At 36.2% G+C, this 110620-nt stretch overlaps 5 protein-coding genes, 2 long non-coding RNA genes and 2 pseudogenes across 10 annotated transcripts; 3 read left to right on the forward strand and 6 right to left on the reverse strand.

The window, feature by feature from the left end:
- Nucleotides 1–8624: 8624 nt before the first annotated feature.
- Nucleotides 8625–18243, reverse strand: LOC149418555 (alpha-N-acetylgalactosaminidase-like). Its single transcript, XM_089638573.1, has 9 exons — nt 18079–18243; nt 16820–16994; nt 15551–15725; nt 12812–12900; nt 12564–12725; nt 11712–11909; nt 10967–11131; nt 9364–9439; nt 8625–9267 (listed from the first exon to the last, which is right to left on the reverse strand). Exons 1-9 carry the CDS (start codon nt 18234–18236, stop codon nt 9233–9235), a joined length of 1233 nt encoding a protein of 410 aa, XP_089494699.1. The 5' UTR covers nt 18237–18243; the 3' UTR covers nt 8625–9232.
- A 3494-nt stretch (nt 18244–21737) lies between these two features.
- On the reverse strand, nt 21738–37522 carry LOC149418556 (alpha-N-acetylgalactosaminidase-like). Of its 3 annotated transcripts, none has more exons than XM_089638574.1 (10): nt 37395–37522; nt 37079–37245; nt 35872–36046; nt 28205–28379; nt 27245–27339; nt 26103–26264; nt 25145–25342; nt 23883–24047; nt 22343–22430; nt 21738–21843 (listed from the first exon to the last, which is right to left on the reverse strand). In XM_089638574.1, the coding sequence occupies exons 2-10, from the start codon at nt 37234–37236 to the stop codon at nt 21809–21811; spliced, it is 1251 nt and encodes a 416-aa protein (XP_089494700.1). In that variant the 5' UTR covers nt 37237–37245; nt 37395–37522; the 3' UTR covers nt 21738–21808. The 3 variants fall into 3 exon arrangements, with proteins under 3 accessions (XP_089494700.1, XP_089494701.1, XP_089494702.1); XM_089638575.1 differs by having other exon boundaries at nt 37079–37263; nt 37395–37434; XM_089638576.1 differs by lacking the exons at nt 35872–36046; nt 37079–37245; nt 37395–37522 and adding an exon at nt 29312–29392.
- Nucleotides 37523–40792: 3270 nt separating this feature from the next.
- On the reverse strand, nt 40793–41484 carry LOC149418557 (uncharacterized). The gene is made up of 2 exons (XM_089639121.1): nt 41211–41484; nt 40793–41016 (listed from the first exon to the last, which is right to left on the reverse strand). Exons 1-2 carry the CDS (start codon nt 41482–41484, stop codon nt 40793–40795), a joined length of 498 nt encoding a protein of 165 aa, XP_089495247.1.
- Nucleotides 41485–42186: 702 nt separating this feature from the next.
- LOC149418558 (uncharacterized) lies at nt 42187–71631 on the reverse strand. Of its 2 annotated transcripts, XR_016303004.1 has the most exons (5): nt 56154–56247; nt 55116–55269; nt 52401–52580; nt 51453–51699; nt 42187–42885 (listed from the first exon to the last, which is right to left on the reverse strand). It is a non-coding gene; the product is annotated as an uncharacterized LOC149418558 (long non-coding RNA). The 2 variants fall into 2 exon arrangements; XR_016303003.1 differs by lacking the exons at nt 42187–42885; nt 55116–55269; nt 56154–56247 and adding an exon at nt 70774–71631 and having other exon boundaries at nt 51232–51699.
- Nucleotides 57738–60266, forward strand: LOC149418559 (heat shock 70 kDa protein Ab-like). Its single transcript, XM_089638577.1, has one exon. The coding sequence runs from the start codon at nt 58100–58102 to the stop codon at nt 60020–60022; it is 1923 nt and encodes a 640-aa protein (XP_089494703.1). The 5' UTR covers nt 57738–58099; the 3' UTR covers nt 60023–60266.
- Nucleotides 71632–71959: 328 nt separating the features above from the next.
- Nucleotides 71960–74440, forward strand: LOC149418560 (heat shock 70 kDa protein Ab pseudogene; annotated as a pseudogene).
- A 4859-nt stretch (nt 74441–79299) lies between these two features.
- LOC149418561 (uncharacterized) lies at nt 79300–89503 on the reverse strand. Its single transcript, XR_016303005.1, has 4 exons — nt 89392–89503; nt 88376–88521; nt 84096–84208; nt 79300–81483 (listed from the first exon to the last, which is right to left on the reverse strand). It is a non-coding gene; the product is annotated as an uncharacterized LOC149418561 (long non-coding RNA).
- Nucleotides 89504–91970: 2467 nt separating this feature from the next.
- On the forward strand, nt 91971–94468 carry LOC149418562 (heat shock 70 kDa protein Ab pseudogene; annotated as a pseudogene).
- Nucleotides 94469–97390: 2922 nt separating this feature from the next.
- On the reverse strand, nt 97391–106340 carry LOC149418563 (uncharacterized). The gene is made up of 6 exons (XM_089639122.1): nt 106202–106340; nt 104420–104581; nt 101984–102216; nt 99744–100857; nt 99211–99440; nt 97391–98184 (listed from the first exon to the last, which is right to left on the reverse strand). The coding sequence occupies exons 1-6, from the start codon at nt 106261–106263 to the stop codon at nt 97553–97555; spliced, it is 2433 nt and encodes an 810-aa protein (XP_089495248.1). The 5' UTR covers nt 106264–106340; the 3' UTR covers nt 97391–97552.
- Nucleotides 106341–110620: the final 4280 nt, after the last annotated feature.

Consider the following 110620-nt stretch of genomic DNA (forward strand, 5'->3'; position numbering starts at 1 on the left):
ATTAGTAATTTTAATGATTCAAAATAAATATAATTAATCTAAATACCGAGCGACTCGATTTGTAAGCTATATTTCGACCAAAATATCATATAGGTATCGACCGTTACTTCAAGCCAATTACTCGAGTGAACACCTGCCGGTCTAGAGTCTCACTAAATGGATTTAGACATTTCGGGAGACTCTCGGTTAAAATTAACAAATTTATGCAATTTTTTACTACATTATTACAAATCATGTAGATATCTTCTTATATGTATGCCTGACAAAGTCAGAGCACGAGAGCATTTTATCACTTTTCCTCTTATTAAAAAAATCACAAAAAGAAGAAAACAAATAGTTAAAGCGGGGATCGAACCTCGGTTCTTCACGACGACAGTCGGGCGCTCTGCCTCTAGACCACGAAGCTGAGTTTGGAGAGTGACCTAAACTAGGTATATAATATTGGCTAGGCTCCTATAGCGAAATTATCACGGTTTTTCGTGACGGTCATGAGTCGGTTTTACTCCGGTCCTCGAAAATGCATGACGCGCGTAAAGAAGTTTCACTTCAAAAATGACGGGTTGTTTCGGAGAATTTGAGCGTTCATCAAATTTCAACGTTCATTTCCGGGTTCTGTGAAAATCCTATTCAAGTTCTGTTATAATATCATAATAGGCAAGTTGCTTGACAAAACTGAAATTAAAACAGAACTTGAAAAAATCTTTCACAGAACTGAATTTTGCATTTGGGGAAAAAATCAACACTCTTATCGGCAAACTTATAAGACTTAGGATCGAACTTTGAAAGCAGTTTTCTCAGGATCTATTTCACTGAACGGACTGAAATTTTGGAAACGTACCAGAAAGAATGGTCTGTACGTAAATCAATATTAAAATGTTACAAAAGTTGCATTTTGGCAAAAATCACGATTTCCATGGGCACAATTGTAACACTTGGGTTTGATCTTTGAAAGCAGTTTTCTCAGGGTCTATGGCATCAACGGACTGAATTTTAGGAAAAATACAAGAATAAATGGTCTGAAGGATAATAAATTATAAAGTATTTGTAAAATGGCATTTAAGGAAAATGCACAATTCGGAAGACTTGGGTTCGAACTTAAAAACCCGTTTTCTCAGGATCTATTTCATTATACGGACTGAAATTTTGGACAAATGCCAGAAAGAATAGTCTGAACGTAAATCAATTTAAAAATGATATTAAAATTGCATTTTGGTAAAAATCACCATTTCCATGGGCACAATTATAAGACTTGGGTTCAAACTTAGAAAGCAGTTTTCTCAGGGTCTATGGCAGTGCTCCGCAACCGGTGTGCCGTGGCACACTGGTGTGCCGTGAGCCGGACACAGGTGTGCCGTGGTCAAATTCAATGTATTTGACATTTTACAATATTTCATGTATTTAATACACAATGAAAAAATATTTTTCATAATATTGTCTATTTTTCATTGTCTGCAAATACTGTTAAAAGACGTATTCACAATATATTAGAAACACTGATAAGAAAACTGTTATTGGCTGAAAAATTTGCGCTTCAGATCAACGAAACAACCGATATTAAAAATAAAGCATAGTTGATAGCTTTTGTACTTTTCGTTGACGAGGACTTTATTAAAGAACATTATTTATTTTGTAAGGAGGTTCCAGAGCGAACTACCGGTGAAGAATTTTTTCAAGTAACCGATGATTTCTTCAAAATATACAATATTAAATGGAGCAATTGCATTGCTGTTTGCACGGATGGTACTGCGGCAATGACGGGTAGTAAAAAGGGTTTTGTCTCTTGTGTAAAATAAAAAATCCAACGTAACAATTTACACACTGCTGCATACATCGAGAAGCATCGATGGTCAAAAATTTACCGGAGGAACTTTTGAACACGATTAATGAAAACATAATTAAATCAAGAGCCTTAAACTCGCGAATCTTTGGAATACTCTGTCCAGAAATGGGAGCCGAATATGAATCCTTATTGTTTTATAGTGAAATTCGTTGGCTCTTCCGAGGCAAAGTTTTGGCTAGATTGTTTGAGCTTCGTCAAGAGGTGTGTGAGTTTCTTTTAAATCAAAATATGCCCAAACTATATCAGCCCTCGAGGATAATTACTGGATAGCCAAACTTGCATACATGGCTGATATATTCGAGCATTTGAACGAACTTAATAACGAACTTTGGCAGAAAGAGTTGCAAAAAGGATGTTTGGAAATGTACCAAAGGCTCAACCATAGTACAATTGAAAAAAAACAATTAACTGTAGATCTGGCCCAAGAACATTTAAGTATGCTTCAGCAGAAATTTGGTGAATATTTTTATTCCATTAATACGGAACAATACGATTGGATTCGAAATCCTTTTGCAACCAATGCAATAAATTCTACGGAAGTACTGCCTCTGCAAATTCGAGTGGAATTTACAGATTTAAATAATGACATGACATTAAAATTTCACTTCTCCGAAGATCCATTAGATGTTTTCTGGATTTACGTTAAAAAAGAATATCCTCACATTTCCGTCAAAGCATTCTTAACACTACTTCCATTTTCAACGACATATTTATGTGAGCAAAGTTTTTCAACGGTTTTATTAATTAAAAATGATAAGCGGTCATTCTTAAAAGGTCTTGACCAACAACTTCGGGTTGCGCTGTCAAAAATCTAGCCGAATATAAAACTTTTGTGTTCATTGAAACAAGCGCAGATTAATTTAACAATTAATCGCTCATTAATTTATTATTATTTTATAATAATTATTAAGATTGCGGAAAAATAAATATGTTATAGTTATATGTATGTATGTATACGTTTCAAATAAAAAACAAGAAATTATTGTAAAATTTGTGAATCAATTTAACTTCTATATATTTTAGCTTTTGGTGTGCCGCGGAATTCTAGGAAGAAATTTGGTGTGTCGTAGGTGAGAAAAGGTTGCGGAGCACTGGTCTATGGCACCGAACGGACTGAATTTTTGGAAATATACTTGAATAAATAGTCTGAAGGTAAATCAATTATAAACTCTTTGTTAAATGGCATTAAGGGAAAAAGCACAATTCTGAAGACTTGGGTTCGAACTTAAAAACCCGTTTTCTCAGGATCTATTTCAGTGAACGGACTGAAATTTTGGAAACATACCAGAATGAATTGTCTGAACGTAAATCAATAATCAAATGTTATAAAAGTTTCATTTGAGAAAAACCATAATTTCTATGCGCAATATTGTTAGACTTTGGTTTGATCTTTGAAAGCAGTTTTCTCAGGGTCTATGGCACCGAACGGACTGAATTTTGAGAATTATACTAGAATAAATGGTCTGAAGGATAATCAATTATAAAATCTTTCTTAAATGTCGTTTAAGGAAAAACCACCATTCTGAAGACTTGGGTTCGAACTTTGAAAGCAGTTTTCTCTGGGTCTATGGCACCGAACGGACTGAATTTTGAGAATTATACTAGAATAAATGGTCTGAAGGATAATCAATTATAAAATCTTTGTTAAATGTCATTAAAGGAAAAACCACCATTCTAAGACTTGGGTTCGAACTTTGAAAGCAGTTTTCTCTGGGTCTATGGCACCGAGCGGACTGAATGTGGGGAAATATAATATAATAAATGGTCTGAAGGTGAATCAATTATAAACTCTTTGTTAAATGGCATTTAAGGAAAAAGCACCATTCTGAAGACTTGGGTTCGAACTTTGAAAGCAGTTTTCTCAGGATCTATTTGACTGAACGGACTGAAATTTTGGAAACATACCAGAAATAATGGTCTTAAGGTAAATCGATTTCAAAATGATATTAAAATTGCATTTTGGTAAAAATCACCATTTCCATGGGCACAATTATACGACTTGGGTTCGAACTTTGAAAGCTGTTTTCTCAGGGTCTATGGCACCGAACGGACCGAATTTTTGGAAATATACTAGAATCAATAGTCTGAAGGTGAAGAAATTATAAACTCTTTGTTAAATGGCATTTAAGGAAAAAGCACAATTCTGGAGACTTGGGTTCGAAAATAAAAACCCGTTTTCTCAGGATCTATTTCACTGAACGGACTGAAATTTTGGAAACATACCAGAAAGAATGGTCTGAACGTAAATCAATAATAAAATGTTACAAAAGTTTCAATTTGGGAAAAATCATCATTTCTATGCGCACAATTGTAAGACTTGGGTTTGATTTTTGAAAGCAGTTTTCTCAGGGTCTATGGCACCGAACGGACTGAATGTTGGGAATTATACTAGAATAAATGCTCTGAAGGATAATCAATTATAAAATCTTTGTTAAATGTCATTTAAGGAAAAACCACCATTCTGAAGACTTGGGTTTGATCTTTGAAAGCAGTTTTCTCAGGGTCTATGGCACCGAACGGACTGAATTTCGGGAATTATACTAGAATAGAATGGTCTGAAAGATAATCAATTATAAAATCTTTGTTAAATGTCATTTAAGGAAAAACCACCATTCTGAAGACTTGGGTTCGAACTTTGAAAGCAGTTTTTTCTGGGTCTATGGCACCGAGCGGACTGAATGTGGGGAAATATAATATATTAAATGGTCTGAAGGTGAATCAATTATAAAATCTTTGTTAAATGTCATTAAAGGAAAAACCACCATTCTGAAGACTTGGGTTCGAACTTTGAAAGCAGTTTTCTCAGGATCTATTTGACTGAACGGACTGAAATTTTGGAAACATACCAGAAATAATGGTCTTAAGGTAAATCGATTTCAAAATGATATTAAAATTGCATTTTGGTAAAAATCACCATTTCCATTGGCACAATTATACGACTTGGGTTCGAACTTTGAAAGCTGTTTTCTCAGGGTCTATGGCACCGAACGGACTGAATTTTTGGAAATATACTAGAATAAATAGTCTGAAGGTGAATCAATTATAAACTCTTTGTTAAATAGCATTTACGGAAAAAGCACCATTCTGAAGACTTGGGTTCCAAATTTTTGGAACTTGCCTTTGGGCACCGAACGAACTGAATTTTGGGAATTATACTAGAATAAATGGTCAGAAGGATAATCAATTTTAAACTCTTTGTTAAATGGCATTTAAGGAAAAACCACCATTCTGAAGACTTGGGTTCGAACTTTGAAAGCAATTTTCTCAGGATCTATTTAACTGAACGGACTGAAATTTTGGAAACATACCAGAAAGAATGGTCTGAACGTAAATCATTAATAAAATGTTATAAAAGTTACATTTTGGTAAAAATCACCATTTCCATGGGCACAATTGTATGACTTGGGTTCGAACTTTGAAAGCAGTTTTCTCTGGGTCTATGGCACCGAGCGGACTGAATGTAGGGAAATACAATATAATAAATGGTCTGAAGGTGAATCAATTATAAACTCTTTGTTAAATGGCATTTAAGGAAAAAGCACAATTCTGACGACTTGGGTTCTAACATAAAAACCCGTTTTTTCAGGATCTATTTCACTGAACGGACTGAAATTTTGGAAACGTACCAGAAAGAATGGTCTGAATGTAAATCAATAATAAAATGATATAAAAGTTGCATTTTTTGAAAAATCACCATTCTGAAGACTTGGGTTCAAGCTTAAAAACCCGTTTTCTCAGGATCTATTTCACTGAACGGATTGAAATATTTGATGCATATTGAGATATACGTTCTGAAGTTGAATCAATTATAAAATCATAGAAAAGGGGAATTTGGGAAAAAATCAGCATTGCTTGGCTTTGAACTTTGAAAGTCGTTAGTATGTTTTCAAAATTTCAGTCCGTTTGGCGACGTTTATCTTGAGAAAAATCGCTTTGAAATACCGAACCCACGTGTTGCATTTGTTCCCGTGAAAATGGTGATTTTTCCACAAAATGAAGGATTATTGAGATTTTAGTATTGAAAATTTCTGTCTGTTCAGTGCACTCTCTCCCAGATACAATGCTAGCATTCGGCGCACTTACCTACATGCCTGAATTTTCTCGACGCACCGGGCGGCTACGATACGGGTCGCAAGGTGTCGCCCCGTTCTTCCCCATATCCCCGCGTTATCGTTGCCGGGCTGCATCTCCCGCGTATCTGCCGACCAGGTCAATCATACCTTCAGCTATCCTGTTTCACACTGGAGTACCGGAAGGCTCCACGTCTTCCCCAAGTCCGGTCTCCACCAATGTGGTGTCGAGCCACCGACTTTACCACCTCGACCACTACACCGCCGTCCGCCGCTTACACCTGATATCATTGTCCAGAGTCATCTCACAATTGCGCTACTGACTCACTCAATTAAACGCTGTGACATCACAACCTACCTATCTTTCATTGTCTCACTACCAAATCCCCAAATATGTACCTATCCAAAATTTCAGTCCGTTCAGCTGCATAGATCCTTAGAAAATAGCTTTCAAAATTCGAACCCAAATCTTGCATTTGTGCCCGTAAGAATGATTTTTTTCTCCAAATGCCACATTTTTGAGATTTTGTTATTGATTCGACTTCAAATCATAAATCTACTTTACCAAAATTTCAGTCCGTTGCCATAGTCTTTAGAAAATGCTTTCAAAGTTTTCACTCAGTCCTTGCATAAATGTCCGTAAGGTTTATGATATATCTACAACTGCTACTTTAAGCAGACTTTCTAATTGATTCAACTTCAGACCATAATTCTTAACAATAAATAAATTACTTCTACCACGCTATTGATAATGACTACCTTCTAGAAAACATTAATTTCCACTTTCCAGTACAAAACACACGATCAAACCAATTGTTCCATATCCCACACTCAAAAACAAACTACACACATCATTAATTTTTCAGAAGGACGTGCACAAAGTAAAAATAACATCTTTTCAGACGCTGATCCTTCTTTCCATTCGTAGTAAATGTATACCTATTAGAATAAATTAAATTGATAGGTTAATTATGAATCCTCCATCCCTGCAGTGTGTTAAGTTATTTTCTTTGGGTTGTTTTTTTCTTTTATTTTGTTTATCTTTAATCATCTACATACTTTTGATCTGTGTTTTTTGGATTTTCTTTTTTGTGAATTGCAGGCTATGTTTTTCTTTAATGATTTTTTTATCTTATGCGGAAACTTAACTGATTCATGCAACAATGTAATATTATTTTTTAAATAAAATATCAATACCTTTTTGTTTTCCCAATTAACTAAAACAAATAAAAATGCTTTAGTGAGATGTTAAGGGTTAGGTTTATTGAAAACTACAATAAAATTATAACTTTTTTATTTGAGCTCTGGCACCCCTCTTGCAGCCTCACAGCTCTGCGGCAACCCCGCAAACTCACAACTGCGTGGTAACTCGTGGAACAATCACTGAAGGCCACACTATCAGCAAACTATGCAGACTAGAATCTTCAAGAGGTACGGCGAAAGATTGCCGCCCTTTATTAGCTTGGAGAATCATCAGTAACGTTCTACAAAATGCCTCACCACAGGAGCTCCTATATAAACGCCACGTATGCCAGCCACTCTCTGACTCTCCCTGACTATGAGTACGAACTCTCTTTCTCAGTCAATCACTGACTTGTATCGCCGGCATCGATCAATGAGATCAGCCACATATCATTCTCTTAACTTTGTAACTCAGTTAATAAAAATACTCAGTTGATATTGATATTAACTTTTATTCATCTCGCTACCACCCACAAACACCCCACGGAGCTGTCGCCATTTTATATCATAAATAAAATAATATATGTAAAAAAGATTATTTCATTTGATTTTACCTTTACATTTTTGATATAATTTTCCAGTCTGTTTGAGCTCGCGCTTACTCTATGCTGGGAAGCTACACGTTTCGCGCACTGTACTTTTAGTGGTTCAATTTTTTATTGTTCAATACCCAAAACACCTTTAAGCCCCCCAATTCCAAATCATTCAAGGTCAGGCACATCACCTTAAGCGTGCCATTCATGATACGTAGCCGGAACTGATTGCCAACACCGATCCGACATCATATTCATCCACCCGTGCCCTATACGAACCCTTACATTGGTTCAGTCATTCACCATCTACCGATACGCTGTGCGTCGGACGGTCGGACCATGCCTCCTTTATCAAGAAAAGCTACAATAATAGAATGGCGAAGGAAAAGTGACCAATATACAGATAAGCATTTGTAACTTATACTTCTCAACCTAAATATTGTACGCTAAATTACTTATCTGTTGCGGTAGTCTCTGGTCTTGATATTACACAAGCAAGGTTTTTCACCATACTGAAATGTGAGGAACTCTTCCCAAAATTCTTTATTATCTTCAAAAGCCAACTATCCACAAAAATCGTTAGATAACTGGTTCGTTTAGAGTCCTAAGACTGTCTTTTAATTTTCTCTAAGTCTTTTATCTTTGGATAAAAGTATTATTATACCTATGCATATTTACATATATTTTCTTTTTAAAACTAACATTCGAGGTTACTAATAAACTAACAATATTTGAAAAATCTCCTACCACCATCACACTAAAATGCTGCTAGTGTCGTGATGGAGGATATAGCTAGCTGACGAATTGAACTCACGACGCGATGCCACTAACTGGTCTACATGCATAGAATAAATAATAATATAAATTTGAATTGAAATTTTTTATTTATTTTATAACATACAAGATAAGTATTTAAATTAATATAATGAGTAAATATTTCAAATTATAATGAAACATATTTACCTTTACGAGAGTCTAACACTTGTGTGTAAAGGGAAAAAATAAAAGTTAAAACTTTACATTTAGAGATAATTTAGAGGCGACAATGAAATAAACAAAGTAAATGAAGCAATAATTTACTACTGATTTGGTTTAGGGCACTGGGGCGCCTGGAGTGTACGTCCAGTTGGAAGGGACCAAATAACGGTCTTGACTGAAGGAAACAGCGATTGGACAGCCGAACCCATGCCGAACCTTTCAACGCGGTGTTTTGCGGGTCAGGTGCAAGTTCAGTTTTTGTGCAATATGTTACCGACCCAAGCTGAACAATGTATACACGTATGGGATGGTTGTTTTACAAATAATTAAATACGTTAAAGACTTTACTTCCAATTAATTATTTACATTTGTTTCACACCCCAAATATTACATTTGTCTATAAGATATGTCGCAGATCTGATGTATGGGATACAAGTAAAATATATATTCAACACAAACAAATAAATTTGAATGGGTTCCGACGCAACAATCCTACAGATTGGTTCTCATATGAACTCATATGTTCTCATATGAGGGTCATTATCATTAAAGTAAAAAAATATATCGCACTATTCTATAATCTCGATTTTTAACATCTGTACACCTAGAACAAAAAACAATCACATTAAATATTGATTCATATGCATGGTGTTTATTACTAAAATTTTTAATATCTATTATAGAAAAGAACTATAAGTACCTGTAGGATTAACCAACATTGTTATATTTTGTGTATCTCCCAAGACATAATCGTTTGCCGATGTTGCAAAAAGATTCTACAAAAGAGAATTGCTTGTTTATTTAGAATACAATATAATAGTGAGAATATTTTATACAGGGTGTATCGGCACTAACCCGACAAACTTTAACCAGCTATTCTTTAGCACATTTGGAGTAAAAAATGTTATGGGCACTTTGCTGTCCGGTAGCATTTTTTTTTCAATTAAAAACAAAAAAATTTAAAATTTCCACACTACATCACTGTCATTGGTATTGCGTTTCGTGTTCAACAGCTGTTATAAGCAAGTATGTTAAAAAGCGTCTTCGCTCTTTCGCACACACTAAATAATAATAGTTAAAAATGAGACGAATGGTGCCGTGCCATTTCGTTGTGATTGTAGAAGTCCGCCAATATAGGTACACACGTGCATTATTCAACGGAATTCGAATAAAATATTTGCCAGATGGGTTTTCAAACTTTGACAAAGGATAAAACAGTGGTGACATGTGGTGAAAATATGAATAATAATTTTTTTATTAAAAAAAACGTTACCGGACAGCAAAGTGCACATAAGATTTTTTACTCCAAATATGCTAAGGAATAGCTGGTTAAAGTTTGTCGGGTACGTGCCGATACACCCTGTATAGGTGGAAGAAGCTTGCAGAAGCCTTCACCCAATAGTGAATATAAAATGGCTAATGATTAAAGTAGGTGCCTAACAGAGACCGATGGCTATTTTAAATTAATATTACACATCTGCCATACAATAAAAAAATTAGAAAATAAATTTATATATTCTTACGAATAAGAAATTTCTTATCAATGAAAAATCTATACTTAATATATTATGCATTAGTACAGTCTGTTCTAAAATATGCCACTATCATCAGTTGGGGAGCAGCTTAAAAAACTAGCCTGACCCCCATAGAAATTGTTCAAAAACTCATAATAAAAACAATACTAAAAAAACCTCCAGACTTCCCCACTGAACGCGTATTCGAAGAATTCAAACTTCCTACATTTAAAAACTTATTTATGAAAAATTCAATTATTCAAATTATAAAAGAAAAAGATAAATACTCATTCATAACTGAAAATCGAACCAGACTTAAATATATATTGCATGCCCTAAACTACACACTTCTTTTGCCCAGCACCATTATACCCACCAAGGAAAACATTTCTTTAATAAATTACGAGAAGAAATCAGATGCATTAATGATAAAAAAAACAAATATTGAAATATATTAAAAAATATTTTAGGGAATTCACTGATTCCCCTAGTTTCACTTGAAAATCTCACAAACTATCGTACAATACTCTATTTATCCTCCATAATATTTTTTTTTCTTCTTTCCAAATACAACAATTTGTATGGTTTTTAATTTCGTAATTATTTTTCACTTTGTAACCAAGTTATATTATTTTTTCGCAAATGTACACTCCTCTTACATCCACAAGCAAATGCTTTTAATGGAAGTGTAGTATAAATTAAACAGTATGACTTGTGATAGAAATAAAGATAAAACTAAATAAATAAGGCTGGATTTTGTACAGAAACTTTCTTTTCAAGGATTCTTACCTTTATAGTGTATTTTTTTGCTTTTGGTATCCCCAGATCACTAATGTCCAATGTAATAGAACGAGGTGCTCCGCTGTCGCTAAGATTTACTACCGCAATAACAACGGAGGCGTTCCCTTGAACGACTGGCGTTACCTCCCTGCGCCACACTTCAAATTTGTTATCCTATACAAAGTAATTTCATCAGCATGTATTCATTTCCTCAAGCGATAATAATCATTTATTAAATATTGAATTTCCACCCCAAACATACACATAATTCAATTTAACACATTTTAATGAAATAATAAAAAAATTCGACCTTGTTACAAACAAGAAATATAAATACTAATATATCGGCATACAGCCGTCACAGATATATTTACTATATTACTCGTCTGTTACAACTGTAAGGGGCAAGCGATAACATGAGACAGGTAACGCCCACATTTTATATTCCCCGTGTATAACAAGAAATGTCAAATGCCAACTTCTAAAATGTGAAATGTTTTCTTTCACAAAACCTCAACACTCCCATTGGAGGTTTGAAGAGGAGCTGGTATAGATTAATGCTCTGATAAAGAGTATGCAATAGTTTTCATTTGGTTAAACTACCTTTGTTAAAGTCAACTTGTTTTTTATGTAAGCAATAACTCAAAAAGATATCAACCAAAGCCACATTTCCAGAAAAGACACAGGGCTGAATCGTTTTCTGAAGTGGTAGTCAAACAAAATAAATGTTCATTTCAAACATTATGTTACCTACATTTGAAAGCAGAATACCAGCTTTTCCTAGAGCATCTTGATTGACGGCAATGACCTCTTTGTTGAGAAGAATCTCCTTCATCTCCGGCTTTATATTCTTTAGGTCAGTGGACATGAGTAAAGGGGCAGCTAATATTGCCCAAATCGCCATCTGCACTTTACTTTGATCGTAACTCAGGCCGAAATTACCAATCAAAAGCTAAAAATATTTTTTTATTTACAATATTTAGTCAATTTAAAGAAATTGTATATACAAAATATAATATTATGTATCAAAATTTAAGTTATCCTGAAATGCCATCCTACATCAGTACAACTAAAAACAGATTTTTCCATTGTATTGGAGTAGGTAGTCAAATATGTTTTATAAGTCTCTAGGACTCTACAATGAAATTGGCACAGGTTTGGAAGTAAACTGAATGCTGTAGAAATGAGAAATGAGGGTGGTAAAACCATGTATGATCGTGTGAGAAACGTGGAGATCCGCAAAGAATGAAAGGCTGATGTAAGCATAATGGGTAAGATTAAGGAAGGGACTCTCAGGTGGTTTGGGCATGTAAAGCGAATGAAAGAAGAAAGGCGTGTAAAGAGAATATATGACGCAAATGTGAATAGTAGAAGAAATCGGGGACGCTCTAGGAAGACATGGCACGATCCAGTGAATCAGATGCTTGAGTTGGGCCATGTCAAGAGCCAGTATAATAGAAGAGTATGTATGACACAATGTATGAATGTGCATGAGGGAAGGGGTGTCTGCCAAGACCGAGTTGTTTGGTGGTCCACCCTTTCTGCTTACCCCTGCGATAAACAGGGTGGTGGTTAGTTAGTTAGTTAGTTTGTAACTAATAAATACCATGTCTGGATCATTCCAATGTCCGGGGCCAGCATAGTCAGCTAAAGTTTGCGAATGATTTCCAAAATAGTGTGAAATGCCGGACAGACTACTCCATGAATCTTGGATATCACCCCAATTACGCCAAAAATTGCAACTCTCAATTACTTTAGTCCAATTTATCTACAATATGGAAAGTATTACCGATTTCAGAATACAGGGATAAAATTTTCTTTACAGGATTATTATGAAGTTTTGTGATTTCTTACTGATTTTCCATTTCGGTAAGCTGGCCAACTACAGGAATATAATATTGGTCTTCCAGTTTTGTTGAGATATCTACCAAACTCTGGATATCCTGGAAATTATTATCTGTATTAATATTTACGCACTTCCATCAAGAAACTATTAATTATTGTGTTTTTAAGATAAATCAGAAAATCTGTATGTATGAAGAACTAAAAATTCTTGAATGGTGAACTCTTGCACGATGATACACAACTTTATGCTACCTTCACGTAATAATTAAACAAAAAAATTATTGCAGAAAGTAAGCAGGGGTATTATTGCAATGCCATAGATTACATTATTCTTTATTTCCACAGGTTGTAAGCACGTCACCGTCCATTGTCCCAAAAGACATGCATAAAAATCTTCTTTCTCACAGGTCTTGTATGAAAACGAATATCTTCAATCATATTCCCTTGAACATTTCATTAGAATCATAGAACTTTTTTGAGATTTTCATTATTTGTAAAAATAAGCAAAAATAATTAAATCCACAAAATGGTAATAAAATTCACACACGGTGAGGTATAAACTTAACCCTTTCCAGAAGCATTTGTCGTTGGAATGCTCGAAATCCCGAGAACTGCGTGGGACAGTGTCCTGCCTGTTTGAATATATTTTCTGAGAAATCAGAAATAAATTCTCCCTTAATTATGATTTAAATGATTTAGGTGTGAAAATCCTCGAAAATGTAAATTTCTCAATGTAAATGAAAAATTTACTCTAAAATTTCGTATTTTCCCAATATTATTGAATCTCATGTATTGCTCACTTGTAACTTCACTCAACCAGTCTGTACTTTTGACTCGGTATGTTTATCTACGTGCTCGAGGCATTAGAACACAAGTATACGGTGACCGTCTTGTATCTTAAAATCTTGAAATAAATATTATTTTATTTGTTATTTTTTTTAATATGTATTATCACAGCGCCCTTGAGGTGATTTTTGACGACAACGGCGCTATATAAATTAGCCAATTATTATTAAATATTATTCTTATCATAAATCTAAGTACTACATAAGTTTGTTTTGTGTTTTTTTTTCAGCTTAAAAAAAATAATACCACGATTCACAGAATTGAACAAGAGTCTAAAGGCTTTCGACTCTTGTTCAATTCTGTCTTCGTTTGTGCCTGTGCCTTTCTGCCTTATGTGCACAATGTGACAGACAGAATTGCCAGGCTATTGAGAAAGGAAAGTATAAAGACTGTCTTCGGAACAACGACAATGATACAGGACTTACTGAGGTCTGCAAAGACTAAGTTTCCTCTGGAAACAGATGGAGAGTATAAACTCAGCTGTTCCGGATGTGACAAGGTCTATGTAGGCCAGACAGAGAGGACTATTTCCAAAAGGATTTCAGAACACTTCAGAGCTTGTAAACTCGAGCACCCTGACAAATCGGCAATTGCCGAGCATTTGATTGACACCGGGCATTACTTTGAATTTGTTCCTGAAGTCCTGGGGAGACCCAAAACTTATAGAGCACGGCTGATTTCGGAGGCCATTGAAATTCATAAAAATCCCGTAAATATTAATAGAGACGATGGAGCTAAGCTCAATAGTTCTTGGTATCCGGTAATTGACGGCTACACCAGAGCTAAACAAATAAAACCACTTTAAAAATTATATGTTAATGTTAGCTCAGAGGGTTGGAGCTGGCAACATGGTATCACATCCTCATACATAAGCTCACATTTCACCACAACCTCAAATAACACATCTGCCCTGATGATGGACACTGCAATGCTGTCCGAAACGTTGGCTAAAGAAGGAGTTAGCGCAACACGGCATAACACCCCAAAAACAAATAACAAAAATACTTTTGGCCGTGAAAATCTTAAATCATAATATGTAACATAGCTCACATAATATGTAACATAGCTCACATAATAAATATAAATTAGTTTGAAACTTTTTTGAATGAGAAGATCGCAGAAAAAACTATTTTATTATAATATACAAGTGTCTGGGAGTAAAGTGCACTTATTTCGGGAGGAGATTACATGATGGCTTTTTTCTAAATGTCATTTTTTTCTCATACAAAAATATTTTTGATGATTGAAGTGCACTATCATGTAAAATTGTGCACCCTACACCCAGACACCTTGTATGTAGATGCTGCGCCCATCTTACGTGCACCGTCCATTTATTTAAAAAAAATAATAATGTGGTCACCCCAAGAGCTTAGTGATCTACACGGTGAACAAAAAGATATTACAGCAAGTGCGTAAGTAAACGTATATTAATTTTAGGTTTTAGGCTGTGGAAAAATATTACAACCAAACATGGAGAATATTTATCATCCAGAAAGGGTTAATAGCGGTGACCATCCAATTTTAAATATTGGACTTTTAAAAACACTTATAACATTTATAATTTTGGTTTCTTTGTGCTGAAAATATTATTTATAAAGAATTCTTTTTTTATTATTTGTAAAATGTAACAAATTCAATTATATTGGACAAATTTTTACAATTTTATGTTTTTTATAATTATTTTTTCAGACAAATATTTTTGACTGAACAAATAAATATGTAGTACACATAAAAAAATAAAATTCTAATTTGAATAAACTGCGAATAATATTTTTTTTTTCTTGCTACAGATTAATCCCAATGTACTTAAGATCTACTTCACCTTGTAAAGGCGTAGCAAATAGGCAAGGTCTATTTTATTCATCACTGATGATCTTAATCGCCTACAATAACGCAATATACCTTCGTCCATCTTATCCGAGTCCACATAGCAGCCATCTAGTTTAACATAATCCACTCCCCACTCTGCAAATGTGTTAGCGTCTGTTTCCAAGTTCCCCAGGATGCCCGGATATCCTTCACAAGTTCGGGTGCCATAGTCTTCGTATAAGCCAAACTTCAGGCCCAAGTTATGCAGCTACATGCATTTAATTAATAAAAAAATATGTTTACTAGAGGTTTAAAAAGACTTGTTTTCGCTGATCTGATAACGACTGTTCTAGTCAATTAGGTACCAGTACACATCGATACGACCAGTACACTATGACTCAATAGATTAAAAAATGCTCTTTGTTACTAATAAAATAATACGTACAAAATAAGTTAATTTGTTGCAAGATGATATATCACATTTTGATTTTATTTATAAATGAATTTGTGAAGTATATGATAAAAATACAATATATCGGTATCTGTGGTGGAATCGTTACATCCCTAGTTTTTACTGTGAAGTATATGATAAAAATTAACATTTCTACATTAGAGGTGAGGTGTATTTATCGTACCCAGTAAAAGTACCGGGTATTTTCATGCGATACTTTGTACTTGTGACGAATCTCCAAAATACCTAGTTCTAAAATACTCACAAGTATTTTATTCCGGGAATAAATATTTTTAATAGGTACTTTTACCATGTATTTTTGATAGGTATTTATATGGGTATTTTTAATAGGTGTTTTTGATTGGTATTTTCGATGGGTATTTTTAGTAGGTATTTTTGATGGGTATTTTAGATGAGTATTTTTAGTAGGTATTTTTGATGGGTATTTTTAATAGGTATTTTAGACGGGTATTTTTGATGGGTATTCCTGATGGGTATTTTTATGATGATTTTTTGTGATCGGAAAAATGTGGGGAATTTTTCGACGGGGAATTCCACAGCCACCCCCCGCCCCCCTCATGGATTTCGAATAATTAATGGGGGAATCAAGCTTACGTAGACAATTAGTGGGGAATATGTGGGCAGAATTTATGTGAGTGCAGTTTAGAAATTACTTATTCTGAATCAATCCTGAAGTCGGTATTAAATACTTTTGAGTATTTTGTCACCGGTATTTTTACCAGGTATTTCTTTGTACCTGTACTCATTGTACCCAGTAACGAAAAGTACTCATAGGACCCACCTCTAGTCTACATACTTACCTCTCTTGACTGTTTAAAATAATTTTTTAGAATTTACATTTTTCATACTATGACAAAAAACACTTTTTCCAAATAAGATATTTTACTCACATAATCACCGATAGCTTTCATTCCACTTGGAAATCTTTTCTTATCTGGAGCAAGTTTCCCTTGCGCATCTCTTTCCTTCTCCAGCCAACAATCATCAATGCCCACATACTCGTATCCTGCTGCCAAATATCCTTCAGAAACCATTAAATCTGCCGTTCTCTTAATCAGTTTTTCACTGAAAAATAATTCATGGAATATTGTGATTCATTTTTGGGTTTTACACCATATTGCGCTTCCTCCTTTGTTATTGCTAACATTTCGGACAGCGTTACAGTGTTCATCATCTGTCCTGATAATGGACACTGTTTACAGTTTCCGAAACATTGGCTATAGAAGGTGGAAGCACAAAATGGCCTAATAACTTAAAAATTAATCCCAATAATATTTTTAGCCGTGAAATCTTACAACCTTATCCGTTCATGGAATGTTTAAAAAAAAGAATCGATCATCACAAGTTTTTAATATATTATACAATACACAAGATTTCTTCTACTACCTACAAAATCTTAGTGATCTAAAGATGGTTAAAGATGATGTACAACTCTTTGTGTTTAAAAAAAAAATTAGAATAAATGTGATGATTGATTTTTGATTATTGAAAAACTAATAACAATTTTCAAAGAAGATGAAAATATAGAAAGTACAACAACAAAAAGATTAGGCTAACAGCATAATCCAATTTCTACATGGCAATCAATTCATTAACTTCTTGATCGCCGACGCAAAATTTTCGCCGTGCGCTAGCAATACGCTGGCGAACAAAAGGTCAAGCGACTTTATTAACAAACACAATTTCTTACTCCAATTTTTAGTCTAGGTCATAACCTAATCTTTTTATGTGTTCATTTTGGTTTTTTTGTCATGTTTAATTCCATGCGCTTTCAAAAATCAATATTGCAACAGAACGGTAAAGCTTTTTAATAAGTTAATTATTATTATTTTATGAATATAATTAAAATATTAATAATCGTACACCCTTATCAGCAGGTACCTGAAAGATGTTAACTAGTGATTCCTGATGATTAGTCTAATAAACTGACTGAGAGCCTTGACATCTGTCAATGCTAAAAAACAGCTAAACAAGCATCTTCCGCTATATAAGCAATGTGTAACTTCCCATCAACTCTATACGGCTGTTTAACATCAGTTTAGTATATGTAACATTTATTAGTAAGGTTTTTACATAAACGGTTGTTTATCAGTAGTGTAAAATTTAACAAAAGTTTATTAGTAAGACTGTAATAATATAAAATGTTTACCTTATGCATTCATCAGGTCTAGTGTCACAGTCTACAATACACCGGAACCTCTCCCAAGTTAACCACCCCATGGGAGGAGTGAGTCCAAGTCCATTATCCAAACCCACGCCACCATTTACAAACAACAATATTAATGAAATTGATGCAATCACCCTCATTTTCAATCGGGAACTGAAATCAAATATACTATTTTTATAGTCTTTGATTTATCCTTCAGTAAAAATAAAATCGAAAATTTATTTTAATGATAATTTTATTTTCATTGTATTTCTGTCCTGTGAAAGTATTGATATAATTCATTTTCAGCGGAAATCTGCAGTTATTATTTATGCCGGGAGTATATGTCCGATTTTGCTTTCCGATTGTCTGATCCAGCTATCGAATCGGACGAACCAAATACACGTCCAATTTATTTTGGTCTGTCGTTTCTGATCTGTCCACGAAACACTACAATCAGCACAAAATATAATCTATGGCGCAATTTATTTACAGACTACTCCTTTAACCTTACGTTACATAGGCATTGATACACATTTATTGTTATCAAGTTTAATTTGTAGAACACCATTTTAATTTTAAATTTTTCTTTTGCATTCCTATTCAATACATATAAATTAAAATGTAAATGTTCGTTTGTTCAAAATCTGAATACTCTAAAAGTTCTTCACCGGTTGCTTTGAAATTTTGACACAGCTTTGCATTCGAATATGCGTTTTTTTATGTATACAGGGTGTATCGGCACGTACCCGACAAATTTTAACCAGCTATTCCTCAGCATATTTGGAGTAAAAAATCTTATGTGCACTTTGCTGTCCGGTAACGTTTTTTTTTAAATAAAAAATTTACTATTCATATTTTCACCACATGTCACCACTGTTTTATCCTTTGTCAAAGTTTGAAAACCCATCTGGCAAATATTTTATTCGAATTCCGTTGAATAATGTACGTTTGTACCTATATTGGCGCACTTCTACAATCACAACGAAATGGCACAGCACCATTCGTCTCATTTTTAACTATTATTATTTAGTGTGTGCGAAAGAGCGAAGACGCTTTTTGACATACTTGCTTATAACAGCTGTTGAACACGAAACGCAATGCCAATGACAGTGATGTAGTGTGGAAATTTTAATATTTTTTTGTTTTTAATTGAAAAAAATATGCTACCGGACAGCAAAGTGCCCATAACATTTTTTACTCCAAATGTGCTAAGGAATAGCTGGTTAAAGTTTGTCGGGTTAGTGCCGATACACCCTGTATGTTTGTTTTTATATGATATAGATGTCACCTATGACAGGTAAAAAAATGCTTTTTTGAAAATCAGCGCAACCTGTTAGACGTAAAAGCAAAATGCACTATAGTTTCTCTATCTGCACAGACAGACTGAGTCACAGCAACGCGTGGCGGGGTACAGCTAGTTAATAAATAAATATTTGTTTCACCTTTTGAAGATATTATCAAGTTTGATAATGCTTTTATAATACGAAATAGCTGTCAAGCGTAATAATAATCACACGGTAGAACTCGTTTATAGATATATTATTTTTTTATAAATTTAATAATAATATTAATACATGGACATTGATACTTTTGTACTGCAGTGATTGGTAGTTAGGTGTCAATACTCATTTGCAAACTGACGAGTCGGAAGAAAAAGTCAGACGTGTATTTCAGTTCTATGCAAAAGTATGCATGCCTTCAGACAATCGGATCGGTAATAAAATCGGGGACGCCCTTTACGAGTCGGTCTGAATCTATCAGATATATATGGACTGTTTCAACAGATGTACAGCGCAAAGGCCTTCCCATAGTCTGACCAGACTCTCATAACCAACTCTTGGAAGGAAAAATCGGATATGTATTCCCGGCATTATAATTCACAAAGCCAAGTAATTTTTTATATAGTTATTCCAAACTAATTAAACTGCATAACTTTAATTAACTGATAATAAAAAATATTATTTACTAATTTTTCGAGGAAACAAGCAGAAGTTTAGTAAAATGCACTTATGAGCTGAAATGAACTTATTAATGAACAATATTAAATACTCACACGAACTACAAAATAAAATTCAATATAATTCATTATTCATCAATAATAAAGCATGCACGTGTGGATGGGTAAAATGGCTTCATAAACAAAATGCTACAGGGTGTTTAATTTTCGTACAATACTTTATGATAAATTAATCTTACCAAAAATAATTGAGGAATTTATGGAACTAATGATATTGGCCCGTGGACCTATATTTCCGAGACGCTCCAAGTTGTGCCATAAAGGCTAAAACTAGTAGTTTTATGAATAGTAGACGTCATGTCCAAAAAGTATGTTTCTGATTTTCTCTTTTTTAATAAATCAAAACCAACATTTCCCCTGAAATCCTAAGATTTGTAAGTAGGTACTTAAATATATTTTTTTTAATTACAAGCTATATATTTAGTGTGACATTTTTTTAAAATTTCAAATAAGGAATTATAAAATTTTTCATATCCAATGGGTACTTTGGGCACATGAGAAGTTAACAAAGTCCAAATAAACACAACGATTTCACACTTGAAAAAAGAACCTTTTTTGCCAACGGCCACCATCTTCAAAAGAAAACGGAACGTGCCAACAAATTAACAAACAGACCGAATGCAAAACAGTCATGTTATAACAGGACTTCGCTATGCTCAATCAATTAATGAAAGATAAACTTATTTTTAGTAAGTCTCCTGAAATTATATTTTACAATTCTTGTATTTTTAGATAGATTTTTTTATTTCCGTCGTAAACATTATTTAAGATTAACTCCATACTTAGAACTGATGATTGATGACTTTCAGACATATAATATGCTTTTTTACGACTTTTTAGATCGTTTCATTTGAAACATTTAGCGTGAAATAAAATTACCGCAATGGGTAAAAAATAAAATCATAAAAACCTTTCTTGAAAGTGTGTTCCTATATATTGACTTATTTATGTGAATACATCTTTACTGAATTATAATAAAGATGTGCTTATTTTAACATCTGTTCAACATGTGTTTAACGCGTGTTCTAGTAAAATGAATTTGTTTGATTTCATATGAGTCAATCCAAACAAACATATTACACGATATAAATTTTGCTTGGAGTATTCTATTTAGTCATTGAAATTTAGTCACTAATACAACATAATATTCTTCACATTTTTGTCTTTATTATTTATCGGAAATGGTTACTCATCATATTTTTCAGAACATTTTCTTTATCCTTTCTGTATTACGTATTTCACACTATCCAACTTTATTTTCCAATAAAAAATCATAAAATAAATTATAACATCTAAGTATATAAATAAAAATGCAAATGTTCGTTTGTTAAAAATCTTAAATCTCCAAAAGTACTTCACCGATTGCTTTGAAATTTTGACACAACGTTGCATTCGAATACGCGTGTATTTTTATATACCTGTATTATATAAATTTCATTTGTTTCCAGGTAAAAACATGCTTTTTTTTAAAACAGCGCAAACTGTTGGACACACATGCAAAACACATGAAAAACGAGGCCATCTGTTGGACATAAAAGCAACACGCGCTATCTATCTCTATCTGCACAGACTACAGCTAGTTAAAAATAAAATACAAAATATGTTTATACACTTTTATTAGACAGGTACCATTTTACAATAGCTTGTATAAAATCACTTAAAATGCTAATAACAATATATATATTATACTTAAATAAACAAATTAATATTATACTAAATCACAGCGACGACTTTGAACATCTGTACACCTAGAAAAAAATTATAGCAGCTAATTAATAATACACATAATTTCAAAAAGTAAAAATAAAACGAGGAAAAAATATGCAAGAAGTTGAGAAAACTCGGCTTTTTTCCTCATCAGCATTTTGACTGAGGTAACTGGGCATACATAGTTTTACCGGATATTTTTTCCTGCACAATCCATATAATCTATCTATTAATATAAAGAAGAATGTCTGTGGCAGGCGGCGTGGATTTGATTTGCATAAAAATCTACAGTTTTATTCCGAGGTTGATGAAATTTTGCAAACTTGACCTTCACATGAAGAGGAAGGTGACTGTCACCACCCCTTTTCCCCTTTCCACTTTTCTCGCCTGAATTTTGATACTTCTTGATGAAATTTCGCACACTTGACATTCAAAATGAGAGGAAAATTATTGTCTACATATGATATAGAAAATTCTGCATAAAGCCCGGATAACGCCGGGGACTTCAGCCAGTACAATAAATTATTTGAAAATCTTTACCTGTAGGATTAACCCTGACTGTAATATTCTTTGTGTCATCCTTGTTTTCAATTATTTTCCAACTCTTTGATGAAGGCTCAAAAAGATCCTGTAAAAAAAAACACATTTTGAATGCACTCCAACCTTCTATGGCATTGAGTGAGGGGAAGAACAGGTTGTAAGAATTTTATAGTTCAGATCTGAATACTAAACACAGTTAACCCAATTCAATCAAAGTTAGTTAGTTAGTTTAAGTTATTTCTATCTTCTTTATTTTTGTTTTTTACGAGGACAATATAGAAAGTTTTATCCACTCTAGATAACAGGTAAAGAATTTTTTTGGAAATCTTGAAAATTCAATTAGATAGGTAATATTTTTTATAAATTCTCATCACATCAATAAAGTTACCTAAGCAATTTCAAAAGCCAACTTCTAATGTTGCTTTGCCTCTGTGATGCATCATAGCATGGAAATTGTTGCAATGTCACACGCAAAGTTAAAATAAGCGCTCTTGAGGTCAGTTTTCTTCACAAAAACGGCGCTATACAAATCATCCAAATATTATTATTATTAAATCGCTAGATTGTAATTGATTGAATTCGAAAGCCATAATATACTAATAAAAATATAAACGGGAACCATTAATTGGATAACCAACACCTCTGCCATAAGTCAGTTGTCACCCCAAGTGGTTCGCTACGTTTTGTGACTTAGCAGGGGTGCTAGGGTGATTACTAACATAATATATGTGAAGGGTATTTTTTATATATTTTTTTTTAATGTGAATCCGCAGAAGAGTCCCAACTGCTCCCAACCTTCTGGAGCCAGTGAGACTATGGTATCCCTAATTGAGGTTTGTTTTGAGGCTCGTGATTTTCAAGTGGACTAGAGTGTTAATATCACAAAAAATTGCATTATGGATGTTGTTGTAGCTGAAAATTATTTTTTATTTTTTTTCGAAAATTCGTCAGTTTGGCCGTGCGCCGCCTGGATTTCCTGAAAATCTTCATACAAAATAATCAAATTTTCGAAATAAATAAAAAATCGTTTTCAGCTAAGACAACATCAATAATGCCATTTTTTGTAATATTAGCACTCTAGTACACCAAAATACCACGAGCCGCCACTGGTAGGGAGGGGAAGGAGATGGGTTAGGGGAAGGTGGGGCAGTACCTGGCCATTCAGATCTGGTCACCAAACACGGCCAAAGCCATTTAAAGCAATATTACAATTCTGAATATGGATCAAACAATAGCATCTTGTCTAACTTTTTGAAGGAAATTAAGTTGTACAAGAAAGTTCAGTGTAAGTAACAAGTACAAGAGCATAATATCTCCTTTTGCTGGAATTTCATTTTTTATTAGATACCATCCAGTTCTTTTTTTGCAATATGCACTTACCACTTTATCAAATAAAAAAATGGTTAAAATACGTGCATTAACCTAGAAATCGCAGACAGAAAAAATTGCAAATTTCATAAGTACATGTTCACTGTTTAAGTTTTTTACTGCGGCAAACAAATGAAAATAATTTCAGAATTCAAATTGGCAAAAAACTTACTGTAATTTTGTAATCAGCGGCATCCACTATTCCCAGGTCTTTGAAGTTCAATGACACATCCTTGGGAGCTCCGTCGTCATTGAGGTTCACCACTGCAAAAACTGCAGATGGCTGTCCGGATACCAACGGCACCACATCTCTGCGCCAAACTTCAATATTCTTCAGCTGAAAATATCAAGTGCAGTGTCTAAGACAATATTTGAAATTTCCTACTACCATCATGGAAAGCAGATGATGTTGCTTGTGCAATGATGTAGGACTTAGCTAGCCAAGGAATTGAACCCACAACGCCTGGGTAGGTAATCAACGCATTTGTCAACTCAGCTACCGACTGGTTCCATCGTCCAATTGATTTAAAAAAAGGTTTATTTCATTTTAATGTTTTTACTGCCGGTCAGTGGCTGAGATGGCATCGCGTCTGGTTCCTACACAGGCGTCGTGAGCTCATTTCCTCGGCTGGCTCTTCCATGACACAAGCAACATTTTCCACTTACTGAGATAATACAGGATTTTCCAATAAGAGGAGTTATTTTGATATTCAATCGTATAAGATCAATGGTTTCGTTGCTTGTGTGGCACGTAACGCCGTCTTGTTGAAAGTAAACGTTGTCCAGATCAATACCATCCAATTCCGGCGATAAAAAATCATTCATCATCTCTCGATAGCGCAATCCATTCACTGTAACTGTTGCTCCAGCCTCATTTTCGAAAAAGTAAGGTCCAATGACTCCGACGGACCATAAACCGCACCAAACAGTCACGCGTTGAGGATAGAGAGGCTTTTCAACAATAATTCCTGGGTTTTCTTAGCCCCAGATGCCACAATTTTGCTTGTTGACGAAGCCATCGAGGTGGAAATGGGCCTCATCACTCAAGATGATTTGCATTTGATTCACTCAAGTGAATTTCAATCATTTCAATGCGTTGTTGGAGCGTGTATCGTTCCATTTTTATTAATGGCGTAGTTTCTACTTGTCAAATGTCAAAAAATGACAGCTTCAAAAGTAACATCTACCGAAATAGCGGGCTATTCAAAATAACACCTCTTATGGGAAAACCCGAGAAGGAGATTTTTAAAAATTGTCCGGTTATTCGTAATGTGGGAATGTTTGTCTTTCTTTAAAAAAAAAATATCTATCAAGTCGAAATTAAAAAGCAACTGAAATACCGGCCCTAAGCTTAGGTGACGAGATGATTTGAAGGCAACATAATGGTTAGGTTAGGTTAGGTTACATTATCATATAACTTCTTGAAAATGTTACCTTGGACAGCATGATGCCCGCTTTAGCCAGTGAATCTTGATTGACTGCAATGATATCTTTGTTGAGAATAATCTCTTTCATTTCCGGTTTGATATTCTTTAGGTCTGTAGAGATGAGTAGAGGAGCAGCCAATATTGCCCAAATTGCCATCTGCACCTTACTTTGGTCATAGCTCAATCCATAATTACCGATGATGAGCTATAAGTAAATAAATTACATTATTTTTACACTTGGTACAATGTGAAAATTTGATATTTTATTAGGAAGAAGCAGCGAATTAAATTAAAGCGATAAATGGTGTTTTTGGTGATTAAAAAAAATATTTTTTGTCGCTATAATCTTGTATTGACAGATCGTAGAACGAACATGACACACTCTACTGTAGAAACATGTGCCATGTTGAGTTTCAATCAATAATACAATAAACATGTTTCAAGTGATTTTACTAATTTAATTGTTTTTCCCCTCTTGTTTTTCGACTCTCATTCCTTGACATTATCCTATTTAGCTATAAACGCTATGGAAACGCAAAATTATGGCTATAAAAGCTATTTTTTCAATAATTAATGTTACATTTCTTAAAAATTAAAGCTATGAATGGGTGTCTCTAATCATAGGCAAAGTGCATATTAGAGCGTTTTTGGTCGTCAGTGCATGTTTTATTCTTTTCCCCTTTATTAATGAATTTTAGCCAGAAAATGTACAAAATATAAGTTGCTCAAATTAGAAATTGTCGATGAAATAAAAAATTTCCCCAAAAAAGGCTGGTTCCAAGAGGCATATATTTTGCTATTTTAGTCCATATTTTTCCATTTTTATTGCATATTACAATCCGTTGTCTAATTATTATAATATAAACAAATGTATTTTTTTAATTTAAGGGCCATCTTTAGACATTGTAATATGTATCTACATATTATCGTAATATCAAATAGTAAAATATTAAGCAGTTAATAACCATATCTGGATCATTCCAGTGTCCAGGACCAGCCAGAGTGGCGAGGCTGTGAGAATTGGCTCCGAAGTAGTCAGTTATTAACTTGACACTGCTCCACGAATCCTGGATGTCGTAATAGTTGCGCCACATGTTGCAGTGCTCCATTATGGAAGTCCAGTTTGGCTGAAATAATCAGTTCAGAGATATTTATTTTAAAGTAATAACTTCATTAATGTTATTAATATATTTTATTGTGACTGCAAACAGCCACTATGAGGAAGCGAGCACTTCAGCAATTAAAGGATTAGAGAATATATTGTGATTGATGTGTTTAAAGATATAATCATCATCACGGCACTACATCTCAGGATGGGATTTGGCCTCTTCCACAAATGCTGTCCACTGTCTGCGGTCCCTCGCGATTCGGCTCCAGTCCTCAGTCCTTCCTGGCCTGCACCAATCCTCTTCCTCGCAGACTATCCACCTATTCTTCGGTCTGCCTCTGGGTCGCTTCAACTGGGGCACCTACATTTCATCTGGCATTCTTTCAACATGCGCAATGTCCAGCCTATTACAGCATACATAATCTTACAATTATCTCATAATCAATTAGATTTTCGAGTTTACCAATTGGTAAGAGATGAGATTGTTGTTGGTTCGTTGTTCGTGGTTCATTTTGATTCTGTACAATCCATTTTCTAGCGAAGGTTCAAAGTATTTTTATTAAATATGTGTAGATAATATAAATATTACACTACTTGCTGTACCCCGCCATGCCCTTGAGGTGTTTTCAGCGCCCTTGAGGTGTTTTTGCACAAAAACGGCGCTATACAAGTCATCCAAGTATTATATATTATATTATACGTTATATATTATACTATACATTTATTATTATTATTATGCATTGTGGCTCAGTCTGTCTATGCAGATAGCGCGTGTTGATTTTACGTCCAACTGATGGCGCTGTTTTAAAAAAAAAGCATGTTTGTCCAACAGATAGCGCTGTTTTTCAATAAAACCATGTTTTTGACTATCACAGGTGACATCTATATAAAAACACACACATATTCTAATGCAATGTTGCATCTAAATTTTAACATTCGAAGAAGAACTTTCGATTTAAGATTTTGAACAAACAAACATTTTTATTTATATAGAAATACCTGCATGCCTTCCAAATCTTGATAAACTGGCCAACTGCAAGAATAAAGCATTGGCCTTCCAGTGAGATTCAGGTAATTGCCAAACTCTGGATATCCTGAAACAAATTATTTAAAAAATCATGCATCAATGTTTCGGAGTCTCTAAACAATTGTTGAAGTGAGCACACATTTATTTCTGCATTCAAAATTGCATGTTTAAGGAGAGTTTAGTTAGAAAGACCGTGGAGTTGGTTAAAAAACAGTAAAAACTCAGTAATATAAGCAATCCTGGGAGAATCTAAGACAAAAATGGGCTTTTACCATTGTGGAATTAACATTTCAGGCTACAATTCTGTTAGATAGATTACACACCATTGGTTACTCTTATGCTATGTTAGCTAATGTTTTTAAAATTCCTCTATTGAAGTATAAAGCTATACTAATTTAATATTTGAGCAGTGCATATTTTACATCATATATTTGCACAAGGTCACTTGCATAACAGGTTTTTTGTTTTTGTTTCTTCTTCATTTCTTTCACTAACTTTGTACTAATGTATATTATTTTTTCTTTTGTCTTGTTTACTTATACAAGCCTGTATTTTTTTATTTCCTCTTTCTAAAATGTACCATGACTGCCAATAACTATCATGTATGTAAATGGCACTGAAGTTGGCACAAATGGCCCCGGATAAATTACCCTCGGGAAAATGCAGTTTTGATAACCAACTTCTGAGAACCCTGTTAAAAAAAGAATGATGAAATGATTTATAACTTTTAATTTTAACTTTCACCGATGGTTTCATTGTCAAAAAGAGAACTGAGCACAACCGTTATGCTATAAACATGGAGAAACGATTATTGAGAAATATGATAACTACCCAGGAATCAGCTCAATCTTCATTCTTCGAGAAGACCTAAATCTTCTCTTAAGCATGTTTAAAAATTATATAAATATAATATTTATGTACATATGTATTACCTTCGTCCATCAATTCTAGTTCAACATTGCAACCGTCCAGCTTAACATAGTCAGCTCCCCATTCGGCAAACGTGTTAGCATCTATCTCCAAGCTGCCAAGGATGCCAGGATATCCCTCACAGGTGGCAGTTCCATAGTCTTGGTAAATTCCAAACTTCAGTCCTTTGTCATGCAGCTACAAATATTAAAAAAATAAAGATGTTGTAAAACGCTTTCATTGCAATTGATTTCAATTTGAAGTTTATTAAAATAATGTGTGTACCTAACACCTAACTTTTATGACAGTACCTACATTAAAATAAAATACTTTGTAGCCCAAGGTTTTTAATTCAGGATATTGTATCTTTTTTTATACGGGTGGTTCACAAGCCAAGTGAATCAAGTCTCAAAATATAGTATTTGAGATCACTGCACGAAAGATGTGCGAAAAGCTTTAATTTATTAACGGCAATAGTTAACCAAATTCTCAGTTGACTAGTTTCACCATTTCACCATGGATGGAAGTGATTGTTTGGAGCGGCCACGACAATTAAATTTCCTTCCGTGCGACAATATAGAGAAAATCAGGATCCAAGTCCATACAATTTACAATTTTAGCAGAAAATGGTTTTGTAAATACCCCAATTGGGGTTGCAACAGTCCCACTGGCTTCACACGGTTCGGAGCAGTTGGGACTCTTTTGCGGTATTCTTATAAATAATTCAGTACAACCCAAAGTGTCGTGGCCGAAGGCCGTGTTCGTTGATGAATGAATAGGATTTTTATGAAATTAACTATAATATGATAATTATTTTATGAAAATACATTGAATGTATATAGAATTTACATTGAATGTAATAATTTTTTAAATGGCATTAAAGTGATAAAATGACACAAATACCAAACAGATCAAAATTACTTTATTAAAAAATTGCAATTATTTTGCACATTAAGGGCAATATATTAGGAACTTTTTATTAATTTTATCAACAAAATATATTTCCACTGAAATTTTCCATTTCAACCAGATGGGGTACAAATTTATCTATGTAGATAATTTCTCTTCTTACATCAATTTCATGCGTAGATTCAGCTAAGCTGTATAAACGCATATAAAGATGTACTCACATAATCACCGACGAACTTCATTCCATTGGGGAATCTTATCCTGTCAGAGACCAGCCTCTCTTGCGAATCTCTCTCCATCTCCAACCAAGAGTCATTAATTCCCACATATTCATGCGTAGATTCAGCTGAGCTGTATATACGCATGTAAAGATGTACTCACATAATCACCGACGAACTTCATTCCATTGGGGAATCTTATCCTGTCAGAGACCAGCCTCTCTTGCGAATCTCTCTCCATCTCCAACCAAGAGTCATTAATTCCCACATATTCATGCGTAGATTCAGCTGAGCTGTATATACGCATGTAAAGATGTACTCACATAATCACCGACGAACTTCATTCCATTGGGGAATCTTATCCTGTCAGAGACCAGCCTCTCTTGCGAATCTCTCTCCATCTCCAACCAAGAGTCATTAATTCCCACATATTCATGCGTAGATTCAGCTGAGCTGTATATACGCATGTAAAGATGTACTCACATAATCACCGACGAACTTCATTCCATTGGGGAATCTTATCCTGTCAGAGACCAGCCTCTCTTGCGAATCTCTCTCCATCTCCAACCAAGAGTCATTAATTCCCACATATTCATGCGTAGATTCAGCTGAGCTGTATATACGCATGTAAAGATGTACTCACATAATCACCGACGAACTTCATTCCATTGGGGAATCTTATCCTGTCAGAGACCAGCCTCTCTCTCGAATCTCTCTCCATCTCCAACCAAGAGTCATTAATTCCCACATATTCATGCGTAGATTCAGCTGAGCTGTATATACGCATGTAAAGATGTACTCACATAATCACCGACGAACTTCATTCCATTGGGGAATCTTATCCTGTCAGAGACCAGCCTCTCTTGCGAATCTCTCTCCATCTCCAACCAAGAGTCATTAATTCCCACATATTCATGCGTAGATTCAGCTGAGCTGTATATACGCATGTAAAGATGTACTCACATAATCACCGACGAACTTCATTCCATTGGGGAATCTTATCCTGTCAGAGACCAGCCTCTCTTGCGAATCTCTCTCCATCTCCAACCAAGAGTCATTAATTCCCACATATTCATGCGTAGATTCAGCTGAGCTGTATATACGCATGTAAAGATGTACTCACATAATCACCGACGAACTTCATTCCATTGGGGAATCTTATCCTGTCAGAGACCAGCCTCTCTTGCGAATCTCTCTCCATCTCCAACCAAGAGTCATTAATTCCCACATATTCATGCGTAGATTCAGCTGAGCTGTATATACGCATGTAAAGATGTACTCACATAATCACCGACGAACTTCATTCCATTGGGGAATCTTATCCTGTCAGAGACCAGCCTCTCTTGCGAATCTCTCTCCATCTCCAACCAAGAGTCATTAATTCCCACATATTCATGCGTAGATTCAGCTGAGCTGTATATACGCATGTAAAGATGTACTCACATAATCACCGACGAACTTCATTCCATTGGGGAATCTTATCCTGTCAGAGACCAGCCTCTCTTGCGAATCTCTCTCCATCTCCAACCAAGAGTCATTAATTCCCACATATTCATGCGTAGATTCAGCTGAGCTGTATATACGCATGTAAAGATGTACTCACATAATCACCGACGAACTTCATTCCATTGGGGAATCTTATCCTGTCAGAGACCAGCCTCTCTTGCGAATCTCTCTCCATCTCCAACCAAGAGTCATTAATTCCCACATATTCATGCGTAGATTCAGCTGAGCTGTATATACGCATGTAAAGATGTACTCACATAATCACCGACGAACTTCATTCCATTGGGGAATCTTATCCTGTCAGAGACCAGCCTCTCTTGCGAATCTCTCTCCATCTCCAACCAAGAGTCATTAATTCCCACATATTCATGCGTAGATTCAGCTGAGCTGTATATACGCATGTAAAGATGTACTCACATAATCACCGACGAACTTCATTCCATTGGGGAATCTTATCCTGTCAGAGACCAGCCTCTCTTGCGAATCTCTCTCCATCTCCAACCAAGAGTCATTAATTCCCACATATTCATGCGTAGATTCAGCTGAGCTGTATATACGCATGTAAAGATGTACTCACATAATCACCGACGAACTTCATTCCATTGGGGAATCTTATCCTGTCAGAGACCAGCCTCTCTTGCGAATCTCTCTCCATCTCCAACCAAGAGTCATTAATTCCCACATATTCATGCGTAGATTCAGCTGAGCTGTATATACGCATGTAAAGATGTACTCACATAATCACCGACGAACTTCATTCCATTGGGGAATCTTATCCTGTCAGAGACCAGCCTCTCTTGCGAATCTCTCTCCATCTCCAACCAAGAGTCATTAATTCCCACATATTCATGCGTAGATTCAGCTGAGCTGTATATACGCATGTAAAGATGTACTCACATAATCACCGACGAACTTCATTCCATTGGGGAATCTTATCCTGTCAGAGACCAGCCTCTCTTGCGAATCTCTCTCCATCTCCAACCAAGAGTCATTAATTCCCACATATTCATGCGTAGATTCAGCTGAGCTGTATATACGCATGTAAAGATGTACTCACATAATCACCGACGAACTTCATTCCATTGGGGAATCTTATCCTGTCAGAGACCAGCCTCTCTTGCGAATCTCTCTCCATCTCCAACCAAGAGTCATTAATTCCCACATATTCATGCGTAGATTCAGCTGAGCTGTATATACGCATGTAAAGATGTACTCACATAATCACCGACGAACTTCATTCCATTGGGGAATCTTATCCTGTCAGAGACCAGCCTCTCTTGCGAATCTCTCTCCATCTCCAACCAAGAGTCATTAATTCCCACATATTCATGCGTAGATTCAGCTGAGCTGTATATACGCATGTAAAGATGTACTCACATAATCACCGACGAACTTCATTCCATTGGGGAATCTTATCCTGTCAGAGACCAGCCTCTCTTGCGAATCTCTCTCCATCTCCAACCAAGAGTCATTAATTCCCACATATTCATGCGTAGATTCAGCTGAGCTGTATATACGCATGTAAAGATGTACTCACATAATCACCGACGAACTTCATTCCATTGGGGAATCTTATCCTGTCAGAGACCAGCCTCTCTTGCGAATCTCTCTCCATCTCCAACCAAGAGTCATTAATTCCCACATATTCATGCGTAGATTCAGCTGAGCTGTATATACGCATGTAAAGATGTACTCACATAATCACCGACGAACTTCATTCCATTGGGGAATCTTATCCTGTCAGAGACCAGCCTCTCTTGCGAATCTCTCTCCATCTCCAACCAAGAGTCATTAATTCCCACATATTCATGCGTAGATTCAGCTGAGCTGTATATACGCATGTAAAGATGTACTCACATAATCACCGACGAACTTCATTCCATTGGGGAATCTTATCCTGTCAGAGACCAGCCTCTCTTGCGAATCTCTCTCCATCTCCAACCAAGAGTCATTAATTCCCACATATTCATGCGTAGATTCAGCTGAGCTGTATATACGCATGTAAAGATGTACTCACATAATCACCGACGAACTTCATTCCATTGGGGAATCTTATCCTGTCAGAGACCAGCCTCTCTTGCGAATCTCTCTCCATCTCCAACCAAGAGTCATTAATTCCCACATATTCATGCGTAGATTCAGCTGAGCTGTATATACGCATGTAAAGATGTACTCACATAATCACCGACGAACTTCATTCCATTGGGGAATCTTATCCTGTCAGAGACCAGCCTCTCTTGCGAATCTCTCTCCATCTCCAACCAAGATTCATTAATTCCCACATATTCATGCGTAGATTCAGCTGAGCTGTATAAACGCATGTAAAGATGTACTCACATAATCACCGACGAACTTCATTCCATTGGGGAATCTTATCCTGTCAGAGACCAGCCTCTCTTGCGAATCTCTCTCCATCTCCAACCAAGATTCATTAATTCCCACATATTCATGCGTAGATTCAGCTGAGCTGTATAAACGCATGTAAAGATGTACTCACATAATCACCGACGAACTTCATTCCATTGGGGAATCTTATCCTGTCAGAGACCAGCCTCTCTTGCGAATCTCTCTCCATCTCCAACCAAGATTCATTAATTCCCACATATTCATGCGTAGATTCAGCTGAGCTGTATAAACGCATGTAAAGATGTACTCACATAATCACCGACGAACTTCATTCCATTGGGGAATCTTATCCTGTCAGAGACCAGCCTCTCTTGCGAATCTCTCTCCATCTCCAACCAAGATTCATTAATTCCCACATATTCATGCGTAGATTCAGCTGAGCTGTATAAACGCATGTAAAGATGTACTCACATAATCACCGACGAACTTCATTCCATTGGGGAATCTTATCCTGTCAGAGACCAGCCTCTCTTGCGAATCTCTCTCCATCTCCAACCAAGATTCATTAATTCCCACATATTCATGCGTAGATTCAGCTGAGCTGTATAAACGCATGTAAAGATGTACTCACATAATCACCGACGAACTTCATTCCATTGGGGAATCTTATCCTGTCAGAGACCAGCCTCTCTTGCGAATCTCTCTCCATCTCCAACCAAGATTCATTAATTCCCACATATTCATGCGTAGATTCAGCTGAGCTGTATAAACGCATGTAAAGATGTACTCACATAATCACCGACGAACTTCATTCCATTGGGGAATCTTATCCTGTCAGAGACCAGCCTCTCTTGCGAATCTCTCTCCATCTCCAACCAAGATTCATTAATTCCCACATATTCATGCGTAGATTCAGCTGAGCTGTATAAACGCATGTAAAGATGTACTCACATAATCACCGACGAACTTCATTCCATTGGGGAATCTTATCCTGTCAGAGACCAGCCTCTCTTGCGAATCTCTCTCCATCTCCAACCAAGATTCATTAATTCCCACATATTCATGCGTAGATTCAGCTGAGCTGTATAAACGCATGTAAAGATGTACTCACATAATCACCGACGAACTTCATTCCATTGGGGAATCTTATCCTGTCAGAGACCAGCCTCTCTTGCGAATCTCTCTCCATCTCCAACCAAGATTCATTAATTCCCACATATTCATGCGTAGATTCAGCTGAGCTGTATAAACGCATGTAAAGATGTACTCACATAATCACCGACGAACTTCATTCCATTGGGGAATCTTATCCTGTCAGAGACCAGCCTCTCTTGCGAATCTCTCTCCATCTCCAACCAAGATTCATTAATTCCCACATATTCATGCGTAGATTCAGCTGAGCTGTATAAACGCATGTAAAGATGTACTCACATAATCACCGACGAACTTCATTCCATTGGGGAATCTTATCCTGTCAGAGACCAGCCTCTCTTGCGAATCTCTCTCCATCTCCAACCAAGATTCATTAATTCCCACATATTCATGCGTAGATTCAGCTGAGCTGTATAAACGCATGTAAAGATGTACTCACATAATCACCGACGAACTTCATTCCATTGGGGAATCTTATCCTGTCAGAGACCAGCCTCTCTTGCGAATCTCTCTCCATCTCCAACCAAGATTCATTAATTCCCACATATTCATGCGTAGATTCAGCTGAGCTGTATAAACGCATGTAAAGATGTACTCACATAATCACCGACGAACTTCATTCCATTGGGGAATCTTATCCTGTCAGAGACCAGCCTCTCTTGCGAATCTCTCTCCATCTCCAACCAAGATTCATTAATTCCCACATATTCATGCGTAGATTCAGCTGAGCTGTATAAACGCATGTAAAGATGTACTCACATAATCACCGACGAACTTCATTCCATTGGGGAATCTTATCCTGTCAGAGACCAGCCTCTCTTGCGAATCTCTCTCCATCTCCAACCAAGATTCATTAATTCCCACATATTCATGCGTAGATTCAGCTGAGCTGTATAAACGCATGTAAAGATGTACTCACATAATCACCGACGAACTTCATTCCATTGGGGAATCTTATCCTGTCAGAGACCAGCCTCTCTTGCGAATCTCTCTCCATCTCCAACCAAGATTCATTAATTCCCACATATTCATGCGTAGATTCAGCTGAGCTGTATAAACGCATGTAAAGATGTACTCACATAATCACCGACGAACTTCATTCCATTGGGGAATCTTATCCTGTCAGAGACCAGCCTCTCTTGCGAATCTCTCTCCATCTCCAACCAAGATTCATTAATTCCCACATATTCATGCGTAGATTCAGCTGAGCTGTATAAACGCATGTAAAGATGTACTCACATAATCACCGACGAACTTCATTCCATTGGGGAATCTTATCCTGTCAGAGACCAGCCTCTCTTGCGAATCTCTCTCCATCTCCAACCAAGATTCATTAATTCCCACATATTCATGCGTAGATTCAGCTGAGCTGTATAAACGCATGTAAAGATGTACTCACATAATCACCGACGAACTTCATTCCATTGGGGAATCTTATCCTGTCAGAGACCAGCCTCTCTTGCGAATCTCTCTCCATCTCCAACCAAGATTCATTAATTCCCACATATTCATGCGTAGATTCAGCTGAGCTGTATAAACGCATGTAAAGATGTACTCACATAATCACCGACGAACTTCATTCCATTGGGGAATCTTATCCTGTCAGAGACCAGCCTTCCTTGCGAATCTCTCTCCATCTCCAACCAGCAATCGTCAATTCCCACATATTCATATCCAGCAGCCAAATATCCTTCAGAAACCATCAGATCGGCTGTTTTCAGAATTAGCTTTTCACTGCGATAAAAAATTAGCGTTGGTTACAATTTGCGTGTAATTGCGATTAGTAAAAAAAAAAAAATTTGAAGCTTTTTTTATTTTGGAATAACTTGAATCTGAAATTGTAATATTTAATTTTTGATGATATAATATTATGAATTTTTAAAAGAAATTTTGAAACAGAAATATCAAAAAAAGATTTGGTCGCATCTAAGACAAAGGTCCAGGGTCCAAGTCCTAGATGCGACCATATCTTTATCTCTTTCAAATTTTCATGCAAAAGTCGCTGATATTATCTTCAATAATTAAATATTACAATTTGTGGTTTTACTCATAAAGTTTTCCCAAAAATAAAAACATTATTCATCCTAAACTTCATCCGAAAAAGTCAAAAGATGTCACACATTAAAATAAAAATAGGATATATTTATTTAAGACACTATCTAGATTGCATTTTGTTTGAGTTGAATCTTGTGATCATACAGTAAGATAGCAGACAATAAATATGTGCGGTGATAAAATGAAGATAATGGTCTGCAAGGCGAAGGTCCAGGGTTTAAGTACTAGATGTGACTGTACCTTTTCTGATTTCCTGATTCAAATTTTATTAAAAATATATATTTGATGCATTTTCATTTTCCCAAACAGCGAGGATTCAATATAAGCTTCGTAATAATTATTGTCATAAGATTATCAGCTTATTGAAGCAGTCACATAAATTAATAATTAATATGAAATTCTGGGTGATATTAAATTTCTGGGTGCTATTAGATTTCTGGGTGCTATTAAATTTCTATGTGCTATTAAATTTCTGGGTGCTATTAAATTTCTATGTGCTATTAAATGTCTGGGTGCTATTAAATTTCTGGGTGCTATTAAATTCTGCATGCTATCACATTCCAAGTTATATTACAGAGGTCATATATGTCAACTGTCAACAGAAAACTCCAGAGGGAGTGGGGCCTTGTTGATGTGATGAATCCCCGACCCAAACGGGGCAATGGAAAGATGATGGATGTAGTTTGTATAGCCAATAAGATGTTTGTTTACCTTATGCATTCATCAGGCCTGGTGTCACAGTCAATAATACACCTGTACCTCTCCCAAGTCAGCCAGCCCATGGGAGGAGTGAGGGCAATACCATTATCCAAACCAACGGCAACATTTACCAACACAAATATTAGTGATATTGAGACAACGACCCTCATCGTGAATTCCTGAAAAACAAAATGTAACTAACAATGTTACAACAAACTTCTTAAATTATGTATTTAATTAAATTCACATGATTCTATTGTGCAAAACAAACTCTCATTATGAAATTTATAACTAGCAATTTCTAAAAACATTACTTGTATTCACTCACTGTATTATCACTGAAAAATTAATTGGATAAAATTTGTCACAAAAGTGACTAAATTTGCTGAAAAAATCAAATACAATGATTGTAGGTTTATTAATTGGTTCGTTTTATAGCCGTTGTTACCTCAATATTACTTGGTGATAAAGGCAACATGTCACTGGGTGCTTACAGATAATGTATCTGTAACAAAAGGTGTACCTACTAACAACAGGGCGCTCAAATTATCAGCCAAGAGGTATTGAATTCTTCTTTTGACCTAAATAAATAATACATATTATTATTCTACCAAAGTTAAAAGCTAGTTGTGTTTTGTGTAATACATAAACTAATTATACATATATAAGATATATATATATATATTATGAGTTACCAGGGCTGGCCATGAGCCAAACGGCGCCTGGCACTAGTAAAAACCTTAACGCTGCTGTGTTAGGTTATTATCAGCACCTTGGCTCCTTGTCCAGTCGGCGCCAGGAGCGGACTGCTCCAATTGGGGCTGCACAGGACCGGCCTTGTGAGTTAGTGATTCCCAAAGTGGGCAGTTCTGATTTCGGTTCCCGGTAGACTTCAATTGATTTATATTAGGCATTTTCTCTAGCCTGTTTTTCGAAAATGCTTTATTGGCATTCCTGTTTAAAATTACACCATAATTCCTAATGCTATTAAGGTTCTTTTAAATGGAATGGGGGAGCTAGAAACGAGTTCAAAAATTCATTTAGGATTTAAGCTACAAATCGTAAATGTTGCTTTGTACTGTGGCAATATTTTTATCCACATCAAAAAAATTTATAAATTATATTAACAGCCGACATATTGATTCAAATTAGAGAATAAATTAGGAGTTAAGAGTAAGTAACTTAACTTCTCGATCACCGACGCTAAATATTTGCCATGCGCCAGCTGATTCTACTTTCGTCATAACTTACTTGTTTTTTACAAAAATTATGTTTTTTGTAAATTTTACCATCTTACCAGATAATGTATTTATATATTTCTAAAAATAATATATAACAAAAATATATGAACAATAGGTTAAGGAAGGTAATTTGACCCCAATAAAACCGTGTTGTCAATTCATATTTATCTAATCGAAAATTAACAAAAAATCATTTTGTAAACAAATCAAGTCAAGTGATTGATGGGCTAGATAGATTGATAAAACTTGAATAACAATAATTGTACCGAGCCGGCTTGAACACACATTACCTCATAAAGATGTTAATAATTATATTGCTTTTATTATATCTAATAATCATGGCTTGGTGACTTGATGGGATAGCAATATGATTGTTGCTTACCTCAAGCCTAATCAAAAGTAGACAGATCCAACTGCCCATTGAGTGACCCTGTAGCGCAGTGATGATCCATAACCATGACATGGAAATAAACACATTGAAAATACATTTTTCAATGTAAATATCATTTATCTTTAACATAGTTTTTGGCAGAACTTATACAATATATATTTGGTATACTGTTTCGGACGGGGCCCACAGAAAACCCATCAGTTTTGAACCTGTGCTGTAGTGAATTGTTTCTATCTGCATAATGTAAAAACTAAAATAAGTCGAGAAGAGTTATACATACATAATTATTTGTTATTGAAATATATTTTAAGACATAAGTATTTACTCATCAATTGATCGTACTTGACAATTTTATTAAATTGTTTGCATGCACCTTCAGCAATTTTCAAAAAACTGTTGATGTTGATTGAATCCAGCTTCGCTTCTGCAAATCGGTATGTTTTCCCATCGTGGAACTAAATTCGGTTAATCTGTGTCATTTGCCTGGCGAAGAAGCTCATTGGGCTCCACAAAGTAATGAAATAAATAGAGGTGAACTCAGGGCCGGCCCAGAGCCAAACGGCGCCTGGCGCGACTCAAATTTTGGCACCCCTTGTAAAAATCAATGGATAATATGTAATATATATAATAATATGTATAATGGATAATAATATTGGGAAGATTTGTATTTTTATGTAGTTCCGTTTTTATGAAAAATAATCTCAAGAATCTCAGTTAGGTATTATCAGCGCTTTGGAAATTCGGCGCCCGGAGTGAACTGCTCCAATTGCGCCCGCATAGAGGCGGCCCTGGGTGAACTAAAAGATGTGGGGGAAAAAATGTCAAGATTGAGGCGTGGGTGATTTCTTTTTTGATTTGGTAAATTTGGCTTTAGATCAGGTCTATTTATTCTGTCGTCCAGTGTTGGGCACCCTTGACATTGGTGTTCAGGGCTACTTTCCAAATTTCTACAATTGTATAAAACAGAGTGGATTAAAGATACTAAATGTGTTATCTTTTTGATGACCCGAGAGAGAAACGGAATTTTAGTGTGTTAATTAGTTGGTTATAGAATGCCACCACAAATGTATTTATGCATTTGGAGTAAATACCTAACATTTCAATAAAGATAATGAATACATAGTTACTAACTCCATATGGGTAGTTTATCTTCTTAAATATTTAGATAAACATTTTTTTTTAAATAATTGTTTGCAACGCAAGATAAAATTGAAATTTCTTTGTAAAAATAAAATTGATAATGAAAATGAGCATCACTGATTCAGAAAGAAATATAAAAGATTATATGTTAATTAGAATTGTAGTGGTACGCCACTACTTGAGTCGGATGTCATTCTAGAAGTTTCCCTTATTAAAGGTGGAAAATGTAGCCTCTCAACCATGCCGTTTACCGCAGGGTGATTGACCGTTGTGTGAATTTGTTTCGGTTGTTGAGTTGTATGAATAATTTAGATTAAAATTGTTTTCCTTGGTCGGTAGTTATACGGATTTGTGTGCCAAAACGGGTAATCCACCCCTCGTAGAATGTATGGGCGACCGTTTCGAAAATACTGATTTTATTTTATCTGACATTTTCACAATATTGTGTAAACTAAAACCTAGTTAACAACCACTCTGTAAATTGCCATCTCAACACAGGCGTTCCACACCTAGTGAGATGGGCAATACGTCACTATTGTAACTAAATGTAATATTAAAATAAAAAAATTCTTCGAAAGCCTTGATTGTGTGCCTTTCAAGTGTCCAGGGCACTGGTGTCTCGCCCTTGGCTTTTTCTTTTAGAAATTCGTTGAGGGGCGCTTGAGATTCTGCGGCTTTAGATATGAACCGTGTGATTGCTGGTCGTGTGTATTGTCGAATTGCCTCTACTTTGTCGGGTAGCGGTCGCGTACCTTCGCTGGAAACCAAGTATCCTAGGAATTTGACACTTGATTCTCCGAAGTTACATTTTGCAGCGTTGACAACTACACCATAATCCTGTAAGCGGCGGAAAAGGATTTCTAGGTGCTGCAGATATTCTTCTTCCGAAGTAGATGCAATAAGTATATCGTCAATATAAGCATAACAGAATTCTAGTCCTTGTAAAACTCGGGGCTAGTCACCACAGGGTCTCAACTGGTCGTCGGTTTTAGGTACCACGTGGAATGGTGATGACCAGCAGCTTTCAGAAGGTCTAGCGATTCCCATCCGCACCATGGACTCGAACTCCTTCTTTGCGGCGCGGATTCTCTCTGGCGCCAGCCGTCTGGGTCTTTCGCTGACGGGGGTCCTGGAGTCTTCCGAATATGGTGCTTGGTTGCGTGCCAGGTCTCTCTCATCTGTCCATCCGGGCGCGTTAGGTTAGGGAATTTTTGTAGTAGCTGGTGGTAGGTAGTCGATCCTCTTACAGTTTTTACTGAATCAACTTCGCAAGTGTTGCTAAGTCTTTGGGTTGATAGTTTCGTAGTCCGGTCCAGCAAGCGGTGATTTTTGACGTCAACTAGCAGCTCAAAATGGGATAAAAAATCAACGCCAATGATGGGTTTGGAGACATCTTTGATGACGAATCTCCAGGTGAAGTCTCGCCTGAGTCCGATGTTCAAGGTCAATGTAAGATTTCCGTATGTAGAAATGATGGTTAGATTGGCCGATGATAGTTCGTAAGGTTGCTTGTCATAACATCCTGAGAGTTTGTTTCTGGGGAAGACGCAGAGGTTTGCGCTGGTGTCGATCAGGTATTGAATTTTTGTGTGCTTGTCGGTGATAAATAGACGGCTTGAAGTCAGGCAGGAGTTACTGGCCGTCATCAGTGCTTGCCCTGGTCGTTTCCTGGTCAGAATGTGCAGGGGACCCTGCACTTCTGAGCGGCTGCTCCGAAGGTGCGATGGTACCAGCACATGTCCTCCTCTCGTTCTCCACTCCTGCTCTGGGAACGCGGGCAATAGCCTTCGCCTCTGCTGTTCGAGCATGTCCTAACCCGATCCTGAATGCGACTAGTTTTGCGGACGTATCTGCTGTATGTGGACTCGCTAGCATTGATGCCCTGTATTTCCGTTTTCAATGTCATCGTCAATTTATGATGTCGGTCTTCTAACTTCGCGTCAAGTCCTGGCGTTATCTCCGCGATGTGAGCTCTGCTTGTGAAGTCTGCAATTGCGTCTGCCAGGTCAGCCACTTTGTCCAGGATGACGTCCTTTTGTGTCGTCAGGACCATCTGCATGGTGTGAGGAAGATGGCCCATCCACAGCGTTCGGAGAAAATCGTCTGGTACTACTACCCCTGACAGGGTGCGGAAGTGGCGCAGGAATTCAGATGGCTTCCTGTCCCCAATCTCTTCGTGTTCCAGGAGCCGGCGCGTCTTCTGTTCCTGAGTCGAACTTAACCGGCGGGTCAGTTCAGCCTTCAGAATCTGTCTACTAAATTTGGCTGAAGCGGTTTTTTATAACACACTCGAAAAATAAATTAACATAAAAAATACAACAGAATGTTTTAAGAAAAGAAGATTCGAGAATGTTTCCTAGCGCGTCACGTGGGCAAAATAATTCGATCTCAGTGTCACGGTTGCTGGTACTGTACTGTCGATTTCCTTCACGCTGTCGCTTATAAAGGTGGAAAATAAAACATATAAAGGTGGAAAACAACAACATTTAATAGTTACAACGTCTTCCTCCTCACAAACCGTTGAAGGAAGTGATAATGTATTTAGGTAGGTACTTAAGAAATTTGATAATGTACAATGAATGCTTAAAGTAATTTTTTTTTTATTAGAAATGACAATTTTATTTCAGTCCCGAAAAACATACATTATAACTCGTACCAAAACAGCATTTCGGTACCAGCGCACCCCTGGTTACAAGCGATACTATTTATGAACTAAATATAAAAGAAATGTGAATAATTCTTGCTCACAAATAATTTTTAAAAATTGACTAAAATTGAGCCTCCAGAGAGTCCAAAAAAAATATAGATTTGGCAGCAGTAAAATAAATAATGTGTGACTGTCGTAGTAAAAGGGTTTCAAAACTGCAACAGAGCTTTGGCACCAGTTTTAATGCCACAAGATTCTCTCTATCCAGGGAATTTAGCCAGACATTCGTATGTAGGCCGAAGTACACGATTCAGAGTCCCGTGAGGATAAGATTCTTACTAGTGCGTGCAGGCAACTCTTGGTCTGTTGTCCATGTATAACGGAAAGCCGGAAAAGAGTCCTGAAAATAAATAAAAAATAAGGTGAGCACAGTCGAAATAGTAACATCTTGATATTTTTAAGACATTGATTTTTTGGTCTGTGTTTTACCAACTTTAATATATCTAGTCTGTATTTATATTCATGGTCATGGTTAAGATTAACCTAACATAACGTAACCAAACCAGTCCTGGGTCGATCTTGAACTACCTGCTCACAAACCACCAATGATGGATCAGGTTACTTTTTCAAAAAAGATTCGACCGTCAGCACCTGTGTCCTGTGATGGGTGCCGGTGTGGCGAGTGACCATAGATTTATGATTTTTTTATACCGGGCATCTTAAATCTTTTTCTCGCAACAGAAAAATGTAGATGGTACGAGTACCTAGGGCTGCCACCTTTCAAAAACAGTAGACATGGAGATTTTAGAAATATATTTTTTTTTATTAAAATAAAACTTTTTTATTTATTTTTTTTTTATTTTATTTAATACATGTTACATTATTATGAAATTTACATAAAGTAGATATAATGAATCACCATACTAGGCGGCTGCCTGTTTCATGGTGACCAATTGAGTGTAATTAATTTGTATGAAATATGAAATCTAGTGTAAACATATGAAATTAGTAACTATAGATGAAGCTAAAATTTTGGAAAAATTGTAATAAAAAGTAGAAGATAGAAATTAGAAAGGAGAAAGAAGTAAATTAGCATTAGATTGTAAAAATGTACATAATTATATATATAATTTTTTTAGTTTGAATTATTTAATTAAGGCAAAATGTCATGGTAGATTACCATTGATAATGTTTTTTTTTATATAAATGACCTAGCTAGTGCTAAGCTGACTTGGACCAGCTTGACACTTAAAACTATATTTTTCATTCTGAAGGGATTGTTTAAGCATCTTTTCTTGCTCGGGTTTCTTCAAAAATTCTTGGCAACTCATATTGTAATTAATCTTCACGATTAACTCTGCCTTTACCATTTCCACTGACAAGCAGTTTTACTCGTCTGTCCACCAATTTCCCATTAGAAAAAATCCATTAATTTATCTTGAACACCTTTTTCTGGGATACTTTATTTAAGGCGTCGATAGCAATCGAAAAGTGAACCCCATTTCCAGATTGAGACCCTTTTAGGTCTTGTATTGTAGACTCTATAGAGTTCGGTTCTAGGGCATTCAAAACAATGGCTTCAGCTTTGGTTCTGCCACAGTCAACTTTAGGTGATAGTGGTGAATCGAAATAAAGAGAAGGATTTCTATTTAATTCCGCAGTCGGTGCTCAAATAACGTGGTGGTGTCTAATTAATAGTCTAATGTCTCCCTATCGCTCCGGGGCACGAAGCACTCAGTCAGACAGTCCACGCGCTCCGCGCCGTGATGGTGCCTGTCGCTTCACTGCCACCCGGTCTGACCCGGAGATATCGATGTTAAACCCGTACCCCGGACATGCACCATGCAAACCCCTAGACTCCGGGTCAAACCCGGAGAGGTGGCAGCCCTATATATACCTGAATTCTAAAATAGATCATCTTTTTTATCTACTACCCCCCTACATCAAATGAAAGTACCCGATCAAAGATTGTGTGACAGGTACCCGGTTCTCAGGTACGATGGGTACATTCGACTAATGGTGCGCGGCTGGCAGTGGGCAGCGCGTTCATTGATATCTCTCCTCTACTTTACGCCATTTTTTCCTAGTGTAAAAAGTACCCAACAATTTTTTTGAAATGAAACTTCTTTACGCGCGTCATGCATTTTCGAGGATTGGAGTAAAACCGACTCATGACCGTCACGAAAAACCGTGATCATTTCGCTATAGGAGCCTAGCTAACATTATATACCTAGTTTAGGTCACTCTCCAAACTCAGCTTCGCGGTCTAGAGGCAGAGCGCCCGACTGTCGTCGTGAAGAACCGAGGTTCGATCCGCGCTTTAACTAATTTTTTTTTCTTTTTGTGATTTTTTTAATACGAGGAAAAGTGATAAAATGCTCTCGTGCTGCGACTTTGTCAGGCATACATATAAGAAGATATCTACATGATTTGTAATAATGTAGCAAAAAATTACATAAATTTGTTAATTTTAACCGAGAGTCCTGAATCCTGAAATGTCTAAATCCATTTAGTGAGACTCTAGACCGGCAGGTGCTCACTCGAGTAATTGGATAGAAGTAACGGTCGGTACCTATATGATATTTTGGTCGAAATATAGCTTACAAATCGAGCCGGTAGAGTCGCTCGGTATTTTGATTAATTATTTTTATTTTGAATCATTAAAATTACTAATCAAGGCCGATAACGTGACTAATTACCCTCGCAGACGTGCGTGACTAGTTTTTTTAGTAAAAAACACAGCCGTAAGTGAGTTTTTCAAAATTTAGAAATTTTTTTCAAATTCAGACTCCATACGGGTATGAGACTGTTAAAACGCGATAGATCTTTTCCAAAACGGACAAATATACGGAAATATTTTGAAAAACGACAGATATGACTTCACACTGGCGATATATCTTCGAATCGACCCTATATAAAGCGTTAACGAGACGTTATGTGATATTATTCATTTGCCGTGTTTGAAAACGAAAATTTGCGCGGGACAAGTCAATTGAGGAGTACACGTTGTATACGCGGTTCTCGTCGCGTGAGATACCTCTCCTCGCGGTCTAGAGGCAGAGCGTTCGACACTCGTTATGCAGGTCCCGGGTTCGAATCCCATATTTTTATAACTTTTAATTTTTTTTAATCACATGCTACTTATAAATATGTCAATATTAGGAATCTAGTTAAACATTCATTTGTTAACAACACGCCTATAAATAAATTTATCCTTTTCAAAACTATAATGTACAGCATTCTGAATAATATTAATATCTCACAAAAGCGGCGCTATACAAATTGTCCAATAAAAAATTAAAAGAGAGAGAGAAGAATACTAAAAGTTTCACTTCCGTCGTGCGTAGGCTTGCCACACACTGTATTTTTTTTAAATGGTAGAGAATACTCTTTGGAGAGTAATTATCAATAGCTGTTACATAAAGGATTTGTAACAAGGTGTATGTATGGATTCCTCTACATATTTTATATCTAATGTTTCAGTGTGTGGCACCTCCAGCATTTACGCATTGAGCATTGTGCATTGATCAAATTGTCAATTTTAGAATTTTTTTGGAAAACATTGATTACAAAACCTGAGAGTTCAAATGAAAGCTGGAAATCATCCCTAGTTCAACAGCCCAGAGCAGTAGGCACCCTTTTGGCTGGGAACCGACGGATCCGCTCTATAATTTCGTCATCATATTTTTATTTTAAAATCTGGAGAATCCATGTACATCTACCGATCCTGGACTTTTATGGCTCTAGTCTTGGTGACAATTTTCACAAGGCCATTCTAAAACACCAAGACTTATTTGTGGAAAAGTTTCTTTGAGTTGTTATAAATTTACATTTTATACTTGTTACTTTATACTTTTCTTTGAGTTGTTGTACTTTTACATTTTATACTTGTTACTTTATACTTTTCTTTGAGTTGTTGTACTTTTACATTTTATACTTGTCACCTTTACCTTTCTTTAAGTTGTTGTACTTTTACATTTTATACTTGTTACCTTTACCTTTCTTTAAGTTGTTGTACTTTTACATTTTATACTTTTCTTTGAGTTGTTGAACTCTTACATTTTATGCTTGTTACTTACTTTTGTTTGAGGTTTTGTACTTTCACTATTCTTACTTTTGTTGATGGTACACGTTGTGCCGTATACATGAAAAAATAAATAAAAATATTCATTTTATTTAAAATTTTTGCCCCCTAATCCCTCCCTAACTTAGCCCCATAACGAACAGCGTTGTGCATGAGTATTATGTCTTCCATTGATTTGAAAGATAGATATCTTGTCTTTAACCTTTGGAACACCGTGCTCCCACGGCCAAATTCTCCGCAGGCTGAGAATATTTTGGTAATAACTTACTTGTTTTTATGAAAAATTATGTTTTCTTAAATTGTGCCGTCTTACCAGGTTTGTGTTTATATATTTAAAAAATGATATTTATCTGTCATAAGTAGTTTCCTCAAAAAAGCTACATGTATTCAGAGAAATGTTTATTTATCTGTCATAAGCAGTTTCCTCAAAAAAGCTACATGTATTCAGAGAAACGTTTATTTGTCCATCATTTCAAATTAAATAATAAGAAATATAAAGATCTTTTTATGATTTTATTATATTTTCATCAATTTAAATAAGTATCTTTCACAATGAATCTAAATAAATATAGTAAAATGACATAAAGAAGGCCAATGTAGAGTCGATGACACTTCGACAGTGGCCGCACGCTTGTTAGAATAATATTATGATATATTATATCCTTGCCAAGCGAATAATTTATACAATTGTTTAATGGAACAATTTTCTTCAATAACTTTTGAAGGTTATTTATTTATTTATTTATTTATTGACGCCCTAATGGGCTTTTACAAAAGTAGTTAACAAGTAATACAGTTGTGTTACATAGTTTACAATAAATTATGATTTTTGATTAAATTAAGGTAAATTCAAATTAATAGTGTGGATTACGGAAAGCTAAACATGTATTAAGGAACATATACATATAAAAACAAAAGTGTATTCTTAAATCAAATAAAACACTTTGTTTATTAACCACGACTTTTTTATATTATTACATCTACCGGTTTCGCTTCAGTCGAGCTTCATCAGGATGTGAAATATAACTAAAAACTAAGACAGAGGTCATGCATATTTATAGGAAAACAGAGGGAGACAGAATATAACACATTATAAAAGTGGGAGGAGTCAAATATTACATAGGCATAGTGAATTAAAGATATATAATAACAAATTACAAAAAAGCATTTTAACATGAATTATACATATAATAATACATTTTAAAGACATAAGAAAAAACATAAACATATTATTAAGGAGTGGAATGGATTGTGGGAAACAAGTTAAATATAGGACTATAGAATGTGTTTTTTTGATTAGATAAATTAATTTGTGTATTTAATAAATGATCTGACAAGTTACTGTTTATAGATTTCCTGATTTCTAACGATTCTAAATTGTCTAACCTAATGCCTATACTATTTTTATGTAAGAGGCTAGTACCTGTTATTTTATTAAATCTATGGTCTGCTGATATTAAATTAATGGTTGGCGAGTTCCGAAAAACCTTTGCCATTTAAACACCGTACATGTTCCTTCACTCTGGTGTTTACATTGCGTGATGTTTTACCTATGTAAAAGGCGGGACAATCACTACAGTTGAGTTTATAAATACCCGAATGGCTTAATATGTCATCATTGTCCTTAGTATTAATCACAAAAAAATTCCTAGGGTATTGTTTGTATAAAAGGCAGGTTTAATATCTAAAGGGAGGTTCCTAAAGCTTTGATTTGAAAAATTATTTATAAATAAAATCCTACGCCAATGGTAAATAGAGGTGTTGATATTAATTGACGGAATACTGCTATATAGGAATTTGGTTGTGGAAATATGTTTTTGTTTTTTATTAAGAATTTTATCAATTAAGGCCGAATCATAGCCATTATTTGATGCTATTTGTTTTATTATTGATAATTCATTTGTGAAATTATTTGTAGATAAAGGGACGGAAATTAACCTATGTATCATTGAATGGAACGCTGCATGTTTATGGGAGATGGGATGATTGGAAGTATTGTGGATAGTTATGTCTGTGTAGGTCGGTTTTCGGTATATGTTAAATTCAATTCTATTATTTATCAGAGTGAGAGTGAGGTCTAGAAAATTTAGAGAAGCATTGACACCTACTTCTAGGGTAAACTGAATTTGGGTATGGAAAGAATTTAAAAGCTGAAGGAAGATATTTAACTGTCGATCCGTACCTGACCAAATACAAAATATGTCATCAACATATGAATCCTATAATTTCTATACCCGCTATATCCGATTTTTTGACAAAATGATCTGAGTATGACATCTTGTTCACATTTTTGCGAGCAACAAGAGGAGCCTAAAATTGAGTTTCAAAACCCTCCTTTTCGCGACCAAAAACCATGTTTAAACTGCGAGTGAGAAACCAAATCCGCTATATCATACAGAAAGTTACTATCAAAACCCGCTATATCGGATTCAACGAATCACAAGCAGTTATTTTGCCAAAATACAATATGGCCGCCGCTCTGACGCCACGCTCATGTGTCAAAATGATCTACGCGTGAGTTTCTAAACCCGCCATGTCGGCTCAGTTGACTATCAAAATCACGAAGTGAGTATCAAAATCCGCTATATCCATTTTATTTATCGAAATAACTTAATTATTGCTAGACATATGCCTATACAAAAATAAATGCTTTTCGAAATTTTATTACTCCAATTCATTATATAAAAAATTGTAATGCATTTACTTATGTACGCTAGAGATGTGACAGTTTTTTGCGGTTTTCTCCAAATCAATGAAAGTTGATATAGCGGGTATAGAAATTACACGACTCATATCTCTTCCATATCAGCACATTTTTTAGGAGAGGAGATTTACAAGAAAAAAATTTATTTTCTATATTATCCATAAATATATCAGCGATCAAGGGTGAAGTTGGAGAACCCATCGCCAATCCGGTAGTCTGATTATAGATGATGTTATTAAATTTAAAATAATTTTGGTTTAAACAGACATTAAACAAACGAGAGAGGTCATTACTAAAGTCACATGGTAATTTAGAATTATTCAGTAATTTACTAATTAAGTGTATTCACTACGGAGTTGTGAATTCATACATCTCAGTAAAATGATTAAAAAGATTTCGTTTTATAACTAATACGGAATCTTTAAGCATGTCTACAATATTCCCAAATGTATAGCCAAAATGATGTAGTCTATTTATAGGTGTATGAGCTTCATAGTTGGTTTTAAAATTGTCACAGAAAAATGTAGCACTTTGCCATCAATGTAATATATCATTGAAGAAAAAGATAATACAGTGAAACCTCTATCTATCGTTCCTCGAATAATCGTTTTCCCGGATGTATCATTTATTTCTTCTAGTCCGAATTCATTTCATACAAAAATAGATCGCATCGATCGTTTCTATGTCCACCATTTTCCCGCATTCATCGTAGGAATTACGTCGCGTATTTGATATTTTTTGTCTGTGTTTAAATGGCGCGAGACGGCACTCGTTACGATGCGCGAAACTTTTGAGAGAGAAAGAGAAAGAATAACAGTTTGTCGCCGCCATCAGTCGCTAGTTGTCGTCAGTTGTCGCTAGATACCCGAACTTAGTGGAGTGTTTGCAGTTATCCTTTTTGGGCTTTTAAACTATTTTCGAAATGAGCCGTTTGATGAAAAAAGTACGTACTCTTCAAGAAAGATTGAAAATTATCGAAGAGGTGGAAAAAAACCCCGCTGAAAAACGCATCGATATAGCCAAGCGTTTAGGAATCGCGGCATCCATGTTAAATTCTATTTTCTTGAAAAAAAAACGAAATTCGGGAGCAAATTCAAAAGTGCGGAAAATCTTCGAAAACTAGAAAAACCAGTAAAGAATCAAAGTTTAGCGAACTGGAGAAAATTCTTATCTCTTGGTACCAAATTTGACAAATTTTAACAATTTTGCTACTTTCGACGACAATATTCCAACTTGTAGGATAGAAACTATCGAAAGCTTTGACGCAAGATTGACGGAGACAACAAAAGAGGTCGATATTGATGAAGAGGAGCCCCTGCCTGTACCTTCATTTTCAGAAGCATGCACCCTCTTTGAAATATTGAAAACTTTCTACTACGCACACTCAATAACTGAAGCCGAAAATGCTGGAAATATACTGTTGACTTGCGGAAATAAAACAGTAAAAAAACAAATGTCCATGAAAGATTATGTATTTACAAAGCAATAAACTTTAAAAAAAAAATTGGTTCTGTTTAGCTTTGTATTTTTTTAAATACATACATTTATTTACATCTAAAACTTATTTTCTTCTTATAATTTTAATCTACCAACGGTTATGCAGATTGGGAGGACGGTATCTTCACTGGATCGTATCTCCTTGTGTTTTTTTTCTCTTAATCCCGCATTCATTGTTTTCCCGCATTCATCGTTTATTTCGATAGGTCCCTTTAAAACCAATAGATAGAGGTTTCACTGTACTAATAAAGTCAATTGAAACATGAAACAGCACAAGACACAGAAAAATAATAAAATAACGGTCTCAACTGGGAATCGAACCTGTCTTACTGGGAAAACGTATTTCAACCATTTGACCATTGGAACCTAATTATTATACGTCATTTTTGTCAATCTCATAGAAACAGAACAAGACATAGATAAATAAATAAGATAACGATTCCAATGGTCAAGTGGTTAAAGACGTTGTTCTGGTAAGACATGTTAAGACTGGGTTCGACTCCCAGTTGAGCCCGTTATCTTATTATGTTCCTGTGTCTTGTTCTGGTTCATGTTTCGTATAGATTTATTAGTATTTTATTCATTGAAGAAGAATATAATATATTATATATTTAAATATTCTTGTTCAATGAATCTAATCTAATCTAATATATATTATAAAAAGAAACCTGCGTTTCCCTACCAGCCTAATTTTCTTCACAACCAGCCACTGCTACCCTCCGGTGATGATGGTAGATAGTCCTCGGTGTCACATTGAAAGTAAGAGAGTTTGGTGGGGGTGGCTGAGCGTGGGTGGGAGATGAAAATGTGCTTTGTCATAGGAAGGCCGCGAATGCTTCAGATTATTTCAGAATTGTCTCGGCGACTGTGCCAGTGAATCTGGAAGGTTCCAGAAAGTTCATGAAGTTTCTCGAGTTCTCTAGAAGGTCCTGGAAGGAGAAAGTTCAAGAAGGTTCTATAAGTATCCAAACTGAGTGGCGGAGTGTGTCGGTGAGTCTAGAAGGTTCTAGAAAGTTTGACAATGCTCTTGAAAGTTCTGGAAGAAGCCACATCAGCGCGTAGGGTACAGGTACAGCTAGTAAAATATATTTTGGTATGCTAGGAGCATTTTTTAAGATACAAAATCTCACCAAAAGAATGTATGTAAGGTTCTATAAGGTTCCAAACTGAGTAGCGGAGTGTGTCGGAGAGTTTAGAAGGTTCCGGAAAGTTCGACAATGCTCTTGAAAGTTCTGGAAGAAGCCACATCAACGCATGGGGTACAGGTACAGCTAGTAAAATATATTTTGGTATGCTAGGAGCATTTTTTAAGGTACAAAATCTCACCAAAAGAAAGTATGTAAGGCAAGCCTGGGGCACAAGTGGTTAACAGACCCGCATGGGTCTTGGATCTTGCTCGATGTTTACGTAACTAACTAACCATCATGCTGTTTCCTTGCAGGGTTAGGCAGAGGACGGCCGGCCAAACAACTCGGTCTTGGCACACACTCCTTGCCTCATTCACATTCATACATCGTCTCATACATACTTTTCTATTATTCTGACTTTTGACATGGCCTGACTCAAGTATCTGATTCACTTGATCGTGCCATGTCTTTATGTTTCTAATATTGTAATAATTGTAATGTACCTCAATGTTTCTAATATTGTAATAAGCTTGGTTTACAATGCACCCCAACGTGTGACATGGTCCAGTTGAGTCGAGAGGGCAGCTGAGGACATCCACATGATGCACTACAGTCAGGGTGATAGTGTTTAGTGCAGTGAATAATCTGGAACACTCGTCCTGAGAGACCATCTTCATTGACATCTGAAAATGTTGAAATAGTTGTGAACTGATTGTTTTATCCAGTTTTAGCTTCACTTTTTGAGAAATAGAAGTCATGAAGAGCAAATGTAAATTTCAATTTTTTTTTTTTTTATTTTTTTTTTATTTATTGAAACATATAAACAAGGTTACAATTTTTTTAACAATATAAACAAAAATATATCAATCACTCTCCTAATAAAGCAGCTGCTTGTGTTTAGGAGAGGACAACAAAAATATTTTTACATTTGTTTAAATTAAACAAAAAATATTAGTAATAAAACAAAAAATAACACAAAAATAACAATAAAAGTAATAAAAATATAGGTTAGTTAATAAATGATTCAAAGAATTTAAAAGGCAAAAACATATTTCTAAACAATAAGTAAAGTTATGAGGTGGTACAAGAGTATTTTAATTTAATTTTTTTTTTATATTTTTCGTAGTTTTCTTCCGATCGTATATCAAGGGGTAATTTATTAAATAATTTTACACCCTTGAATATATAGTGATGTTGTGCTGTTGTGGTTCGTGCTAGTGGCACGGTTAGTCCTCCAACAGATATTATTCTTTTGCTAATATTCAATTGTGGTAAATTATTTTTACTAAAGAAATCTTTATGTATTTGTAGAAGTGCAATTTTGTCATAAATTTTTGTAAGTGGGGGAACCGGGAAATCTTGAAAAACATTTATAGTTGGGTAGTAATATGGCTTTTTTAAGATGATTTTTATTAGTATTTTTTGAATAGTTTCCAGTGGGAGTAGGGATGATTTATATGCACCCCCCCAAGCCACGATTCCATATTGTAGGACAGAGTGCGCCAATGCATAATAAATATCTTTTAGTATTTTTAATGATACAATATTTCTTAGTCTAAAAAATATATAGATTAGTTTTCTCATTCTGTCTACTGTGGAATTTATTTGACTTTTCCATTTAATGTTATTATCAATAATTATTCCAAGATATTTTATTTCTTTTTTACTACTAATGTTTATACAGTTTGAATTACAGGGTGCGAATTTAAGGAGGCAATTTCTTTCGTGAATTTTTATGTTTAGATTTACATTTGAGTTATTCCCTGTTAGGCTATAAGGTATAAAATGGGTTTTTTCGACATTCAGTGTCAATAAATTTTCGTCAAACCATAGTTTAACTATATTTATTGCATTATTAGCTGATACTACGACCTCATTCCATGAATTTCCTTCAATAGTTATAACTGTATCATCTGCGTAAGATATGATGTTTCCAATGATTGGGAGTTGAAAAATTTCATTAACATATATTATAAAAAGTAAAGGTCCCAAAACAGTTCCTTGTGGAATTCCAAAATCTATATTTTCTATTTCACTTAATTCGTTGTTTACTTTAATCTGTTGAGTTCTTTGATAGAGATAACTTTTTAACCATGTTTTAGCTTTGCCAGTAATTCCTATATTATTTACTTTATTAATTAATTTTGAATGTGAGACACTATCAAAAGCTTTACTGAGGTCAATGAATATACTTAAGCATTTTTTGCCTCTATCTAATGTTTTGTAAATAATCTTAGTTAATTCTGCAATTGCGTCTTGTGTGCTAAGTTTATCTCTAAAACCGTATTGACTAGGGTTAATACTTTTTAATTTTCTTTCTTTTAATTTAATATCTAGTTAATTCTTTCATTTCTTAAAACAAAAATTGTGGGTAAGTTAGGATATGTTGGTACATAATTTTCTTCTTTTTTTTTCAATTCGCTTAGATGATTTTGGCATGTAGAGTAGATGAGCGAAGAAATGAAGGCCAGGAGTACACAGGGTGTACTCCTGGCACGTACCTGAAAGATTTTAACCAGCGATTCCTGAGCATACTTAGAGTAAAAATGTAGATGTCATTTTGCTGTGTGATGATTTTTTTTCAAACAAAACAAAAACAAAAAATTTACATTACACGTCACAACTGAGTAGTTGGCAGCATGCGTCACGTGATACGCACTCTGTCTCGTACCACCAGCAAATCCAGAAGCATGCTAACAAATCAACTGCTTGTTGATTTGTAAGCATGTTCGAATAAGTAACAATTTCTCAATAGTAGCATGCTTTCGTGCTACTAACGAGCATGTCTGTTCGTAGCTGAAACGTATTTAATATAGGTAAATAAAAATATATAAATTACAAGGAAAGAAAAAAGTCCCGTGATATACCCTGACTGCGCAGAATGTTCGAATGACTCCGCAGAGTCGCATGGAATGAACAATTTAATGGTATAAGGTTGGGAAGTAACGGGCTATTCAATTCTGTCCACTTAACACGGCTTATATCATTTCCAGCAATGCAACATTTTGATTCTGATGCTGGTCTTTCACCATGGCGGTACGGGAGTTTTCCTCATTCTGGAAATCTACATCTTTAGTAAATGTCTATGTTGAGATAATCAAGAAAATTGTTTTGATATTTTCAAGGGATTGAGTATTATAATAGATATTCAGTACCTATTTATGTGTTTTAATACTTTTTAAATAAAAACGTAATTAGTTTTTTTGTTGATTTCGTACCTTAAAGTCACCATCAATCTTTCTTCAACGGAAATATGTTGCTGAAAATTGCGGTGTGGTAGCGGGCGGTAAGCATGTATGACGGCGTTGCCTTTTCACATTGTTTCGCTTTATAAAGCTTCAAACAGTAGCACATTCACGTTTGCATCGACTCCTAATCGGTTGGGTCAGAATAAGAGATTTATTATAAAAATACTAAGAGAAAGCTTGGTATTCTCTCTTTCTATAACTGTTCATAACATATATTGGGGAATGTTGGAAAAAATGTTGAGCAACTGAGGGTTTTGGCCCGCAGGGGACGGCAAGAAACTTCAACCCTGCAAATGAAGGGCACCGTCCCCGAGAGGTTAGCGAGGGAAAGGAGCTGTGGAAGAGGATGGTGAGGAAGAAGGCATTGTCATTTGGTGCCACATAATATGGCACAGGTTATGAAATGGTATATATTTACCTAACCGCCGCACAGATTACGGAAATGACAGTAAATATACAGAAAATAGAGAAAACAATTTGTAGTAGGTACTTTGATAGATAATTATAAGTTACTAAGGACGGGTTGTTTCGGAGAAATTGAACAATTCTTCAAATTTCAAAGTTAATTTTCAAGTCCTGTGAACGATTTTTTCAAGTTCTGTTATTATTTCAGTTTTGTCAAGCAACTAGCCTATAATGACATAATAACAGAACTTGAATATGACTTTCACAGAACCCTAAAATGAATGTTGTAATTTGATGAATTGTTCAAATTCTCCGAAACAACCCGTCCTAAGTATTCGCATTGTAATAGTTATTTCGTTAAATTTATAGCTTAGAAAAATACTAACTTAAAAAAACTATTTTACAATGACGTTTTTAATGAAACTGTTATAAGGAGAGTGGTATATATTGGTATATATTCGTACATTTACAATATGATTTTATGATAATTTTTGATATTATTATGTCAAAACATGGCCTGAAGAAAAGATGTCAAATAATCCTGTTTTGACGAAATAGCTACTAAAATGGATATGTTCCATTTCCGGAAAATTAGATACTTACTTCCAATAATTTTAATGTCATTGTCTACCATTTGTCTACTTATAAATAAAAAGGAATTATCCGTCTGACAGTTCTAGAAAACAATAACAAAAACAGCATCAACCGACGAGAAGTTTCTGTATGGTTCTAGAAACGACGCGATTGGACGCGATGTCTCTGGCACCTGGCGCGAATGACGGGGCTTGCCAACCAATGATAAGCGTACCTAGAATCTTATGAATTTAATGATCGTGTAAACGAAACTATATTTATTTATTTTTTTATTAATTTACTCCCGTCGGACTTTTACATAAAACAAGTATAAATTAATTACACTATACAGTGCATTCAAATTAACCTAATAATAATAAAAAATATTATTATTGAGCATAAATATATGAGACGATGTATGAATGTGAATGAGGCAAAGAGTGTTTGCCAAGAATGCGATGTTTGGCGGTCCATCCTCTCTGCCTACCCCTTCGGGAAAACGGCGTTATGGTTAGTTAGTTGGTTAATTAGAAATAATACTATTTTTATAGCATCATGAGCATAGCATTAAAGAATAGAATTAAAATAATAGGAACAAAATTAATTAACGTAATACACATCGATACAAAAAGAGAGAAAAAGTATTAATACCTGTCTAGAGTAAATACCAAAAATCAACAGAAAAGAAAAGTACACAATTACACAAACACTAAGTTACAGATTATAAAATATAAATTTTAGCGAAACAAAATGTTTCCGAGTCAAATTTTATATAGATTTAATGAAAATATCAACGGAAATGATATTATTTCCTAGCCTATGAAGCCTTTGGACCGGGGAATTAATAAAATAGTTGGTTTTAGATAAATGAACAAAGAATAACTCAGGAAGTTTTGTGAAAGCTATTTGCTTAGTTAAGTCAGGTGCATTAAGCCGTTCTTCTTCAAGATAAGTCGGTTTAATCAATTTATTTCATGATTTGGTCCATGGGATAGTGTGAAATTGATGAACCTTTAAAATTAGTGTTGAAATGTTAATTTAATGTGCTTTATAGTGTGGAGACCAGATAGAATACATAATTGCTTACCAAGGCAGTGAAAAGAATCTTAAAAGAAAAAAGTGATGTAAATTCATTTACTGCACTTAAATTACATCGTATACATGTAATTTATTTTTATAATAATAATAATATTATCCGTACTGCTATTCTATTTCTATCGTGAACTTTGTTTTTATAACGACTGGACGTAAAAATTTTTTTTAAAAAAACGTAACTAAAATACGTGGACGTAAAAAAAAAAATGAAATAAATATATTAATAATGTATTATGCAGATGTAATGATGAGGCGATAAAACCAAATAATTCAGTTAAAAAAAATCATTCATAAAACCTACTTTATTTCGTTGTCGAAACCGGTTGTAATTCATGTTTAGATAAATAAATAAAATTGTAAAATTTGAATACTTTTTCTGAATCAAACGACAAGATATCACTTTAAATTTTGGAAGGAAATGTTTATTAGTATTTTTGATAAATATAAAATATATGTATTTTGTTTAATTTTTTTCGCATTTCTTTCGAATTTTAGAGAAAAATGTTTACTAGCCCTAATTTTTGGAAATTACAGGAATATTCTCGCAGCTATTGATTGGCGGAACGCTCTGGAAGGCGGCCAATACCGACCGGGCTATATAAGCAGCCGCTCTCGGCGGGAACAACAGTTTCATTTGAAATACAGACAGAGCAATATCAAGAGAAAGTCTCCTGACTCGCATTCAGCGACCTGCTATACAACACAATATTAAGGAGCGCAGAGTGAATAAAATTTCATCAAGCAAGAACTTACGAGAGACGGTTAAAAGCAGAATATAAAATTTAAAAAACTTCGAAAAGTAAAAAACCAAGCATCCAGAAGAGGTGGGAGACAAGATATTCAGAGAGTACCTATCACAACAAAAAGAAGAAACAGCAAAAATGGTGGCAATCGGAATCGATCTGGGGACGACGTACTCCTGCGTGGGTGTCTGGCAGCAAGGGAAGGTGGAGATAATCGCCAACGATCAAGGCAACAGGACGACGCCCTCGTACGTGGCCTTCACGGACAGCGAGCGGCTGGTGGGAGACGCTGCCAAGAACCAGGTGGCTATGAACCCCAGCAACACAGTGTTCGACGCCAAGCGACTGATCGGCCGCAAGTTCGCCGACCCCAAGCTGCAGGGCGACATGAAACACTGGCCCTTCCGCGTGGTACCTGCCGGCGACAAGGCGGCCGTGCGCGTGCAGCACAAAGGCGAGGAGCGCCAGTTCTCTCCCGAGGAGATCAGCTCCATGGTGCTGGCCAAGATGAAGGAGACTGCCGAGGCGTACCTGGGATGCAGCGTCAAGGACGCGGTGGTCACCGTGCCCGCCTACTTTAACGACTCTCAACGCCAGGCCACCAAGGATGCCGCCATTATCGCCGGAATCAACGTGCTGCGCATCATTAACGAGCCCACGGCGGCAGCGCTGGCATACGGGCTGGATAAGAACCTGGCGGGAGAGCGGAACGTGCTCATCTTCGACCTGGGTGGTGGAACTTTCGACGTATCCATCTTGAGCATCGACGAGGGCTCCCTGTTCGAGGTTCGGGCCACGGCTGGGGACACGCATCTGGGAGGCGAGGACTTCGACAACCGGCTCGTGAACCATCTAGCTGAAGAGTTCCAGCGCAAGTACAAGAAGGATCTGCGCGGCAATGCCCGTGCGCTCAGGCGTTTACGCACAGCCGCAGAGAGAGCCAAGAGGACGCTGTCCTCCAGCACGGAGGCGACCCTGGAGATCGACGCTCTCTACGAGGGTATTGACTTTCTCACGAAGGTTACCCGGGCGCGGTTCGAGGAGTTGTGCGCGGACCTTTTCCGCGGCACGCTGGAGCCTGTGGAGAAGGCACTAAGGGACGCCAAGATGGACAAGGGCTCCATCCACGACGTGGTGCTTGTGGGTGGCTCCACCCGCATCCCCAAGATACAGAGCCTGCTGCAGAACTACTTCAACGGAAAGCAGCTCAATCTATCCATCAACCCCGACGAGGCCGTGGCGTACGGCGCGGCGGTGCAAGCAGCCATCCTCAGCGGCGAGCAGGACTCCAAGATTCGTGACGTGCTTCTAGTGGATGTAGCCCCGCTGTCTCTCGGCATCGAGACGGCCGGAGGAGTCATGACCAAGCTGGTGGAGCGCAATGCCCGCATCCCTTGTAAGCAGACGCAGACCTTTTCCACCTTCTCCGATAACCAGCCCGGTGTCACGGTGCAGGTGTTTGAAGGCGAGCGCGCCATGACCAAAGACAACAACTTGCTCGGCACCTTCGAGTTGACAGGTATCCCGCCCGCGCCTAGAGGCGTGCCTAAGATCGAGGTCTCTTTCGATTTGGATGCTAACGGCATCCTGAATGTGTCTGCAAAGGAGATGGGTTCCGGCAAGAGTAGCAAGATAACCATCAAGAACGACAAGGGTCGGCTGTCGCAGCGAGACATCGACCGCATGCTGGACGAGGCGGAGAAGTTCCGCGCGGAGGACGAAGCACAACGAAAGACTGTGGAAGCGCGTAACAAGCTGGAGGGATACGTGTTCGGGGTGAAGCAGGCTGCAGAAGAGCAACCTCTGTCGGCCGAGGACAAGCAGACAGCTCTGGCGGCGTGCCAAGATGCTATCCGCTGGCTGGACGCCAACACGCTTGCCAGTGAGGAGGAATACCGACACCGGCTAGAGGAGCTGACCAAGGTGTGCACCCCCATCATGACCAGGCTGCACCAGCGGGCCTCGCAGCAGGCTGGCGCTGGCGCCCCGCCCTCTAGCTGCGCCCAGCAGGCAGGCCAGACTCACTCTCACACACGCCCCACCGTGGAGGAAGTGGACTAACTCTTATTACTTACTACATTCCTTCAATAAATAATGGTATGCAAGGAAGCGTAAAAATGGTGAACTCTGAATGTGTATTTAAGCTTTTATGTTTTGTAAACATTGTGATTCTGACTTATCTAGTCTAAAAAGGGTATTAGTCTACTTGTACATACATAATACTATGGTCTAATTAGGTTAAGCAGTGCCACGCATTTACTTGTAAAATTATTTATTTTAGTCATTAGTTGTAAATATTGTACAAATAAACATACATACATTTTTCATAACTTTCTTCTTTCATTTTAAAAAACTCGTCCCTAAACAATCATATATATATCATGTTTAAACTGATCAATGCAATCCCTGCCACCTGCTTGCCCGCCCTCGACCAATGGTAATGCCTGCTCAACACTCTCGGCGAGGCTATGCGAGGGAGTGGTGTACAAGAAGTTGGTAATGGTTAATACGGCCCCTTCACAATTGATAAGCATCCAAGCAAGTGAAGATTTAGTCCCTTGTTGGAATGTTAAAAAAGCTAAAAAAATATAAGTATTTTGTAGGCCCAAAGACAACTCGGTTTTTCCTTACTTCTAGTGAAATTGCACAAACATCTTCAAATGCTTAGATTCTTGAGCACATAATCAATTTTATTGGCTTGTCCAGTGCCCAGGAGTTGAGAGGATCTTGAACCCTTCCTATGTCAGGTAAAAGTTAAACTTGCAACAAATGCAGAAAGAGTTTATCTGTCAGGTGGAAGGCGATACAAAACAGTTATTTTTTACAAATTAAAATTACAAAACAAGTCAACAATGTTTTTTACGGGTTGATCCAAGCAAATCAGTTTGTTAAAAAAATTACAGAATAACACATCGCTAAATACTTACATAAAGAAGACCAATTTCTTTAACTCAGGCGACCCTCGTTGCAGAGCAGTCAGCAAAGGCTTAAATGTATTTCAAAACTTTGCAGCGGTTGCTGATATTTTGTTAATAGACATATTAATAAAAGTGAAGTCAGGGTTTAGGAATCCAAATAATATTAATATCGACAACAATATTTTAAGGCCTCACTTCAAAGTGTCTCATCGATGGGCCGTCTTGGGCCACCATGATGGGCCATTCCGAAGAGGCTCTACTGGCATCGGACGGATTATTATGGCAGTGCGATGGTAAGGGATGGCCTTAATGGCAGGGCTATGACACTCTCGTCAAGCCAACATCAACATCAAAATTTCGCATACATACACTTGTGCACAGAAGATCAATGCTGCCAGCTCATTTTTGCAGGCTCTATTGAAATACCTGTAGAACAGACTCTGTTGCGTCTACGACCTACGTTGTGTCTGTGCATTAGAAATGGCTATCGGTCTGTTGCAATCTGTACAACGCTAACCGCTCACCTTCGCACTAAATCAAGTAGGTATATCTGGTATTTTGGGCTAAAAGTGGCTCCCAAATTCAACTGTTGGATGTACTTGGAAAGGATTAGTAACTAGTGAAGGATTTATAAAGGTTTAGCAACTGGTCATTGTTAAGAAATAATCTACTAGCCATATACAAGACGCCCAGTTTCTTGGAAGCCAGATTTACCAATTCTTGAGCCGGTTATTGGCTCAAAAAAATTATTATTCTTGTGTAATATTTCAAAGAACTATCTGATTATTTCGGTCATTGCGTTGTTCATCACTGAATGTTTTTTTAATCTGTTGGTTAATATTATGTAGGTACCTTATTACACACAGAGTTACGCAGGCAAACCTCTTAATAATACAGTACCAACCTAGTCATTTTTATGTGGAATCAAATCGGGGACGATGATCCTTCGTGGGTGTAAAGCTCTCGACTAGCAAGCCGAAGGACGCTGGTTCAAATACTTGCGCACGCAAGTTAATTTTATTTTTGATAAATTTGTACACTTGCTCCACATTCCAGAGTGGAAGATACTCTCAGTATCGCCTTGGTTTAAGACTACCATTCAGAGTTAAAAGAGTTAGCCCTTCTGGGCGGAAGGAGAGAGGCTCCTCCGACTACCTCTCACCCCAGAAGATAGGTGGAAACTTGAGTGGCAAACGGCCAACGTGGGAAATGCCCATCTCATACAGGACCCCACCGAGAGACAGCCTGGGTTCTCACTGCCTCGCAAAACCTGGTCCGCCATCAATAGGTTAAGGTGCTCCCATAGCCGCTGTGCCCACATGATGCACAGATGGGGCCTTAAAGAGTCGGCGATGTGTGAATGTGGTGCGGTGCAGACTACCGAACATGTGGTCAACGAATGCCCGCTCCATTCATTCCCCGGCGGGATTGATGAGGTTCACATGGCGACGCCTGAGGCCCTAAAATGGCTCGCAGATCTAGATGTCCCCCTCTGACCCCCCACCATACGAAAGAAGAAGAAGAAGAGTTAAAATGTTGCTTGAAATGGCTTTATCCATGTTTGGTGCCCAGATCTGAATAGCCAGGTACTCCCCTGTCTTCCTCTTCCCCTACAAACAACCTTCAGCATCAGAACATACCCCAATTGGGGTTGCCGTATTCGCACTGGCTTCAGGCGGTTGGGAGCAGTTGGGATGATTGGTTTAAATCCCGGTGAGCGCTACAAAATTTTATTTGATCAAATTATATTATTTCCCAATTTACTAATTTAGAATGTCAGCTGTCAAGGTGATAGATCCCGTACAAATGATTCTAGGAATCGCATCGCTGATGATATGGCATACCCATAAGCGAAATTAAGAAAAATAGAAAACTTTTTAAATGTCCATGAGATCTGGTGCGAGGTATAAGATAGTATCTATCATCTATCGTGGCCGTTTGACGATATCATGGAAAAGTGATTTGAACACTGAATATGGAGTAAGTAAAACAGGATTATGTTTTTTTAAATTTATTTATTGGCTCGCCAACAGAATACATCACATAATTTTTACAGTATTTTACATTTATACATGGTTATAATGTTGTTTCTAATTATAGGTGAGCACAACATTCATCTCAATATTCTTTGTATAATAGTAATTGGTTAGTTACAGTAATAATCAATTTAATTAACTGACCCAATATAATAAACACCTACTTTACCCAGCTAAATCGTCAAGGCTTGGGTACAAATTTATTTGGGCAAAAAATGGAAAAATTTGGATAAGAAAAAATGAAACATCTCCAATCTTACAAATAAGAAGCTCAGAAGACATCCCCTCCGAATAAATAATAATAACACCACATAGCAAACACCAATCAACCTTTAACATGGCTGAAGAAAACCATATACACGAAAATTATAAATGTAGAAACCCATATGAACTGAATCTACTTTTTAAAAATGTTAATTTCTCGATATTAAACATGAATATTAGAAGTTTAAGGAAACACTTCGATGAGCTCTGTATCCTTATTAATAACCTAGATTTTTCTCCAAGCGCAATTGTTTCGACCTAAACTCAAATGAGAGATGTTATTCCATATAACTTATCAGAATATACCACAATTTCCTCTGCCTGTAAGCATACTGGTCATGATGGAGTTACTATCTTCTTTCATAATACTCTGAAAAATGTTGCCACTGAATTTATTGAATTTAAGTCAGCCAATGCAATAAAATTAACCTTTTTTCAAAACAACTATAAATATCATGTACTAGCCATATACATATTTTATTTGTAAAAGAACTAAAATCTTTTGTTAGAAATCTTGACAGAAACAATTTTACTTTTTCCATTTTGACAAGTGACATTAATATAAATATTAATGATAACAATATAAATGTAAATTGTCAAAATGAGTATCTAAATTGTTTATCAAGCTCTGGATATATGTCATATATTAGCTCACCAACAAGAGTAACCTTAACCTTTAACTATGGACGTGAAAAAAAAATTACACTCCCATGGACGTCGGGTCACACAGACCCCTTCATAAAATTCTTCTAATTTTCAAACCTGGACCAATCTGACTTTAGCAAGGAGTTTATATGTATAAAGTATTTATAAATAAAAGATCGAGTTATAAAAATAATCAACTTTTATTCATATTTTAATAATTATCTCCAAATTTAACAAACCTAGTCAGTTTTCAGTCTTAATTGACTTGAGATCATATTAAGGCTCCTTAATTATAGTAGGTATTACAAAAATCAAAACCAATAATTTTTCCTAGCTAATAAAAGAAACAGTAACAAAAAGTCATAAAAAAAACTTCTGAAAGAAATAAAATAAAAATTCTCACAAGGATCAAACTTATGTAAAATTACTGGCACTCAGAACATAGAGGCTTGGAACACTGAAGACAAATTGGCTTCTTGCAGTTAATACAGGCATGGGTTGTCTTTCTAGAGAGCTTTGATGGGCAAAATCTACATCTTTTACGATTTTTAGGACCAACTTCTTCACCTCTAATTCAAGCGAAGGATCATTTACAAACATTACTTTACGCCTGCAATGTTCATTTGTTGGTTTGGTACCACCTTTCACAGCTGATGTAGTTGGCTCACTACTGTCCGCCATTTTGTTTTTAAATCTAGAATAAATTAAAAAAGATTATAATACTAAAATGTAAGAAAATTATAGTAGACGGGTCACATAGGCCCTAGTATATTTGTATGGAAATTATAGTCAACGGGTCTCCCAGGCCCTGATCAAATTTTAAATGATTATTACTCACGTAATAAATGCCGGATGACACGACCTTCTCCCTCCTTGGTCAAAACACAACTAAAACTGAAGCTACTGAGACGCGCGGGGATGGCACGCGCGGGGAAGGTGTTTATTCCGAGAAATTGAAGAAGGGGTTGGGCCTCTGAGACCCGACGTCCATAGTTAAAGGTTAAGTAACTCTGCATGTTTACACCACAAATTTGTCAAGTCGCACAAGGCGGCCAATATTATCTCTTCAATTCTCGAAACTAATATCACAGATCATTACCCGACCTTTTATGGACACCATTTCAAAAATACACCTTTAAACCGAAATTCCGTAACTCTAGAAAAAGTAGACATTGATTATAAAACTCTAAACTCTTTACTTCAGTCAGAAAACTGGGAAAATGTAATATCAATAGAAAATCCACATTTAGCATTAGAGAATTTCTATAATACTCTTAGAGATTATATTCTAAAAAGTGAAAGTAAAATAGTCATCACGAACAGAAAATATAAAAAAAATTAAACCTTGGATTACAATTAAACAAAGGGATAAATTGTATAGAGAAATGTTAAAATATCAAATGGATTGCCAAAATAATAATCTCAGAACAATGCCTTATCTGAAAACAAAATATCTAATGTACCGAAACTTACTAAATAGACTGATACGAAACTGCAAAAAGAAATACTATTGTGAACAAATTGAAAATGCTAAAAATAATACTAAAAAAACTTGAAATATTATAAATGAAATTGCCAACAAAAAAATTATGTCTTCAAATATTGTAAATGAGGTTAAAATAAATAATGAAATAATAACTAACAAATCGACCATTGCAGAATGTTTTAATAACTTCTTTACAAATATAGTAGACGAGGTACTTGAATCCTCCGGCATTAATGTTAATGATGATTATATGGAGACATCTCCTCAATTAGATTCTAATAACGATTCAATTAACTCTATAGAATATTTTTCTCCTATTACATTTAATGAAATTGAAAAATATATTGATAGCCTAAAACCATCCAACTCTAAGGGAAATGATGGACTATCATGTGATACATTAAAAAAAATAACATGTCTTAACTCCATTACAACATATTTTTAATATATGCCTCAAAGATGGTCATTTTCCAGAACAATTTAAAATCTCCACTATAATACCTATTCATAAATCTGGGGATACGCATAAATTAGACAATTACAGGCCAATATCACTTGTTTCAAACCTATCAAAAATATTCGAAAAATGCATCAAATTTAGAGTCATTGAACACTTAGAAAAATATAAAATTCTATCGAAAAACCAATACGGCTTTCATAAAGATCTAAGCACTGAGGATGCCATATATGAATTGACAAAAAATATTTACACATCTATCGATAAAAACAATAAATGTCTTGCCATATTCCTAGATTTAAGAAAAGCTTTCGACACCGTTAATCATAATTTACTCATTAAAAAAATTAACTCGGCTGGGCTTCAAAAAAGACACACTAAAACTACTATCAAACTATCTTAAAGACAGAACACAAAAAACAAAAATTGGGAATAATTATAGTTCAGAGACACAGATAAAAAACGGAGTTCCGCAGGGAACTGTGCTTGGCCCGATTTTATTCTTAATTTATATAAATGATTCATATAATTTTGTAATCCCTGGTAAAATTTTTCTTACGCCGATGACACGGCAATAATAGTGGATGGTAATAATTGGACAGAAACTTTTTCGAAAGCAACTGTATGTATTTCACTTGTTTCAAAATGGTTAAAATACAACAAACTTGTTTTAAACTACAGCAAAACATTTTACTTACCTTTTTATAAAAACATAAAAAACAAACCAAATGACAACCTTAAAATTAGAATCCATAATACAACTTGCAATCAAGAAATGTGCTTCCTGTGCAACGAACTCGCTAATGTCAAAAAAATAAAATATTTAGGAGTATCAATAGATATTAATCTTAATTGGAAATCACATATTAATCAAACCACTTCTAAACTAAGATATCTTACCTACATATTTTATAGACTCAAGGAAATTTTAAACGCTGAAAAATTGAAAATGATCTATTTCTCCCTGGTGCAATCTGCAATCACTTATGGCATAATAGGATGGAGTGGTGCACCTGATACATTTATTAAGCCCCTACAAATAATTCAAAAATACATAATTAATGTCATATATAACAAAAAATAAAACATTCTCGACCGACCTATTATACAAAGAATCTAAATTATTTAACATTCGTAAATTATTTATATTACAAACTATGAAATATTTATTTAAAAACAAAAATAAATGAAAACAGAATGAGCAAAAGAACAAATAATATATTTTATACCCCCCAAACAAATACTAAATTAATGCAGACACATAGCAGTTTCATTGGTCCTCGTACATTTAACCTTCTACCACTACAAACTCAAATGATAAATAAAACGATAGAATATGTTAAAGAGGTAAAAATATGGCTGAATGACGCAGATATTGAAACGCTTTTACTATAAATTTATTGATCCTTTCTACAACTCACTTGCTGAAACTTTATAAACTATTGTACATAATGTTTTCTCTTTACTTTTTATAATAACTAGGTATAAACAAAACAAAAAAAAAAACTTTTTCCACTTATACAGGGTGTCCGGAAACTCGTAGTACAAGCGGGAAACTGGTGAATCTACATCACATTTGGAGTCGATTTTGTAGTATATTTTTTTTTTATTTGAGCTTTCGTTATCGAGTAAATCGAGTTTGAAGTTGATTTTTTTTTTTTTTTTTTTTTTTTTTTAATCAAATTCTTATAAATTATTACTGAAGATCAAAGTACCCAACTAATTAAAACTATTTGAAAGTAAAACAAATGAAGAAACTCGGATTTGAAGCATTATTTTGAAATCACCCTTCATTTAACCCGGTGTAATCATAAAATATTTCTGCTCTGCAGGGTTAAAACATCTGTTATTCAACCCTAAACACCAGAAAAAACTTTAACCCTAAAATAGCCGAAAAATATTTTTTTTTGGTTTTTTTTTTTTTTGAAAATGCTCAAATCAAAAAACTTTATGTTTTTTTGGGTTCCCCATGTGGTGTAGATTCTCCAGTTTCCCGCTTGTACTACGAGTTTCCGGACACCGTGTATATATTATACTTAGGTACTTGAAATATAGTAATCGTTTTATATTACCCACACTCAGGCAGTGCCTTAGTGGGTTTTCATTTCTTGTGTATACAGTTTGGTATTATATATTATGTTATTACTTACTATCTATTAATATGTATAATATATGTAAAGAAATGAAAATAAATAAAGTTAAAAAAATAAATAAAAATTACAAGAATGTATATAAAAACAAGGAGGATCGAAATCAATTATTAGGAAGAAAGATGAATACATGCTTACAAATATATTATATACAAGTATGTACGCATACATGCACACAACTAAATACAGATATACATACATATATACACATATATATGTACACACATACATAGATCCATACATACATACAAACATATACACATTTAAATACAAACACACACATAAGCATATATGCATAGATGTGTACACTGTACGCATATTGTATGCAAACATGTACACACACATGCACGCACAAATGCATATATTGTGGAGCTAGGTGATTAGTAATGAAATTGAAATTATAAAATGGCTCTAAGTGAAGAGATCATCAGGTATAAGTATGTATCCAAAATCTATCCAAAAGGTTACAGGGTTTCTTGTGGATCTCGGTCTTATATTAAGGTTAATTTGATTAATTAAAGATGAATCATACACATTGTTAATGATTTTAAACAGAGAGATTATATCTGATATGTTTCTTCTTTTGGCGAGTGAGACTTCTTTAAAGTGAATAAGTCTTTCAGCATAGTTACCGAGATTCCGATGTACTCCAGATTTGTAAACTACTATTCTTAAGTATTTTTTTAAAACGGTCTCCACTTTCCCGCTATGAATTACATAATGTAGTGACCAAATCACAGCGCCGTACTGTAACATGCTTCTTAGACAAATAACTAAAAGTACATTACAAACGCTACTCTAATTTGTAGGAATCAACAAAGTGCTGGTATAGATTAGGCTTAATTCTATAAATTGAGTCAATAAATATATCAATAGTACCGCCATACTTGTTTCTCGGATCATACATCCTATTGGACAGTGAGTGTGTCTGATAGTTAGTTGTGTATGTATTGGAGAAGAATGTTATATCTCAAGCAACGCAACATTTTTATTTTGAATGCTGGTCTTTCACCATGGAGATATTAAGAGTTTTCCTCACTCCGTAAAACTTGCAAAATCTTATTTTTGTTTGGTTTTGTTTGTATATGTTCAAGCGATTGAGTATTATACTAGATATTCATTATCTATTAGTAAATCTCTATGTTGAGAAAAAATAGTTTTTATATTTTCAAGCAATTGAGTATTATACTAAATAATAATAATAATACTTGGATGACTTGTATAGCGCCGTTTTTGTGCAAAAACACCTCAAGGGCGCTATTCACTATCTATTAGTAAATCTCTATGTTGAGAAAAAATAGTTTTTATATTTTCAAGCAATTGAGTATTATACTAGATATTCATTACTTATAGTAAATCTCTATGTTGAGAAAAAATAGTTTTTATATTTTCAAGTAATTGTTCTCTTCGCAAAAGCGTTCTCTTAGCAAAAATGCTAAGAGAACGCTTGGTGCATGCTTGGTGTTCTCTCTTTTAATAACTGTTTATACATATATTGGGGTATGTTGAGTGGCTGATGGATGGAAAAAACTTCAATAGTAAAAAGATTTTTTGTTAAAGCCTACACTTAAATAATGGCAATACCATATTTGATAAAGTGACATTTTCATGTTTGTCAATGTTTGTCTTTAACTAACCCAGTAGAGGTAATATCTGAAGGCAAAATGAATGTATAAGGTCGACACTGCAAATGCAGTTTTTCATTAGGGTTAGTGAGAAGAAGGTGATGTGGAAGAGGATGGGGTAATTTTTGGATAGGGCCTGACACGCTTATTACGAATATTTTTTAGAAAAAAACTTTATATTCGCCTTAATTACTATAAAAGAACACTTTTTGCATTTCGGGCGGCGGAAAATTATGAATTTAAATTTTCAATTGCGTTAACCAAAATTCACTTCGTGAATCGATGCGGCGGCAATCAGCTGCCATTAGGTACGTCACTGTTATGTTGGTATCCCTGATACATTGATTTGTATCACAAACCATGTTACACAAACCTAGCGTAGCCGGTAAACTAGTTGAAAACTGGGATGTTTTTCTTGCCTTGACGCGAGCAGGCGTTATTAAGGGGCACTTTCCTTTGTATCACAAACCATATTACACAAACCTCGGCATCCCACGAAGATAGCAACGGTCGTATTTAGCTCTTGTTAATGCATCAGTGATACCAACATAACAGTGCGTTCCTAATGGCGTCGCGTTGTCGCCACATCGATTCGCGAAGTGAATTTTGGTTTTATGCAATTGAAAATCAAAATGCATAATTTTCCGCCGCCCGAAATGCAAAAAGTGTTCTTTTATAGTAATTAAGGCGAATATAAAGTTTTTTTCTAAAAATTATTCGTAATAAGCGTGTCAGGCCCTATCCAAAATTTACCGAGGATGGTGGGAAAGTAGGAATGAGGACTTGTCAATTGGTGCATAATACGGCACAGGTTATAAGATGGTAACGGCCACACTTTTGGGCACAGATAGTGGAAATGACAGTAATATATAGAAAATAGGGAAAACTCTTTGCTGTACCTACCAAGTTAGATATTAATGAGAAGTATATCCGCATTTCAATAGTTAGTTCGTTAAAATTATAGCTTAGAAAAACTTTTGGTAATTATTTTCCGTTTCCCGAAACAGAAAAACTTACTTCTCATTATTATGTAACTTATATAAAGTGTTTTTTTTTAAATTCAATGTGCGCAAATCGTGTCCTTATTTTCTGTACATTTACAAAAATTATGATTTTTTTGATATTATTACGTCAAAACATGGCCTGAAGAAAAGCCGTGAAATAATCCTTTTTTTGACGAAACCGCTACTAAAATGCATTATTTTCCATTACCGGAAAATTAAATACTTACTTCCAATAATTGTAGAATTATTAACATCATTGTTTACTTCTCATTATTATTTAATGCCCGTCTGACAGTTCTGGAAAACAATAACAAAAATACAAAAGAACACAAAGGAGCTGTAAGAGACGAGAAATTTCTCTATGGTTCTAGAAACGACGCGATGTCTCTGGTACCTATCACGAATGACGGGGCTTGCCAACCAATGATAAGCGTACCTAGAATCCTATGAATTTAATGATCGTGTAAACGAAACCATCATTTTCTATTTTTTATTAATTTATTCCCATCGGGTTTTTTCATAAAACACGTACAATTTAATAACATTACATAGTGCATTCAAATTAACATAAAAATAATAGAAAAAATTGAGTATAAATAAATGAGACGATGTATGAATGTGAATAAGGTAAAGAGTGTGTGCAAGACCGAGTTGTTTAGAGGTCCGTTCTCTCTGCCTTCACATCAATACAATAAATTCAAAAAAGAGAGAAAAGGTATTAATACCTACAAAATAATCAAAAATAGCACAAAATAAGAAATCTCGTGTTATGATTTTGTACTCGTAATTTTATTTGCTTAGTTAATGGTTAATAGTACATCCATTGCATTTAATTAAAATAAAAGTACCAAATCGCTCACGAAGTAGGTAAAATCCATTAATTTCAGTAAATTAACATACCAGGTCAATGGGTATGGAAAGTTTGAAATTGATAAACCTTTAAAAAATGTGTTGAACTCTCTTAAATTAAATTTAATGTGCTTCATGGTATGGGGACCAGATAGTGAAATTGTTTTATAAATTACTTCTTGCCAAGGCAATGAAGAAAATCTTAAAAAAATAGATTGACGTAAATTATTTTACTGCACCTTACATTGTATACATATAAATAATTTATCGTTATAATAATAATCTTATCCGTTTTGGTATTCTATTTTTATCGTCAACTTTGTTGTTATAAAGTCTAGACGTAAATGAATAATAAAACGAGATAGAAAGAGATATTGTATTGATGCAGATCTAATGAAGAGGCGATAAAACCAAGTAATTCCAAAGTTGATTAAAAAAATAATCATTCATAAAAGCTACTTGATTTCGTTTTCTAAACCTCTTGTAATTCATGTTAGGTTAAATTAAATAAAATTATAGAATTTGTTTACTTATTCAGAATTAAAAATAAAGATATTGCTTCAAATTTTGAAATGAATTGTTTTTTTGGTGTCTTGGATAAATATTTGGTTTCCTTTGGAAAAAAATTTGGCATTGCATTTCTTTGTTGGGGAAAAATGTTGACGAGCCCTAATGATTAGAAATGACTGGAATATTCTCGCAGCTATTGATTGGCGGAACGCTCTGGAAGGCGGCCAATACCGACCAAGCTATATAAGCAGCCGCTCTCGGCGGGAACAACAGTTTCATTTGAAATACAGACAGAGCAAATATCAAGAGAAAAGTGATTCTCCTGACTCGCATTCAGCGACCTGCTATACAACCAACAACACAATATTAAGGAGCGCAGAGTTAATAAAAGTTCTTCAAGGAAGACTTACGAGAGACAGTTAAAAGCAGAATATAAAATTTAAAAAAACATCGAAAAGTAAAAAAGGAGGAGAAAAATATACGACTAAATTTTGAAGCGAATAGTGAATCAGTGAAAATTTCACAGTAGTTTTCCAGAAGAGGTGGGAGACAAGTTATTCAGAAAGTACCTATCACAACAAAAAGAAGAAACAGCAAAAATGGTGGCAATCGGAATCGATCTGGGGACGACGTACTCCTGCGTGGGTGTCTGGCAGCAAGGGAAGGTGGAGATAATCGCCAACGATCAAGGCAACAGGACGACGCCCTCGTACGTGGCCTTCACGGACAGCGAGCGGCTGGTGGGAGACGCTGCCAAGAACCAGGTGGCTATGAACCCCAGCAACACAGTGTTCGACGCCAAGCGACTGATCGGCCGCAAGTTCGCCGACCCCAAGCTGCAGGGCGACATGAAACATTGGCCCTTCCGCGTGGTACCTGCCGGCGACAAAGCGGCCGTGCGCGTGCAGCACAAAGGCGAGGAGCGCCAGTTCTCTCCCGAGGAGATCAGCTCCATGGTGCTGGCCAAGATGAAGGAGACTGCCGAGGCGTACCTAGGATGCAGCGTCAAGGACGCGGTGGTCACCGTGCCCGCCTACTTTAACGACTCTCAGCGCCAGGCCACCAAGGATGCCGCCATTATCGCTGGAATCAACGTGCTGCGCATCATTAACGAGCCCACAGCGGCAGCGCTGGCATACGGGCTGGATAAGAACCTGGCGGGAGAGCGGAACGTGCTCATCTTCGACCTGGGTGGTGGAACTTTCGACGTGTCCATCTTGAGCATCGACGAGGGCTCCCTGTTCGAGGTTCGGGCGACGGCCGGGGACACTCATCTGGGAGGCGAGGACTTCGACAACCGGCTGGTGAACCATCTAGCTGAAGAGTTCCAGCGCAAGTACAAGAAGGATCTGCGCGGCAATGCCCGTGCGCTCAGGCGTTTACGCACTGCGGCAGAGAGAGCTAAGAGGACGCTGTCCTCCAGCACGGAGGCGACCCTGGAGATCGACGCTCTCTACGAGGGTATTGACTTTCTCACGAAGGTTACCCGGGCGCGGTTCGAGGAGCTGTGCGCGGACCTTTTCCGCGACACTTTGGAGCCCGTGGAGAAGGCACTGAAGGACGCCAAGATGGACAAGAGCTCCATCCATGACGTGGTTCTTGTGGGTGGCTCCACCCGCATCCCCAAGATACAGAGCCTGCTGCAGAACTACTTCAACGGAAAGCAGCTCAATCTATCCATCAACCCCGACGAGGCCGTGGCGTACGGCGCGGCGGTGCAAGCAGCCATCCTCAGCGGCGAGCAGGACTCCAAGATTCGCGACGTGCTTCTAGTGGACGTAGCCCCGCTGTCCCTCGGCATCGAGACGGCCGGAGGAGTCATGACCAAGCTGGTGGAGCGCAATGCCCGCATCCCTTGTAAGCAGACGCAGACCTTTTCCACCTTCTCCGATAACCAGCCCGGTGTCACGGTGCAGGTGTTTGAAGGCGAGCGCGCCATGACTAAAGACAACAACTTGCTCGGCACCTTCGAGTTGACAGGTATCCCGCCCGCGCCTAGAGGCGTGCCTAAGATCGAGGTCTCTTTCGATTTGGATGCTAACGGCATCCTGAATGTGTCTGCAAAGGAGATGGGTTCCGGCAAGAGTAGCAAGATAACCATCAAGAACGACAAGGGTCGGCTGTCGCAGCGAGACATCGACCGCATGCTGGACGAGGCGGAGAAGTTCCGCGCGGAGGACGAAGCACAACGAAAGACTGTGGAAGCGCGTAACAAGCTGGAGGGATACGTGTTCGGGGTGAAGCAGGCTGCAGAAGAGCAACCTCTGTCGGCCGAGGACAAGCAGATAGCTCTGGCGGCGTGCCAAGATGCTATCCGCTGGCTGGACGCCAACACACTTGCCAGTGAGGAGGAATACCGACACCGGCTAGAGGAGCTGACCAAGGTGTGCACCCCCATCATGACCAGGCTGCACCAGCGGGCCTCGCAGCAGGCTGGCGCTGGCGCCCCGCCCTCTAGCTGCGCTCAGCAGGCAGGACAGACTCACTCTCACACACGCCCCACCGTGGAGGAAGTGGACTAACTCTTATTACATACTACATTATTACATACCAATTTACGCATCAATCTCTACTGCCAGAAGAGATTGATGCGTAAATTGGAGAGGTCCTACAGACACTCGGGGGTTACATCACGGAACGATTGGATACAGGCTCAAAAAGAGTACACGATCTTAATCCGTTCAAAAAGGTCTGAATATTGGACAAATAGGATCACTTCAGAGCGTCAAAATCCACGTAGTCTTTGGAACTCGGTTAAGACAGTCATTGCTGATGTCCATGCACCAAATACAATCGACATAGCTCCGGAAATCTTCTCCAAGTTTTTCCTTGACAAAATTGAGTCAATACGAGCCCTAACAACCTACGCTCCACCACCGTATTTTACTAAATGCAATAGAGAAAACCTTTCTGCCTTCAAACCTACATCCCTAGAAGAAGTAAGGAAATTAATTCTTACTTCACCGAACAAGCAGTGTTCGCTCGACCCTATTCCAACGTGGCTACTGAAAAAGTGTTGCAATGAAATTGCTCCCTTTTTAGTTCATCTTTTCAATAAGTCACTTAGCACGGGTGACTTTCCAAAATCCCTTAAATCAGCTATCGTAACTCCATTATTAAAAAAACCACAACTGGACGCTGAAGATCTTTCAAATTACCGACCTGTTTCAAATCTGCCTTTTATATCAAAAATATTAGAAAAAATCGCTGCCTCACAGGTGATATGTCACTTAAATTCAAATGAATTATTAACTAAATACCAACCAATCTGCATACCGACGGTTCCACTCCACAGAAACCGGGTTACTACGTGTTTTGTCGGACATAACTACTGCCATTGAGTCGGGTAAACTGGCACTTCTTTCAGTCTTGGACATGAGTGCTGCATTTGACACGATTGACCATGACTTTCTTATTAAACGATTAGATGAATCATTTGGTTTAAACTGCGATGTTAAGACCTGGCTGACATCGTACCTGGCCAACCGTTTACAAGCCGTAAAAGTAGGAAAAAACCAATCAAATTATGCAACCCTTTCATCTGGAGTACCCCAAGGGTCCGTTCTGGGTCCACTACTCTTCATCCTCTTCACAAATGATGTCGCTAAAATAATAGAATCATTCGGCCTTCTATCTCACTGCTACGCTGATGACCAGCAAGTTTACTTTTACTGCTTACCAGAAGAAATAAACAGTCTAAAAATTCGTATAACTGAGTGTATAGAAGCAATTACTCGCTGGATGACCTCAAATAGATTGAAACTGAATCCCACAAAGACTGAGTTTCTGTGGACTGCTACAAGCAGACGTCAGCATAACATTGAAAACTCCCCAATAACCATTTCCGGAAGTGACATCACTCCAAAAACGTGCATCAAATTACTGGGTGTCAATCTGGATGCTAATTTTTCCCTTAAAACTCAGGTGAACAGAACTGTAAGCACGGGGTTCTTTCAATTAAGGCAAATTAAAGCAGTGCGGAGAAACCTGCCAACAGAGGCGACTAAATTGCTAGTCAATTCCTATGTTGTTTCACGTCTAGATTATTGCAACGGAATATATGCAAGTCTCCCTAAATGTCAAATCAACAAATTACAATCCGTTTTCAACGCCGCGGCAAGGCTTATCACCGGAGTATCTAAATACTCCCACATTTCAGAGCATCTCAAAAATCTGCACTGGCTCAAATGTCCTGAAAGAATCCAGTTCAAGGTATGCTGGATGGTATTTAAGTCACTTAAACGGAATGGCTCCGGCTTATTTATCAGAATTGTGTATTCCAGAAGATTCCAACTCCCGACAGTCAACCCTTAGGTCAGCAACGTCATCAGCTATCGGAAGGTTGAAGGAACCAAAGCGCACACCAGATACTAAGTTCGGTGAGCGTGCTTTTGCCGTGTCAGGACCTAAAGCCTGGAATGGACTGCCACATGATTTGAGAATGATCGCAGACTCGACAGAATTTAGGTCTAAACTTAAAACGCACCTTTTCAGACAGTCGTATCCATAATTTCATAAATAAATAAATAAATAAAAATGATAACAAACTAACAATTTGTAGGCTTTTAAGACAGTTAAAATACATTTAAATTAAAATAAAAACTATAGCAGACTTAAGATCATGCGACGACCAGTGTTTTTTGATATAGTGTCCTCTGCGTGCAGTTCTATCTTTTATAAGCATAAACTTTTTAATATAAGTGTGTTTGTTGGAAGTGACTTGCCAGGTAAGTATGTTTTGGTATCATTTCTAAATAACAAATGTAGATCCTAGGAAATAAATTGTACAGCGCCCTTGAGGTGATTTTTCACAAAAACGGCGCTCTACAAATTATCCAATTATTATTATTATTATTATTACATTCCTTCAATAAATAATGGTGTGCAAAGGAGCATGAAAATTGTGAACCGTGAAACTGTTATGTTTTGTGAACATCTCGCTCAGAGATTCTGACGTATCTAGTCTAAAAATAAGGGTATTAGTCTACTTGTACATACATAATATTATGGTCTGATTAGGTTAAGCAATGCCACGCATTTACTTTTAACATTATTTATTTTAGTCATTAGTTGTAAATATTGTACAAATAAACATACATACATTTTATTATTACTTCTTTCATTTAATAAAAAACCCGTCCCTAAACAATCATATTTCATGTTTAAACCGATCAAATGCAATCCCTGTCGCCTGCCCTCGACCAATGGTAATGCCTGCTCAACACTCTCGGCGAGGCTATGCGAGGGAGTGGTGTACAAGAAGTTGGTAATAGTTAAAGCGGGCCTTTTCACAATTGATAAGCATCCAAGCAAGTGAAGATTTAGTCCCTTGTTGGAATGTTAAAAAAGCTAAAATATAGAAGTATGTTGTAGACCCAAATACAATTCGGTTTTTCTTTACTTCTAGTGAAATTGCACAAACATCTTCAAATGCTTAGATTCTTGAACACATCATCAATTTTATTGGCTTGTCCAGTGCCCAGGAGTTGAGAGGTCTCATTTGGCGACATCAGTTTTCCTTCAAATCGGTAATAACCACACTTACAGGTAATATCTGTTCCTGTAGTGTATTGAAATATCTTCGTAGGCACTAATTAAGCTTTTGCGAACTCTTGAGTGATTAAAACACTAGGTACCCAGGTAATTTGATCAATTTAACAGCTGAATACATTGTACTTTTTACTTGAATCTTGAACCCTTCGTATGTCAGGTAAAAGTTAAAATTGCAACAAATGCAGAAAGCGTTTATCTGTCAGGTGGAAGGCGATACAAAACAGTTATTTTTTACAAATTAAAATTACAAAACAAGTCAACAATGTTTTTTACGGGTTGATCCAAGCAAATCAGTTTGTTAAAAAAATTACAGAATAACACATCGCTAAATACTTACATAAAAAAGACCAATTTCTTTAACTCAGGCGACCCTCGTTGCAGAGCAGTCAGCAAAGGCTTAAATGTATTTCAAAACTTTGCAGCGGTTGCTGATATTTTGTTAATAGACATATCAATAAAAGTGAAATCAGGGTTAGGAATCCAAATAATTTGAATATCGACAACAATATTTTAAGGTCTCACTTCACAGTGCCTCATCGTTGGACCGTCTTCGGCCACTATGATGGGCCATTCCGAAGAGGCACTACTGGCATTGGACGGATTATGATGGCAGTGTGATGGTAAGGGATGGCCTTAGTGGCGGGGTTACAATACATAATTGATGTTGGCGTGAACTGTGAGCGGGTGTTCCGCTCGTATCCATCGAATTTCGCTTATGTACACCGTTGCACAGAAGATCAGTGCAAACAGGTCATTTTTGCAGGCTCTATTGAAATACCTGTAGAACAAACTCAGTATGCCTATGTTGTACATTAGAAATGGCAATCGTTCTGTTGCAATCTGTGCAACACGAACCGCTCACAAATGTCTAGATAAAATCAAGTAGGTATATCTGGTATTTTGGGCCAAAAGTGGCTCCCAAATTCAACTGTTGGTACTTGGAAAGGATTAGTAACTAGTGAAGGATTTATAAAGATTTAGTATCAGCTCACTGTTATAGAATAGTCTACTAGCCATATACAAGACGCCCAGTTTATTGGAAGCCAGATTTACAAATACTTGAGCCGGTTATTGGTTCAAAAAAATTATTATTCTTGTGTAATATTTCAAAGAACTATCTGATTGTTTCGGTCATTGCCATTGCGTCATTCATCACTGAATGTTTTTTTAATCTGTTGGTTAATATTATGTAGGTACCTACTTATGCATACTTTCGTTTTGGGTTTCATTCAGCCTTATTACACACTTATGGCACACCTTCGAAAGTATTGTTTATTAAAATACAGTACCAACCTAGTCATTTTTATGGGTAATTAAATCAGGGACGACCGTCTGTGGTCGAGGGTAAAGTTCTCGACTAGCAAGCCGAAGATCGCTGGTTCAAATACTGGCGTGCCTAAATTAATTTCATTTGATTTAATTAATTTGTACAATTGCGGCACATCCCAGAGTGGAAGATACTCTCAGTATCGCCCTGGTGTTTAGACCACCATTCAGAATTGAAACTTTCCTAGAAATGATCTGAATAGTAAGGTACTTCCTCACCTTCCTCTCATCCATCTTCTTCCCCTCGCAAACTCTCTCGTCTAAGGCAGGAGATTTGGTAAGATCAATTTACGGAGCACCATGACCATGCGGATGTCAGCTGTCGAGGTGACAGATCAAATGATGCTTAGAATCGATTGCTGATGATATGGCATACCCATAAGCGAAATCAAGTAAAATAGAAAGATCTGGTGCGGGGTATGATGATATCTATCATCTATCGTGGCTGTTTGACAATATCATGGAAAATTTTCTAAAGGATGTATAGAAATGCAGAAGTGATTTGAACACTGAATATGGGTTAAGTAAAACAGGATTATGGTTTAATATACAAACATATTATTTATTTATTTGAATCATTAACTCCTTTTCGGCTTTTCTACACTATAACTCAATGTGTATTGCTTCTCTCCTGAATTGAATACACAAACTTTAAAAAAAACTGTCTCTCTTGAGATAAGTGAACAAAATGATAATGTAACGTAATGTGGAATAATTTTTAGGATTTTATCGTTTCCAGTATCATGTTAACCAAAAACTCTATCTGGGGAACCTAACGCGTGATATCCTGGAAACGGTTTCATATGATTTTTTTTTTTTTTTTTATTGAAACATATAAACAAGGTTACAATTTTATGCCAATATAAACACCAATATTTCAATCACTCTCCTAATAAAGCAGCTGCTTGTGTTTAGGAGGGGACAACAAAATATTTTTACATTTGTTTAAATTAAACTAAAAATATTTGTAATTTAACAAAAAATAACAATAAAAGTAATAAAAATATTGGTTAGTTAATAGATGAAGTAAAGTTATGAGGTGGTACAAGAGTATTTTAATTTAATTTTTTTTTATATTTTTCGTAGTTTTCTTCAGATCGTATATCAAGGGGTAATTTATTAAATAATTTTACACCCTTGAATATATAGTGATGCTGTGCTGTTGTGGTTCGTGCTAGTGGCACGGTTAGTCCTCCAACAGATATTATTCCTTTGCTAATATTCAATTGTGGTAAATTATTTTTACTAAAGAAATCTTTATGTATTTGTAGAAGTGCAATTTTGTCATAAATTTTTGTAAGTGGGGGAACCGGGAAATCTTGATAAACATTTATAGTTGGGTAGTAATATGGCTTTTTTAAGATGATTTTTATTAATATTTTTTGAATAGTTTCCAATGGGAGTAGGGATGATTTATATGCACCCCCCAAGCCACGATTCCATATTGTAGTACAGAGTGCGCAAGTGCATAATAAATATCTTTTAGTATTTTTAATGATACAATATTTCTTAGTCTAAAAAATATATAGATCAGTTTTCTCATTCTGTCTACTGTGGAATTTATTAGACTTTTCCATTTGATGTTATTATCAATAATTATTCCAAGATATTTTATTTCTTCTTTACTACTAATGTTTATACAGTTTAAGTTACAGGGTGCGATTCTTAGGAGGCAATTTCTTTCGTGAATTTTTATGTTTAGATTTACATTTGAGATATTCCCTGTTAGGCTATAAGGTATAAAATGGGTTTTTTCGACATTTAGTGTCAATAAGTTTTCGTCAAACTATAGTTTAACGATATTTATGGCATTATTAGCTGATACTTCGACCTCATTCCAAGAATTTCCTTCAATAGTTATCACTGTATCATCTGCGTAAGATATAATGTTTCCAATGATTGGGAGTTCAAAAAGTTCATTTACATATAGTATAAATAGTAAAGGACCCAAAACAGTTCCTTGTGGAATTCCAAAATCTATATTTTCTATTTCACTTAATTCGTTGTTTACTTTAACCTGTTGAGTTCTTTGATAGAGATAACTTTTTAACCATGTTTTAGCTTTGCCAGTAATTCCTATATTATTTAGTTTATTAATTAATTTTGAATGTGAGACACTATCAAAAGCTTTACGGAGGTCAATATACTTAAGCACTTTTTGCCTCTATCTAATGTTTTGTAAATAAGCTTAGTTAATTCTGCAATTGCGTCTTGTGTGCTAAGTTTATCTCTGAAACCGTATTGACTAGGGTTAATACATTTTTGGTTATCTGTATAATCAGTAATTTGTTTTTTATTACTTTTTCGTGTATTTTTGCAATGTTGGATAATAAGGATATTGGGCGGTAATTGTTTACTTCTTTTGAATCTCCGAATGATCTCCGAAATGATGTCCACATAAACTAAATGCTCCGTCACCCAGAAATACATACGGCAAATCAATGTCACATCCTGGCATCAAGGCAGGAGGTAGTAAATTAATGCTGTTTTCAGACATTTTCTGAGCTCCTACTTCAGCAAACATGAAACAGTAATTATGATCTACTAGTCTTAGAAGGACAATGCTGAAAGTTATGATATTCAGTTCCGCTGTGAGGTGATGGCAGAATCGTCACATGCTTGCCGTCTATCGCTCTAAGGCAGTGAGGGAACTTGAAACTTTCAGCTTGTAAGAGCCATTCTTCTGTTGTTGTGGGAAGCTGAAAAAAAACACATGTATAAGGTACTGTCTTCCTGACTGAAATAATTATTTTTAGGCATAATCACAAAATGAAGATTCGCTGCTAGAAATTGATTATGTCAAAAATCCCGATCCAAGCACTGTGATAGAAAATACTGACATAAGCATTCCTGTTCAGCGTCGTCGTTCTAAAAACCCCCCAGAACTGCAAGAAACTAATATGCAAATGAAAAATGCTTTTTCAACTTTAAACAATAAGAAAAAAACTTAGTATACAAAAACTAACAATTGTGAAGATGAATGTGACTTAAATGGAAAACTGCTTGCAAACAAAATATTGAAGAAATAGAAGAAATTAAATACTTGGGAATCATTATCGATAACAAATTAAAATTTAACACTAACTTTGAAATAATAACTAAAAAATGGCAAAAAAGTTAACTGCTTAAGTAGCATAAGGCGTAAATTAGACCTTAAAAGAAGGAAATTGGTCTACAATACCACTGTAACATCCCACCTGAACTGCTGCACAAGTGTCATTTTTTGAGCAATAAAATGCAAGTTAAAATAATGGAAATAATTCAAACAGAGGTACAATGCCTATATTGTGCTGTGGCAGATATACTAGGATAAAAACAATGCAATGCCAACTCAATATTAAGTGTGTGGCAAAGTTTGGTCTATAATACCATAGTATTTATATACAAGTTAAAAAATAAAATGTTCCCAGATTATATGTTAAAAAGTGTTAGTAGGGGACAGTATGGTATATCGTACCACTTCGCACTTAACTCTCAATACTGTATGATTGAAATGGGTTAGAGAAGTGGAGTTAGGTTCAAATAAATACTTATTCTATTGGGTACGATATTTATTTAAATCATATTTTACAGGCATCTGGAATGTTTTCAAATTAAACGTTTTATAAAAAATGATTTTCGGTACGATTTAACGAACCGGTATGGTTAATCGTACCACCGGTATGGTAAATCGTACATAGACCATTATTCCAATTTATATCGAAGAAAACATGGACATTTTTAAGGCATGGATGTGTCGCAAATGTCTGGGTTACTGGTGCAAGCTTCATGCACCCACTTATGGCAACGAACGCACTTGATCCAGTCTCCTTTGGGTCCGCCTTTTCAAAATAATTGCCAAAGCATAGGTGGCATATGTTTTATTCATCGTCATCATCAATATCCGTATCCGAAACATTCAAAATGACAATACTGTCAGCATCTTCACTATCACTACTACTGCAATTTTTGGCCTTCTTTCGTCGAGCACACTTCTTACCCTTAATGGACTTTTTATCAGTTTTAATAATCTTATTTTTCTTTTTTCAATTTTTAGTTTGGGCATTTTGACAGCTGAGCGTCTACCAGCAGCAACTTCTAGTCCTTTTTTATACGGACTTGCTGTTATTTCAGCAGCCTTTTGTACCGTGCGCATGTTCTTTTTTCCTTGGTTCTTTGGTATTGGAGAAATCTCAAGAATTGATAGTAAAGATGTCGACGCGTTTGAATTCGTTTGCCCCAATTCAACTTTCTGAACTGCATCTGGTGACGAAAAGGAAGACTCCGACGAGGTCACTGGTGGTGGTGGTCGCAACAAAGGCTCTGACGAGATCTCTGGTGTTTGTTGTACTGAACTCTTTAATTTAAAACTAGAAAATAATTTACTTAAAAAACAAATTATTATTTGGTAAATCGTACCGGTACGATTTACCAAACAACTTGCGGTGCGATTTAACAAACTCTGAGTTTTTATGAAAAAATGACAACAAAACATGTAAACGACGGTGACAAATATGATTTTGCAATAGTAAATTGCAGAATACAAACATGCTAAGTGAACTTAATTTGAGAAAAAAACTAGCACACCTACCTTTGAACACGAAATCACCTTACGCATCACGCATGATCCAACACTAAATAAAACAGTTGGCAGCGTATTTCCAGGATTAAAAAATAGTGACCAGTAGCGAAAATATCGAGGTGGTACGATTTACAGACCGGTACGATATACCATACTCTCCCCTATTTATAGTACAGTCTGTACCTCACTAGAAGTTTTCTGTTCTGAGTTGAATCATTGCTTGAAATGGCATTGGCCGTGCTTGGTAACGAGATCCTAATAGCCAGCTACTCCCCACCTTCCTCTTCCCCATCTCCTTCCACTCCCCACTACCACTCTTCCTCCTCCTCCACTCTCAAGGATTTGGATTGTCCTCCATCCAATCTGTCTACTGCCCGGTCACCTTTTCCACATTCACACTCCTCTAGAGCTATCCCGCTTGTATCCCAAGATTATCGAGACACTCTGAAGGCACCCAATGATGATCAAAAAATATGTATGAGGCTTATCATAATGCAAATATTAGACTTTTGAAAACATTTATACGAGAGAACATAATTGGAACAGAAGAGTAATAACGCAAGGAGTGTGTGTGTCTGGATATAGTTGTGTAGTGGTCCATCCTCTTTGCCTATCCCTGGGGGAAATTACATGATGGTCTTTAATTTAAAAAAACATTTACTATCAGCGAAGGGAGCAGCTCTAGTCGACATTGATGGCATCACTTCGTTGGTCATTGTTCACTATCGAGGCAGAGAAAACTGTTCTTACCTTGCTGTCAACTGGGGACATGACCCATTCAGTGTGGATGAGGCAACTATTGGGAAGAAGGGTGCCTGTCTGGAGACATACATGCTGGTAGAATTCCGCTTGTAAATGTAGCCCTGAAAGTGGAAACGCAAAATTACAGTTTTTTAAAACAATAATTTATTTTAGGATAACTATTACAAAACTATGAGGTGATAGTGATATGTAATAATCAAATGTAATCTTATATATATAATAAATAAATAAATCTAATGTTATAAAAGTAAGTGTACAATGTGCGTGCTGCTAAAACTCAGAAAACAAGTCCCGGTACGATCAAGGTATTATATGGTGTGGTAGCCCTCTATCCCCCATCCATGAATAAGGATCCCGTTTTCACCTGAAGGGTGTGCTTTTGAAGATATAAGGGCTGGAAGTTTCACCCTCTAGAAATTTCTAGAACAGTCCAGAATGTTCGAGAGCATTCCACAACATTCCGGAACATCCCGGAATATACTGGAATGTTGTGGAATATTCGGGAATAGTCTGGAATGTTCAGGAATAGTCTGGAAAGTTCGGGAACATCCCAGATCATAATGACTAAAAACGGGATTACAGGCCATTTTCTGACAAACTTTTAGTAAATTCGTAATCATGACAATACATTGGTATCGCTAAATAATATAAACCAAAGTCTCTATCCGCGTCTGTCTGTTTGTGCACTTAGTTCTTCTGAACTATACAACGGAGTTTGAAAGGGTTTTCACTATCATTTAGAGAATTTATTCCGGAAGGTTTATAATAAATGGATATTATATTTATTGAAAGTAGAGAAAAGTCAAGCAGCGCCGGGTACATGTTAGCTAGTATATATTATAAAAAGAAACCCGTGTTTCCCTACCCGCATAATATTCTTCACAACCAGCCACTGCCATCCACCGGTGGTTATGGTGGTAGATAGCCAATGGTTTCACATTGAAAGTAAGAGAGTTTAGTAGGGGTGGCTGAGCATGGGTGACAATGTGCTCTGTTATGGGAAGACCGCGAATGCTTCAGATTATTTCAGAATGGGCCTGCCAACTGCGTTGGTGAAAGGTTCCAGAAAGTTCATGAAGGTTCTCGAATGCTCTAGAAGGTTCAGGAAGGAGAAAGCTCAAGAAGGTTCTATAAAGTTCCAAACTGAGTGGTGGAGTGTGTTGGTGAGTCTAGAAGGTTCCGGAAAGTTCGAGAATGCTCTTGAGAGTTCTGGAAAAAGCCACAGCAAAGCGAGGAAGGGTACAGCTAGTGTCCCTTAATTGTGAAAGATATAAGCAAAACAAAAGAGAAATATAGAAAGAAAGGATTATTTTGAAAGATTCGTTTATGTACTCCATCCAGAAAACCTTGGCATTGACAATAGTATTCTTGGATTGTGGCACATTGGAGGGGACCTACCCTTTCCCAACGGATGTGTGAGGAAACTGATTGTTAACGTTTAGAAGAACTGAGCGCACAAACAGACAGACACGGATTGCAACATTATTTTATACTATTTAGAGATATTAGTAAAACATGTAACAGTAACATAAAATATTAAAGAGACTAGAGCAATACTACATATAAGACAAATAACTAAAACTACATTAAAAACGCTACTCTAATTTGTAGGAATCGACAAAGTGCCGGTATAGATTAGGCTTAATTCTATAAAATGAGTCAATAAATATATCAATAGTACCCCCATACTTGTTTCTCAGATCATGCATCCTATTTATTTATTTATTTATTTATTTGGAAAAGTTGACAGCAAATCTTTAATTATATAATGATACAATAATAATATTATTAATTATGCCAATTATGAACTTTCCACTGATGAATAGTTAATGGTGTTACAATGGTTTACAATGGCATAGAGATGTTCTCTTAAATTAATTTCTTGTTTAGTTAGAAAATATTAAAAATATTAAAATAAAGGAGGGTGGGGGGGAGGAGGGGGAAATATAGGATAAGGATTAAGAGGCAAATGACGGGAATATATAGGAATTGAACTTCTAGTTTGAGTTTTGTTGAGTTTTTGTTTTATGTCGCGTAAAGTCGAGTTAAATATGTCAATATGGTTATAATTTAAGTTAAAAGAGTGTGTGAATCTGTAGATAAATGAGTTTTGTTTGGAATTCGTCTTACAATGAGGGAGATTAAAAGTAAGCGACTGTCTGCTGTTGCGATTGGGAACATGGAATAATAGGCGTTGAAGAAGATCAGGACTATCGATTAAATTGTGTGTAATTTTGAATAACATTACCGAATCTGCTATATTTCTTCGGAAAGTTGACGTCTGTATATTGAAGAACTTTGCAGAGTCTTCATTACTGATATGAGATCGAAAAGAGCGGAAATTAAGGTACCTTAAAAATCTATTTTGAACACTTTCAATTCTATTTTTATGTATTGCATAGCCTGGGTTCCACACTTGTGATGCGTATTCAAGGATACTACGAACGTATGAGAAATACAGTGTTTTGAAAGTAGCAATGTCTTTGAATTGTTTACAGGAACGGATTATGAAACCCAGCATAGAAGATGCGTTAGTGACTACGTGGTCAATATGTTTATTGAAATTCAGTTTACTATCAAGTATAACCCCAAGGTCCTTAATTTCTGATTTGGTAGATAAAGGTTGATGATTAATTGAGTATTCGTGTATAAATATGTTTTTGTTTCTAGTAAAGCGTACGATGAAGCATTTGGATATATTTAATTCCGGACAATGGGCATTAACATACGCTGTTTGTTTTTGGGGTGTTATGCCGTGTTGCGCTAACTCCTTCTTTAGCCGACGTTTCGGACAGCGTTGCAGTGTCCATCATCAGGGCAGATCCGGTAGATCCGAAGATGTGTTTTTACACATCTTCGGATCTACCGGATCTGCCCTGATGATGGACACTGCAACGCTGTCCGAAACGTCGGCTAAAGAAGGAGTTAGCGCAACACGGCATAACACCCCAAAAACAAACAACAAAAATGCTTTTGGCCGTGAGAATCTAAAAACTTACATTAACATACGCGTTTAAACGTTGTAAATCCTTTTGCAGCTTGTGACAGTCTTCGATTGATTTTATAGGTGAGAAGATTTTCATGTCATCTGCATATAGGATGGTCTGCGAGTGTAAAAAGCAGTGACCAATATCATTGATATAGATATTAAATAGTAACGGTCCTAACAGGCTGCCTTGAGGAACTCCCGATGTTACAGCAACAGAGTCGGATTTAAATCCAGCAACCACTACTATTTGACTACGGTTGGAGATATAAGAAGAGAGCCAACGATAAAGATTGCCGTGAATACCAATCTTTAAAAGCTTGTTCAACAAGGTTGAGTGATCGACCTTGTCAAACGCCTTACTATAGTCGGTATAGACAGTGTCCACTTGTATTCTGTTATCCAAATTATCCTGCAGGTACTCTGTGAAGGTTAAAAGATTTGTGGTTGTAGATTTACCACTAATGAAACCGTGTTGGGTCGTATTCAGGCTGGGCTTAAGAGCAGAATATAGTTGGTCATAGACTATTTTTTCAAAAATTTTGTTAAATATACAAAGTTTGGAGATTGGCCTGTAGTTTTTAACGTCTGCTTTTTTGCCATTTTTGAAAATAGGAGACACATAAGCAGATTTCCATATAACAGGGACAGTGCAATCGGTTAGGGAACGATTGAAAATTAAAGAAAGGGGTAAGGCTAGATTGTGTGCACATTGTTTGATAAAGATTGAAGGTATTTCGTCAGGACCGGCACCTTTGCGAGTATCAATTTCCTTAAGGTATTTTAAGACAATTTCTTGTGTCACCTCAATATTGCTTATATTGGATGTATGGTTCCCGACGTCAGTTGGATCAAGGGTAAGTGGATCGGAGGGTTTACTGAAAACTGAACTGAAATATTTTGAAAATAAATATGCAATTTCCGTTCCATTATTGGCTTTCAGCTCTCCAAAATACATACATTTTGGGACACCTTGGGATGCGTTAGAAGATTGGACAGTGGACAGGACTATTGGACAGTGAGTGTGTCTGAAAGTTGGTTGTGTATGTATTGCAGAAGAATGCTATATTTCAAGCAACGCAACATTTTTATTTTGAATGCTGGTCTTTCACCATGGAGATACTAAGAGTTTTCCGCACTCCGGAAAACTTGAAAAATTGACATCTTATTTTTGTTTTTATATGTTCAATCGATTGAGTATTATACTGGATATTCATTACCAGAATTTATGTTTTAATACTTTTTAATTGAAAACATAAATAATTTTTTATAGATTTCGTACCTCAGTCACCAGCAATCTTTCTTCGACAAAAATAGGTTGCTGAAAACTGCGTAGCGGTAACAGGTAGTCAGCATGTAGGACGGAATTGCCATTTTGCATGGCCTCCCTTCATATCCCTTCAAACTGTGGTGCAATCGTGTTTGCATCTGTCGGGTAAGAAAGAGATTTATTGTAAAAATGCTAACAGAATGCTTGGTATTCTCTCTTTTAATAACTGTTTATACATTTGGGGTATGTTGGGCGGCTGATGGACAGCAAAAAACTTTAATAAATAAAAAGATTTTTTTGTTAAAGCCTACCCTTAGGCAATACCATATTTGATAAAGTGACATTTTAATTTTTGTCTTCTAACCCAGTAGAGGTAATATCTGAAGGCAAAATGAATGTATAAGGTCGACACTGCAAAAGCAGTGTTTCATTGGGGTTAACGAGAAGAAGGAGATGTGGAAGAGGATGGTGGGAAAGTAGGAATGAGGACTTGTCAATTGGTGCATAATACAGCATAGGTTTTAAGATGGTAACTGCCACACTTTTGAGCACAGATTGTGGAAATGATACTAAATATACAGAAAATAGGGAAAACTCTTTGCTGTACCTACTAAGTTAGATATTAATGAGAAGTATCTAGGTATCCGCTAGTTAGTTCGTTAAAATTATAGCTAAGAAAAACTTTTTTATTCAATGACGTTTTAAATAATCTCGTTAAATGAAAACACGGATATAGAAAAGACGTCATAGTATGCTTTTTTGAACGGAATAGTTAATAAAATGTTTTAATTTCCCCTTCTGAAAACAGAAAATCTTACTTCTCATCATTGTGTAACTGATTTAAAGTGTTTTTAAAATTCAATGTGCGCAAATCGAGTCTCTATTTTCCGTACATTTACAAAAATTATGATTTTTTTGATATTATTATGTCAAAACATGGACTGAAGAAAACACGTGAAATAATCCCTTTTTTGACAAAATCGCAACTAAAATGCATTATTTTCATTACCGGAAAATTAAATACTTACTTCCAATAATTGTAACATTATTAACGTCATTGTTTACTTCTCATTATTATTTAAATAAATAAAAAGGAGACCTGATTTACCGTCTGACCATCGTCTGACAGTTCTAGATAACAATAACAAAAATATAAAAGAGCAATAAGAGACGAGAAATTTCTCTATGGTTCTAGAAACGACGCGATGGTACCTATCGCGAATGACGGGGCTTGCCAACCGATGATAAGCGTACCTAGAATCTTATGAATTTAATGATCATGTAAACGACACTATAATTTTCTATTTTTTATTAATTTGTAGTGGTACGCCACTACTTCATTCGAACGCAATTCTAGAAGTCTCGATTTTTCCAAACAAGCTTCTTGGATGTTCTTTTATTTATTTGTTTGGAAAATTCTACATAGCAACCAAATTGTTCCAGAAGCTTCTTCACCTTTTCAAAGCGACAGTATGAAGAAGTCAGTCAGTCATCAATCTGCCATCAGTTAACAAGGTGCTCAACAAGTGATAATCCGCGCACCTCACTTGCGCGAAGGACATTCTTCCCGGCTCTGCTCATGGACTCCATCGGGACATCATCATAGCGCTTTGGCCCAGATCGCCGTTCCTGGCCAACGCTACATGGATTACAGCGCCCTGGTTCCAGCGTCTCTGACCAGCGCTTCATCCACTCACCATGACCACCACGAGGACACGCAGCATCCTCACTGGTCAGCTCAACTCCCGCTCAACCGCCTAAAAGGTCCACCGCACCTTCGGCATTCTCGTCAGCACTGGAGTACTGATTGCCAAGATCGCCAGTGCCTGACAGTCAACGAGTCCGGTCACCAGCGCCCGGCGTCGACTCACAGACCCGCGCTTGACCTGCCATCACTGCTTGCATCCGGAGAATACTACATCTGTCCAACGTCATCTCATCACGGCCTTGACTCACAAAATAAACACTCTGACCTTCACAACATCTTTCATTCCGTGCCTCCTCACCAGATCACCAAAAATTTACTCCCATCGGGGTTTTTCATAAAACAAGTTAATCACATTACAAATTGCATACAAATTAACATAAAAATAATTGAGTATAAATAATAATAATAATTTTATTCCAGAATGTGGGGAGGTTAGTGCAATCCCACACGTCCCACATAGATATACTTTTTTTTTGTATAATAGATATAATAAATTAACAAATAAGGACAACTATGCAGGGTGTGGTCGCTTGGTGCTGGCAGGCTGCCGTCACAAACGTGTTGGCGGAGGCCATTAGCCGCATCCTGGCTCCAGTGACCCGGTGTCTCATCAGGCTGGAAAATCCATTCAGTCCTAGTTCCGTGAACATTGTCGATGCGCTGCTGTATCTTCGGTATCCAAATATGATTCTACAGTCGTCATTATATTGAATTCGGAGTCGTTCCATCGAGCAAGTTCGTTAATGACACCATGTCTCACAAGTATACAGGCCAGTACAGAATACGTTGAACAGTATTTTCTTAACGGTATTGCTGCATTTGCAAAATCTGCGGGCAATCATATTAGACACTATGAAAATAAATGAGACGATGTATGAATGTGAAAGAGGTAAAGAGTGTGTGCCAAGAACAAGTTGTTTAGCGGTCCATCCTCTCTGCCTACACATCAATACAATAAATTCAAAAAAGAGAGAAGAGAGAAAATGTATTAATACCTACAAAATAATAAAAAATAACACAAAATAAGAATGTCGTGTTATGATTTTGTACTCGGAATGTTATTTGCTTAGTTAATGGTTAATGGTACATCCATTAAGCATTTAAATAAAACAAAAGTACCAAATCGCTCATGAAGTAAGTAAAATCCATTAATTTCACTAATTTAACATACTTAATTAGGTAATTACTTAATTAGATAATTTGAAATTGATAAACCTTAAAAAATTGTGTCAAACTCTCTTAAATTAAATTTAATGTGCTTCATAGTATGGAGGACCAGATAGTGAAGTCGTTTTATAAATTACTTCTTGCTAACGCAATGAAAAAAATCTTAAAAGAATAGATTGACGTAAATTATTTTACTGCACTATATATAATTTATCGTTATAATAATAATATTATAAGTTTTGATATTGTATTTTTATCGTCAACTTTATTGTTATAATGTCTAGACGTAATGAAAGAAATACTGTATTGATTCAGATCTAGTGATGAGGCGATAAAACCAAATAATTCCAAAATTGTGAAAAAAATAATCATTCATAAAAGCTACTTGATTTCGTTTTACGAAACCTCTTGTAATTCATGTTAGGTTAAATTAAATTAAATTATAGAATTTGCTTACTTATTAGAATAAAAAAAAAACAGATATTGCTTCAAATTTTGAAATGAAATGTCTTTTTGGTGTATCAGATAAATATTTGGTTTCCTTTGGAAAAAATCTAGCGTTGCATTTCTTACGCATTTTGGAGAAAAATGTTTACGAGCCCTAATGATTCGAAATTACCGGAATATTCTCGCAGCTATTGATTGGCGGAACGCTCTGGAAGGCGGCCAATACCGACCGGGCTATATAAGCAGCCGCTCTCGGCGGGAACAACAGTTTCATTTGAAATACAGACAGAGCAATATCAAGAGAAAAGTGATTCTCCTGACTCGCATTCAGCGACCTGCTATCAACACAATATTAAAAAGCGCAGAGTGAATTAAAGTTTATCAAGGAAGACTTACGAGAGACAGTTAAAAGCAGAATATAAAATTAAAAAAACATCGAAAAGTAAAAAAGGAGGAGGCAAATATACGAATAAATTTTGAAGCGAATAGTGGATCAGCGAAATCAGTGAATAGTGAAAATTTCACAGTTTTTCAGCAGTTTTCCAGAAGAGGTTGGAGACAAGTTATTCAGAAAGTACTTATCACAACAAAAAGAAGAAACAGCAAAAATGGTGGCAATCGGAATCGATCTGGGGACGACGTACTCCTGCGTGGGTGTCTGGCAGCAAGGGAAGGTGGAGATAATCGCCAACGATCAAGGCAACAGGACGACGCCCTCGTACGTGGCCTTCACGGACAGCGAGCGGCTGGTGGGAGACGCTGCCAAGAACCAGGTGGCTATGAACCCCAGCAACACAGTGTTCGACGCCAAGCGACTGATCGGCCGCAAGTTCGCCGACCCCAAGCTGCAGGGCGACATGAAACACTGGCCCTTCCGCGTGGTACCTGCCGGCGACAAGGCGGCCGTGCGCGTGCAGCACAAAGGCGAGGAGCGCCAGTTCTCTCCCGAGGAGATAAGCTCCATGGTCCTGGCCAAGATGAAGGAGACTGCCGAGGCGTACCTGGGATGCAGCGTCAAGGACGCGGTGGTCACCGTACCCGCCTACTTTAACGACTCTCAGCGTCAGGCCACCAAGGATGCCGCCATTATCGCCGGAATCAACGTGCTGCGCATCATCAACGAGCCCACAGCGGCAGCGCTGGCATACGGGCTGGATAAGAACCTGGCGGGAGAGCGGAACGTGCTCATCTTCGACCTGGGTGGTGGAACTTTCGACGTGTCCATCTTGAGCATCGATGAGGGCTCCCTGTTCGAGGTTCGGGCCACGGCTGGGGACACGCATTTGGGAGGCGAGGACTTCGACAACCGGCTGGTGAACCATCTGGCTGAAGAGTTCCAGCGCAAGTACAAGAAGGATCTGCGCGGCAATGCCCGTGCGCTCAGGCGTCTACGCACAGCTGCAGAGAGAGCTAAGAGGACGCTGTCCTCCAGCACGGAGGCGACCCTGGAGATCGACGCTCTCTACGAGGGTATTGACTTTCTCACGAAGGTTACCCGGGCGCGGTTCGAGGAGTTGTGCGCGGACCTTTTCCGCGGCACGTTGGAGCCCGTGGAGAAGGCACTGAGGGACGCCAAGATGGACAAGAGCTCCATCCATGACGTGGTTCTTGTGGGTGGCTCCACCCGCATCCCCAAGATACAGAGCCTGCTGCAGAACTACTTCAACGGAAAGCAGCTCAATCTATCCATCAACCCCGACGAGGCCGTGGCGTACGGCGCGGCGGTGCAAGCAGCCATCCTCAGCGGCGAGCAGGACTCCAAGATTCGCGACGTGCTTCTAGTGGACGTAGCCCCGCTGTCCCTCGGCATCGAGACGGCCGGAGGAGTCATGACCAAGCTGGTGGAGCGCAATGCCCGCATCCCTTGTAAGCAGACGCAGACCTTCTCCACCTTCTCCGATAACCAGCCCGGTGTCACGGTGCAGGTGTTCGAAGGCGAGCGCGCCATGACCAAAGACAACAACTTGCTCGGCACCTTCGAGTTGACAGGTATCCCGCCCGCGCCTAGAGGCGTGCCTAAGATCGAGGTCTCTTTCGATTTGGATGCTAACGGCATCCTGAATGTGTCTGCAAAGGAGATGGGTTCCGGCAAGAGTAGCAAGATAACCATCAAGAACGACAAGGGTCGGCTGTCGCAGCGAGACATCGACCGCATGCTGGACGAGGCGGAGAAGTTCCGCGCGGAGGACGAAGCACAACGAAAGACTGTGGAAGCGCGTAACAAGCTGGAGGGATACGTGTTCGGGGTGAAGCAGGCTGCAGAAGAGCAACCTCTGTCGGCCGAGGACAAGCAGACAGCTCTGGCGGCGTGCCAAGATGCTATCCGCTGGCTGGACGCCAACACACTTGCCAGTGAGGAGGAATACCGACACCGGCTAGAGGAGCTGACCAAGGTGTGCACCCCCATCATGACCAGGCTGCACCAGCGGGCCTCGCAGCAGGCTGGCGCTGGCGCCCCGCCCTCTAGCTGCGCCCAGCAGGCAGGACAGACTCACTCTCACACACGCCCCACCGTGGAGGAAGTAGACTAACTCTTTTTTCATACTAAATTCCTTCAATAAATAATGGTGTGCAAAGGAGCGTGATAATTGTGAACTGTGAATGCGTATTAAAACTGTTATGTTTTGTGAACATCTCGCTAAGAGATACTGACGTATCTAGTCTAATGAGGGTATTAGTCTACTTGTACATACATAATATTATGGTCTGATTAGGTTAAGCACTGCCACGCATTTACTTGTAAAATTATTTATTTTAGTCATTAAGTTGTAAATATTGTACAAATAAACATACATACATTTTTTTATAACTTTCTTCTTTCATTTAATAAAAAACCCGTCCCTAAACAATCATATTTCATGTTTAAACTGATCAAATGCAATACCTGCCACCTGCTTGCCTGCCCTCGACCAATGGTAATGCCTGCTCAACACTCTCCGCGAGACTATGCGAGGGAGTGGTGTACAAGAAGTTGGTAATGGTTAATGCGGCCCCTTCACAATTGATAAGCATCCAAGCAAGTGAAGATTTAGTCCCTTGTTGGAATGTTAAAAAAGCTAAAAAATATAACTACCGACCAAGAAAAACTCAACCACTTGGCAGGGACGTAACAAATCCACATGACGACCTATCACCCTGCGGCAAACAGCATGTTACACTGCCAGCTCAAGGCAGCGATTAAATGTCATCAGAACGACCATTGGACGGAAGTGCTTCCCACCGTTTTAATGGGAATTGGGGCAGCCTGGAGAGACGACCTCGCTGCCACTTCGGCCGAACTAGTGTACAGCGAGCCACTCTGTTTACCTGGAGAATTCCTCGATGCACGGCCAGCAACCTACGATAACACCAGCAACTTCCTCATGGAACTAAGGCAGCATTTCAATGACCTTAGACCGGTTGAAGATACCCGACACGGCAAAGGAAAATACTTCATCTTCAAAGACCTTCCAACATTTACCCACGTCTTTTTGAGGGACGACTCTGTCAAAAGTCCGCTATAGCAACCCTACAGTGGCCCTTACCAGGTCGTCCGCGGGAATGAACGGACGTTCACCATTCTACGCAAAGGAGGTAACTGTGAGCATTGACCGCCTCAAACCTGCCTACATTGCCCAGGTAACCAAAGGAACTACGACGGAAACACAACCAACCCTTCCTATGTCCAACACCAACGCGGATCGCATCCACACAACCACACGTTCCGGTAGGCGTGTTTATTTTCCGGACCACCTAAACACCTTTAACCACAACGCAGCCCTTAACCGTGCTGCTGGAGGGGGAGTCCTGTAGTGGTACGCCACTACTTCATTCATTCTAGAAGTTTCGGCCTTTGCCAAACAAGCTTCTTGGATTTTCTTTTATTTTTTTAATATTTGTTACTGTAGCAACTGGAATCTTTGAGAATGATTTATTTTTCACCTATATAAGCGACAGCGGGAAATAAATCGCCAGTACAGTACCAACAACTGTAACATCAAGATCGAATTATTTTGCCTACTCACGTAGCGCTAGGAAACATTCTCGAATCTTCCTTTCGTAAAACATTCTGTTGTATTTTCGGATGTGTTATAAAAAACTGCTTCAGCAAAAATTCAGTAGTTATTTATTAATATTTAGAATACGAAATATAACTGCAGTATTATTATGAAAATAAAACAATGCTTAGTTACGTAATCACCGGAATAAAACACCTTACAGCATGTAAATTATTTTTATCAACTACATTTAAAAAACATCATTCAATAACTTAATAATTGATATAAATAATAATAAAATTTAAATGCAGTCTAACTTGGAACAAGAACAGTAGGACCAACAAAGTTTGTACTTTAAGAAAAAATTACTATTAAAGCCACGATTAACATAGAGTATTATTAAATATATACACATTAGTTATGAATTAGGTATGAATTATTAAAAAAATATATAATTATACAACATCTATTTAAAAAAACCACAAATGAAAATGATATAAAAGATAATGTGATTGTGTGTTTTTATTATGAAACTGTATTTTTGTGTAAATGACAGAAATATTTGAAAGACCCCTCATTAAAGCAGTAGAGAGAAAGTGTGGCAAGTCGAAAAAAAAAGGACAAATATAGGGAATAAACACGCACAAAACGTAAAATGAAAAGGGCGAAAGAGCAAGCTCTCTCTCATAATGGATTCCAGGCATCGAAGGAAAAAAAAATTATTGGTAGGTAAAATTATTTTATTATATTATCCAATCAAAATCGTAAAAATTAAAACTAAACCCCATGCTCATTATTCTCCTGAAATTGCTATTTCCGTGAATGTTATTCCCAAGATTAAGTATAAATAAAAATTAAACCACCATTTTACAATTTACTATCCACAACAAAAAACTTTTTATTAATTCAGTCTTTTAAATTAATCAATATTTTGTAATATTCCTATATGGCTGTAGAACAAATTCGTCGACAAATAATGCAATGATTCAAGCAGATGGATTTCTATCAGGTCTATGACAAATAATACATTCTGATTATTAATATACAGAAATGCACATGTCAATACGCAAGTCTTTTGCCTTTATGTTTTTGTAATATGTAATTAAAATAAAATAATGTTATTTTTGGAATACATTAATGAGTAAAACTTGAGGTTTGTAATATTTAATTATAAGACAATATTAGCGATTCCTAAACGAAAATTTGATAAAGAAAATTCAGAAAAAGATAGTCACATCTAGGACTTGAACCCATAACACTTGCCTTGCCGGGGCACGGCTCTATCAACTGAGCTAATGGGACCGTATCTCCTTCGGTCAAATTTAACTATATCATACTTCGAATACGACTACCAACATTATCTTCATTGTCTCACCGCACATTTTTATTGGCTGCTATTGTCTTTAAAATTATTGTGTACTTATATAAAATTATTGTACTTTCAATACCAAAAATACAATACAGGAACATTTTAAAGTGTATTCTTTGGCTATAGTCTTGTTATTAGAGATCATAATTACAGTTTATTAATAATCCTAAACTTTGTATGTAATAGAATAATAGATTTTGTTTAAAAATTATTCCATTGTATATACAAATAATTTGTTAGTTCTAATTAAAAAAAAAATTGAGATAAGTTTATCACTGATATTTTGACATTAATATTGACAAGTCCATCAACCTATATATATATGTACATAGTGCAATCCCGATTGATAATCAATTTGCATTCATTGAAAATACCAAATATATTTCAGAGAGAAACTTCTTCACTGGTTAAAAACTCCTGAGGGGTGAAGTCATTTCAAAACTATGAAAAAGAGACATTTCTTTTCACAAGTGGGCCGCGTAAATAAAGAAAAATCATTCTATATTTTTTGAAGGTTCAGATCATCTAATATCTGCGGGTCTAAGTTGTCTCTCTCCCTCACTTAGAAATATAAGCATTGCCTTGTACAGAAGATATACCCCGAGGAGTTTCTTTTGCTTGAGAGGCCACGTCGACACAACCCCGTAATAATTACCCGGCTTGACATTCTTTAGGTTCTTTAAGCCAATAACTTCAATCATAGCCGCTTCCCTGGTGTAAGCCTCCACAGGAATAACATTCTGAAAGATGTGCAGACAAACGACTCCGGACTTTTCTTTCCATATATCTAAAATATTCTGTACTTTTTTATCGTCGGATTTCATTTGGCCATTGTTGAATGATGCAACCGCTTGATAAAGATGAGAATACGGTCGAGATCTTTTACCTTTTCCTATGTAAAATATTGAATCAACGAAATTACGCCAAATTTCTGGTCTAGAGACTATTTCAGCTCGACAGGGAAGGTTTTCGGTTATTCGAGGATCCAGTAAAAGATATGTGAAGGATGATTTGGTTATTCCTTCGCGCCATCTTTTCCCAGGATCCGGTTCTTCAAATTGATCAGATATTTGGCGCTCGAGGGTTATGTAAGATTTGAGGTCCACATTCCAGTTAGGATCCCGAAACGTCTTTTCCAATTCTATTGAATAAGCTGAAAGTAAAACAAAACAAAAATTGTCATGGAACATTTTTTGGTAAACTTGTTGAATTCCGCTGCATGCAAAGGCTCTTTAAAAAAACAACGATGATTTCAACTTAAATATCTTATTCAACTTAAATGTCTAATAGCCTTTTATGGTTTAGTTTGGGTTAATTTAATAATTTATGCGTAAATATCTTATTCAACTTAAATGTCTAATAGCCTTTTATGGTTTAGTTTGGGTTAATTTAATAATTTATGCGTATTTCCTAACATCCGAACATACCTTTGAGAAAAAATGGAATTCTAATATAATCGTTATTTCCTATAGTAATTAAGTTGAAAGCAAATGCTATTTATATATTTTTTGCATATTAAGCGTGCAGTGGAATTCGACAAGTTTATCCATTTTTTGTGTGATGTATATGTATTATTAGCTTTTTAAGGCATTTAAAAAAAATCTATCTACCTTTACATAATTTTGCTGATATTTTATTAGTTTTGGCAAAACCTTTAGTCATAACATTTGAAATATTAAGTAAATTATTTACAAAAAAATGTCTCTAAAAAGTCAAAATGTTTGTTGTTGATCATTGTAACCAAGATAAAAAAATGTCTGTCAAATCATTATTACCAAATAGGTACTTGATACTAATTATAATTTTTTACACAAAATCAATTCTACCAATTAGATAACAAAATATATTTAAACCAAGGTAAAGTAACTTGCAATATAATAAGGGGCTCTTAAATTCAGAAAAAGTCAGTCATGTACACAAGACTCATTTACTATTCTTTGCTAAAAAACTAATGTTCTCTTTCACCTCATGTCAACAACTTTATTTTTTTAACACTATTTTTTTCCCAAGCAGCGGAAAGATTAGTGGCTAAAGGAGCAAAATCTGGACACTAAACATAGCTCAAACCATTTCAAGCAACATTTCGATTCTAAATGGTGGTTTCTCACCATGGTGATGTAAGAATAACTATAAAATGAATGGAAAAGCAATAAATAAATGAAAAAGTGGAAGAACTTACTCTTATTGACATCTTTCAGCGATGTGACAATGATAGGATTCTTCCTCAACTTCTGCAATCGCTTCAGATAAACCTTCTTAGTAGACTTAGTGATGGGTCCCGCAGTCACCCCGAGGGAAGTCAATTCCTTGCGCAGATTATCAGTGTCGTAGTCTATGGCCATGGGCAGAGATGAGGCTGCACTATCCTTAGACGGCGCCAGAGAGTCATCGCAAGACTCCGTGGATAGCCTATAGGTAATAATGTTTTATTAGGTGCATTGAATAGAGATGGTAGTGGCAAACCAACTATTTACACTGTAACTTTAGTTTATAGAAATATTATGTAAATATAGCGTGGTACACTTGACCTCACTATCGGCCAAAGAAGGAACTAACGAACAAAGAAGAAATAAACTTTTAAATGCATGGTTTTTTACTGACAAAATCTTTACTAGCAATGCCACCCACTACATACAGGGTTAATGGTTCCATGCTGCAGGCATACAGTTACCTCATATTATGTATTATTTAAAATATAGGGTAGGTACTTACGGAACAGGTGTGACCAAAATTCTTTTTTCAATAAGGGCTACACCGGCTTCATCATCTTCGTATTTGTATTCCTCTGTAATACTTGCTAATGTTTCATTTATAAAAATATTGTGAGCAGAGAGTCTGCTGCTAGCATTGCTCGTGTTTATCTTTGGCACATTATTTTGAGATTCATCCTTATGGCTTACTCTAGAACTGTTAATACTGAGGATGTCCAATGTATTTCCAAGTCTGTTGGTGTATTTTGTAATGCTGTCATTGACATTGTCAGGAACTGAAGAATTATTGTTGTCATTTAATACTACAGCCTTATTGAGGCAGTCTGATATTTGGGAAGCACTGCTGGAACTACAATCTGCTTGGCAGTCAAAAGATTTATCACTCCTGTGAGATGTTAATATTGTAGAATGTTCAATATATTCAATCTCATTTAAAATATCACAATTTTCAAAAATATTCTCAGCTTTAGAACAGTTATTCTGAGAAATCAGGGAAACTGGTTTGGGGCATTTATTTTCAACTAAATCTTCAAAAGATTTAATATCGTTACATTTTTCTATATTCTCTTCAATGTTGTTTTGTTTTAAGAATACACTGAATAATTTATTGTAGCTATTTTTTGTGAATTCTATTGGAACAATTCCACTCATAGAATGGTCACTTATTGTCAATGAGTCATCTTCAAGTACGATTTCTTGGTTACTTAAATAATCTAGTTGTGGACAATCTTCAGTTTCAGCCAGTGACTTTCTGGTTTCGTTGAATGAAGCCAAACAACTCCGATACAGTGAAGATTGTTTAGAATTATCTAAATTTCTGCATGATCTGTTATTCGTTTTGGTGATTTCAACTTCATTTACTGTAACCATCTTGGAATTATTACTATCAAGATCTGTTTGAATTTTAATATCTATTAAAGGAAGAGCTTTGTTTTTGTTGACAGGAGTAACATTGTTTATTTCTTCTTCGTAGTCACTATTTCGTCCAAGTTTAGGGCTTCTGGCAAACCATTCAGATATAATTTCTGATTTCTTGAAAGCGGTTATTTCATTGTGAATTTCATCTACCGGGACATATTCTCCCTCTATTGATCCATTGTTCACAAATATTTTATCTAAAAAAAAAAAAAAAACAGTAATTTTATCCTTTATTTTCTTTCTTACCCTTTCAATCAAAGTTCTACCAAACAGCTTGCCAACTGAACTTAACAGGCTAATAGCCCTCTGATTCCCACATTCCATATGTGACCTTTTACCTTTGTATAATGGCATGATTACAGCCCTTCTCCAATCTAATGGCGTGTAACCCTCCTTTAAACATTGGTTAAAAAGATTGCACAACCATGTGAGAATTATACGGCTATCTCCTTTAAAATATTCAGCAGCAATATTGTCGAAACCGACAGTCTTACCATTCTTCATACATTTAATCGATCTTTATATCTCATCCATGCATAATATTATATAAATATTATTATATTACTTTCAAATGTCCTTTTCATTTAAGCTTATTTTAACCCCTTGATCGCCAGCGTATCCGGATACTATTAAAACATCATTCCTCTAAATATGTATGACTAGTTTTTCTGGAGAAACTACTAATGGTATTTGGTAAGATGGTCCATTTTACTAAAACAAGTAAGTTTTTATGAAAGTAGAATCAGCTGGCGCAATATGATAATTTAGCGTCGGTGATCAAGAAGTTAAACCGAAAAATGTATTAAAATAAAACACCACTTTCATTCACACATTCTTTTCAGTTCTATTTTTAAGATCTTTTTCGTATAAACTCAATAACTGCACCTAACAAATAGCAGTGTACTAAACCGTGTGTTACTTTTTTGCCAAAATCTTTTTTAACTACTCTAGCGCCAAAAGTACGCATTGGATAGGAAAAAATTTTATCTGTTAAGCACCGGCGTAAAAGTATGGAAATCTGACATTAATGCATTTCGTTTGTGGGATTGTTAACCTCGGCACGCTACGGAGGTATTAGGTGGCGGGAGTTCTGCGCTCTTGAGCTATTGTATTTCATCTGACCCTAATTAACACAAAATCAGAACAACTGTAGATAACATTTCAAAAATAACAATATTAATAATTGTTTTATAACAGATTATAATCTTTATGAACAATCAAATAGGTTATTATTTTTGTTTTATATGAATCAGTCCTACAGATATCTGCACATGTACACACAATCACTTCACAAAAGAAGATAAGAACATACTTGAAACTTACCTAATTTAAAGCTGTATTTATTTGGAGTGTTTGTTGCGTAATGGTTGCAACTCTCAGCGTCTTTAAGATACTTTGCAACACTAGAGTGGTGCTGTTCGTCAGCGTAATCCCATGGAGTTTTTCCATCATCGTCTAGACTGAACACGTCGCCTCCATGCTCTATTAGCATCTTCACTACATTGATCCTGCCCCACACGGCTGCTACGTGTAGGGGAGTCATTCCATCATCAGAACTAAGAATACAAATTATGAAAATCTTAATCCTTTTTTTATAATACATAATTATTATTTATTCCAGAAGGTAGTGAGTAGCAGTGGCGGTCGGTGACTTTTTATAAAGGGGATGCTGAAGTATATACCTACTATCAAAGACACAAATCTATATACTAGCTCACAAACAAGATGCAATTACTGACAAAAATAGTATATGATATTAGCTCTATAAATCCTTTGTGCTGCATAACATAACTCTTGGCTTTGTTTTTAGAGCTTTGTTTGTATAACTCTACGTTATGGTCTCCATTTTACAATATTCATTCAGATAACATTGAAAAGATTCAACGGAAGTTTCTAAGGTTTATAAATTATAAATTGCATATTCCTATACAAAACATAAATTACAATTACCTCTTGGATAAAATGTCTCTATTGAAACTTTCAGAAAGAAGAATAAGCACAGATATACTGTTACAAAGAATACTACATTTTAAAATTGACTGTCTCGAATTACTTCAATGTATCAATATCCATGTTCCCAAAAATTCATGCCCACATTTCTTACCTTTTTACTTCAATAACACCAGGACACTAGCTTACCATAATTCTCCGATTCCGAGACTTCACAATCTCGGAAACAAATATTCTGATCTGGGTGATATATTTCATTTGAAAACTAATCAGTATAAATGTTGTATATTCTATCACTTTTATTCTTCTACATACAAATAGACCTATGTACCCATATAACTTCTCCGCTTCTACTATTTTGTTTTGTTGAATCTTTTAAATTCAATTATATGCGTGAGGATTCATTTTTGCCATTATGTTTACATTCTTCTTTATTGTATTAATTTTTAAGTGTTTACTCTGATACAAAATGCTTGAATTTTTTTTAAAAAGAAAAGCCCACTAGGGCGTGTAATAAATAAATAAATAACAATACAGATGCAAAATTAAATTAACTGTATAGGTAATCGAAAGATATTTAATCAGTTTCAGTTATTAACGATTTTATAATCGTACTAAAACAATTCACTAGTTCGGGTATGTCTTTCTGTGTATTACGCCTATGAGCATTCAAGTAGTTTTTTGTGCTTTGGATGCTTTTGTTGAATACATATTCGGCCAAGGCAGAAATAAGCAGCCGGGACTGAATGCGCGTGCGTGCATATCAAACTCTTTCCAGCTTCGTGGATACTGAAGTAAACAGAGAATCCACTCCACACTGTTGCTGGTGTCTGTGTTTACGCGCATTTGAACATTGAGAATGTAATATACATATTATGTATTTTGACCCACTCCGTGCGACTTGTGTGAGTTACGTCTGTGAGGTTGGGAAACTGTCATTTTATTGCATTATCTTCTGATGTTTCTGGCCAGAAAAAGATAAATTTAAATCCTTTTTTTAAAATTCGGAATAAATGAATTATTATGATTTTTTTATGACTAGAAAACAGGGGAAGCACAGCATTCAAAGTATGTATAAAGGGTATATATATGTTAACGGAAATGTATGTAATCCGTCATTGTATTCAATTCCTAGGAAATGTATGTAGTTCCTAAAATCGCCCGGAAATGTGTGAAATGAATTATATTAGATTTAGGAAATCTATAAATTTCCTAAATAGCAATCGGAAATGTAAAACCTTTAAGATATCTGTAAGAAGAAGAAGAACTGCATTACAGCAAGATGTCTGTGCTATAAAAATAAACTAATGTGTACTTCCAAGTGCCATTCCAGTTTACCCTGCAAAAATAAATAGCCATATGGACTGCCTTGTTTACATTTAACTTAGTATAAGAATATAAAGACTTTTATTTTAATATTGTGACATTTATAATTACTTAAATAACAGACTGATTACTTACCAAGTGAAAGTTTAACTTTATAAGAATTTAACAAATAAAACAACGTGTTTTATTACAGAAAGCATTCTTTTTATACATTTCCTAATACAATATTGGAATTATATACAATTCCTAGGAAATGTACATTTCCCAGGATATGTACACAACACATTCTTCATCTTTACCTCAAATCATTCGCTGCCATGTACTAACCCCGTCCGGTAAGATGTATGTAATCACTCACCAGACACACACAGACACATCATTGGTACCGATACTTCTTATAATTTCTAAGACCTTATAAACTGTTTACAACTCATTTTAATTATGTACGGCTTGTTTCTAAAATAATGGAAATATCAATAATACCGTTCGTTGGGGTTTCCTCCATAGGCGATAATAATTTCAGATATTTGTTTCGAATATTCCTCTGGGTTAATTCCAGCAGCTAGATGGAGTATGTTAATCCCTTTGTCAGGTAATATCTCGTTAGGGTTTACCTTCGTTATCCTTAGAAGTGTTTCTGTCCGCCTGCAATGTATCATAATAACAACATCAACAACAACGCCACCCCTTTAGGGACAGATTATGAAAATTACACTTTGTTTTAACAATTACTACAAAAAACAACTATTTACATGTTTGTTTCAACAATTACCTACTACAAGAAAAAACTATTTACAACTAACAGACACAAAATATGTTATTAGGTTCTTAGTTTGGGGTTAATTAAGTAATTTATGCGTATTTAGATTGAAACGAAACTTTCGCAAGTGTCACTCCATACAAAAAAGTCCAAAATGGCGGCAAAGGGATCGTTTTGTATGGTAAATTTTGAACTTTGAATAAAAATGGAATTACAATGCATCTTTTACCATCTATCCCGAAGTAAATAGTTGCTTCTGGTACTAATTAAGTTGAAAAATTGTGATTTCCGTAATCTGTGCCTATTGAAAATGCGGCGGTTAGGAAATATTTACCTAAATTGTGATTTATTGGTCAAGAATTATTAGACATATAAATAGTCGTATCTCGTAGTAATGAAGCTGAAACCAAATGTTATTTTTTTAATTGCGTATTAAGCGTTCAGCGTAATTCAGAAACTTTACCTTATTAACATTGGTTTGTTCCAAATAAACCAATAATATTATTATTAGTAGAGATGTTCCGACTAGTCGGCGACTAGTCGGTAAAGCCGACTATCCGGCCACCATTGTAGTCGTCGATTAGTCGGCGACTAATCGGCAAAGAGCGCCGACTATCCGGCTTCTTACATTGTATGTATTTCTCAATAATATGAATGCGGGGGAACTACATGAAATAAAAACCTTGATTATATATATTTTTTTTTATAATCAGACTTATACATTAAAAAATGTAAAGCAATCTTTCCTTTGGTAATCAGTTTTTAAAATTACTTGCTTGTAAAGAAAACATAATTATGACATTTATTCAACAAAATTAGTACCTATCCTAATTAACATAAAAAAACAACATAATATCTTCTTATCTTCAATGAACATTTATAAGTATTTCTTATTATTAAAATAAAAAGTAGATTTTTTAAATTAACAAACTCAGTTATATGTATTAAAGCAAGATTGTATGTACAAGGTGCACAATAATATATTTATATATTATATATATATTTCCAAAAATTCTAAACATGAACTGTTTGATAAAAACAAAAAAAATTAAAAAAAACATATTTCTTATAACCATACCTACATAATCTAATCAAATCAAAGTCACAGTTGTGACAACCAAAAATATCATAATCTCCTTATATTTTTTATAACTTACTTATATTTTTAAATTAAGGGTAAATTATGATGTAAGAAGACTAAAGCTTCTGCCCTTTCTGGTAGCAATCGATTTCTTTTAGTTTAATATATGTTTCCGGCCTCTGAGAACAGCTTCTCACTGTAAACAGCAGGGACTGCGGGACAGCAGAGGTACACTTGGGCCATGCGCGACATTTCAGGGTACCTAGAACTATCCCCGAAACCGTAATCGGCTTAGCCGACTAGTCGGCCGACTAGTCGGTCTTATTACAACCGACTAATCGGCTAGTCGGCTAGTCGGCGAAAGTCATAATCGGCACATCTCTAATTATTAGTATTATATTAGTATTCAAAAGATAAAACTTACTCGGTGTCTTTATCGAGAATACTCTTATAAATACACTCAAGAACGCTAATGTTTCCATCCATGATGAATTAAAATTGTTTTTCATTCAAATTGGCGACATAATATAATCACCAAATCTTATTTTGGTAATAAATAGTACATTTTAACTAACTCAACAAACTTTCATTTTGTACAAATACAAAGTTAACTTTGACAGGTCCCCGCGAAGCTTTCAAAAGAAAAACTGCCAAACTGGCTACGAGATAATGCTGATGCTTTCATTCTAAAATCACCCCTACCCATTAGTGAAAAAGGGGTGATTTTGGCATCAATAATATATAAACTGATAATGTTATTTTTTTACCGTTATAAAGAAAACTCGTTATCTCTGACGATTTACGTTGATAATAATTATGTACTCAAAAAGAGTATTAATTTATTGAGGTCATATCTACTTGATTTCAAACAGAGACAAATCGTTTTCACATGATAAGATAATGAAATCTAGGTCAGCTTATAGCGTCTATGTATTGCCATGTTAAATAAAATATTCAAATGTAGGGAATTTATGCAAGGCATGACAGTGTATCTGTGAATTAGTGATGGGCACAATCGAAACATTCTGATGATCGAAATATGTCAATGGAAACATCAAAAGAATCGAATTAATCGTTCGGAGTTCAGTGGGAAAAACATTTTTTGACAGGGGGGCATAAACAAAATGTCACACACCGGTGAGGCAACCTTTTGTTAAGTTAAAATTAATTACTGCAAAAATGTATCAACCAATATTTTTCATTACTGGCAATGATTTATTTACTAGCAACATTATTTTATTATTCTGAATAAACCTGATACCCATGAATTTCAAATTTAAGGTATGTAACTTAATGTTTTTAATACATTTTACAACATTTTACATTTTACGACATCTACATTTAAATAATATTAAGGTGAAGCGGAAGTGACAATTCCTTAACACTTTGTTTGCATCCCCCACTCGTAAACAACTGATATTATTTTATATATTTTAATGCTAAAAAACATAACGAAAATGAAATTTGTGCAAATATCTAATTCATTGTTACATCACTTAAAATAATCAAGACATTACATTGGCAAAAGTGTTTTGCTTTTTTCAAAATGTTATATACAGTATTTTTGCAGCACGTTCCAGAGTGAAAAATACCCTCAGTATCGCCCTGGTGTAAGACCACCATTCAGAATTGAAACGTTGCTTGAAATGGCCTTGGCTGTGGTTGGTCACCAGATCTGGATAGCCAAGAACTTCCCCACCTTCTTCCCCCCCCCCCCCCCCCCCCCCCCCCCCCCCCAAACCTTCAGCCTCACAACATTGTGGATGTCATAGTCTCACTGGCTTCAGACGGTTGGGAGCAGTTGGCAGTCTTGTGCGGTTTCACACATAAAAAATATTTATTATTATCTAATGTATTTATTTACTAAGTATCTAACCATCACACTGAGCACTGTTTTACCTGAACCCGTGCTAAAGTTAACAGCGCAATCTGTTGGATGCAAAAGCAACACCTGCTATTGTTTCTCTATGTGCACAGATAGACTGAGCCAGAGCAACGTGTAGCGGGGTACAGCCAGTGGCGTAGCTAGGTAACCAAGGGCCCTGGGGCAAATTAAAAAATGGGGCCCCACTGCTATGTAAACTGACTAGGTTTTATCAAATAAAAATATGAAATATACAAACACTTTAAAAATGCTAACTACTTAGCTCTTTTTTGTGCACTGCAGACTGCAGGGCAGGTAATAAAAATATTAAACAGTAACAACATAAATTACAATTAATACTAGGTGTAGGTTTGGCTAATAAAACGAAATAGAGAAGATTCAAGGGTTTATTATATGAAGGTCGGGCCTACCAACTGACTAAATAACAATTATATTTACATATTTTTCCTAGCTTTAGTTTTCGCAAAAGTATCAATGACGTTTAAATAAAATGATTTTTTCATTTCATTTTCAAGTTCCTTGTAATATCGTTTTTTTTTTCAAAAATTCATACACAGCACATGCTTCCGAATGGCCACTCGAACAACTGTGTTGTTTTCTTTCTGATAAATGCTTCCAATCTCGAATTCCCATACACCAAACATTATTCCTATGTGAAGCAAATAACCAGCAGAGTTGACAATAGGCAGCGTCTAGTATTTTGGAATAACACAACCAAAAACGATTAACTGGCCCATATTTAGAACACGAAAAGTAGTACGATTTTGAAAAACACCTATTTTTCTGGTTGATGTCTGTTGGAAAAGGTGCTGAAGGCTGTAAAGGCCCCATATTAAGAATTTGACGTTTTTTGTTATCACTTAATATTTTGTTCGTGAAGTTTCCCAAGTCATAAGAAGATTTGTCGTACACATTTTCGAAAAATGTAGAGGTCTGTGGTTCCTCCAAACCCTCCGCTCTTATGTGTGTCATGCAAACATCATCCACGTTCACATGATCGGCGGCGGAGGTATCTCCAACTGCAATAATTGTCGAATCTTCTTCAGTAGGCTTCTCAACCAACACTGCAGTTACCACATTATTTGAGTCACTATCAATAGAAATATTTTGTCCAGATGTACTTGCAGAAGGCTGACTAAAAAACTTGTCAATTTTAGGCATTTTTGTTTACTATCTTCTCTTTCTTGGCGTTGTTTGCGTTTAAATGCACCACTGGGTTTCTTCTTTTTAAAATTACAACACTGCCAACCTACAGAAAGAATTTATGGGAATTCCCTAGGCATAACTTTTGAATTTCTCTCAACTGAGTTGTCATGATTAAAGTGGGGTTGCAAGTTGCAACCTGTCAAATTTATTTTGAAAATGGGAGAAATTTCCAAAAGTTCAGTTCGATCGAGATTTCTGGTAAGGATTCGAGGGCCCCCTGAGCTTGAGGGCCCCGGGGCACTGCCCCGCGTAGCCCCTAGGTAGCTACGCCGCTGGGTACAGCTAATATCTAATCATTGTGTACAACTATGTACTTGCTTTATCACATACGGTCTCTCTCTTTCAATGTATGATAAGTGCTGATATTTTTATAATTATTGGTTATTGTAATTATTAATTATTGTTTTTTATATCATGGTTATTATTTTATTCAGGGACCGCGGAAGTACTCTATGACGGGGGGGGGGGGGCAAACTTGTTTACTCACCCTCTTCCTTCAGTCTCCTCTCCAGCCAATCAACTAGTTATAAATAAGACAAAACGGAGATGACTAGGTCAAACAAATAACAGGTATGTAACAATATTATCTCTTGACAATTTTTCTTGTATACAACAAACGCTTTTTCATTTATGAAAAAAAGCACTGTGAAGGATACAGATAATCTTTACCAGCACAGATAATCCTTCTTTACCCAGGTAGTAAAATTGGAGGGGGCGCAGCCCCCCCCCCATTTGATTTTAGGGGGGTATTTGGCCCCCTCTGCCCCCCACTTCCGCGGTCGCTGATTTTATTGTTATTACTACTTATTATGTACTTATAATCTTTATTAAACACACAATGACCGTCTACACTATATAATATACAAGTGTCTGGGGGTAAAGTGCCTAGATTCTGCATGATGGTAGAAGTAAAAAAGATAAATAACTAAATAATAGAGGTAGTTTTCATGTTAAAAATTTTGTATGGAAAAACATTTTTGTTTGGGATAAAAACAATGGAATTTTGAAAAAGTTATTTATCTTTTTGACTTCTATCACCATGTAGAATCACCTCCTGAAACCTACGCCCTGTATAAAAAAGTACACAGGACGATCCAAAGGTTTTAAGAATAAATAAATCGTAAAAAGAGTGGTAGACATCAATCAATAATAACATCTTAAATGAATCTTTTACATAACATTGACATAGGGGATCATTTACAATCGGAATGCGACATCAACTTAAAGAATCGACTCGACAATGGGAAATCGCAACAGCAGCCATTTGCAAATTTCTATGGAATATGGTACTTTGCTTCACCCATGTGACATCTTTCTAGCGTCCTGATTGGCTACAAAGAATTTGACTGATATTGTTTAGATATTGGTTTAGATTTAATTTGGATATTAGAAAATTGTAATTATTTCAATAAAGAATAAATTTCGAATGTTAGTTAAAATGTGATTTTTTTGTATTTGACCCATTTTGATGACCAATTTCATAATCGTCACATTTATAGCTGATGAGCTAGTCTGCCATTAGTGCCATTATTAAAAATGACTGTACAAATGAATGTCAAACCAAAATGGCATTCCAATTTTGCATTGCAGAATTATTGTAGAGCTCAGGAAACTCATTTGCTTATCCTAATTTCCAAAAATGTATAAAATCAGCAGTAGCCTGACATGGTTCGGCGGGAATGATCTTGCAGTTTGGTAAATTTTGAGTTAGAAGTATAAAATATGTTCAGTGCGAAGGGAGCAAGACGGAAA

Source organism: Hesperophylax consimilis, chromosome 13, assembly GCF_061612785.1.
Source record: "Hesperophylax consimilis isolate HC1 chromosome 13, BYU_Hcon_1.0, whole genome shotgun sequence".
Taxonomy (NCBI): domain Eukaryota; kingdom Metazoa; phylum Arthropoda; class Insecta; order Trichoptera; family Limnephilidae; genus Hesperophylax; species Hesperophylax consimilis.

Coding starts and splice junctions, on each gene's coding strand:
- LOC149418555 (XM_089638573.1), bottom strand. CDS start 18,236: ATGAGGGTGATTGCATCAATTTCATTAATATTGTTGTTTGTAAATGGT. Junction 16,995..18,078: donor AGACCTGATGAATGCATAAG/GTAAACATTTTA, acceptor ATTATTTTTCAG/TGAAAAACTGATTAAGAGAA. Junction 12,726..12,811: donor CTTACCGAAATGGAAAATCA/GTAAGAAATCAC, acceptor TCCATATTGTAG/ATAAATTGGACTAAAGTAAT.
- LOC149418559 (XM_089638577.1), top strand. CDS start 58,100: ATGGTGGCAATCGGAATCGATCTGGGGACGACGTACTCCTGCGTGGGT.
- LOC149418556 (XM_089638574.1), bottom strand. CDS start 37,236: ATGAGGGTCGTTGTCTCAATATCACTAATATTTGTGTTGGTAAATGTT. Junction 36,047..37,078: donor AGGCCTGATGAATGCATAAG/GTAAACAAACAT, acceptor TTTTTATCGCAG/TGAAAAGCTAATTCTGAAAA. Junction 28,380..35,871: donor TGAAGTTCGTCGGTGATTAT/GTGAGTACATCT, acceptor TAATATTTGTAG/CTGCATGACAAAGGACTGAA.
- LOC149418557 (XM_089639121.1), bottom strand. CDS start 41,484: ATGACGGCCAGTAACTCCTGCCTGACTTCAAGCCGTCTATTTATCACC. Junction 41,017..41,210: donor TGTCTCCAAACCCATCATTG/GCGTTGATTTTT, acceptor CCGGATGGACAG/ATGAGAGAGACCTGGCACGC.
- LOC149418563 (XM_089639122.1), bottom strand. CDS start 106,263: ATGGATGGAAACATTAGCGTTCTTGAGTGTATTTATAAGAGTATTCTC. Junction 104,582..106,201: donor ATTCTCGATAAAGACACCGA/GTAAGTTTTATC, acceptor GATACATTGCAG/GCGGACAGAAACACTTCTAA. Junction 100,858..101,983: donor TAAATACAGCTTTAAATTAG/GTAAGTTTCAAG, acceptor TTTTTTTTTTAG/ATAAAATATTTGTGAACAAT.